The sequence below is a fragment of the Parasteatoda tepidariorum genome, chromosome 1, assembly GCF_982258835.1.
Source record: "Parasteatoda tepidariorum strain Cologne lab strain chromosome 1, Ptep-v5.0, whole genome shotgun sequence".
In the NCBI taxonomy this organism is placed as follows: Eukaryota; Metazoa; Arthropoda; class Arachnida; order Araneae; family Theridiidae; genus Parasteatoda; species Parasteatoda tepidariorum.
This window is the reverse complement of record NC_141755.1, coordinates 91,907,651-92,051,829: the sequence shown is the minus strand read 5'-3', so window position 1 is coordinate 92,051,829 and position 144,179 is coordinate 91,907,651. Positions and strand designations below refer to the sequence as shown.

General features: G+C 30.2%; 1 protein-coding gene and 1 long non-coding RNA gene across 2 annotated transcripts; one reads left to right on the top strand and one right to left on the bottom strand.

The window, feature by feature from the left end:
- The first annotated feature begins 40,674 nt into the window (after positions 1–40,674).
- LOC147816615 (uncharacterized) lies at positions 40,675–140,289 on the top strand. The gene is made up of 3 exons (XR_015435790.1): positions 40,675–40,813; positions 123,745–123,855; positions 140,155–140,289. It is a non-coding gene; the product is annotated as an uncharacterized LOC147816615 (long non-coding RNA).
- LOC139425343 (uncharacterized) lies at positions 130,223–132,771 on the bottom strand. The gene is made up of 2 exons (XM_071179461.2): positions 132,259–132,771; positions 130,223–131,074 (listed from the first exon to the last, which is right to left on the bottom strand). Exons 1-2 carry the CDS (start codon positions 132,769–132,771, stop codon positions 130,223–130,225), a joined length of 1,365 nt encoding a protein of 454 aa, XP_071035562.2.
- Positions 140,290–144,179: the final 3,890 nt, after the last annotated feature.

The following is a 144,179-nucleotide window of genomic DNA, read 5'->3' as shown; positions in this document are numbered from 1 at the left end:
TCGTGTTCTCTTAATGTTCGCGTAGTATGGTGGAATTTTTATTGAAATATCAGCACAACACATGTTAACATTAAAAAAAAAATACAAATATTCTAATTATCTCAACGGCATTTTTGAGTCGTAGTAATCTGACGATCAGTTTTGTAACTGAAATTTTGATGGATAATAAAACAAAGTACCATTTTTGTTAAACTTAAACAGAGCACTTATTTGTTATTAGTTATGCGAGCCAATGAATTTGATTTTTAATGTTTTTTTCGCCAAAAGGCAACGAACATTAACTGTTATAAATTTCTTTAAATTAAAAGAATACACAATCTAAGAAGGAAACAATATATTATAGCAAAAATTAAATTCTTAAATAATTTAGTTTAATTGGGTATAATATGAAAAAAACACAACTACTTCGATTTAGTAGGAACAACATATGACGCAATGCTAAACGAATGTAATTTAGTTGTTGTTTATTTAGTTATTGTTATTAGTAGTTGTTGTTGTTATTTGTTTTAGTTGTTGTTGTTTATTTAGTTGTATTTAGTTTCAATAACTTTTCTTTATAATGCAATAAAATCTGGTGAGCAGCTATTTAAACGATCGAACACTTCGTTTGTTTATTTGTGGCTTGAAGTTAGGCTCGCAGAAAATGCCGTTCATGGGTTAAATTTAGTAAGAACAACACAACCTGTGACGTAGGCTATATTATACCCAATTGGGTACTTACACTTCTCAAAGAAGATCAGATATACACACATATGATCGATGACGTCAGCATCAGCTGATAGTTTATAAGCAAAATGGCGTGTTAAAGTTCGAGTTTCTCCATATAAGTTAGAATGTTAATTAACGTCAAGTTAATTAAATACAGTGCTGTATCACACATCTAATTCCTTGAAATATAATTCTGTCTCGTCTACGTCGTTTAATTTACTTAGATGTATTATTTGTTCACGTATTTCGTTGTAACTATGATATATTTCTGTTTTGTGTGCCTGACAACTTTGATGCATAATTAGTTTGTTTATGCTCTGCGTGGTTTCTGGCCTGTGTTAAGTAAGAAATAGTGAAAGAATTGAAATGTTTGTGAAAGAATATAGAATGTGTCAATTAAGAAAATTTGCGCTTGACTTACTCGAAATAAAATGGAAAGAGCAGTTGCTAACGTAAACAAATGTCACGTCTCAACAACCAATCAGGATCGAGATACGTCACTTGTAGGTATCCCATTGCGCTGTTCATGAACTAAAAGATAGAATAACGAAGCAAATGAGTATTTACGTTAAAAAGTTAAAATCAGTCTTTACATTCATATGCCAGTCTTTACATTCATCAGTCTTTACATTCACATTCATCAGTCTTTACATTAAGTGGTAATTAAAATGAACTTTTGATTACCCATCAGTTTTATTTAATTTTTTAAGCCTCTTCCTGTTAAAACTGGTTCGTTTATTAATATCTGAACTCAACATTTACGACATAGCTGATTTAGACCTTAAATGTGCGTTCACAAAAATGTAATTTTACATTTAATGGATTTAGCTGATTTTGGTGCCCAACCTGGAAAATTTTTATTATTTTTGATTAAATTTTGATTTGTGATACTTTTATTTGAAGTATGGTAGTTATAAAATTAAAAATTAGTGTTTAAAGAAATGATAAAAATAATTATTATTTGCCTACGAAGTTTTTTTTAATATATATATATATCAAAGATGAATCAATGCTAAGTAGAAATAAGGAAAAAATACGTTTCTCAGAATTGTGCATGAGCAATTCAACGCAAAATAGTGGAAGATATCGTAAGAAAGAAACTTAGAAATAAATTTACAATTATTCTCTGCGCTGTTATTAAACTAAAAAAGTTAAAATCCTTATTTACACCTTTTCAGTGATCTCGTATTTAGTTTGTTCACCTTTATATTATTTGGATGAAAAAGTTTGCATGTTTAGTTAACATACTTTGTAAATCTATATATATATATATATATTTCTCTTACACGGCGACAAAAAAAAAGCCTCATTACAACTCCCCGAATGGCAACGCTAGAAATTGCTGCTAAAAATGTCACATGCAAATCTAGATGAGATGGTTCAACATATAGCGCTTTTAAAAATGGAAACTGAAATAACCAGAGAGAGCATAAGCTAGTCAGAAGTGAATAGTCTTTGTCGATAGATCTCTATTTTAGTATTTTGTCGAAAGCGAATTTATTTGACGATTTTTGATTTATATCACGAATTTATTTGTTTTACTAGAATTTATTTGTTTATGCAGGTTTTTCCATTGCAATTCACTTATTTCAATTTTTAATAGACTTAATTATAGCCAAAATTTTAACCTTTTTAAAGAGATATCAGTTTTATAAATTTTATCTTAAGATTTTATACTATAGCACATTTCTAATAGGTTTAACGAATTACATGTCATTTATTTGAATTCAAATTTATTTTAATGGCTTAGTATTTACTAAAAAGATGTAATTTTCCTTTTTTTAAAAAGTTGTTATGTGGATTTGAATGATTGTTTTGAATTCTTAAAATTTTGTGCATTTGCAATGTACCGAAGTTAGTAGCGAGCTTGGTTTGCGAAACAAACCATATAAGATTGCGTAGCAATATTCGGGGGTTGGCGAGCGTTATCGAGCAGGGGGCGCGCCCACTAGTTGAATTTATTAACTTTGCTACATAAGGCGTATCACCCATTTCAAATGATAAAATATTTCAAGATTTGAATCTACTGCCTTGCTGGTAGGCGAGTGCGAATGTTTTGATTCCTTCAAAAATTCAGCTAATTTTATTTAGTTTGCTCCCTTATATATTTGGATAAAAAAGATTGCAAATTTAGCTGCCATATTTTGTAAATTAAATTTAATAACTTTGCTGTACAAGGCGTACCACCAATTTCAATGCAGCATGATAAATTATTTCAAGATTCAGATCTAGTGCGTTGCTGTTAAGTATAATCGAATGTTTTAATTCCTTCAGAAAACTCAGCTAACTTTCTATAACTTTTCTCCGAAAAACGAGAAAGCTTATTCTAGATATCTCGTGATAGTTTGCAAAAAGCTATTTCTATTAACTCTAATTAACCCCTGGTTTAGTATCACAAATAAATATATTGAATTTAACTGTCTAATTAAAAAAAAAAAACTTTTTGTACAAAAATTTTTTCTTCTCGGTTTTTCTCTGCTCTCCCAGAGTCTCAGGTTTTGTTTTTATCTGAAGGATAAAAGCAGAACCTGAAGACTGGAACCTGTTAGATATTGATGTAGTGATCAGGTGATCTTAGTTTCATCAGGTGACCGCAAATTAATAATTAAAAGTTTTTTATTCCCTTTAAAATTTATCGTATGCAATAGAACCAGTTTTTCAAAACTAATTTTGTGTTTATTTTATTCTAAGCTATCATTTAAATATTATGAATGCTGGTACTGTCATATTTCATGATTAAATTCTCATTTCTTCGTATTTTTTTATGGAATGAAAACAAATGTCTTACCAAATTTTAAGATTTTCATACCCCGTTACTACCAATAACAATCATAAATTCCTCTCAAATTTTAGTAAAAAGTTCACAAAGAGAAAATAGTCTGTGACCGATAGATACAGACCAATAAACAATTTGTGGTAGTAAAATTTTCTTTTTGGAAAAGAGATATTTATGTATACGTAATACATGAGTTAAGAGAGGAAGAAAAATTTCAAGTTTCGGTATCGTATTTTCTTTTGCTTGAGTGACCAAAGAAAAACTAACTAATTAAAATAGAGTGCTATCTTTATATGGCTTGCAATGTATTGTTAAATTAAGCGAGAATTTCTGCTGAAATTAGGGTCATAAACTGGCAGAAAACCCTTCATCGGGAATGTTGTTCTTTCGATTTTGCTTGAAAGTAAACTCTGCAGTAAAGAGAGAAGAACGGGGGGTGGGGTTGTAACCAAAATGATCAGGTTTAAAAATATCCAGCAGTGCTGGGGGCTCAGGTTACAGCCATTTCGCCAATAAAAGACAGGCATTACCTTTGTTTTATGTGGACACCCACAAACTTCTCCTTGATTTATGCAAGCTGTTGAACGAGACCATGAATAATCGCCACCCTCAAATAAATCGTCAATCCCCCCTTCCAGTAATAACCCTTTCTTCCACCCCCCCTACTCCAAAAACCCAATCGTAATGTTTGGTGTTGGTAAGTGCTAAAAGTAGATGGAAATTTACGATGTCCTCACCAATAGATGGCGGATGGTCTGAGTTTCGACCGTTCCAAGCGAACAGAGCTATAAATGTGATTTTACGATATTAATTAAATGTTTTATGTTTCTCGCACCGGGCTGCAGCGTCTGACTTTGCATTCGTTAATTGCTGCGGCTAATTATTCACCCTAAAACCGTGGGACTTCGGAAAATAGAACGTCGTCAGCATCTTCGCTTGTTAAATATATTATCACAGCTATAAAGGAAGAGCATACGGGACTAACAGATAATAAAAGTGAATGGAAAACGGAGTTAAAAGGAAAGGCCTAGAAAATCCCGCTTTTCTTTTAAGACCACGAGCTGCGGTAATGAAGGCCCCAACAAACCCTTTTCCTTTTCCATTTTAGCCGGAGAATATTTATGTACATAATCAACGTCCAGGTATAATTAAAACTATAAAATATCGAATGAAAATATTTAAAGAGATATCATCCAAGAGGACTTTTCAGCAGGCGGTTACGATCGGAGGAATGCTGGGAATTTCTAACTAAAACGATCGATTAGTGACTTCTTAAGAACAAGGAAACAAAGTTTCAGGTGTCGTCATTTTATAAATATTCTCTTTGCTTTAAGGGGTTAAAACAGAAAAGCTTACTTTATCCCCCTCTTTCGTTAGAGAATGCGCTCTTAAGATTTTGTTTTCACTTGTAATTAGGCGAACTCGTAAATTATTTAGGTCTTTTCTTCGAGCTTCCAAATCTCGTTCGAAAGAACGATTAAAAGACAACCCTAAGACTCACGCCTTCCCTTAGAAATAAACTCCCTTTCATTAGTCAAGTTTTTAATTGGAAATTTGCTTAAATGGATATCGAGAGGAATTCCTGCGAATACCATTCATTTTTTACGAGTTCTTCCTGGCTGTGTTCCGGATGTGTGTCCATCAATTTCTTCTTTGGAAGCTAAACAAGCTCCTTTCCCTCGTTGGCAAGGGGAAGACAGATAAAAAGGGATTAGCCTGTTTCCTCCTTTACGAATTAGCCTTCCTTAAGTTAATTTCTCGGCCACTACCTCCTGCTGCACGTGCACTCGAGCATTAAGCGCGAATATTTTTGCGTTGGAACTCGTCGCCTAATCGCTTGGATTGGATGCCGAGATACATAAATCTTTATTTCTTTTACATATATGGTATACCGTAATTACAGTTGCTAAATCAATGTTGGAACACTGTTTATACTAAGGGATTCTTTAAGATCTGAATGTTTTTCAATTAAGACATAACTACCCAAAGGTATTTTTGATTAAAGTGGTTGTAATTTTTACTAACTTTTGAAACACTTAAATTTCTTAGAAGCTTAAGGAAAATGCATTCGAGTCTTTTTGCGTTATCTCTTTACAACGTTGAATATTTAAACAAGTAAAAGCAATATAAACCTATGGCTCATAATAGTATTTAAATAAGAGGGTAATGAAATAGAAAGGTATTAATTCACACATCTTCATCATGTACACGTTTTTTTTAGAATTACACAAAATACTAGTGGTGAAAAGGATAAGACTTTCAAACAGTTTTTTTTCTGCATGAGGTAACTTAGTCATTTTCTTAATAAATAAAATATTGGTTGCCAAACAATATCTTGAAAAACACAAGAAATAATTGTCTTTCAACTGAGTAGAAATTTGTCTAATTTTGATTCAGAAAATTGTCATATTGCAGCACGAAAAAATATTTCTGTTTCGGACTCTATATTAACTGTTTCGGGACGGATTAGTCATAAATAGATTCGAACGCAATCAGAATCAGGATAGTAAAAAATAAAAAGCGGTAGCTTAAGTTTGGGCATAGCTAATTTGACAGACTTGTTTTTGCTTCCACTTTAAATCAAACACATCTAATCCTTGCGTGTTAAAAGTGTAACTATGCAATTTTTGATTCGAATGGTGAGTGGTGAATTAAATAAAACAAATAATTATTACCCCGCCCACAAATAAACTGCTATCAAAAATAGTTTGGCTACCAATTTTATCTTTTTTGCCCTGATTATCGACACCCCCTGAGAATGCATATATGACTCGCTAGTCTCGAAGAGGTTAATAAACAATATGCGATCTTTGACTGTGACGTAGAGGGTCGCAAGTTCAGGCCTCGAATTAACTAAAGAACCTGAGTTCTTACACGGGAGTCACATAGAGTTTTCAACGAAATCGAAATTACCCAACTCTCTTAACATATTAACGAAATAGAAAGGTAATACTTAAGAATTGCACAATATACTTATGATAATAAAAAAAAGGAAATCAACCTACACAACCTAGAGGATATTTCCTCATGATTTAACTTTGATACTTTCTTAGAATATAAATATTGTTCCCCAAAAAAGTGTTTTGGATAACACAGTTTAGGACGTAATTTTTGTTTAATTGAGATAGAAATTGTTTAGTATTGAAAGAGATAGAAATTGAGATAGTATTGTTTTGATCTAAAACTTTAAAAGGAAACCAAAAATCAACATGTCATAAACTGGCGTAAACCGTATGAAAAAGATAAACCTATTCAATCTACTATACCAGGGATTTCCAACTCCCATGAAGCCGGAGTCACAATTAAAAACGCCAATCAAATGGCGGACCGCAACTTTATCAAAATTTTATACAGGTCTCTTTTATGTTTGAAGGAACATTAAATATTATTGTTAGATTTTTATCAAGTTGTGCAAAACAAAAGTATTAAATTACAAATTAAAATAAGAACTAGATTTCTGAAAATATTTTATTGCATATTAAAGAATTCTGGACACAAAATTTACAGATGTAAATAATTGCGTCCAGAACGAGTGGTTTCAAAAAGCTAAATCGGCGAATTTCTTCGAGTAAATTTCTAATACGCACATGCTAAATTATATTTACAAAATACAAAAAAAATGATATTAAAAAGAGTAATATTCACGATTATTTTTGTATTTGAATAAATATTATCTTGGATACAAAACCTGAGCGATAATTTTTTTTGCACCGCTGATATGTTAAATTTTGCAGAAACGAGGAAATTAGGTTTTGTTTAACGAAGGAAAAGTACGTATTTTAAACCCATATAGAGTTGTTACGAAAATTGTCCGCAAAAAATTACGAATAATATATTTTAGTTCGCAGGCCACAAAAAAAGGCATCGTGGGCTGGATGCGGCCCGGGGGCCGCTAGTTAGTTGGTAACCAATGTACTATAGCAGTAAAGGACTACGTAGTTTAGAAACTAAAGTCATTGACAGGGACAATGAAGGTCATGCTTCGAAGTCACTGAAGAAGTTCAGCGCTTACAAAAGCGTCTCATTTGAAGTAGTATCCATTTAGAAATGCCACTGCTGTGATCAAGATAAAATTAGTAAAGAGCTTTGCTGTACATCTCAAGGAAGAAATGAAATTGCATAAAGTGGAAGTTAAATTTACACCTTCACTCAAGAACGAAATTAAATTCTATGAAATGAAATTAGTTTTGAATTGAGAGTACAGAATCAGGGTCACGTTCTTATGATCATGGGCCATTGTAGTCAGAAATAAAAGTCTCATATATATGATACCACGAGTCGTTAATGGAAGATCGTATCACTACGTATATGTTTGTGATCGTAATCCAGAAAGGGCAAAAGTTAATTGTATAACGAATTTTTCAAACTTGCATGTTTGAGCCGCGATGGCTCAGGAAATAGAGCATTTTCCTTCTAATGAGGTGAACGAGGTTAGAATCCCTAGCTATGGCTTGTCGAAACGAATCCGCATCCGGCTTGCACCGACCACAGTGCTGACGTGAAATATTCTCAGTGGTAGACAGATGATGGGTTAGAGTTTCTTTACCGTCAGGCTAACCGTGGGAGGTTCTCGTGGTCTTGATCTCCATGTAACGCAAATGCGGGTAAGTTCCATCAAAAAGTCCTCTACGAAGGCAAATTTCTCCCAATACTTGATACGGGAGTTCCCTTGTCTTCTGGTTTGTTTTCAAAATTGAAAGGCTACGGAGTCGTAAACCCAAAAGATTGGGTCGGTTGTTAAACGAAGGTCATGAAAAAAAGAAAGAAAAAGAAAACGAATGTAGAGCAGTGAGGGCTGAGATGATAGGCGTTCGCCATTGAATCAGGTGAACCGGGATAGAATCCCGGCGATGGCAGGTAGATATGAATCCGCATCCAGCTTGCACCGACCACAGTGCTGACGTGAAATATTCTCAGTGGACGGATCATGGGTTAGAGTCCCTTTGCCATCAAGCTAAGCATGGGAGTTTTTTTGTAGTTTTCCTCTCCATGTAGCAAAAATGCGAGTTAGTTAAATCAAAAAGTTGCAAATTTCTCCCAATACCTGATCCAAGAGTTCCCTTGTCCTTTGGATTAGGCTGAAATTGAGTTTCAGACGTAAAGCCAAAATTGGATTGGTTGTTTAATGACAGTTATAAAACTTTAATTTAAAAATGTCAAATTTTCAAAACTGACAACAAAACTGAAACAAATTGAAAACAAAAGAAAGGCAAAAAATAATAAATAAATAAATAAATAAAACCTAATAGAATATGTATTAAAACATAAGGAACTAAATAAAACTAAAATTTTTAAAAATATTTTAATATTTGCTAGTATAACTAAAATCCAATTATAAAAAAAAAGTCTAAATTACTACCATACCACGTATTGGTAAAACTCTTCTTGATTTATGGCTCAGAAATATAAATTTTTATTACCTTGAAAATCAAAGAAACAAAAACTTTTTGTCAGTTTGTTTGAGGAAGTTATGAGAACTATCTCTGATGCGAAAAAGAAATAAAATCTGCAAAGGGAAGGATATTATCAAATTCACTAATTTATTAAACTGAATAGAATAAGATTTGTAAAGCATTTTCCGTGAGTGCAGAACACTTACCCTTTTCTGTGGAAACAGCTAAGACCTAAAAAGAGACGAAAAGACTGATTATAGACCCTGTTCATTCGAATCAGAACAATTCCTGGAAAAAAGGTGGACTGGGGAAAACTTTTAAAGAAGACCAGGACCCACAAAGGGTTTATAGAAATAATGTTAATAAGTATGATTTTTTGAATAATGAGGTTAATCCAAATTGGCCATTTAAACATGGGTCATAATAAAGTATCTGATCCCCTTAATTGAAGAGTCGCGTTAGTCATTAATTACACTAACAGTCTTTTGCCACCCCCTAACTAAATTATCGGTAACCATATCCCCTCATTTGGGAATGAGGATGTATCGTAATGTATCGTAAGCTCACAAGTACTATTTTTTACAAATATTTAGTAAGCATTCTCTTCTTTTTAAATTTCAACAATGCATGGTGATACACTTAATGCTTTCTATTATTCCTTAGGTAGCTTTCTTTTTATTTCAAATTAGTCAAATGTAGTTTAGCAATTTCTAAGAATAATTCTAAGTTTTAGTTATATTATTTATTTATTACTTTGCATTCAGCTAACAGTTTAAATACAGTTGTTAGAATGTATTTTTTCTTGTTTTAATAAATTTAGATTTTGATCCTGTTTTGATTATTTTCATGGCAGTCTAACATTTTACAATTTTTTTAATGTTTTAATAATAAACAATTGCCATATAACTTTAGTTACTATTCAGTTGATTTCACATTTAATCTTGGCATACAAAACATTTTTGAAAAAAAAAAATTGCGGCTTGAACCTGAAGGGTTAATATTAAATAGCGTTGCTCATCTTATTAACCAATACCGAATAACAATTGTTATTGATTTAGAAGGAAAAGATTTATAAGAATAGAAATAAGAATTTTAAAGTATAATACGAAGAAAAAGACAATTGGGGAAAAAAAAACGTTTTCTTTAAATCCTGTAAATAATGTCCAAAATGATTTGAATCCCCAAATCATGCAACCCTTTTTACCTCATAAAAAATGATTGCAAAAGATTTGCATGAGTTAAGAAAAAAAAGTTATAGTAAGTTATAAGAGACGAAATGGGAAAGTTTGAACTTATAGATAAAATAGTGTTTCAGAATAGAAACACCGTGTTTCGACATTGTGAGTTGCAGTCATCAAGATGGTGACGTGTCACTACTTAATCTACGTATCCAGAGTTTTAAATGTGGATCACATCGTTTTTCATTCTACTACTAGAATAATTACTTCGTATTAGAAATAAGAAAGTAATTTTATCTCTTCTAAGAGAGATAAAAAAATTTTTAAGTAAATTTACGGGAATTGGTATTGTAATTGTCTATCGGAAATCGTAATTCAAATCAATATAAATATTTAATTATAATTTATTGCTAATAAAGCACGAGATACATAAATTGAAGTCAACTTTCTTCAATTGCTAGTAAAAATGAAAGAATAGCTTTTCTGCTTACAATATAGAGTAAATCCATTCGTAAAAAAAATTCAAACACTTATAATTTTCGCTGGAATAAATTACTTTTTTTTTTCTTCACGCAACTTGACCTTTCTGAATTCTAAAGAATCCCAAATACTCTATATAGAGGAAAACTCATTATTCATTTAAGTGAGTGAGTAGAAGAAAAAAAACAACTACCTAGAATTGTTATTCAGCAACCGATTATAGACGTTTTCTTAGAAAGCAGATGTAAAGCATTGCCTTGTGTATTATTGCATCTTAAAGACTCTATCTCAATTTGAAAAAATTTTGACCGAAAATTAAAATTTTGCACCAAAAAATTATTTGTTTTTTTTATTGAAGTGAAAATAATTTTATCATTATCCAGCTTTTTAAAAATTCGATAAGTGAAACTTTATTTTTTTTTATCACAATTCTTCATGAAATGAAATGTTATGATGATCCATAGAACATTTTGAAAATAACATTTATGTATCGAAAACAAAATAAAATGTTCATAAGAATCTTAGAATTTCATTAATTTCCATCATAAAATTACTAAAAAAACTTCGAATTCTTTTGGTAAGAAAGTTACAGCTATACAATTAAACTTATCAAGCATTTAATTTTGTCCTTCGTGTTTTATTATTTTGTACAATTCCAACATTATTTTGTAAGACCATCTCTAGATGGCAGCACACGTATAAAACGAAACAATTTTTCAAAATACTCCGCTTTTGGGGAAGATAGTCCCTGGTGGAAGAAGGGAAAGAAGGAAAAAGAAAGAAAATCAAGAAAACAGTAAAACCATCTGCTTGATTTTAAGATAATAACATTTTAATCCTGCAGATGGTTTTATATGTATAAAACCTTTCGTACAAATCAAGTTAGATAATTTTTTGTCTATTGTAAGATTATTTCTTTTATTTCAAAGTATTTCTTGATACTGCGGTATTAACATTATGCAGCTCTATCATACATAAAATCGTCTATGTGGAAAAGAGATCATTAAAGTTCCACTAATGTCAAGCGAGCAGTGGTTATTTCTTAATTAATATTTTTTTAAATATTTACGAGTAACATAGCTGTGGATAATTTGGCTTTGCCTACCAAATTAAAAGTTTGTCATATATTAAACTTAAGAACTATATAATTTCCTATTTCGGATTGTTAATAATATATTTTTTATAAATGAATGTGAAAATGCAGCAGGTTTTTCACATTCATAGTGAATTCATATGAAATTACGCAGGTCAGTAATTTATTGAAAAAGTGGAAATATGCGCTTGCTATTAACTACATAAATTTGACGTCTACCAAATTCAAAGTATCAGGAGGCTGGTGACATTATACATTTTACTATAAGATTAATACTTAATATTATAACAATTAGCAATTAATTTTCGTTCTGAATAAAATAAAAATAAAACCATTGCACCACATTTGTAGCGTGGTTTTCTATGAACCATTTGAACTGGAAAAGTCAAAGCTGAATGATTTGCTAATCAATACCGAAAGAAAATCCTAATTACTGAAAAAACTGTAACTGTTTACAAAGTAGGAAGAACACAGTACTTAAACCAACTGCTATGAATGCTCTATTTTCCCCAATGAAATAAATTATTTAAAGTCTCATTAAAATTTCCTTTTTAAACGAAGAACAAAAATTATAACTCAATAAATTTTGCCACCGCTTGATCTGATACTCTAAAGTCGTAATTTCGAAAAAGGTGTTTCAATCCCATCAGATTTTTTCATCGAGCTTCTCCATTTAAAATAACCAAATTTAGGAATATGTTTCGCTGATAAGCAATATTTGTTCGAAAACTAAACCTTATTTTTATGCTTATGCATACATCAAAAACAAATTCAAAACTAGACTAAATGTCGTCTGAATTTAGCTGCTTGACGTAAAACCTAATTTTAAAACTTTTATAATTGCTTAACCAACGAAAAATCCTTATTCTCGTCATCAAAAATTTTCAAAATTATTATTAATTCTATAGTAAGTAAATATTCACAATTTCAAACGAACTTTATTTTATTAAACTGATGTCAGGTTTCCGCCAAAAGAAACTGGACCATAAAATGTTCCATATCTGATTGAGAATCATTGCTATAGAAGTGTCCTGTCGTGGAGTTCGAAATATAAGCTTTGATTCAAAACAGAAAATTACCTTCCCTCTAAATTCCAATACAATTTATTTACATAAGTAAGACATTCCTTAATGATAATCTCGGCGTTCGTCTTTGGCGAGAAAAGCCACGCGTTAAAATTAACTTCCAGCTATAAATCAACGACAGTCGCTGTGAGCAATCCATAAAACAGAACTCTAAACACCAAATGCTCAATCCAATCAATGCTTTCACGTGGCTGACAACAATGCCAAAGATGGCCCATCAAGAACGCCAACACCCCAAACCAACTCTTTTTAAATCATCACCTCCAACGCCGCTGCTTAACCACCTTTAAAATTTACACTCTCCTTTTAAATGTGCTAATATATAATTGAAAACAATAAAATGGAACGGTCTTTATTTGGGTTGGGAGTAAGTGTGTCTTCCAAGGGACGCAGGACGAATGCTATAAATACAGAATGCTGCTAGACGGAAATGGGTTTCGACATTAAAACAACGTTTTAACGACGTCAGAGGCCCTTTTGCTCTAGAAAAGAAAAAGAGACAGTTACGAATGTAAAGAAGCATTGGGAAATATTCCAGATCGTAAAGAGACAATGTTAATGGAAAGGGCAAAGAGAGAGAGGGATGTATTTTATGGATGGTTTTTGAATGGGAAGAAAAGGGATGGATTGAAGACATCAAATGTTTAATTTCCCGATCGGTTCCAGTTTAAGTTTTCTTTCATGTCCTCCTCCAGATGCTTATACGATCGGTATACACTCTAATTTAGTGATGAAAAAAAAATGATGACTCATGTGAAAATGGTGAATCGGCAATAGATGCATGATTTAAAAATACTGATACGAACTTTCAATAAAAGTTATAAACATAAGAATTAGCAAGACATTGTTCAAAAGCATGTTTAATCAAATCAAATCAAATGTCTATTTTCCCGATCGGTTCCAGTTTAAGCTTTCTTTCATGTCCTCCAGATGCTTATACGATGGGTATACACTCTAATTTATTGATGAAAAAAAATGATGACTCGTGTAAATGGTGAATCGGCAATAGATGCGTGATTTAAAAATACTGATACAAAAATTTGACTTTCAATAAAAGTTATAAACATAAGAATTAACAAGACATTGTTAAAGAGCATGAGCTTATTGCGGGATTATATTACGTATGTTTAATTTTTTGAAACATTATATGCTGAATATCAAGAAATAAAATATATATTTTAATCCATAGTCGACATAGAAGACGTTAAAGATAGCCATGAAATCGTCAAAAGGTACGATTTAATGATAATACCAAACAAGAACTTGAAAAAGTGAAAAATTGGGCATTTCTCATGGTCAAAACTTTTTTCTTCAAAACTGATCAAAAACTGAACTTTTACCTTAACCTTTTGCCTACGGTGCCTAAGAGCACATGCAGTTTTGGATCACCAGCTGTACCAGCTGGGTAAGCAAAAGGTTAATTTAGGGAGTTAAAAGCTAAATTTTGATAAATTTTAAATATTTATTTTAGAACTAATATTTAACTAAATAACCGCATTTGAAAATTAATCTCGAGTTTGTAATTGTCAATTTTTTTTTACTCTTGTTAGTTTCAAACTTTCTTAATTTAAATTCGCTCTTCATTCTATTCTGCTTAAATCCGCTCAAATAAAGATGTCGACTCCAAAAAAACGCATTTTACATTCTAAAATATCCGTTTTATGCTAATACCAAGAAAAAACTCACCACGAGAAAAAAAAATTAAACTAATTACAATACAATCAACGCATGCTTAGCAGACCATTTTTAGTTGTTTAAATCCATTCTCTCCCTTAAATTCCTTTAACATGTATATCGACTAAGTCTGGATTTAAGAAACAATCCAAACAAATTGCGAGTCTCAACTTGCAGTTTCGGCTGATAGTTGTTGAACTCTTTGGTCCAGAAGACATTAGAATCAGCAACTGCAACTCATTTAACCCTTAATCATGGGAAATGACTTAGAAAAGAAGACAAAACTGTGACTTCATTTGAATTTGTGGCTTCTCCCAAGAGAGAACCATTTCCTCCCTTTTATTGCAGATTCAGAACTGCTGGGCAGCCATTTACAGCTGTATCCAAATCGTCCTGTCCTGGATCCCGGATTGGGAATGAAAGGGATGGTGGGTGATAATTATTTTGTTGGCCATGGTGAGGAAGGCCTTGACGACGATTTACGAAGCTCAAGACAGGCTCTAATGACGAAAGGCAAATCTTTATTACGTGGAAGGAGGGCGAATACGATTGGGATCGTTTATGGGTTTTGTTTCTTCTAAATCAACCCAATTGTTTGTGTTTATTGGAAAAAGGGACCAATCCCATATATTTTTAACTATTCTACTGTTTGTTTGAGAATAGTTTTGCCATTATAACTAAAAATAATCTTTTAACTGGTGCAAAGAGAGAGGGGAATAAAATGATAAAGGGTCTTGTTGGTTTTGGATTCATCAAGAAAGGATCAATTTACAAGTTTTTATTGACTTTCTACAGCTTATCTAAAATTTAACTTGGGATTTTGAATTATTTTTTCATTTGTTTAACGTTAGTAGAGAAATTATTTGAATGTAGACACTTTTGTGAAATATCGCAAAGAGCTGTTGTAATTTAATTTTCTATAGAGCCAAATTTTGAAGAAAAAAAACAAACAAAAGCCCATTGAAATCTGAAAAGTCACAGTACAAGACGGCTAATATAATAATTAAGAAAACTGGTTCTATTGTAGGAGGAAACTGAGAGGAGTTGAAACTAGACTATTGAAAACGCTTTCAAGCTTCATTTACTAATTGAACCTGCCTTGTTGTTTATTACGCATGCCTTCCTTTACTGTTATTTGTTAGACTTCGATATCGCTTTCTATTTTTACTTATTTATATATTAATTAGCTACCCCAATGTATATGCTTTTTATTTCATATTTTATAAAGATTCGAAAAATACACATTAAGGACAGTCTGCATAATAAACTTCGAGTTTCAAAGCTTAAATTTCCAATTTTCAAATAAATCTTTATGAAAAGTATTTCTGTATAAAAGCACCTTTAATTTTAAGTTAATTTACCACTAAATAATGTTATTGCTATTATGTAAATAATGTTATTGCGTAATAAAATAGTTAATCGTTGATATAAAATATAATATTTTAAAGATTCGAGCAAGCTAATTTTGTAACGTTTTTGCTTTTTGGTAAATTAAAGTTTCATGTACAGATTACTAACTTCACCAAAAATACCAACTATAACACACTTTATTTAACTTGAAATAAACTTACAAAAAAAAGTATTTTTACATAATTCCTATTTTTTAAAACTTTATTACATATTTCTTATGCATAAAACAAATCTCTTTCCATTTGCAAAGAGATGTTAATTAGCATGTCTTTGCAAATGGAATGGTTAATAGACATGTCTATTAGCAAAGACTTCGGTTTAGTATTCCTTAGTTTTTTAAACAGTGTTAATGTCTGAAGTAATTGCTTTAATCATACAACTAAACTTATTCGTCTCGTCAACCCGTGTAAATACATTTTCCTGCCTTTTAAGTCAAATTGCAGAGAAGACAATTCTACAGAAAGTTTTGCGATGCAGATTTTCCTGAATTTAAGTAAAAGAGTTTACATACTAATATAGAGTGTATTGCTTAGTTTAAAGTCTACTTAAAAAATTAATTTTTTTATAGGCAAAGTGTAATTTATTTTCTTTAACTTTATTTTTGGAAAAAAAACTTAAGAACAAATTTTGGAGTAAGGATGGTATAATACAGTGGTTACCAACTGGCCGCCCGCGAAGCCTTTTTCTGTGGCCCGCGAACTAAAATATATTAGTTGTCATTTTTTGGCGGACAATTTTTGTAAAAAATCCATATGAATTTTAAATACTTTTAAGCTTTATATCTTAACAATTTGATAACTGTTCCACATTAATTGTTTAATACATAGGTGAGCAATAAAGTTATTGTAGCCAGAATTTTTTGATATGCAATTAAATATTTCTCTAAAATCTGCTTCTTATTTTTATTTGTAATTCAATACTTTTGTTTTGTACAACTTGATAAAAATCTGACAGTAATATTTAATGTTCCTTCAAACATAAAAGAGTCCTATATAAAATTTTTTCAGCCCGCCATTTGACTGGTGTTTTTAATTGCTGCCACCGGCCTCATGTAGGTTGGAAACCCCTGGTATAATATGTTCGAAAAAAATTATAAAGTGCATTATTTTTAAAGAATTCATTATACTAAATAATTAAATTCTGTATAAGCTTCAGAGTGTGAAAAATTTCTTCCTACAATTAAATTTTTGTAGGGAATAATAAATATGCTATAAATCTATAAATTATGCTTTAGTACTTTTCACCTTTAAATTCTTAAATTTCATACATAATACATTAGTCATAATTAACATCAAACCACATATACATAAGTGACATATCTATACATATTTTATTTTATAGCCGTTGTTGAACACCCGACCCAATTTTGAGTTCATGACTTCTAATGTTCAACTCCGTAGCCTTGTAATTTTGAATCCACTCCAGAAGACAGGGGAACTCCTGGATCAAGTATCGGGAGAAATTTGCCTTGGTTCTTTAATGGAACTAACCGCATTAGTGTTACATGTAAATATCATGGTTAGCCGATGGCAAGGGAATTCTAACCCATAATCCACCTGTTACTGAGGATATTGTACGTCAGTAATGAGGTCGGTGCGAGTCTAGTGCGGATATCGTTTCGACCAGCCATCGCTGAGATTCGAACTCAAGTCACCTTATTAGGAGGGGAGCCCTATATCCTCTTTGCTACCACGGATCCAATCTACACATATTAAAGAAGTTTTTTTCAACATTGTTGTGCCTTCACAGCAGCTATTTATAAATGACTGTTTCATTTTTTGTCTTTTTCATCTAGAGCTTTCTAACGACGCAAAATTATAATATAAAAATAGCTATTTTTTAAAAATAAAACGTGTCCCTGTTGTAATTTTTCCTCATATGAATAGTAATTTAATATGACTTATTTTCACTGTTTTTTTGCAATTATTAAAATGTTAAATTATTGATAATTAAATTAAATTTTTTTCTTAGAACGGATACAATTTCCTTAAATTGGAACTTTCTTGAAAAGTTTAATTTTAAAGTACGGCAAAGTATTGAAAAAGTATTGAAATCGTAACTTTAATCTAAAGAGAGAAGTTTTTATTTTTTAGAGAAAGAATTATGGGAAAGCAGTCTTAAATAAAAATGAATTTAATAAAAATTTAATACCCAGATGACATTTGTATCTCAGTTCTAAGCGAACATGCACAATAAATATATTTTCAAAAAGTATAAAGTGTCAAAAAAATACGGACCATCCTGAATAACTTTTGATTTAATGATCGTATCTTCACGTTCTAGGACTCTTATTGGTCTCAATGTTTTGTGGGAGTGACCTCAAATAAGTTGATTAATTAGGGCAGACGATATTTTAAGTTTCAAAATCATGCACAAAAACGTACTCAGTTAAATATTTGACCTCTTCAAAACTCTTTTTGTAGGAACTAATCTACCAATTTCGCTTAAATTTTGTATTTTAAAATGCAAAATTACAAAATTTAAAATTAAGTAAAAAAATTTTATACCTTACAGTTCCAAATTTTTTTCGACTATTATTTACTAAAAAATAATAAATATTTCCTAAAATTTATTATTGCATGGAATTTACCTGTGAATAAACGAATTTTATAATTGTGTGCTAATATTTATCAATGTGCTTAAAAAGTTCGGGAGATATGGCAAAATACGTAAAGAGTAAAATTAACATTAAGGGTTCTAAACATTGGATCGTTTTCCCGACCAAACTATGAGGAACATATTTCCCAGACTACGGCTACCCTCTATATTTTTGGGATCTGAAATCCATATTTGTCGAAAAAAGAAGCATGTTTATTCAGAGAAAGAATATTTTTGTGTCTGATTCCGTAACTAAAAACTCCGAGTCTGTCGTTACTCTTATATGAATGAAATATTTTTCATGCGCTTCATTTTCCCGTACACTGTAAAAAAATTCCGGATCAAATTACGGTTTAAAGTACCAGAACTTAGAAAGCATCTTTCGTAAAATCCATTTTTGCCGTAAGTTATTATACCGTAAACTTTACAGTAATATTTAATAAATTAGAGTGGGTCAGTGATTACACGGTAATATTACTGCATTATTTACAGCATATCATATTTTTTTGCTCCGTGTCGTTACGGTAAAAATTAATTTTACGGTAAAAAGTTCCGGTATGCTGGTACTATCCACTGTATTTTGATTCAGAATTTCTTACGGTGTATTTGATTCTACTCACTAACTAGATTCTTTAGATATTGAAAAATAAATATATGGTAATTACCTTTATGTTAATTACCTTAATTAATATTACTGCAATATTTACGGTATATCATATCTTTTTGCTCCGTGTAGTTTCGGTAAAAATTAATTTTACAGTAAAAAGTACCGGTGTCCTGGGTGCGGGTACTGCCTACTGTATTTTGTTCCAGAATTTCTTATGGTGTATTTGATTCTACTCATTAACTTGATTCTTTAGATATTGAAAAATAAATATATGGTAATTACCCTTATGTTAATTACCTTGATTATGTCATTGTTAATGTTAATTAGTAATGTTAATTACCCTTATACCTTAATGTTAATTACCTTTATTATAATAATAATTTAAACCGATTGATTCCTTGTATTATAATTTTTAAGAGATTGATGGTTGATTCTATCAATTACTGCGTTTATTTTATTGAAGTTTGAAATAACTCAGATAGTGAAAGTTAAATAAGTTAAAAAAATAAAATATTTAAATTAATAAAGTTAAATGTATAAAGTTATGTTTTTCCTGCTTTTATGCAGCCTTTTTCCGGATCCTTTTTGAAGGCCCTTTTCATTTTTATAAAAGTGCTGAATTTCGCGTGTAAAGCGAACGTGATAAACACGGTACCATGCATGTCAGTAAATTAGGTATATTTCAATTTAAAAAAATTGAAAATCTGTATAAGTGCATAAAATTTGAAAACGGATAGAAATCTATGTAACATTTAAAGATCTTTTAAAATTAGATTTAATGCAAGAGTTTTTTTATGGCGTATTAAAGATCTCTCTACCCTTTAGAATAGGCTATGTCTCGGGCTGCAAGTTTGTTGCAGGAAAAAAGACCCCAAATTCGCGGAAAAATCGCGGGAAATTTTGAAAATTACACAAATTCTAAATATGAAAAAATTTATTATATAAATGATGCAAAAGACAGAAATTGCGCAAATAATAAAGAAAGCTTAAAAATACCCAACAAAGGTATTTCTTTGAATTTCAAGCAATATTAATATTTTTATTTAAATGAACAGAATTTTAGTACAAAGTATTATACATTGTCAGATTATTCTCATTTATCCTTCGTCTTTCATCACTTAATATTTTTTTATACTTAGAAAACTATCTTTCTGCGTCAACGCTGTTTTTAGGCACCGACAAACTTCGAATTGCCAATTTTGGAGCGTTCGGTCTTTGATTTCCAAAACTCGATCAATTTTCCTTCACCAAAGCGCAATTCCTTGACCGCTGCTTTGTAAGAAGTAATTGCTGTGAAAACTCAAACATTCTACATTCAAACTACTAGTTACAAGTCCCTACTACCTACTAGTCCCCCCCCCCCCTTCATCCAAGAAACTGATCCATATTTAAGAAATCACAAGAAGCCTCCTAGGAAAAATTAACTGGATATGTAGAAAGGCAGTAGAAATTTCATTGCCCAGAGCAATAGCATGTATAACAATTTTTCATTCAAAGATTTGATTTATAACATTTTCCTTCTTTTGTGATTCCAATTTCTTTTTGTACTCTTACTGTCTTCAGGAAGGTAATTACCCTCCCTAAGCGTAGAAAGACCACCTTAGTTGACAAGATTGTGATTATCTCTTATCTCTGAACTATTTTCATGTCATTTTGCTATTGATTCACTCCCCTAAATATTTAATCAATTTTACATCTTCAATTTAAGGTTCAAGAAATTAAAAAATTCTGTTTAATAAAAATAATAAATAAAAAATGAAAAAAATATAAAATTTTAAGCAATTTTCGCGCAAGTGAAGACATATTGAGAAATTCGCGGATTTTAGGAAAAAAGATGACAATTTCGCGGAAATCATCGCGGAAATTCGCGTCGCGACAAACCTGCAGCCTTATATGTCCTACAAATACATGATTATATACTTTGTAATTAGTCCCCATCGTTAAGAGAGCATGTCCCAGTAGAGGAAATGGTCTTATCCAAAAGGCTTGTTGATTTCGCTTGACTATTAAATTAAACTCCAGTAATAAAACACAAAGCAAACTCCGAGAATGCAATTACACACGTTTTTACGAGTTCTTCTCAATCGAACTGTCTCCATCTCCTTTATCTTCCATTCTATCTGTGGCTAAATTAAAGGGACGACTATAAATACGATGAACTGCGAGTGATCATGGGGTGTCCGAGGGGCAAGAGAAAAGTAATTAACCGCCATAATATAAACTTAACTGTTTCAGCTTATCTCTCGACACATAAGGTGTCGCTGCACATTTTTATGCTCACGAGTCGGAAAAGGGGTTTTATTACCGTGTGCATTTATTTTAGAAATGTGTTGTATTGATTGTACTTTTTTATGACCATTTACGGTTAACAGTTTTAATTGCGTAGTTTATTTTATTCATTTTTTTTTTAATGTGTGTTTAAAAGTTGAGAAAATATTTGCGAAAATAAATGTTTTTGTCGTAAAGTGAAATTAATGTTGGTTAAATATTATTTTTTTTAGCATATTTGATTGCAAAATATTTCTTAGAAGTAATGTTTTACATTATTGATTTAATGTGTTTAAGCAACAAACTCACTATATTATCAACAGCTCTAAACTATGATATTTAATATTGTGTAATTTAACCATAATTTTTTTCAATACTGTTTTGAATCTATTGCACTATTGTAGAAGGTAGTACAAAAATAATTTTGAATAAAAAAAAACGCTGCGTAAAAATTTGTATTCGATCATTTTGTTTGTTATATAAAGTTAGTTAAAACTTGATTTTGAATTATGTTTACTGGTTATTATAAAGCTATTGAAAATCATAAAATTAATGTAATGTTTTCTTTTAAATATAATTTATGAGAAATAGATATTTATTGAAAACAATAATATAAAACTAAAAAATCAAGTTCATTGAAAAAAAATTATTTCATTATTAGTATTAAAGTTAATATCGTCTAAGTCAACGGATCCAAAATTCTTCAGGATACGGAACCCTAAATGATCGACCTTTTTTTAGCGGAACTGCGAAACTTAGAATAAATTTCATTAGCAATTTTGAAAAATATTAATAAACTAAAAACAATTGTTAATACTATTTTGAATCTATTACAATATTGTAGAAACTGGAACACAATAATTTTGAATAAAAAAACATCACGTTGAAATTTGTATTTGACAATTTTATTTGTCATATAAAGGTAGTTTAAATTTGATTTTGAATTATGTTTACTGGTTATTCTAAGGTTAAAAAAATCACAAAAAATAATGTAATGCTTCTTTTTTAAAAGAAAATTTTATTCAAGAGAAATAGATATTTATTTAAAACAATAATTTAAAACTAAAGACTTAAGTTCATTGAAAAAAATTATTTCATTATTAGTATTAAAGTTAATATCATAAATAAGCGGATCCAAATTTCGTTCGGTTATGGAACCCTGAATTATTGACCTTCTTTTAGCGGAACTACGAAACTTCATTAGCAATTGTAAAAATTATTAAAACTGAAACCAATTAGGGGTGAGTCGGGTAGCCCCGCTCACTTAAGGAGTATTGCTTATATTTCTGTATAATATTGAGTAATAATCAATATTTTTGTATGTTTCTATTGTTTGACCATATAATTAAATAATGCAAAGAGAATAAACCAAAAAAAGAATAGTTTAACTTAAAAAAATAGAAATTTAAAAAAACATGTTTTTCAGCTCTTTTCAAAATGCGTCGGGTAGCCCCTCCCAGTTACAAAAATTATGTTTTTTGGCTGTTTTTTCAAAAGTAAATGAAAGTGACCAATGTATTGACAATAGATAAACCTCATTTATCATTTTTATCAAAAAATTATTTTATTTATTACATATTTATGTACTTTTAGTGAATTCTATCATTTAATAACAATCATTTAATAACAACAATATTTGTTGTTAAAAATGCATATAACATTCAAATTTGAAGCAATAAAATAATAATCTTTGCAACCATACATTTATCAACGAAATAAAATTGGGCGGTGATACCTGACATTCATGTGAGCGGTGCTACCCGAAATTCAATTTTTTTGTAAATTTGTAATTACTCGAACAATTTTTCAAAAATAAACTTCTTTCTTCGTGCAAATTAAACCTAAGACTACATACTTTAATGCTGTATGTATAGAAAAAATTATTTTATAAGTATTAAAATGAAGTTTAAACGAAACATTCAACCAATTTTTCTTAACTTCATGAATACTGTATTCAACATATTTTCAAAACTATTGTTTACCATGTTAACAGCTGCATAAATACTTGAAACTTTGAAAATAATCTCTTTTTAATATAACAATTAATGTCCGATGGCACATTGACTTGAGAAAATATTCTATACATATGAAATTGTCGTTGGGCGGGGGTACTCGCTGGGCGGAGCTACCCGACTCTCCCCTATGTGTTTTTAAAACTTGATATTTTATTAATTATTTTTAAAATATTTAATGAATAAGTGAAGATGGAAAATATTCTCATTGTGGAATTTGAACAATACGGGTCTTAAAAATTAGGTTTAATGTCAGGCCGTAAAATTTACAGGCTTAAAGTTCATTATTGGATTTTTTGTTTGAATAAACTAAAAATATGATCTAAAATGCAGCGTTAAAATAAAAACAAAAAATGACAAAAAATAAACGTTGATGACATTTATCAGATCAACGTTAAGTAACTAATGGAAAATTTATTGGATATACATTTTATAACAGGGTTTCGTAGCCGTATTGTTCTAACTCTCGCAACTCCTGTGACCTTTCCATAGAACCCATGGGTTCCACGTAACAAAAATTTTGAACTGCCGGTCTAAGCAAACATATGAGTTGTTAATTTTCTTTTGAAAAATATATAAATTATGAATTTACGCGTTCAAAAAACAGATAGCTCTTGTGGTATTTTAAATAATTTACTAAAAATTTCTAAAAATCCTGATACTAACCAACCTTCTTTTGCACTACATTTTTGTACTTTCTATAAACGTTCCTCTGATAAAATCATTCAACACTATTACTCAGTCAGTTTGGGTTTTTTTAGGATGTCCTTTAATACCTTCTTCCCCAAACTATTCAATTACTGAATAAATAAGTTCACTACAAATACATACCCGGATAGTATATTGTGTTAAGCAAACATACATACTTCAGACACAATGCTGTTTAAAAAAACATTTATTTAAAACTGACATTGAATAGTTAAACATATAATGTTAGTTAAAATGTATTTGTTAAATGAATTTTTTAAATTTTTTGTTTAAAAGAATTCATTAAGATAAAAAATGTTTTTGACAAAGTGAAAAAAAAAAGAAAATTAATAAAGACAGAAATTTTATTAAATACATAGCATCACATACAACACTGTAAAAAGTTCTGGATAAAATTACGGTATAAAATACCGGCCGATGGATGCATCATCCGTAAAATCCATTTTACTGTGAAATATTATACCGTAATTTGTACAGTATTTGTATTTGTAAAGTACAGTAATTTGTATTTGTACAGTAAATCTATTTAATTAGTGATTCAGTAATTTCACGATAATTATTACTGTAAAAACAAAGGTATTTTAGATTACGATTTTTCGTTCCGTAACATGATTCGAACCGAAATGTTTCACCGTGTATAACAGTGTCATTTGAAATCAGGAATATTTAATTAAAATTTATATTTCACAATTAAACATATGCTAATTATAATAAATATGTCAAAAGTAATTTTTTTTTAATTTTACGTTCAGAAGTTTATGAAAAACTTGAAGCTAATAAAATATTTCCGATGAATTGAAAAGTAAGAAAAACAGTGTATCTTAGAGAGTATGTATAACAACACATAAGTCTATAATTAGAAGCATATATTACAACGCATAACATGCCATTTTAAATGAGATACATTTAATTGAAATCAAAATTGCACAATTAAACATATAATGTATGCTAATATAAGCAAGTTGAGGCAATATTTTTAAATTTCCCCTCTTATAAAAACCATGAGGCTGAGCAATTTTTTCGGAGTGCAAAATAAAAAAAATAAAAAATAAAATATTTCAAATACCAAACGTATGCAACTGGACTTACTCTCATAGATTTCAACGCATGCAATTCCATTTCAAATGAGATAAATTTAATATAAATTAGCATTACATAGTTGAACGAACATACAATGTTCGTTCAACTAAACGTCTACGTTAAAACTTTTTAAAAAAAAATAATATATGAAAAAGTTTTAATTTTTTTTGACTAAGTGAAAAATAACGAGAACAGAAAGTATATTACATACATTGCTAGAATTGTACCTAAAATTTTCAACACGTACAATACCACATTACACAATTAAACAGAAAATGTTAGCGAAACTGTACATGTTAAATTTATCCTTTCTAATTCATTTAAAAAGCAGATGTTTTTCGCTAGACAGCAAAAAGATCAATAAAAATAAAGCGGTAGCACACAAAAAAAATAATGGGTATATGTCTGAAAATTAAGAATCATTTTTCCCAAAATCACCAGCAAAAATGTCAAATACACAATTTTAAATGCCAATTATCTTTGCCAAAAGTCACCGTACATTCCAGTTGAAAATGTCCTGTCTTTTTCTTTCCAAAAACCCATTATTCAAGAACCAATTACTAGTAAGAGAATAGAAGTCATAAAAATAAAAATAAAAACAAATCAAAAACAAAAATAAACAGTCCTTTGTTAAAATACTCACACTTAATCTTATCAATCACCATCGGTTTATTTTTAATACCGCTTTTTAACATTTCAATCCTCCAAAGCTTTTTACTTAAATAGAATAAAAATGCTGGATAATATTTCTTATTCAAAACCCTATTTTTTTTTCCTCACGTGAATTCAAGACAAACAGTATAAAAATCAAAAAGACTTCTGTACCATTTGTTAAGACTTGTTTTGACAAGCTGCAAAAAAGTCGCTTTTCGATTATTTTTCTATTTATTCATATATCCCCACCGTTCGTAATTATTTGCACAAATCCAGACACTTAACGAAAAAAACATTAAAAAAAAACTGCAATATATTTTAAAACTCGTGTTGACACATCGTACAGTGCGCCAACAATTTTATCCCTTTTTGGCGAGAATAAATAAGAACAAATTGTCTTCTGAAGAAGAGGCCGTTTATATTTATTCAGTTTTTACTCTCGATTCGTCTATGTCTGCAACTTGTTCTGTAGATTCGTCGTTCGCCAGGTTCCAAGTGTTATTTGTTTATTAAATTATGGGTTCTGAAACGTTTTTTTCTCTTTATTAAATTGACTCCGAGAGAAATATTTTTTCGATTTTATTTTAATTCACGGTTCTATTTTTTTTCCGTTTTGACTCAGAAATCTTGACATTTGTTTGGGAATTTTATTTGATATGTTATAAAAAGAAAACGGAGCATTTTTACAAACTGAAGTATTATGAAGTTTGAAAATAGATTGAAAATATTTGATGCGTGCGCGAAAAGTTTTCCGTCTCGATTTAGGCTGTAAAACTTTTAAAAACTATTTTTCCACTGTAGCACACGTTTTGTTTTCTAACAGAAAGTGTTATAAAGTGTTTATTTCTTTTATATTAAAATAAATTTTACAATTATCGTTTGATTGAAAGCTTACATCTATACCACATATTTTATTCAAAATATACTAAAAATTGATTCAAATGCTAATTTAAAGAACATAAACTGAAATACTTAAATGCAAGAAAGTTCGATGTGAGTATTTCTGTGCTCTTCTCAAATTAAAGTATTCTAAAAGTGATTGAATTTCAGACGAATCATTATGTGATGAGTTTTCAGCAAATTAAAATGAATTTTTCATATTTATTACTCATTGTGTAATTTTAGCAAAGTCTGAGTTGCTATTAAGAATTTATTCAAGTTTTATTTTGTGTGTTATCTTAAGAAAAATAAACAAAAATTACTAAAACTGTACACTTCCCGAAGACAATATTAAATGGAGTTTCAAAGCTTTAAAAAAAACTGCGCTTCACTAATTTGTTTTACTGTAAGCCGCCTACTATCATAATCTAGATGTATTAAATATGATTCCAATACAATACAGTTTGATTAAATAAATAATACCAATAAAGTAAAGCGGTAAGATACCATAAAATAAGATTTTTCTTATTTATATATTTTTGAAGCGAATAAAAGCTTTTCATATAAAGCAGTTTGATTCTTGATAGCATATTTTTGAGCAATAAAATCCTATGTAAATCATAAAATCCTAAATTACTATGTAAACAATTAATTTTTAATAGAGGAATGCAACTTCCATTCCTTTCATTCCTTTTATAATCTTTTTCTGTAGATATTTTCCTTTTTTGAACTAAAAAAAATAAAGTCTTAAAAAGCCTTCATACAGAAGTTCTTTAAAAAAAAAACTACATAGCCTAAAGTCCGTATGAAAAGTTAACAAATTGTAGTAGTTTTGAGGGGAAAAACGAGGGAAAATTTCATCTTTCCGCATCCATTCTTGTTACAAGTAGTGTCAGTCCTTCACTCCTTTTCCCCATTTTCCTCTGATCCTTCCACCAAGGCTACTTCAAATTTAATAACAGTAAGGCGTAATTCGATTTTATTCGTCAAACCGCAGTCCGTAATTTGTCTCGACGGTCTACATTAAGCTCTCTTTTCCCAAGTCCTTTTCCTGTTTTTGTTTCTTTATCCCCCCTTAAGAAAATTCTTCCAGTTTTTGTCTTTTTGGAAAAAGAGTACATAGGTGCAAATAATTAAATAGGCCCCGGGGCGATTTCTACTGTTTTCAGGGTATGGAGCTCAAAGATTTAGATTTTGGTTTCCTTCTTTTTTTCTTTTTTTTTAAACTGTTTTACTTGTTTCTTTGTTTGGTACTGGAAAAGTGAGGGGCATAGCAAAATAATGATCTGAATTTTTGATATGAGGATATAAAATTTGGAGAAAAAAAAACTATGGCGTTTTTGTTTTTGCAAACATTTTAGTTAAATTTGCATTTGTCAGATTATAATATATACATTAATTACAATATACAATATTTGTTTGCTAGTATGGCTAATTTAAATTTCAAAAATAAGTTCTTGGCATATTTTATAGAAATAAATTGCATTTGCTTATTGAACTAGTTTAAAAATGAGCAGAAATTTATTTTTAAGAATACTAATGAATGAAACATTTATTTAAAAAAAAATCATCTTACAGAAAATTTAAAAAAAGAATTATATTTGAAATTTAAGTTGATACTAAAGTTTTTTTGTTTCAAATTTCATTAAATTGTACTTTTTAAAATTTTATATTTTTAAGTTACATTCTCTATTTATTTATTTATTTTATCACTTTTTTTGAAGAAAAAAGTTTAATAATAGGAGAAGATATCTTTTTCGTAACCTTTCACAAATCCTTGCAATTTCACTTCGAATATTTTTTTAAATTTTATTTAAATCTGAAATTATTCAAATGAGATGCATGTACTAAAAGTATTCTCCAATTACGTTTCATTCCTCTCCAATTATGTTTCTTGTACATTTATTTAACTCCACAAAATATTTTCAAACAACAAAACTTATCTTTCGTGTAGGACTTTAAATGAAACGTATTTGCGCTACATAGAAAGGAAAACCACGAAAATCTTCCTGTCTTACACGACGACTAAGAGTTTCTAACACGCGATCCAGCTACCACTAAGGATATCTCAGCCGGTACGAGTTGGAAATTGAGCATACTTTGAATCAAACAGCCATCCCTGGGATTCGAATCTGGGTCAATTCATTGAGAGGAGAGCGCTCCATCTCCTGATCCATCGCGACTCACGCGAAAGTATTGTGAAATAGTATCTTTTTGCTCGTAAATGGCTTTACAGATTGAAATCAAAAATTTCTTTCAAACAGAGTGTTTTGCAATCACCGTCATTATTACAAATTTTTAGAATTTTTGTCAAAATAAGTGTACAAATATTCACAAGCTGCAAATTAATAAGTAAGCTAGTAAATAGAAAATAATCTCAACAATATGAATATCTAAGAAAGGTGAAATTGAAAGAAAATCAAACCTGTTTGATTACCGAGGAAAATTCTGAGAAAGTTCAAAACGATTGTTTCAGTTTCGTTTGGCAATCATACAGGTTTATATATTTTTAATCTTATTTTTCTTAAGAGCGATACTTTGGATTTTATTAATATTTAATTTTTTTCTTACTGAAACATTAAGACCAATAAACATACTCCCTTCGCTTTTTTTTCCCTTTTTTTAAAAATGAGTAAAAAAATCCACTTTAAGGGCAGGGATTATGAAACACTATATTTTATGATAGGACAATATTTCTAAGAAAATGTTTATTAAAGTGTGAATTGGAAGGCAACAGAACGAAATATTTGAAAAAATTTCATTCAGCATTAGATTGATTACGATTGAAGTTAATAATGATGAAAAGCAAAATATTGTTAAAAAATAATTTTTAGGCGAATTTTCATTATAATTGAATTTTTAATTGTACCGAAATTCAAAAAAAGTCTACCTTAAATGTAATGATAATGTTCCCGTCATCGTACCCTTATATATTTTATAATATTTATAATATTTCTCTTATATATTATAATATTTCTCATAAAGTTTCTTTATAAGTATGAATTGTAAGCCAAATGCATCAGATTGAAATATTTAAAAAAAAATTAAGAAATTTATTCAGTAGGCGCTGATAACGTTTGAAAATGATGATAATAATAAAAATCTTGTTAAAAAATATATTTGTTTTAATCCCATTGCTTCGCAGATAAAGATCAGCAACAAAAGTATAAAACTACATGGCGTGGTTGAACCAGCATTTAGCCTTTATATGTAAATAATAACATTAAATACGAATTTCAGAAAACAAAATTCGAATTTTGTACTTTTATCGATCAATGCAATTCACTAAGAAAACAAGCTCCGATTTTTATTAGCTTAAAAAGGCACAATTACTCAATTGTAGCTTTGCCCTTTCTGCTGTATGCAATGTTTACACATTGAGTAAAAGTTTTCAAAGAATTAAACCTGTCTCTTTCTCGGAAAAAAGGATTTTACTTTACCGCACGTTCAAAACTTCATTCTAATTTAATTCTTTTTTCGAAAGGAATGGGTATTTTAAAGGGATAAACTTCAAGTTAAAAGCCTCGCTCTACCATCTGAACAATAGGAAGAGTCTTTTTGCGCTTTTCGGGAACTTGCATTGAATTGAGGTGCCTGGTAAATCGAGTTCAAGTTGAGGAAGTTTTCTCTCAAAATATTAGACGTACAAAAGTACATTATTTTCCTACTCTTAAATTTGTTTTGCCCTTTTTCCGAAACAAAAAAAAAGTTTTATTTTTTGGAATCAATTTTATTACCTTTTAGAAAATGTTCGAAATATTATTAGCTACTTTAATCTATTACGTTTTTTTTTTCATCTAAAATTTATTTTAAAATAGTTTTTTAAATCAGAATTAAAAATAATTTTGCAGATTTCTTGAATTTTTTAACCAAAATCATTGGTTTCAGTGAATTTAATTTGAGAATTATCAGAATTAAGTGGTTCAAATCTAATTTAGTAAAAACTCACGATTTCTGCAACACATAGCCACTGTATTTAATGTAATCAAATTTTATCAATATGTATTATGCGTGATCTATACAAAACAGATAATTATCAAGTTTAACATAATTCTTATCAATATTTATATATGTGATATATGAGAAACATATAGTCATCAAGTTTAACATAGTTAAGTCTTTTCAATATTTATATATGTGATCTATTAGAAATGGGATAGTCATCAAATTTAACTTAATTCAGTCTTATCAATATTTATATATGCGAATTATAATAAACAGAGAATCATCAAGTTTAACATAATTAAGTCTTATCAATATTTACATAAGTGATCTAAAGAAACAGAGAGTCATCAAGTTTAACATAATTAAGTCTTATCAATATTTAGGTATGTAATCTATAAGAAAAAGAGAGCCATCATTTTCAACATAATTAAGTCTTATCAATATTTATATATGTGATCGACAAGAAACAGATGTTCAACAAGTTTAACATAATTAAGTCTTATCAATATTTATATATGTGATCTAAAAGAAACAGGTAGTTATCAAGTTTAACCCTTTGCTCTTCTATGTTGCCTTTAAAGTGCCAGTCACCACTCTAACATTAAAAGTTTATAATTAATAACCACAATATTTTAAGAATTTAAAAAGAAATATATGAAAATACTGTATTATGTAATTTAAATGATTTAGTTAAAACAGCATTTTAAAGTACTCGGTGAGAAAAAGTTTAACACAATTAAGTGTTACCAAGATTTATATGTAAGTGATTGATAGGAAACAGATAGTCATCAAGTTTGCATAATTAAACCTTATCAACATTTAAGTATGCGTTCTATAAGAAACAGTTACTCATTCAGTGTTATAAAATCAAGTCTCATCAATACTTAAATATGCGACTTAAAAGGGACAGACATTAAATTTAATGTAGTTTAATCTTGTCAATATTTAAAAATGCAGGTTTGCTTTAAAGATACAGTTTTTCCAAAATTATTTCGAAACTTCATAGTTAGGAATGCAGGTACAACGTGTAATTTACTCTCTTGATTTATCAACGCATAATTCTGAAACATGAACAAATAAAATTTATAAAAATGGTTGTTGATTATTTTAGTTTTTATTCGCTTTTTAATAACGTAAAATAACACTTTTTGCAATATTTTTTTTTTTTTTGCCGAACCTCCAAATTAATTTAAAATAACAAACTTTCCCTAGAATTTCCCATAAATCTTCACCTTATAAAAAAATAATTAATTTTTTTTTAACAGCAAATCATTTTTCCACTTTAAAAACGCGTTTAACCTTCATTAAATTAAACTTAGAAAAAAATACGTTTTAGGCCTCGTTCAGGAAATGGATTTCTATTATGAAAACATGAAGAAAAAAATTTAAATAAAAGAAACCAGTGTAAAAAAAAATCTGCTAGGTATATATCGCTGAAATGAAACATACATTTTTAATGACTGATCTTCCTTCATGATAGCTGGTAAAAAAAAATTCCTTCAACCAAAAACCTCTGCTTCCATTTAACTTGTGATCAAACCGTCTAGTTAATGTGTCTTCTGAATTTATATTTTTTTACACCATGCCAAACCTTTCTTTATTTTTAAGTATTGGATAGGGGGGACACCTTACTCCTTCCCCTTTCCTTATTATCTGAGATTGCGGGTGTCAAACCCAGCTCGGCAACTCCATTTAATGTTCTTTGTTTTCTGTTACTTCGGCTTTTGTTTCATCGCTTTTCACAACCCTACCCCCACAGAAGCCTCCCCCCTCAACAATTTCCTGATCTCTTATGCCATGGTACGGATGCTTATCGGTAAGGCCAGAAGAAAATTAAAATTACACCAGCAGGGTTGTGAAGGAATAAGAAACGTTTGGTAAAAAAAAAAAACTGCAATGGAATATGTTGCCAAACCGTTGGAAAAAATATCATTAATTAATTATGAGTCATTGATCTAACGAAGAGGCAGAAGATGCGAGGTTTTTAGCGACAATCTTTAATTGAGTGAGCGTCGCTTGAAAAGAGGGTAAATCGGAATCTTTTTTCATCCTTCCTCCGGAGAAGTTTTTCATCACCCTATCTACTTCTTTCAGATGCTTCTTTTTTCATCTTCTTTATCTTTTAGTTATTTCTTCTTTATCTATATTGTTTTCTAGGTTGTGATTAATTAATATGTAGGGAACGAAAGATAGCGAAGATTCTAATGTCGTTTTCAAACGCTTGTACAGATGGTTTGTTCATTCGTGAAGATTTGAAGCGTGGATCGAATTTCTTAGTTTTTAAAACGGAAAAGGGTGTAAAACATAAAAAAATATATTAATAAAAGAACTTTTTTTTTATCAATTTTTTAAAACAGTTTTTTTTTGTTGTTGCTTTGTCTTGTAATCTGTCTAAATGGCTTGAGCGAGCTTTATTAAGCGTGTGTTCAGCGATTTAATCCTTTATGGGGAAACCACCGTCTGGCTAAACAAAGCTCAATCGTTGAAGATTGGCAACAGGGAATAAAACAGTGAAATCTGTATTGTTCTGTAATTAATCCCAGCCTAGAAAATAGCATAAAAAGTGATTTTCTCTTAGAACTTATAAAGATATTTTTGTTCGTTTTCTTTCGAATTTTTAATTACAATTTAAAGCGAAATACACCATTGTTTATTGTTTTATACTGAATTTACTTTTTTAAAAAGTACTAGACGAGAGACGATTTTTGATCTGTTATTATATTTTGTAATTTGATTGCGGTTTAAAGGGCCTTAATACTGCGCCACGGAGGATTTAGGAATAAAAAGGAATATATCGAATAATTGTTTCGTTTGAAATAAAACAAGGTTTGTTTTAATCAAATATTCTATGAATTGTATGTATCGTTTAAGTGTCTTCCATGTAATATACTGTTTTTCTGGAAGCAGCATCCTGGTAGAATTTGATTTAATATAGAATACAGCATTTTTTGCTAATAAATTATTTTGAGAAAATTTATCTTTCGTTTTGTGAGAGCAAAAACAAATTTATAGCTGATAAATAAATAAAATATTATTTTCTAATGCCATTTTATTTATTTATCGATTATCAATTAGTTATATTTGTTTTATAACCATAGTTGAACAGCAGACTCAATTTTGGGTTTACGACTACTGATATTCAACTCCGTAGCGTGCAACTCCATACCGATGCTCAAGTCACTTTTTTTAATCCAATCCAGAAGACAAGCGAACTCCTGGGTCAAATATTGGAAAAAATTTGAATTCCCGGAGAGATTTTTTGATGGAACTAACCCACATTTGCGTTACAGGGAGAGGGAAGCCACCCACGGTTAGCCTGATTGCAAGGGGGCTTTAGTCTATGATCTAACTACCACTGCGCATATATTTCGTCAGCACTATGGTTGGTGCCAGATGGGTGCAGAATCCGTATCGGGGTACCAGCTGGGTGCAGAATCCGTATCTGGGATTCGAACCTGGGTTACCTGATTGGGAGACGAACGCTCTAACCCCTGAACCACCACGGCTTATCAATTTGTTATAAGTTATGTCAGGACTTCACAAGAATAAAATGTAGCGAGGCTGGAAAAAAACCACACAAATAATGCAGAAAACAAGGTACAGGGTACATCACCAATAACAAATATTAAAAAAAATAAAAAAATAAATAAAATTTAAAAAAATTAAATCGAGAAGAGGCTGGCTTTTGATTTTGTAGAAAGAAATTTGTTTTGGAAGTATTTTAAATGCGGCTTACTAAAGGTATGTATGATACTTTAAAAAAAAATGTATGCATTACATTTAGGACAGCAATAAATTTCCTTTTTAATTACATCATTGGCAATTCGGTTGGTTTGGAATCTGGTTGTTTGCTTACTATTTTACTTTTCTCTAAACTATACTATTTTACTTTTCTCTAAACTATACTATTTTACTTTTCTCTAAACTATACTATTTTACTTTTCTCTAAACTATACTATTTTACTTTTCTCTAAACTATACTATTTTACTTTTCTCTAAACTATACTATTTTACTTTTCTCTAAACTATACTATTTCACTTTTCTCTAAACTATACTATTTTACTTTTCTCTAAACTATACTATTTTACTTTTCTCTAAACTATACTATTTCACTTTTCTCTAAACTATACTATTTTACTTTTCTCTAAACTATACTATTTTACTTTTCTCTAAACTATACTATTTCACTTTTCTCTAAACTATACTATTTTACTTTTCTCTAAACTATACTATTTTACTTTTCTCTAAACTATACTATTTTACTTTTCTCTAAACTATACTATTTCACTTTTCTCTAAACTATACTATTTTACTTTTCTCTAAACTATACTATTTTACTTTTCTCTAAACTATACTATTTCACTTTTCTCTAAACTATACTATTTCACTTTTCTCTAAACTACACTATTTTACTTTTATCTAAAACTAGCTAGATATTTCTGAAAGTCTACTTCAAGTAATACACAAATTTCTTTAGTTGTACTCCCATCGAAAAGAACAGAAAAAACGTCTTGGAGCCGAAAGGAAAGATAGTAGTAAAAAAGCAATGCATATAGTATCTCAAACATTCTTTACCAACATTCGTTTTTCCTCTTTCAATGGAATTCTCGGATACTTTTAAACCAAATCAGTCATCTTTTCCGTCTTGAACGTATCGACACTTCCATCTTAAGCGATTATTTATATCTGTAGACTTCATAACTTCCAGTCATCGACTCCACGCCATAACTCTAAATTATTTGCTTCGCTTCCTCAATAAGTTGGCGATATTTTTTATTCCTTCTCTCCCTGGGTGTTTCTCTCTGAGGGTGGTTGAGATTAAGTGTCTGGATGGAACAAGTGTGATGGGTATAAGAAGAGAAAAGCAGTTTTCTGTTGCAGCTGAAAGATGGCTCACTACATTTCTTCTGGACATAAGGCTGAACGATTGACAGTACTCGCCAAGACGATGATTGTAGTTATTTAGTCAGTAGGGGGTGAGATACTATTCTTATATTTCTAGTTTTTTTTTCCACAGGGAGATTCAATACAATTTTCATTTTATTTCTTTTCTTTTTCTCGTCTACTAATATATTTCCGAAACAACCACCATTGATTTATATCTTTAGAATCCTTATCGAAAAGGAAATTAATAAAATCTACACAAGCAACTAATTTTTGTTTCATTTCTTTTTTGGTGTCTACTAATGTATTTCCGAAACGACCACCAATAATGTATATTTTTTTCTTATCAAAAAGGAAATTAATAAAATCTACACATGCAACTAATTTTTGTTTCATTTCTTTTTTGGTGTCTACTAATATATTTCCGAACCCACCAACTTTAATTTACAGTTTTAGTACAATTATCAAAAAGGAAATTAATAAAATCTACACAAGGAACAAATTTTTGTTTCATTTCTTTTTGTTTTTGGTGTCTACTAATGCATTTCCGAAACAAACACCATTAATGCATATTTTTAGAATTATTATCAAAAATGGAATTTAAAAAATATATATACACTTAAGTCCTGGGGTTAATATCTGGTGTTCAACTCTCAATGGCGGCTTGAAGCTCAGCCTACGTTAGATTGATGGGTAACAACTTGCCTGGGAAGTAAAGGCGGTTAAGACGTAATTCTGACCACACTTCCAGAATTATGCCGTTGGTCTCGAAATTGAGAAGGCTTAACAACCTTGACCCACCCCCTTTTAGGCTCCCATCGGAAATATATAACACTTTACTTTGGTAATAGTTTAAAATAAAGTCTTTGGTAGTTATTTAAAATAAAAGATATTAAAATAAATTTTGACATCAAAATATACTTTAATTGTTTGAGTTTTCAGTAGGGTAAAATTGCATTTCTAGCGAGTTTTCTTGATTATCACACTTTTTTCTTCAGCTGTATTTATTTCCTCCATAAAACTGTGAGGCAGACTTTTTAAAATCGATATATAAAAATTAAAGAATATTTGCATTTATTTTTTACCATATTTGTTAAAACAAGAAAACTTCATGAAAATTAGTTTTACATTCAACAATGTAATTAGTAACAATTCTTTGAAGAGGTATTCGACCTTTTATGCACATAAACTTGCACAAATCATTGTAATTTTAATTGCAAGAAATCGTTTAAGATGCTAAAAAAAGGATTTAAATCTTTATCATTTGAAAGGAGAGGAATTTTTTTTTAATTTACTTATATATTTTTATTTTACTGCTTATTTTCTACTGAAGTTCAAAAAGAAAAAAATTTTAAAATTTCCTCATTTAAAACCAGATGGCTTACATTTTAGATTTTAAGTACAAATTTAAATAAGTTTAAATGAAACAAATGTAGTTATATTGTTTAGAGAGTAAATGAAATAAAAATTATTTGCAAATTTTATCTCTTTCTATAAGTACAAAAAGAGCTCGTCATTTAAACATTAATTTTTCAATTTATTTCGACGCTACATTGTACATTTTTCTGTTTGTAGAATTAATTTTTCTAATGAAATTTCAATTTTTAACAAATGCGTTGTATTTTGTTTAATACCATTTTTATGAATGAAAGCAAAATTTCTTCGATGTTCTGAGATTCAAAATTTCATAACGTTGTTTTAGGATTAAGTCACTGAATCCTAAAACAACTTTTAGAGTACGTGCCTGTTCAGATTTACGATTTTTATGAATATAAGCAACAGCTACCAAATATTTAAACATCGTTCAGAATACAATCTTGCTTCGAAATATATAATTTTCATGATGAAAGCAATAATCTTACAAAAATAGTCCAGATAAATGTGCCTGTTCCAAGATCTCCCATTTTCACATGTAACAAAAAGTCACCAAATCTGAAAACATCATTCAGGTTATATACTTGTTTTAAATTCGATCATTTTCATGAATTAAGGCAATAATCTTTAAAAAATGGTCCAGATAAATGAGATCTCCCATTTTCATATGTAACAAAAAACAGTCACCAAATCTGAAAACATCATTCAGGTTATATACTTGTTTTAAATTCGATCATTTTCATGAATTAAGGCAATAATCTTTAAAAAATGGTCCAGATAAATGAGATCTCCCATTTTCATATGTAACAAAAAACAGTCACCAAATCTGAAAACATCATTCAGGTTATATACTTGTTTTAAATTCGATCATTTTCATGAATTAAGGCAATAATCTTTAAAAAATGGTCCAGATAAATGAGATCTCCCATTTTCATATGTAACAAAAACAGTCACCAAATCTGAAAACATCATTCAGGTACATACTTGTTTCAGAATCTACTATTCTAGTGAATAAAAGCAATTACCAATATGACAAAAACTATCGAGTTCCAAGATCTACAGTCCCTTGTTAAATTATTAGACGCACTAAAGATTCTATGTAAAATCTTTATTATTAGGTGATACTATGCAGCTTTAATGTTTTCACACGGTTTGAACTTGCTTAAGTTCATGTATTAATTGGTTTACATTGTAATGCAATACGTTAAAAAAAAATACAAATGGGAAGGTTATATAAAAAATCTCACGAATAAAAACCTATTGCATGGATATTGAAATATAAAAGTATTGCATATAAACTCGTGCAAAACATGTAATTATTAAACTACAGTGCGTTAATAATTTGGTTGAATTATTGTAATATACCGATATAATAAATATTCTATACTTGTATAATATATCGTCTAATTTATCCATTCGTCAAATTTATATTATACATCGTCTAATTTAACCAATAAATACACGAACGTAAGCAAGTGCAAATCGGTTTCAGTCGCGTAAAATCCATTCGTCAAATTTATATTATACATCGTCTAACCAATAAATACACGAACGTAAGCAAGTGCAAATCGGTTTCAGTCGCGTAAAATCCATTCGTCAAATTTATATTATACATCGTCTAATTTAACCAATAAATACACGAACGTAAGCAAGTGCAAATCGGTTTCAGTCGCGTAAAATCCATTCGTCAAATTTATATTATACATCGTCTAATTTAACCAATAAATACACGAACGTAAGCAAGTGCAAATCGGTTTCAGTCGCGTAAAATCCATTCGTCAAATTTATATTATACATCGTCTAATTTAACCAATAAATACACGAACGTAAGCAAGTGCAAATCGGTTTCAGTCGCGTAAAATCCATTCGTCAAATTTATATTATACATCGTCTAATTTAACCAATAAATACACGAACGTAAGCAAGTGCAAATCGGTTTCAGTCGCGTAAAATCCATTCGTCAAATTTATATTATACATCGTCTAATTTAACCAATAAATACACGAACGTAAGCAAGTGCAAATCGGTTTCAGTCGCGTAAAATCCATTCGTCAAATTTATATTATACATCGTCTAATTTAACCAATAAATACACAAACGTAAGCAAGTGCAAATCGGTTTCAGTCGCGTAAAATCCATTCGTCAAACTTATATTATACATCGTCTAATTTAACCAATAAATACACGAACGTAAGCAAGTGCAAATCGGTTTCAGTCGTGTAAAAGCAATAAAACTGCAAAGTATAAACTGATAATTAGGATTTTACATAGAATCCTATAGTGTGTCTAATAATTTGGAAGACAGCTAATTATTTGGCTAAGACAGTAACAACTACCAAATTCAAAGACAACGAGCTTTATATATGCTTGTTCCAAATGTAGCATTACCATAAAAGAAAGCAACTAACAATCTGAAAAAAAGACTGAAATATACATTTTTGTTCCAAGCTGGCTGTTATTCTCATAAATGACAGCCAAATCTTAAAGTTATACTTGTCCTAAAATCTCCCAAGTCTTACTCCAAGATTTGTCCAATACCAAGTCCCCCTTCCGCATACGTCCATAGATCATAGGTTTCATAGGAGTGACCATTTCATCCTCATCTTCACTTTCAGAGGTCATTGTATTCTATTTCGTCCTCTTTGTGTACACTCAATATACGGATAAATAACTGTTATAGCGACGAGTCTCGCATTAGAGATCACGTCGTGTCATTTATCAGTGTGACAATACAGAAGTGGATTAAAGATGAAAAACACATCATTCCTTTTGATTTATAGTCACATTCGTTTATATGATTCAGTAGATATTATTTTTCTTTGATGTTTTTATCCTTATTTTAAGAAAAATCCCCATTATATTCCGTATTTCGACGTTTTTGGATAGCAAATGCAGAAAGTTGTGCGGAAATATTGAGGAAAATATTTGAAAGGTTAGGGGTATTTGTTTGTTTATTGTTTTATCTGAATTAGATTATAAAGGTACTTTTATTTATTTGTGAATTCATTTTCTTAAAGTTTGTTTGATGAAAACAAAAAATGAAAAGTAAAATGAAAATAGTTAAAGCAAGATACTTTTGGAGATTTGATAATCATTTTTCAGATAGAGTAACATTCACTTTGAAATTTAAAACTTAAAGCAAATTTATTTCGGAATTTTCTCAGAAATTAACTTAAAACATAATGATATAAGCGAAAATTTGACAAACTTTGATTTTAGTTCTATCATATTACTTTTTTCTAAAGTTTCATTCTTTAATTTTAAGAGTATCAAATTTTAAATCAGAACTTTTTACTTAATTGATTTCATACTATGTTGTTTCTTTTATTTATTTAATTTCGTTTTTTTTAACTCTTTGAAACTGTAAAATACACGATTTCATATTACTTTTTATTTTACTTTTAAATTATATTTTATTTTGGATTTAAGAAAAACAAGTCTTAAGGTTGCTCACAATTAATATAATTTGATGCAAAATCAATATGAGAAAAAATGCAGAAAGTCAAAACTAGAGTCTTGTCTTTTTCTAAATTTCGAGCTCTTGAAAAATGACTATATGATGAATTATTTTACAATTTGTATTGCATTACTCTTTGGGCAAAAATAATTCAATTTTATCCGATACTTCATTAAGAGTAAAACCACTTAGTTTCATCTAGTAAACACTTTTCTTGTAATTTTTAACTGTTTTTAGAAGGTATGAGAGCTTGTTGGTATATGAAACTTATAATTTAGAAAATATTCTTATTTTTAATCAATATAAGTATATAACAATTTGCAGAGCACATTAGAAGTGACTTTTTTATACCATTTTGCTCATTTTATTTTCAAACTTTAACCCCTATTTAAACTAATGCAGATCCTGTTGGTGCAATCAAATGGAGCTTAATACAGCTTTTAAGTTAGTAATGGGTTCGAATCCGGAAGAGGGCTGCAGATAGGAAGTGTATGTGAACGGAGGCTCAAGATTTCGTTGAAAGTTCTTCATCATTTAGAGAGATAAGAGGTAAGTTTTCTGTTTTTAAATGCATATAACTTTGATATTCCTACCAAAATAACAATTTTAAGTCGTGAATTTGATGCTTACATTTTCTTTTAAATTTAAAAATTATTTTGCAAATTATAATATATATCTTCTGAAATACATTACGAACAGCTTAAAACAGTTTTTCTAAATTAATCAATCTACGTGACACCAGTATATGACAATTTGTAGAGCACATCAAAACTGATTGGAATTGGACTACGATTTGGCTAATTTTATCTTAAGATATAAATCACTGCTTAAACTAATCTGGATCCCGATGGTGCAGTTAAAAGAAACACGTCATTTATTTGGTTGTGGGTTCGATTCTGGAGGCAGACTAAAGATTGGGCTGTATGTACAGTGAAGTACGAGATTTTGCGGAAGTTTTCAATTATTTAGGAATATAGGAGCTTTCAGATATGTCTCTTTTATAATTATACACGGGTAAATTTTTTTTATCTGTTTTCAAATGTATAATAGGATTATTTCCACCATAAGAACCACTTGTTTTAGTTCTTACATAAAATACTTACAACTGTTTAAGTTAAAATAATTTATAAAACTATTTTCTAATAGTATTATGCACTCATCATTCACCTATACTAGTTACAGTATATCTTCTGAAATACATTACGAGCAGTTTAGAATAAACTCTTCATTGTGTTCAAACCACAAACGAAAATATTCATAAGTGAATAAACTCATCAATTTCTACTCGAACACAGGAGATAAACATTTCGAAGCAAAATATTTCTGAAAGGTTAATGTAAATCTAACCCGATTATCGGCTGAATAATTAATTTTAGTCCTTAATTGTCAAAATTCCGCTTCTAATGTCGGTGTGAAATTCTCTCGATACCAAAGTCAATGCAAAATGACATCATTAATTTTAAATATCGCCAATAATACCGCCAGCCGATTATTCGACACGTAATAATGCATTGAAAAATATTCTGTCTCATTTCAAGTTTGGCCCATTTTCAAAAGAGCCCCTCATATTGAATCAATAAAACGAGAACACAAAAGAGACAATTAACAGATGGCGTTAGTTTCTCACACTTTTCTACTGATAAGATACCGATGACGGATGATGATATCGATGATGATAGGCTCCGATTTTGTCATCGGGGGAATTATTGAGTGTGCACTATCGGTTCTCTCTATTCCATTTCATGGCAATATCTTGTAAATAATCATCAGAGGAATAATACCAGGGTAGAATTTTCGAAATTAAATGATCTCTCCAAACAAAAGCGATGAAGGTTTCCAAAGATCCCGGTTCTGTACGTTGCAGTAAGTATAAAGTTTGCAGCAAAATTTTAAGAAGATGGGAGTTTCAAACCCAGGTGTTAATCATGTTCTGGAGAAGAATACCTTAGTTGAACTGATGTATAATTTAAACCCACAGCCATTGTAATGAGAAATGGTATTGAAATTAAAGAATAAACTTCGATTTATGATTTGAATGGATTGAAATTGGTGGCAGTCTTGCCTTTTTTATATTGATAAATTTTGTTTAAGTTTATCAATTTCTAAAAACTCTAGTATTAAAAAATTGTTTCAGATAATGCACTGTGTAAATATTTGATTTCTAATCCAATATATATAATTCTCTTACGTGGCTCCCAAATTTTGGCTGTATTTCTTTTCTGCCGTGGCAACGTTTGCTTTGCTTTGTTTACGTTACTATTTCGCTTACACGGCGAATCGTCCAATGATTGCCGCTAAAAATATCACATGCCAAATCTAGCTGAGGTGACTCAACATATAGCGCCTTAAAACTGGAAACTGAAATAACCAGAGAGCATCAGCTGCTGCAATCTCATACTATTAAGCTAGGCAGAAGTGAGTAGTCTTTGTCGATAGATCTCTATTTTAGTATTTTGTCGAAAGCGCTTTTTTTCACGAATTTATTTGACGATTTTTGATTTATATCACGAATTATACTATAGCACATTTCTAATAGGTTTAACGAATTACATGTCATTTATTTGAATTCAAATTTATTTTGACTTGGTATTTACTAGTATATGACTTAGTATTTACTAAAAAGATGTAATTTTTTTTAAAAAAAAAGTTTTTATATGGATTTGAATGATTGTTTTGAATTCTTAGAATTTTGTGCATTTGCAATGTACCTAAGTTAGTAGCGAGCGAAGTGAACTTGGTTTGCGAAGCAAACCATATAAGATTGCGTAGCAATTTTCGGGGGTTGGCAAGAGTTAGCGAGCAGGGGGCTCAGCCCACTAGTTTTATATAATTTTAAAAATAATCATTATAATGGTAATAATTGAAAAAACAACAAAGGAAACTAACTAATAGTGTTAGTTATTTGTTTTATAGTACTATAAATTAAATACTAATATTGAATAATATTCACTTTTTAGAAAATTGTATGGTAATTAAATTGAAGTATAAATTTCTTTTTCTGACTTAAAAGATTGAAATTGAAGATTTACTTTTTTTAGAGTTATGAAACTTAATTTTTTAAGTCCTTGAATTCTTAAAAACTCAGTTTAAAATAAGTTGCTCAAGATAATTCAGTATGTAAATGCTTGCTTTGAATTTTATACACACAAAAGAATAATCATTTTATGAGTCAAAAATTGGAAAGATAATAAAGTAAATATACAGATAACGTTAGTTTTTTTTAATTTTTTGAACTAATTAGTAAACAAAATATCGAATGATAGTTCCACTATTTGTGAAATCTTATGGCAGTGAAATGGAGGAATAAATTTCTTTTTCTGACTTAAAAGATTGAAATTGAAGATTTACTTTTTTTAGAGTTATGAACTATGAATTAAATTTTTTAAGTTTGTTAATTTCTAAGAACTCAGCATAAAAGAAGTTGCTCAAGATAATGCGATATTTAAATGATTTCTTTGAATTTTATGCATGCAAAAGAATAATCATTTTATGAGTCGAAAATTGAAAATGTAATAGAGGAAATAAACAGATAATATTTGTTTTTTAATATTTTGAACTAATTAGATAAAAAATATTGAATTCCACTGTTTGTGAAATCTTATGGTATCGAAATTGAAGAATATATTTTTTATTTGGTTAAAAAAGACTCAGATTGACTTTTGTTTTTAAAACTTTGCCAAATGAAAAACCTAACTTTTTAATCTTGTCAATGTCTAAAATCTCAGCTATCAAGAAATTGCTCAAGATAATGCAATCTGTAAATATTAGTTTGTAATTTTTTTGCATACAAAAGAAAAATCGTTATATCTAGTCAATTATTTCCAGAATTACTCGACAGATTTTAATAAAATTTGTTTTGAACATGATTAGCTATAATACAGAAATAGCCATTCAAAATAGCCATGGATTGTACGTAACACTCATTGGGGTTGGGTTGTACCAAATAGTAATTACAGAATGGGGAAAAAAATTGGTTTAATCGAAGTTATGGCATCCTAGTGCGGATATACGGGTCACACACGGTGATTTCTTACCAGAAATAAGGCAGTTCATGAGTTCGTAACACTGTTTTCAAATACTGGATGGTTTTTGGAAGGATTGTTTTCAAATACTGGATGGTTTTTGGAAGGATATACGAGTTGCAATTGCCTTTTTCAGAGCGTCCCAGACATATTTGATAGGGTTGAAATCTGGAGATCTGGCTAGCCAATCCATCCGATGAATATTTCTATTTTCCAGACAATGGTCGACCAGAAGTGCTCTGGGTGATGTTACATTAATGAAATCAAAACACACAGCACCCCTGAAAGGGCAAGCATAGGGCTCCAAAACCTAATCCATATACCTCATTTTAATTACCAAGTATTAATTACATATTTCGCTCACTTGTTTTTAAGAAAATATACAAATTATCTTAAATTTGAGCAGCAGTGCATTTTCTAATTTTAGAAAGTTGTCGTGAAATGACTCTGATTAGGAAAACAACCCATGTTTTCTAGGTTTAATTGTATTAAACTAAAAAGAGCAAACAGAAAAAATAAATGCTGTTTCCGTTATTTGAAATAACATAGTAATATCATTGCTTTTTGATAAATTGAAATTAAGATTTTTAAAGGTAACGGGATAATCACATCTACATTATTTCTCTGTACTTTGTTTTGTTTAAAAACATCAAAAAAAAAATTCTTCGTATATATTAATATTTAGAAAAGAAACTTTTTCTATCAAGCTATGTAGTTTCTTTTTAAATCGGTCGAATAAAAATAGCTGTCACTAAAGATTTTAAACTAAACACTCCTTCTGTCTATCTTCCATTCCGTTCTCTTTCCTCCCCCGTAAACATCCCCCACATCATTCCCTAGCTTTGCCCCTCAAACTTTTGATCTATTGTTTGCAATGAAACGACAGCAAAGTATCAAGTACCCACTTTTTGAATGCTTTTTTTCATCTTATCAACTTTTCTCCACAGTATTATTTCATTTTTATATCTCTTTTTATTCTCTATTCTCTATCTCTTTTCCATTTGGTTGGGGGTTGGGATTCTTTTCTCACCAACCCTTTTGTATTTATGGGCTATTTAGACAATTCGATTCGACTGTAAGCAAAGAGTTGTTAGTTTTATGGGTTAGAAACTCTTTCTTTACAAAATCCAACCCTACTCATTTCTGCCATCCTAGTCGTAATTTATCATTCCGTATTTGGTTATGCTTCCAAAGGACACAGATACACGGCATTTTGTCTGTTTTTTTCCAATTCCATTCTTTTCTTCAATGTTCGAAGTTATTTTTCATTCTCTTCTATCTTTGCAAGGGGAGGGAGATGTAATGACAATTCTATAACCCTTTTTTAGCACATAAAGGGTTCCGACACAAAAAGACGAGGTGCTGATGATGGGGAAATATCGAGAAATGTTCTTATGGAATAATGGAAAACGTTCTCTAGTTTTGCATGTTTGTGTTTGTTCTCGGATTTCGAGTAAATTGTATATTCGTTTTCGACATCGATTTAGGAAAACAGACGAAGAAAATAAGTTGTGATACGCTGTATTTTATTTTTATAGTCTACTGCTCTTTGAAAAGAAAAGTATGTTATTTGTTTTGTTGGAGAAATAAGATAATATGCTTCATAAAATATGTTTTAGTATTATCGAGGAAGCATTGAGGTTTAGTATTCACGTCTAAAATGAAGTGAAAAACAAAATAGGAAAATGCTTTTAAAGAGAGAAAAATAAAAAGAGAAATAAGCATTCTTTTTAGTTTTGTAATGCTTTTTATTGTCTGTAATGCTTTGTGATAATGTTTTGCAGTTTTTATATTTAATTCATGTAAAGTTTTATTGTTTTTGATATCGGTTCATTATTTTCTTAAAATTTCTACAGTTAGTTATCTTAACTTTTATTCTTCGCTTTGAAAATCAAATGCAATTCAATATATTTGATTCAAGTAATGCGATATATTCTGATATATCCAAACAGGTGCTTACAAATCCACTAATAACTTAGTACTCGCTTCACCAATTAACGGTTTGAAACACAGGCTGGGATAGTCTGGTCGGTAGGGCACTGGGCCCATGTCCGAGAGCTCGTAGGTTCGAACTCCGCCGACTGAAGACTCCTCGTGTAGTAAAGTGACTGATGCACGTTAAATCTGTCGAGTCGCAAAAGTCCTCCATGTTCCCATAACAAATCAAAACCTCTGGGGGTACTGGATTGGAGATCAATCTTTCTCTGATTCAGGTTAAAATTCCGATCTGTGGATGAATGTATAGATGTATGAATGAGTCCGCCCTATAAATGGGTGTGACGTATGGTGTGGCAGAAGTCGAATTGATGGCGCCATAGACGGCGCCACTGAAAAACAAGAAGCACACACTCTGCCTTAAATTTGCTTGGTTTCACCAAGCAGGCTTGCCCGTGTGGCAAGCGGCATTAGAAACAACAACAACACAGTTTGAAACGAATGCATTGGAGTCTTGTTTTTCTATAGCAATCCATATTTTGCTACCTTTATTTTACATTAGTATCTTATAGTTTCGGATATTTTTAATTATCTCTACACATTTCTCTTATGTAGCACTGTAAACTATCTATTAACACTATTGTTATTATTCATAATATTATGTTGTCTTAAGCAATAATTTAAGTAGTGGCAAATAGTTAGTAATAACTTAAGTATTGATTTATAATAATTAAGTACTTTCATAGAAATGAATATTTACGAAGTAATTAGATTTATTTTTGATTCTTTTTAAAATAGCTGTAGAAATTTAAAACATAAACGGTACCTTGGTGTCAAATAAATGGAGCATTAGATGTTATTTTAACTCACGACCGAGATGGAAATAATTTTAATAACTCTGACGCCTATATTATGAAATGTCTGGAACTGATACTTACTGTAGTTTGTGGCATTCAATAGCTGATTACTATCAAAATTTAACCAATTACTTTTTCCAAAAAAATAATTACCAAAATTCAATACATAACAAACTTTGCAAAAATCGCTAACATCTCTTGAAATTAGTTAAAATTGAACACATATGAAATTGAGTTAATAAGAACGCTATAAAAAGTATAGACCTTTTGAGTCTTCATAGTCAAATTAGTAAAGTAACTTTGGCCTAATATATGATTATTTAACTTAATAATACAATATAACTTTTTATTTCAGATCGAATTTAATTAAAATTTGAAATAAATTTTTAAACAATAATTTCGTTTAAACTTAATAGCTGCAGCTTTTATTAAACATTTCCAATTTTTTTTCCCTCCACAACATCAAATTTATTGAATCTATATTCTTCGCTCATTTCGAAAAACTCCTTACTTAATATCAATGAAAGTCCATTTAAGCATTGGATATTGCTGTTCGGTTGAAGGGGGGTGGGGGGAAAAGATATATCCAAGAACGATTCCAAATTTCATTAAAACCACACCAAAAGTATTTTTCATTATGCAATGGAAAGTATTTGTTTTATATTATATTCTTATTTTTTCCCTTTTCTCACTATCTCGATTTCCCTCTCCCTTAATTAAATCGAGAATTAAATAGAGACGCGTCTTTCTTCACACTTTTCCCTTCTCATCTATTCTTTTCCCCGTTTTTTTCCCCTTGGCATATTGAATAGGGTAAGAAGTGTATATATATGGATGAAAAGGTGCAGAAACATATATACAGAAGTATAAGAGAATGCCTTTTATTCAGTTTCTTCTGTAGGGATGAATGTTTCATTCTATTATACGCTTTTCTCTTCACTTTAAGTTTATTAATAATGCTTAGGCACGAAAGAGAATGCTTCGATATCGATTCTGGAGATTAATATCGAAGAGGGGATGCAGTATGTGGGAGGGGGGAAATGATATTGGTGTAAAAAAACTACTTTTAATCCTTAATTCATCGAAAATTCATTTTTCATTTCATTTCTTGCGTGCGAGAACTGCACTTATCAAGCTTTGAAAGAGAACTTCGGCTAAATTTTACGATTGATTAATTTTGAATTGTCTTTTTTTTCTGAAGGGGAAAAAATGCATTATTTTCTCGCTTTTTTTATGTTTTTGGATTCGAATTAATGACTAAAAAGCAAATTTTACATATGTTGATTTTTCTTATCAATTTTTTTTAAAAATAAAATTATCAATCAGTAAAACAAAATTTATAAAATATAATTTTTTAGGAAAATTTCATATAAAAAATTAAAAAAAAGAAATATTTATGACGAAATTTTCCACAAGCGTTGCTTAAAGAAAAAATATTTTTCAGATAGCATTCATAAATACTGAATGATTTAATAAGTATTGAGGTTACAAATTTTGAATTAGATCATAAGAAAGCAAACTGCATTGCAATTCATGTCCGCAAATGTCATCGAACGCAGCTAGGAGTCTCTCCCGTCCGGAATTATTTGATTGGGCGCATCAGAAATGGTACTTTAAATTATCTAATTATACTTTCATTTTACGTTTTCTAATAACCATAGCCAAAATTGCATTAAAATTGACGCAGAAATAGCTATTTTATAATTTAATGATTCGGAGATTAACTTGCCAATAAGGTCGTTAAATTTTAATGAAGTATAATCTATCATAACTTTTTTTACATAAATTTATAATGGTAATATAGAACTATTCCTTAGTATTTAATTTTTCTTTGTTAATAAGCAATTAATCCACATACTAGATGTACAGCATTAAAAGTTCAACTGTGTAAACTTGTCATTTAAAATTGAACTAAAAAAGAAGAGGGAAATCTTAATTTATAATTGGAACACCTCACTTTTATTAAAGGTTTTTGATGGAAAGTAATCTGAAATTGCACTGCATGAATATGAAACTAAAATGACAATAATACAGAAATTTTTTAGAAGACTTTCCAACATGGTTAGCCCATGGACAAACACATGATTCCAACCTTGAAATGACCAGGAATTTAACCCATGGTCAGAGATAACCCGTCTGGCGATATTTTTCATCAGCGCGTCTATTGGTGCATAAGCTGGAAATAGCTTGTTTTCAGTAGTCCAAATCGGGATTCGCAATAGGTTATCCTATGGACTATACAACACAATAGAAATTTGGCTCGAATCCAGGTTAGAGTTCTGTCAGTACCATCGCCAGTGCGAATATTTCATATCAGTATTATTGTCATCGGAAACTGTGAACAATCTGATTTCATGTCGCAGTTGGGACTCACAAGTGGATGTTAGAGGTTAGCCTATGGTCTATACAACACAATAGAAATTTGGCCCGAATCCAGGTTAAGAGTCCTGTCAGGACCACCAACATAGGGAATCTTTCATATCAGTAATGTTGTCATCGGAAGCTGTGAACAATTTGATTTCATGTCACAGTCGAGACTCGCAAGCGGAGGTTAAAGGCTGTAAACAATCGTAAGCTGGGAACAATCTGATTTCATGTCACAGTTGGGACTCACAAGTGGATGTTAGAGGTTAGCCTATGGTCTATACAACACAATAGAAATTTGGCTCGAATCCAGGTTAAGAGTCCTGTCAGGACCACCAACATAGGGAATCTTTCATATCAGTAATGTTATCATCGGAAGCTGTGAACAATTTAATTTCATGTCACAGTCGAGACTCGCAAGCGGAGGTTAAAGGCTGTAAACAATCGTAAGCTGGGAACAATCTGATTTCATGTCACAGTTGGGACTCACAAGTGGATGTTAGAGGTTAGCCTATGGTCTATACAACACAATAGAAATTTGGCTCGAATCCAGGTTAAGAGTCCTGTCAGGACCACCACCAGTAGGAATATTTTATATCAGTAATGTTGTCATCGGAAGCTGTGAACAATCTGATTTCATGCCACAGTTGGGACTCTCCAGTGGAGGTTAGAATTTAGCCTATAGACAACATAACATGAAAGATCATGGCATTTATCTCTGGGGATATTTATATCAGTGCAGTTTAAGCTAGGAACAAACGAATTTCATATTTCATTTTCGGGATTAAAATTTAAAGGTAAGCAATTGATCACATCGGAACTATGCCAGTACAACTTGTTCGTATAAATATGATTATTTATCTCAGATTTTTGCTTGTAAAAAGCAATTTTTCAAATGCTTATCGAATTGGCTTATTAGGAACAACAAAACAGAATTCTAATGGGAGCTATCACCGTAGAGTTGTCTTACTACTAATGAAGATTAAAATCTTAAAATATTGAAATAACTTTGTTGATTTATCTTTGGAAGCTTTCTATAACTAAAACTTTAACTGAATTTAAAATTATTTTTCCTGCACAGATTTTCTTTGGAAACAAAGAGACTGAAATAACAAAATTCAAAGTCAAATTTAACATAAACTCTACTTTTTAAAAAATTAAATCCCTCGAAATCCCCTTCTTTCGACACGCGAAGAGATTTGTGCATTCCAAAAAAACAAGCAAGATCAACCATCATTTGTTTTTAAAACAATAAAACCTTCCTTAAAAACTTGTTTTTATTCTTCCTTCAAGAGTAAACCCTAAGACTGTCTCTTTGAAATAAGTCTTCCGAATCTCCTGACGCGGTCTTCTCTCGAAAATTATACGTTTTAAAACTGAAATCCGTCAGGAAAGGGGGGCTTAAAACTCCGGAGATAGCTGTCAAAAGAAGGAATTGCGGGAGATGCTTTAACCTTTGGCGAAAACCGGATTTAATCACGAACCAGATCCAGAACCTGATGCAACCGTTATTAAGGAATAGAATGACAGCTTGCTTTAAAGACGAGAGATGAACCGATGGGACCAAAAGAGGAGAACTGTAGTAAAGTTAAAGGTGTTAATTCTATGCCTATGTGTTATGTCATCCCTCCCCCCTATCCGACAGTCCCTATCCCCCCCCTTTCTGGGCGAATGATTGATGAGTATTTGAGACCCCTTTTAAAAGGCAAGTGTGTTCGCAGGAGAAAGCCGTATCCAGAACCGAACACGGTTGTTCTGTTCGATTCGCAAGAAAGCAACACATTAGGGTAGAACTGCCATTAATTTTCATTTTACTTTGTTTTGGGTGATCGGTCAAATTCTTTTTTTGTATGTATTTAATTTCCTCTTTCTTTTCGAAGAACCCCTGTTTTAATTTCGATGCACTTCTTCCTTCATTAAGGTCTTCATTGAAGTGGACATTGTCCCACGGAGGAAGAATAGGGTAAAAGGGTAAAAGCGGGGTAGTGGATTTTATTTTCTCTGACAGTTCTTCGTCTAGACTTAATGGATGTGGGAAATAATATCCTGAAACGAAGGGTTCAAAAAAAAGTTTGTTTAAATACGCGTCCGTGTAAGAAAAAAAATTCATTTTGAAAGCTTTCTTAATGATATTTGCGTTGAGCTTTTTCAATTTAATTGTAAGTAAGTGTTTTAGTGTACTTCTTTAAGGAAGTAGAAAGTTGGGACGTCGGGACTAATTATTTTGGAGACGTATCTAAATATAAAAAGAATGATGATTGGAACTAAAAAGGAAAAAATTCTTTTTTGAAGTAGAACTTGTATTTTTAGTATAATGTTCGTACTTTTCGCCAGTGAAAAGTTCTTAAAAGTGATGACAAATAAATGGAATTGAGAAGAATCTTCAAAAGTCAGTCTTTTGAGACCGAGTGTTCACCTTTAGCTGAAAAACCTAACGCATTGCTGCAAAAAGCTTCATACTGGCAGAATTTATTACCTGTTTTAAAAATTAGGCAATTATAGGCAATAAGAAGAATATTATTTTTTATGGAATAATTTAAAGAGTAGAGATAATTTCAGAAAGCTCAAAAATAATTGCGGTTATTCTATTTCTCTTCATAGATTTGATGTGCAGCCTTTTAATGAAGTAAAGATACGACTTTTAATATTACTTAATTGCTAATCAGAAGCTTAAATATGTTATAAGTATACTTCAGTTTCTTTAAAAAGTGAAATTATTGATCATTATTAAAAATGCATGGAAATTATAAATCTCTTATTATATCAAGATCGGAATTTAAGGGGTGTTTTTTATAACTCTTTTTTACTATTAGCTTTGATTCAATAAATGCATAATTAAACTATTTATTAAATTATGCAGTTAGTTAGTTTGAAAAATGAAAATGTTTAAGATTTAGTTTTGTCGTTTATTACTAAATAAATAAAAGTAAAACACTTGTTTGTCTGAAGAGTAAAACGTCTAGAAATTTTAATTCATCCATCCATTTTGTATTTCTAATCTTTTTCAATGTTTTCTCTATGCTGATTGTATGGTTCTTTCGCAAACTTATTTTATATGGGTCATTCTCACAAAAACAGTCATTTTCATGTCCCCAGTATATTTTATGTTTGTTTTACAGCTTACGAAGAAAAAAAATTCAGGAAAAGTGTCCTTCAGAATGCAAGCTAACAAAAGAATAAAAATAAAATTATCAATTTTTATTTTTTATTTATTTTAGGTAATTAAAATATACCAATATGTCATTCCCTCACTTGTCCCCACTGCTGATTTAAAAAAAGAAAAAAATTGTTTCTGAAATACAAAAATTTTTTTTACAAATTCGTGTTTTTTATTTCAGAATACTAAAATATAGAATTCAGAAAATCAATTTTAAATTGAATTTCTGATAAAAATATTAACACAGCACTATTTTAAACTTTGTCCCCAGTGTTTCGCGTCATTCCCTCACAACAATGTTCTTATCACCTGCAATCTTCTTAGAATAAAAATATTTTAATAAAAACTTCAGAAGTTAACAACTGGCATCATAGAACAAAATTGCAGTATGTTTCCATTTTCAACTTAAAGAAGCTTTGCTGTGGAATACATTTGAATGAATCAAACCAGGTAAAATTTTTTACATTTGTCATTCCCTCATGTCATTTTTTAGAGTAAAATAAAATACAACTTCATCGAGAAAGTGGATAATTATATGTTGCTTTCTTGTATGAATATAATTGTATGTGATTGACTTCAGAAATTCATTAGGCCTAACTGTTATTTTCAAATTTTATTGAATTCGTCATTCCCTCACTTACGTATAAAGTGAGGGAATGACGCTGAAGTGAGGGAATGATTCAAGATGAGTATATTATTAAATTTTTTTTGTTCAATCGTGCCAGCCAATTTTATTTCCCAAACCTGTAAAAACTATTAAATATATAAGACTAAATTATAATAAATATTAGATGTACTTAGTATGTTATCATTTTCAAACTTTAGGTAGATGTAACTTAGATAAAAACATGTATTAAAATAAAATATCATTCCCTCACTATTAGTGTCATTCCCTCACTTTTTAAATAGTGAAAATAATTAATTTACTTATTAATTAATTTGAAAAATGAATTAAAAAATTAATAAATTAATTTATTAAATTAGCTAATTTATTTTTTAAATTAATTAATTAATTATTAATTATTATAAATTAATTAATTAATTATAAATTAATTATATAAAAAATTAATTAATTTAAATATTAAGTATAATTTAAAGGATATATACTTTCTTTATAATGTCATTACATATTTCTATTAATATAAAAAGTTTCAGAGCTTTTTATTCACTTTACTTTTTTGGGATTTTATGAACTGAAAAATGACAGTTTTCGTGAGAATGACCCATATAAAGAATTGTTGAGAATGTTCTAAATTAACTTTTCTTTCTGTCTTATGGTCTTTACAAATTTCAGTGTTGCTGAACACCAAAAATGTTGGTAACTGCTTTTTAACAAATTAAGTACAATGGAACATTTCTGTTGTGTCATTACACCCAAAACTATACTTGGAATTTGATAACACCAAGATTTAGGCTTGATATTTCACTTAATTTTTTTTAAATAAAGTAATTGCCACCATTTTCGATGTTTAGATACACTAAAAACATTGTTTCTAAAGCTGAAAATACTGCTTACACTGATAGTGCTAATAAGTGGGCTTTCTAAATATCTAGCAAGAGTATTTTGACAATTGTCTTTATGTTAATTGTTATTGGCCGTTTTGTTAATTGTTGTTTATAATTGCCCTTTTGTCAATTGTTAATTGAGTCATGCTTCATTTAGATGGTACAAAATTTTATTATTCACCCATTTCTATAATTTTGCATGCTGTAAAAACATTAAAAAATGTTTGCATTCGCAAAAAAATTAAGAGTCACACTTTTCAAACTACAGGGTAACAAAAAATTATAGGGATCACTTTTGTGGTTATCTACCACTAAAGTTTTAAAACCTTTTTACATATATAGCATACTGATCTAAAGCTCTACTATTTGACTTTCAATTGCAATACTATTTCATAAAATCACAAAAATGCTTTTGAAGAAATTTGACAAAAAGCTAATTGGTCAAGTACAAGCATTTTTAGAACTTCGATGGAGCCACAAGATTATAGAAACCCATTTTAAAAAGAAAGGTATTGCGATTTCACTCAGCCATATCAGTCGCATCAAAAATTCAAAACTTGGATCGATGCAAAATAATGCAAAACCAAAAAGAAGTGGACGGTCAAGCAAATTGAAGAAATCAGATTTGCAGAAGCTTGATAAGATGACATCAAAACCGGATCCTCCAACACAGACAAGCATGGCGAAAGCTCTTATCGGGAGTCAGCAAGTTGTAAGCTATCAACTAAAACAAAAGTTGAAGAAAAAATGCCATACAAAACCTAAATGTCATCATTTAAGTGAGAGATCGGTGCAGATTAGGAGGCAACGCTTATGGCCTCTCTACAAGCTTCTCTGTAAGGACAGATGGCGAAAGTTCATTACAACTGATGAAGCTTGGATCTATCTATCTGATACCAATGCTAAATCTAAAGTTCAATATCTTAGCCGTGGACAGAACAGGCGAGACTTGACACCATCAACCACGGTGCCTCATGTCAAAGGCGTAATGGTTTGGATGGGCATATCCGCCCATGGTGTGACCAAACCTCGGTTTGTGAAACCTGGGGCCCAAAATAAATTTTGAGTATTCCATACAGAAGATATTAAAGCCCTTTTTAAAGGATGATTACTGCAGATTGTACTCTAATAGTGATGCTGTGTTCCATCAGGACTCTGCCCCATCGCATGCATCTAAGGTCACCCAGAAATTCCTAACAGATCAGCAAGTGAAATTCCTGAGACCAGAACAATGGATTCCAAACAGTCCTGATGCTTCACCATGCGACTATTTCCTATGGGGACATCTGAAAAACAAACTGAATAAGAAAAGATTTTCTACATTGAGAGGCCTTCAAAGAGCTATTAGAGAAGAGGAGAAGAAAATCCCCCAGAAAATCATTTTGCGGGCTTTAAAATCATGGCCGAAGCGTTGTAGACAAATCTATTATGCCGGAGGTCGACATATTGAGAAACATCGCTGAATTTATGTAATAAATTTTGGAAATAAAAACATTCAAAAATGATCCCTATAATTTTTTGTTACCCTGTAATGTATTATTAACACCACAATTGCAGTTATGCTTTCATCTCAAATTCAGTTTAGAAAGAAAAAAAAACAGAAATGCGTTATCTATTTTAGCAGTGATTTCCAAGGCATTTTATTTTATCTTCTTTTATTTAAGCCACTAGAATGAGCACAGAAGAAATTAACTGATATGGGGGGTAGACTATATTTGAGGGTGCCCCTTGATTCTCGCCAAATTGTGATCGCGGTTGATCGCCAAGATGGGCGATGTTGAAACCCAATCGTGACTCTGATTGGTTTAGATTATCTTCTAATATCGTTTAATCAACAAATTACTACAATTTATAGATGAACTTTTTATAATTCTAAAAAAGAATTTACTGGAAATTTATTTAACCGCCATGTCTAATTGTTTAAATCTCGAAAATTCCGGGATTGTTTAAAACATAATGGATAATATCAGGATGAGAAGATTAGCTTATAGCTTGAATGGAGGGACAAATTTAAAGGTATAAAACGGAAACCAACTTTAAAAAAGTTAAATTACTTACTTGAGTAAAGGGTTAAATGAGAAAGACATAGTGAGAGAATGTGTGATGAACAACACACAATACTGTTGTTCAAAACTTATAAAATTTTCATATTTAGTAGATTGCATCCGGAACTTCTCAACATATTTTAATGAAATTTTGCTTGGACATAGGCTGATATAATATAGGTAAAATAATTTTTCAACAGTTATTACGTATGTAAAATAATTGTACGCGAGACTTCACAGATATGTAAGATACCATTTTGATTTTATGTTAAATAGATTAAGGAATTAAATAATTAATTGCATCCAAATTAGTTTATGTATCAATCAAAATAAATATATGCACACAAATTTCAACAAAAAAAAATACCAAAAAAGTTTGAAAGGATTATTAGTTTGCTTTTTTGTCAAATTTATATAAACTGCCCACGCTAATCCTTCTCCCATGTAATATATGGATTGAAAACAACTTTTAAAAAATTTCCAAATAATTCGACTTCAAACCTTAGTAGAAATCATTCATCGATACTTGTACAACTTATCGACGAAAAAAAAAAAGACTAAACTAACCCCGACGTTCTTTATTTTAATGAACGTCCAATGAAAAACATCTGGCTAATTCGCACAAACCGTAATCACTAAAAGAAAAAAAAATCCTATAAATTAAACGAATTAAAAAAAAAAACTATTCGAGTGCAGTCAGTTTTTTTTCTCTACATTTATCGATAAATGACTTACAACATCCCATTCAATCTCTATTTTTTCAACCCCATTCAGAACTTTTACTCGTTCGTATTTCTTCGATCTGTTGGTTCAGGTGGAGTTTTAAAGCTTTATCTACCTTCAACCATTCAAGTGATTTTTTTTTCCTACTCTACTTTGCAGTATCGTTTCGAATATTCCATCTGCATAGAGAAAGGAGATATTTTAAGAAGAATGGCTTTGAATATCGTGCAAAACCGTACGTTATTCATTCTTAGAACACAAAAATTTGTCAGTTAATCTGGAAAAGGACAGGCTAGGGCTGAGGGTAATGCTTTCAGGTTTTAACAAATCCCTCACAAGAAATTCTTCACTGGAAGAGCAATCAATAGCGGAGTTATCAGGCATTGGAACTACTTTTCTCCGCCTGTTCCGCTTATAGTCATTAATCATTTGCTCCACCGGGGAGTTCTTTGCCCCATTTTTTAAATTTTTATTTACAAGATGGCTGAGAGAAACGTGGGGTAGGTAAGGTTTGGTAACTTTTTTTTATTCTAAAACACCCTTTCGGACTTAATTAAACAAAATCCATGGAAATTAAAACTCCATCAGATAATTAGTATTGTCTATTCATTGATGGGATGTTTGCTTTCTTTCTTTAATTTATTTTAAAGTTTGATCTGTTTCTACTTATCCGATTTCGAACTGTGAAAAGAATTTAGAATGAATGAAGATGAGATTTAATTAATTGTCTTCTCATTAACTCTTTTTTTTCACTGCTTAAGAAGAGTATTTTGCCGTCCATTTGATTAAAATGCCATCTTCTGTGCCTTCTAGGATTGATGCAAATTAAATAATTATCAGATTATTGAAATTTTGAAGTAATTAATAAAATATGCGCTGTATAAACTGTAATTAATAAAATACAATTGCTTGCAATAGCTGCTGAAATGGACTTTTTTTGCAAGAAAAGATAATTTTCTCTTTTTTTCGCCCATGTAGGGTTTTATAATATTTTTATGTGTAGACAAACAAAGATCTTAAACAATACTTTCTGTATCTAAAGAGGCAAAAACTAACATACAAGCTTTGATAAAAATGACAGATATTTTGAAAGAAATTAAAGAAAGAATGGGAGAAGATAGAGACATACAGTTTGCCTATTAAACTAAAGAATTAATTATCATTAGGAGTCAAAATTAGCAGTTAATAATTCTTGAATTAATTGTCAAATCTTATTATTTTTTTATTCAACCGTACTCCCTGTACTTTTTTCAGCATAGATTTGTAGTTTAAAGTTTCTAAGTGTTGCAGATAGAGTGCAGCCCAGCAAAATGTAACTTAAAGCAAAATAAATAAATAAGTAAATAAAAAAGGAAAAATAAGCTCCTAAAATTAAAATTGCAATTGCTTAAAATTGGACTGCAGATCTACAAAACATGGTATTTTTTCCCTACTAGTTTAACTGTTAATAATTATCAAACTAATTGTTGCATCTTATTTTCTTTATTCAGTCGTACTCCCTGTACTTTTTTCTACTTATCTTCGTAATTCAAAGTTTTTACTCCCTGTACTTTTTTCTACATATCTTCGTAATTCAAAGCTTTTACTCCCTGTACTTTTTTCTACATATCTTCGTAATTCAAAGTTTTTACTCCCTGTACTTTTTTCTACATATCTTCGTAATTCAAAGTTTTTACTCCCTGTACTTTTTTCTACATATCTTCGTAATTCAAAGTTTTTACTCCCTGTACTTTTTTCTACATATCTTCGTAATTCAAAGTTTTTACTCCCTGTACTTTTTTCTACATATCTTCGTAATTCAAAGTTTTTACTCCCTGTACTTTTTTCTACATATCTTCGTAATTCAAAGTTTTTACTCCCTGTACTTTTTTCTACATATCTTCGTAATTCAAAGTTTTTACTCCCTGTACTTTTTTCTACATATCTTCGTAATTCAAAGTTTTTACCCCCTGTACTTTTTTCTACATATCTTCGTAATTCAAAGTTTTTACTCCCTGTACTTTTTCTACTTATCTTCGTAATTCAAAGTTTTTACTCCCTGTACTTTTTTCTACATATCTTCGTAATTCAAAGTTTTTACTCCCTGTACTTTTTTCTACATATCTTCGCAATTCAAAGTTTTTACTCCCTGTACTTTTTTCTACATATCTTCGTAATTCAAAGTTTTTACTCCCTGTACTTTTTTCTACATATCTTCGTAATTCAAAGTTTTTACTCCCTGTACTTTTTTCTACATATCTTCGTAATTCAAAGTTTTTACTCCCTGTACTTTTTTCTACAAATCTTCGTAATTCAAAGTTTTTACTTCCTGTACTTTTTTCTACATATCTTCGTAATTCAAAGTTTTTACTCCCTGTACTTTTTTCTACATATCTTCGTAATTCAAAGTCTTTTAAGTGCTATAAATATAGTGCAGCGAAGCAAAATGTATCGTAAAGCAAAGAAAACAATATATATATATTATAAAAATTTGCTAAAAAAAGCACTTAAAATTGCAGTAAATTTGAAATTTCGAAAACTCAATGCAAATATAAGCAAATATTGCCGTTTCACCATACCAAATTTCAACACTGAAGTTGCTTTCCTGTGGCCTGCAAGGTGTTTTATCATACATATTTAGCACTAATAAACCTCGAACTAATTATAGAATGTTAATTTTTTTAATCCGTTGTATTCCCTGCGTACATTTTTCTACTGGTTTTGTAATTTCTAGTTTCTAAGTCTTATAATTTTTGAGCAAAACAATAAAATGTAACATTAAGTAAAACAGCAGTGGTAGTCCGTGCGATTTTTAAATATAAAAAGAATATAGTGATTAATAACACTTGCTGCAATTTACTGTAATAGCGCGCCAACAATGAAAATAGTCACTGGTAGAGGAATAAGGGTAATGGTAAAGAAATGGTAAATGGCAAAGAAATAAACTGCCAAATGAACAATCATTTTTTAGTTCTACAAATACACTGCATTCATTAATTTAATATTTCTAACATTAATTTTTATATATAAAATCGCTTTCAAACATGATTACTACATTTCAACATGATAATTACATTTTATATAAATAATCGTTTTAACACACAATTACTTTTTATATAAGAGATAGTTTTCAAGCGCAATCACGTTTTACATAAATAATCATTTTAAAACATAATTACTTTTTATATAAATAATCGTTTTAGCACACAATTACTTTTTATATAAGAGATAGTTTTCAAGCGCAATTGCGTTTTACATAAATAATTATTTTAAAACATAATTACTTTTTATATAAATAATCGTTTTCAAATATTATCACTTTTTATATAAATTATCGTAATTCGTAACATTCGCCGAAATTAAATTCTACTCAGACAGTGCGTCAACAATGAAAATTGTCACAAATAAAGAAACTGCTTAATATTCTGGTACAGTTCGGAAACGATAAAAAAAAATTTGAAGATTAAAATAAAATAAAATAAAATAAAATAAAATAAAATAAAATAAAATAAAATAAAATAAAATAAAATAAAATAAAATAAAATAAAATAAAATAAAATAAAATAAAATAAAATAAAATAAAATAAAATAAAATAAAATAAAATAAAATAAAATAAAATAAAATAAAATAAAATAAAATAAAATAAAATAAAATAAAATAAAATAAAATAAAATAAAATAAAATAAAATAAAATAAAATAAAATAAAATAAAATAAAATAAAATAAAATAAAATAAAATAAAATAAAATAAAATAAAATAAAATAAAATAAAATAAAATAAAATAAAATAAAATAAAATAAAATAAAATAAAATAAAATAAAATAAAAAGCATTTTGCAATGGTTGCCGCATAAAGAGATGCAGATCTGCATTTAAGGGCTAAATGGCGTTATTCAAAACAGCTTAACTCGATAACTTCATAAATTTTTGTTAAAAATTTTGCTTTAAAAAAATTGAATGCTTGCTTTATATACATGATTCTGTTTTATCGTGTTTATAGTTTTTGATCGATTATGAGATAAGGGTTAATTTTATATCATTGCAATCTTAATATAACAATTCTGAATACAGCATCTATACATCTAATTTGAATATAATGATCTAACATCGAAATATAATTATCTTGCATTGAAAATATTTCATTACCACATTCTAATTATTTTAGTAATTAGATTAGTAAAGAAAAGAGCTATTCCTACCACGTTAAAAGTAAAAAATTGAATTTACTATCGGGGCATCAAAACTAAAACCAGGCACAAAGCAGCGCATGTATCAGATAACTTTTATGTGAAATTTTGAGGTGCGATGAGGCAAACTTTTTGCACTCAAAGTTTTAACTGTATTATCATGCATATTAATCTTTCTTAAACATCATTACAGCACTTCCAACTCGCTCCGCCCACAGTGCTTGTTTAAAATATTCTCATTGGGGGACAGATCATGGGTTAGAATATAATAATCATGGGAGATTTTCGTGGTTTTCCTCTCCATTCCACGCAATTGACGGTTAGTCCCATCAAAATGCCCTCCATGAAGGCAAATTTCTTCCAAAGATAGATCCAAAAGCTTCCTTATCTTCTGGATTGGGTTCAAAATTACAAGGTTACAGAGTTGAAAATCGGTAGTCCTTAACTCATAATTGTGTCGAATGCTTAACGCCAATCACAAAATTATAATCAGGGATATAAAATAAGGTTAGCGCTACGTTTAACCCCTTCAGTCGAAATATTTTTATAGATTCAAGATGTTCCCTTCAGGTGGAATATGTCCTTAACTTCAAGGTGTATCAAATAAAACAAAAATCCGATGATTTTGATGATTATTAGTTAAGTTAATATGGAATAAATGTCCGGTATGCCGAACGTTAGGTAACGTACGCCAAGTAAAGCCAAATAAAATCTTTCTACTCTGATTCCTGTTCTGACTTTATATTTTCAGAATGCGTAGCCAAATCTTTCAACGAAAAATAAGCACCCTTTAAATACTTTTTAAGCACTCGAAAAATATTTTTAAGCACTATATACAATAAAAAAGTGCATAATAATTTTCAAAGACTTGACATGAACATGATAAAATAATGTAAAACATGTAAAATGATTGGTTCTTTCATAAGTTATGGACCGATGGTACGCCGAAATGGATTGTGGTTGAATGAATTGTGACAACGTTGAATAGAACAATGTGAAAAGCACGCTTTTGCATAATACGTGGCGAAAATCGACATGGTAAAGAATTAGAAGCTCATTTTCGAAAAGTGAAAATTAGGCATTTTTTAAAAGCACTCAATGAAAAAAGCACCTTTAAGGACTTTTAAAAAACGAAAATTAAAAATAAGCACCCTTTAAAAACGCTACGCACCTTGATTTTTTTATAAATACAACAAAAGAAAAGTATGAACGATAGTCATTACAAACCACCTGATGTGTTCCCAAAATATACTATTTAACACAAAGCACAAATATTTTTTTTAAAAAAAGGAACGTATATTTCAAAAACATGCAAACTTTATTTTTTATGATTAAATATTGTTTTATTTATGAGAAAGATTCAAGAAAATAAAGCAAATAATTGCATTGAATAATGTTTCTTTTTATAAAACCAAAACTGGGATTCCAAGTGTTAGAATAGCTGTATATTTTATATACTTTTATATAAATACAGCGAATATATTTATATAAATACAGTAAAAGAAAAATATTAAGCATAGTCATTACAAACCATTTTCCAAAATTTACTGTTTTACACAAAGCACAAATATTAAAAAAAAGCGTATTTCAAAAACATGTGACATTAATTTTTTTGTGATTAAATGTTGTTTTATTTATGAGAAAGATCCAAAAAATAAAGCAAAATAATTGTATTGAATAATGTTTCTTTTCATGTAACCGAAACTGGGATTCCAAGTGTTAGAATAGCTGTAGATTTTATATAATTTTATATAAATACAGTTTTGTGTCACAACAACCAGAAATAAGACGTGAGTTGTACCAAACAATTTATTTAAACATTCACACGAAAAATCACAAAATATTACCCAAACGAAATATCTCTTCTCAGAAAAAAACTCTCTTTCTCAACAACAAAAAAAAAGAACATCACTTCTCGTGTGTGTCTCTCAAGCAACATTATTTTAGCATTACCTCTCGAGGAATTGATGCTTTTAGCTCAGTTGTCACTCTGTTACGTTACAGTCTAACTCCTCCCTTCCACAGAGTTTTCTTTGCAAAAGTAGGAAATGGCAAAAAAACATACATAAAATTTTGTCAAAACTGATCTATATAGGTTGACATAAAACTGTTTTGTTTATCGGTATATAGGAAAATAAAACAGTAAAGGAAAATAAACAGGAAAATAAACAGTAAAATTGTAGTCACGAATCTTTTCAGTGAGTAAGTCATCGTTTTTCGCCGTTTGATCAGAAGTAACGATGTGTTCATTGGAATCGACTATACCGAGCTGTACATTATCTTTATTTTCCACTTCCCTCCTTTCATTCATATTTTCTTGTTTTCGAGTCATTACAGCACTTATCATTGGGACTTCAAACGAATTTTCCAATAGAGCAGCCGTTTTGTTACCCAATAAATAATACCCTTTATCAAGAGAATCACCTAATACAGCTGCCTTAGTAACCACTTTTCCTAACTTACAGTTTAATTCAACTTCGGCTAATGGAAAACAAAATGATTCTTCCTGTATTGGAGTTTTTATCCAAACAGATTCACCCGTGTACATTTCAGGTTTTACAAATCTCCTAGGAATTAAATCCAAGGTTGCGCAAGTGTCTCGTAGTATTGAAATGCCAACGCCATTTACCACGCCAATGCTCGTATATGGTGTCATTATACTATCAGGACCTTGATTCCGAAACGTGAAGCGAAGCCACAGTTTCAGAATTTGTTTTCGCCTTAGGACATTGAGGGCGTAGATGATCATAAGAACCACATTCATAGCATCTAAGCTGTCTTCTTCTTTCAAATTCTCTTTCGCGAACATTTTCTTCAACATTATTTTTCTGCCAAGTCAACTTTTCTTCAGTTCTGGTATCACTTTGGTTCGGAAATCGCCAAGAATCATCTTGGTTACTTCGATTATAAGACAGACTTTTCCTTGAAACTGTTTTTTAAACTTTCATAGTCGTCCAATTTTCCGGCTAATTTGGTATAAGAATTCAATTCCATCCAATCTTCAAGAAAATGATCTCTCATGTCATTTGGTACATGACGTTTCATTTGCTCGGTAACCATCAAACTCTTAAGATCATCGAAAGTGGTAATTTTTGCTTCAGAAACCCATTCGCTAAAATAGCAATTTAATTCTTGTGCAAAATTTCGCCAAGATTTTTCAGGTGATTTAAAATGTCGATAAAAATTTTGTTTGAGTTCCTCTGCATTAAGCTTATATTGTTTAAGAATCAATTCTTTTACAAAGTCGTAGTTATTGGCATCATTAGGGGACTCTCTCGCCAACATATTTGAAATGTCGGGTGGTACCAGAGTTGGCCGTTGATTACAGTAATCGATTACAACTGTAATTGATTACAGATAATTACAGCTATGTAATCAATTACTTGTAATCATGATTACAAGTAATCAATTACTTGTAATCGTGATTACAACTTTCAAAAAATTTTGATTACAGCTGTAATCATGATTACAATTTTGATTACAGTAATCAATTACTTGTAATCACGATTACAAGTAATCAATTACTTGTAATCGTGATTACAACTTTCAAAAAATTTTGATTACAGCTGTAATCATGATTACAATTTTGATTACAGTAATCAATTACTTGTAATCATGATTACAAGTAATTGCGATTACAAGTAATCACAACAAAAACGATTACAAGTAATCATGATTACAAGTAATCAAAATATATTATTACATGTAATCATGATTACATGTAATTTGATTACATGTAATTGTGATTACTTGTAATCAAACTATACGATTACAAGTTATTACGATTGTATACTATAGTAAATTTTTTATGTAAGTATTCATGTGTTTACATATTTTTATGTACATAGAATGTACGCACGCATGAACGTACAATTTGCGATTCCTATGCATACAATGTATGCACAAACGTTGTTTGTACGTACAATATTGATAATTATATTGTAATATACTTAATGCAATGCGCATATGATTAGTACATATAATTGTGCATTTATGATACATGTACGCATGTATGTTAGTTTATACAAAAAGGCAATGTTTTGTATCTTTGTATACATAGACAATGTATGTATGAACGTATATGAAAATAATGTTTATGCGTTTGCATGCTTTTATGTACTTAAGTGCATATATTGCATAAATTTACGATAATAGCACGTATATACAATGTACGTTTGTATAGAAAATTGTACGTATTTGCGTACAATATGTAAGAATGTTATTTAAAGGTACAATATATGCACATAGTTGCGTAAATAAAATGCGTACATGTATACATGCATATTTATATGTACATCGATATATGTGCACGCAAAGTATGTACTTATATACAACTTACGTATGTACTTGTATAACTACATACTTTGTTAATACTTATGTGCATGTAATGCATGGATGTACAAAAAAATAGTTATATGCACAATGTACGCATGTGCATACAACGGATACATGTACATAATTACAAGTAATGTACAAATACATGCGTACATTTAAATATACGTAATTACAATATACACATACATTGTGCATACATTAAAAAAATTTATATGAGTAAAGTTATTAAAATTTGTTTTAAAATTTATTCTAAGGCATATGAAACTCGACCACATATTTTTTAGAAAGCAAACGATAATTTTATTTGGAATTTCTAAATATTAATTCCACACATAAAATTTACCGTTTTTCTTACCATTTAAAAAATTTCTATGAATCATACATTATGTTATAAAAAAAATAAATCTGTATTGTCAAATATTTCATGAAAATACCTGAAAATAATTTTTTATTCAGAGAATTTCAAAATGATTTAGAACAATTAAAGCTGAAAACTAAATTTAAATATCGTTTGATTTTGTCATTTAACTTGCTTGAGTCATTAAAAGTTAACTTACACGCATTTTATTTATTGCATTGAACACATATTTAGACATAAATGTAATGTACATATGTATACGTGTAACGTATGTACGCATGTACAATATATGTACATACATTCATGTATTGTACGTGCATATATAGTACAAATGGATATGCATACATGGAACATACGTGTATTGTACATGTGTGGATACATTCATTGGACATATATACATTGCACCATATGCATAGATAGGGATAGCATGCATGTACACATGTAAAATTTGTACGAAAGAATTATGCCCAATATATTTATGCACATATGTACTGTATATGTACATTATATGAACATTATGTTCATTTCATCATATGTACATTATATGAATATACATCTGTACGCTATATGTATATACATCTGTACGCTATACGTATATACATCTGTACAATCTGTGCATCTCAAATGTGTGTATGTACGTACGTTATGCATCTCGAATGCATGTATGAATATATGTGAAATATAAATACGCCCAATGTACGTACAATCGTACACAAATGTATTATGCATATTTGGATACTTACATTGAGCATGGACATATTATGTACATGTACATAAATACACTGGACATGCATATCATGTACATGTATACATACATATATTGTACATCCTACAGATATACCTATATTGTACATGCATACATATATTGTACTGTTCATAAATAAATTGCACATACATGCATGGGACATACATTGTACAGACAATGTATGTATGTTCGTACAAACACAAGTACTTGTATATACATGCGTACATGAACATAGATATACATTTTACGTACACAAATATTTGCATAAAATGCATATATTCATTGTGTATAAATGTACATGTCTACATTGTTTGCACATACATACATAATTATTATCTATATACATACGTACGTATACTTTATACCTACAATATAAGTGTATGTACTTGTGTGTGAAACTAAAATGTCTGAACATATGCACTAGATAAAATCATATGTACATACATTTTAGTTACATTCATTTGTACGTATACAAATACGTACAAAATGCAGTACATGTTAATACGTGCAAAATGTATCATTATAAAATACATTCTACTATCTACTGCAAAATATAATCATTTATAAGAAGACAATAGTCTTGTAATCGTGTAATTAGATTACATGTAATCATAATTACATGTAATCAAATTACATGTAATCATATATTTTGATTACTTGTAATCATAATTACTCGTAATCAATTTTGTTGTGATTACTTGTAATCGCAATTACTTGGAATCATGATTACAAGTAACTGATTACTGTAATCAAAATTGTAATCATGATTACAGCTGTAATCAAAATTTTTTGAAAATTGTAATCATGATTACAAGTAATTGATTACTGTAATCGACTATGTAATCATGATTACAGCTGTAATCAAACTTTGTAATCACGATTACAAGTAATTGATTACTGTAATCAATATTGTAATCATGATTACAGCTGTAATCAAAATTTTTGAAAATTGTAATCATGATTACAAGTAATTGATTACTGTAATCAAAAAATGTAATCGATTACATTTTTGGCCAACTCTGGGTGGTACTACGCTCAATAGGTAAGGCACCCATTCATCTTTAGGAATTTGTGCAATTTCTGCTCGACGTTCAAAATTTATCAGATACAACGACATTTCATCTTTACCTTCATTAAATTTTGGTGTTATTTGTAAAATCTGTATTTTATGATTTGTTTCACCTGATACCGGTCTGTTTTGGTGCTGAATTTGAGAATTTGCTTCTAATTCGAGTTTACGCAATTCCAATTGATGTTGCCGTTCAAGTTCTTCTCGCCGCTCTTGTCTTTCAAGTTCTTCTCGCCGTTCTTGTCTTTCAAGTTCTTCTCGCCGTTCTTGTCTTTCAAGTTCTTCTCGCCGTTCTTGTCTTTCTCTTTCAAGTTCTTCTCGCCGTTCTTGTTTTTCTCTTTCAAGTTCTTCTCGCCGTTCTTGTTTTTCAAGTTCTTCTCGCCTAATTCTCTCCTCCGTTATACGAGTCAAACACATCTTTACATCCTCAGCCTCATAATGTTGACTAGTTTGAATTATTTTTTTAATTTCACAAACATTTGCTTGAGGTGGAACAGATTCACCTAATTCGTCGGCCAATTCTATCAAATCCACTTTTTTCGCTTTATTAAGAAAAGCCATAATTTACAACTGATAAAAAACTAAATATACAATAACTGACTACCTTAAATCAACTACTCTTACTATATCCCACCGCTGCCACCAGAAAAATTCTGTTGTGTCACAACAACCAGAAATAAGACGTGAGTTGTACCAAACAATTTATTTAAACATTCACACGAAAAATCACAAAATATTACCCAAACGAAATATCTCTTCTCAGAAAAAAACTCTCTTTTTCAACAACAAAAAAAAAGAACATCACTTCTCGTGTGTGTCTCTCAAGCAACATTATTTTAGCATTACCTCTCGAGGAATTGATGCTTTTAGCTCAGTTGTCACTCTGTTACGTTACAACAGCAAAAGAAAAGTATTAAGGATAGTCATTACAAAACACCTGATATCTTACCAAAATTACTATTTAACACAAAGCACAAATATTAAAAAATCGTGTATTTCAAAAACATGCAACATTTATTTTTTATGATTAAATATTGTTTTATTTATGAGGAAGATCCAAAAATATAGCAAAATAATTACATTGAATAATGTTTCTTTTTATGTAACCAAAACTGGGATTCCAAGTGTTAGAATAACTGTAGATTTTATCTAAATACAGCGAATACATTTTATATAAATACAGCAGAAGAAAAGTATTAAGGATAGTCATTACAAATCATTTTCCCAAATTTACTGTTTAACATAAAGCACAAATATAAAAAAGCGTGTATTTCAAGGACATGTAACATTTGTCTTTTATGATTAAATATTTTTTTGTTTATGAGAAAGATCCAAGAGAATAAAACAAAATAATTGCATTGAATAATGTTTCTTTTCATGTAACCGAAACTGGGATTCCAAGTGTTAGAATAGCTGTAGATTTTATATAATTTTACATAAATACAGCAAAAGAAAAGTATTAAGGATAGTCATTACAAACCACCTAATATCTTCCCAAAATTACTATTTAACACAAAGCACAAATATTTAAAAAAAAACGTGTATTTCAAAAACATGTAGCATTTATTTTTTATGATTAAATATTGCTTTATTTATGAGAAAGATCCAAGAAAATAAAGCAAAATAATTGCATTGAATAATGTTTCTTTTTATGTAACCGAAACTGGGATTCCAAGTGTTGGAATAGCTGTAACGAAAAGAAAAGAAAAGAAGTAAGAAAGAAAAGTCAATGAGAGAAGAGAAGAAAAATAGCTTTAATAAACAAATGAAAACTCCGCCAAAGTTTTCGAAGCGTATAAAATACCATTTTCAGTTCAATTTCACCCCCTCCTCCGACTCCCTTATTCTAAGTAAATCAGCTCATTTGGGTAAAAGCTCAAAACAAAAGGAAAAGGAGGTTTTCTTCCACCAAAATAATAAGAAAAGTTAAATACGACGAAGGGAGTGAGAAGAAAAAAAAATGGAACTTATTTTTCAAAGATCTTGAATATTTAATGGATTCGGGATGTTTTTCTTGATTAGGGGAAACTCCCGACCAGAAGCGTCATTAATTCAGATAAATGTTATTTTATAGCTCTCCAGCGTTAATTGAAATCAAGTAAATCACGCGGAGTGACAGCCGTAATTGTGGAAACAAACGCAGAAGAAAAGTTTCACACTCCATTTTTCAGCCCGCCTTTCCAGCTTCGATGACTGTATTTTACGGGAATTTGAGTTTGTAAAAGCCTTTACTTCTTCTTTTTCCCGTTTCATTTTTTATGTTGTCTCGCGCCTTTGCAGGGAAATGAGTTAATCGCATTTGGTTTTTAAGAAGTATAGGATATAAAAGTATAGGGTTGGTAGGAAAGAAAGAAAAAAAAGAAGATAAAAGAAAAATGCGAGGAAATGAATTCAATTATTTTGTCGATTGTGTGTAGAAGGATATTGGGTGTGAAAGTTAACAACAAAGAAAGAGTCGGGTAAAGAAGAAAAAAAGTTTTGTTTCGTTAAGTGTTGTTCGGCGGGTAATTTTTCGGGTAAGTAATGTATCTTCCGGATCGTTTAACTGATAGGGAAATTTTTGGAATCGATAAAGGAGTACAAATGAGAAAACGAGTGATAGAGATGTAAAAATTGTCGAACTTGCAAAGCAGGATTAAAATAAAGTGCTTTTTTTTATCTGCACTTGTCTCCACATAAAAGTATCCTGATATTTCATATAGCTGGGCTGAGCATGATGAATAAAAGTTTTAGGAATAGCTATATAAAAGGTATATTGTAAAGTATAAACGTATGTATGCCGTAAAATTAAGTACAATGCTATTATACATTGATTTGTTGAACAGGGTGAAGAAAATATAGTTTTGGGAACTAGATTTATAACAAAGCATAAACGAATCTATACATGTCGTAAAATTAAATGTTCATACCTGTGCTAAGCATGACGAAATAAATCTAGTTTTAGGGATAGTTATATCATGGGTTTATCCAAAACTATATATTTCTAACCATAAATGTATATATTCATGTCCTTAAATTAAGTACACTGCTGTTATAAATAGTTGGGGGAAAAATATATGGTTTTGGGAATAGCTATATGAAAGGTATATAGGAAGTATGAAGGTATGTATGTATGTTGTAAAATTAAGTTCATTGCTTTGATAAGCATGATGAGAAAAATACAGTTTTGGGAGTCATTATGTGAAAAGTTTATAACAAACCATAAACTTATCTATACACGTCATTAAATTAAATACACTGCTGTTTCTGTGCTGCGTACAATGAAGAAAAGATATAGTTATAGGAATAGTTGCATTAAAGGTATATTACGAAGCATAAAGGTTTGTATACATTGCTTTGCTAAGCATGATGAAGAAAAATATTGTTTTGACAATAGTTATATAGTAGGCTTATTACAAATCATAAACGTATCTATGTCTTTCGTGAAATTAAGTACACTTCTATTATGCAAAGCTTTTCTGAGCTTCATGGAAAAAATGAGTTTGGGGAATAGCTGTAGAATTATTACAAAGCATAAAAGTATTTATACATGTCGTAAAATTAAGTATTCTACAACGTTATTATACACAGCTTTGCTGAGAATGACGAAAAAATACATAGTTGTGAAAACACACGCACGCATTTATACATACAGGACACATATGCAATTTTGGTGAATATACAGTGTTTCAAAATTTACCCCTTTAATACATATTTTTTGAACCCTTTTAAAAAATAAAGTAATCAAAATGCACTTATAAAGAATCTAAATCTTTTAATTATCAAATCTGCATCAGGACCTCTTTGATTGCTGGAGGAATTGAAGAGACAAGGATTTTCGACAAGTTTTCAAGTATGTATTAAAGATGCTCATTACAGAAAATCCTGCATATGTGCTTCAGTTAAATATAGTAGTTATTAAGTCGGCAAGTTAAAAGATAAAGTATTCAGAGCGTATAAATCAGTGAACTTCTATTATGCATTGCTCGGTATCAACAAGATAATTTTAACTTAGGAAATAATTATTATAAGTATGTTATAAAGCATAAGCACGTACGTGACGGGGTAAAATTTATTATAATTTTTTTTAATAACTTGTATGCAGAGCTTTGTTAACTATACACCAGCTTCAAGTGGAAATAATAGTATATGAAAAAGTATAAAAGAGTTATGCATGCATGCAGACCGTAAAAATGAATAAACTAGTATTGTGCACATTGCTTATTGAACGTATTCAAACCACAAAAGTAATCTGCCGTTATAGATGCTATACTACACTCTACCACTCATTAATTTAAATAAAGCATTCCCGCACCAGTTCGCTGTTGGCCAGGGGGCTCATGGAGATTACAGCTCCATTATTTCGTGACCAACAGCATGGTAGTGGCAACGTAGTCAGAACTTATCAATTGAAGATCATTACGAAAGAACGGTTAATGTCAATTTTTAATAAAAATGACGATTGTATCGTCCATCTGTTGCAATTCGATGATAAATAAGTTTTGACAAATCAATAACATGGAAAGTCAATTCTTCCTAAAGTTATCAAACAAAGAAGATGAGCCAAGCTGGAAAAAATGGCTACTGTCCGAATCTGTTGTTTTCATGAGGATAAACAATTCTTTTTCCTTGATATTTAATTCTGATCACAACTTATAACGATTTCCATTACGTTTTGGATTTCCATTATGTTTCATTGATGGATTTTCATTATGTTATGTATGTTCCATTATGTTTATGACATAAGATTTTCCATTATGTTTCACTGTCTAAAATTTATTCTAATTTTACAAATTCCTCGCCATCTTGTTAGAAACTAGTGCAATCGAAATTTAGTTCTGATTTTTATCCAGAACAAATAAATTTTCACATCCTAATTCATTTTATAACCGTCGTTGAACAGCTGACCCAATTTCGGGTTTACGACTGATGTTTAACTACGCAACCTTGTAATTTTAATCTCAATCCAGAAAACAAGGGCACTCCTGGACCAGGTATTGGGGGAAATTTGAACTTTTTGATGGAACTAACCCTCGTTTTCGCTACATAGAGAGGAAGACCACGAGAACCTCCCACGGTTAACCTAACTGCAAGGGGACTCATGATCCTAACTCATGATCCGTCTACCATTGGGGATATTTCACGTCAGCACTGTGGTCGGTGCAAGCCGGATGCAGAATTCGTATCAACCAGCCATCGCTGGGATTCCAACCCGGTTCACCTCATTGGAAGGCGAATGTTCTATCCCCTGAGCCATCGTGGCTCCCATATTCTTTTTATCATCACGCCTAGTGATCTAGTGATAAACGGAAAATCTAGTGGTCAAAAATTCATCCTATAATTATGTTTCTCTTACTTTGTCATTACTTCGCCGAGAAATGAAATTATTCAAAAATCAATTATTTCTTGGCACTATCAACAAAGCAAGTGGAACAAATCACTCTTGTATTCAGAGTGCTGCTTTAAATTTTCGCTTTTTTACTAGCCACAATGAGAATTAGGCTCCAACTCCAACACAAAGCTTTCTTTCTTTCACTATCTTATCAAAAAATCGATTAGCACGTTGATAACACAATCCAAAACGTCTTGACAATCGTGACCGTTGCATTCAGAGAGCTCCCACTTGCTTTTCCGAATGTACCCAATTTTCCATTATGCCATTTGACAGACAGAACGCCTTGTGGTCGGGAATTAATCACAAAATTACAGGATCCTCGCATTTATTCATCGCTTGGTTTGGGAAATGCCATCAATTTCCATCCTTGCCAAAAGAAAAGGAGTCTTTTGTAATTGAATCAAAAGAAGACATTGGCTCCCACGAGTTAATCACGTGGTTGGAGTGTCGTCGTACAAGAGAACAGCATAACTACGTTCCCATTTGTCACAGCACCACCCCTTATCCGATTATTTTTCTCCCGATTCTTCCCATTAGTAAAAGAGAGTCATCATGAAAATGGATTCCATAACTTTGGAGAATTGCGAGAAGGAGGAAATAGCTCCTGACAGACGCTATCTTCGCTCATCTCTTTTCTGATCTTCAAATTGTTATGAGGACTTCTCTGTGATGACTTGGAACTGTAGGGGAAGGTAGGGAGGGATAGGTGTCCTCCTTCGACTCCTCACAAAGATTCATCAAATTTGCATGGTTCCATTTCCTGGGGCAATTTGTTTTTGTCTCATTTGGAAAATGATGACTGCTGCTTGTTACTAGCTGTGGCTCCTCGGAATTCAGAGAACAGGAGTTTGAATTGATTTAATGCGAAGTTTGACATACTATTTCGGTAAAGAATCATCTTAAATAATAGCGATTGAAAGATTTATGCATTGTTTGGATTTAAAGAATTTTTTTTTCGTTTTACAAAAATTATATTTAAAGATATTGATCGCCGTTTCTTTCCCCCGTAGGTAATGTATAAACAAAGAAATTGAAACTTAACACTTGTTTCTGAACTCTCGATACTTGTAATTCCTTGAAGTTGAAAGATCAAGAAATATTTAAGATCAGTGTACACTTGAATAACGGTGATTGAGAGATTTATATTTTGTTAGCTTTTCGACTGTACATTTTGCCTTGTCATAGTGACATTATGACATTTGTAATCACTCTGAATATATGACTTTCTCACATTATTCAGAGTGATTGCAAATTGTTTCTATATTTTTAAATTCTGCAGACTTTATAGGAAGCGACAATTAACAGAATTAACATCTATAGTAATGACGTTGATCGTTTATAATTTAGATTGTTTTCATTTAATGATTTTAATTCGATTGGGCACAAACATGCCTTTAAAATAATACTGAGTTGTACCGAAAAATGAATATAAAGTGAGTTAACATTTTAACTCACTAGAATGCTAAGTCAATGGAAACCAAGGAATTGTTTCTTTGCAACGAGACGGTTCTATTTGGGGGTAATAGGAGACAATGACACTAGAGGTACCAAACACTACTACTATGTTTATTCTTTTTTGTTTTGGTTGCTGTAACTGCAGAAAACCCCGCTTCACACAGATAGGTTGCCGGAAATGGCAATCGAGATTTAAGTGTTATGTTATTAATTTAAGAGTTATATTATGTTATTAATTTCTAGTCCACGGAAAGTCGCAGAAACCCGAAAGAAATACACAGTAAATAAAATTAAAATGAATTTAATGTTCCTTGGGCGGTCCGGCACCATTTGATCCACAGTCTACGACCCAGGGGTTGGGGGCCACTGATCTACAGTTGCAGATGGTTAGTCCGTGTTTGGAAGGATTTGAAGGATAATTTCGCTGAAATCTTGAGATGCAAAACATCCTGAGTAATCTCGAGACCATCGACTAGATGGTTGGAAGACATAAATAAAACTTAACTTTAAAAATTAAAAAAGGAAGAGATATGACAGCAAACAGTAAACCATGGAAGTAACACATGAATGAAGCAGTCAAAACCTGCAGATCTCTGTTATGCTTGCGAAGTAGAAGAAAAAATATATATTTCAATTAATCGAAGGCATGTATAGGCAAAGATGCTGGAACTTATACCAAAATGTTTGGTAGAACTATGCGGATTGCACTATCTACAAATATTTGCATAAACTTAACTATTAAAACAAGTCATACTCAAAACTGAATCTGAATAGAAATGGCAAATAATCAATCACGCGGATGAAAACCAAAGAAATATATTATTAACTAGCAGCTCCAATATTGTGATTCAATGCAAATAGAACTCCTGATAAAATATTTCATTCTCATCTGAGTATTATCATGATGCTTAAGAATACGTTGATAATCTAGCTCACTTAAAATAGACCACTTTCTTTCTTAGAAATTTGAAATTTTGTTATACATTCATTATGAAAGTTAAATTGTTAAAAATATTTTGAATGAGTAAACGATGCAAACTGAACCGTGGTGACTCAGGCGATGGATCGAAATAGCAGCAAAGAACAGTTCCTAAACGTGGCCAAACTTAAGCTAAACTAGTTGTGCTTCTACATAGTGCGTGTGATAAAAACTATTAAATCTGGCTACCAAATAAATTTTCCGCCGAAACTTTAAAACTAAATCAAGTTTTGTAATTCTAAAAAATAATATATTTATTACATTTTAATAATAGAAATAATTTTTTCCTAAAAATAGTGCGTACAAAAATAAATGCAGCATTTCACATTTACTTTATTCAATGGTCTTTTATAAGGATGCTTAAAAAATGAACCAACCGTTTACATTTTAAAATCTCGAAGGGAAAAAAACCTTTCTTGTTTAATAAAAAACAGCAGAAAAAAATAGCTACAAAACCCAAACATCGAAATAGCAGCAAAAAACAGTTCTTAAGCGGGGTCCAAGCTTCAGAAGGGTGCTTATTGTCGCTCAATAAAAGACCCCTTAACTCCCTTTTTTTCCTCTTTTTCCTGAAACAGTCTTTTACCCAATCTTAGCACCCACTGATACATTATATAAAAGTAGAGTTAGGCTATCCCCTACCCCTATGTTTTTTACGATTGTTTTCCTGTGGTTTCACTTCCCCCCATGTGGTTTTGTTCTATTGCCTTCAATTTCGAAAGCAGGATTTCCTTCTGCCCCTCCCACGCATCACTCCGTTAAAGTTACAGTGAAACGAGTCTCTAAAGTCTCCTCACAGTCGCATCGTTTTATGGTTATGCATTCCTTTTCCTTCACTTTACTTCAGCAACAATAAAAATCGGGAATTGCAACTTGATTTCCTGATTTTTTTTATATTTTATTTTACTGTTTTTTTTTTCTTCCTGCGCTTTATTTTTCTGCAACTTTTGAGTTTTTATAGCATTTAAGGGTAATAGGTTTCAGTATTTTAATACGCTCAAACTTCCATCGTTTGTATGAAATGGACCGCGAAAATGCAATTCGGAAATTATTGCCTCGCTTAATTCGAGATAATTGTACGAGCTAATGCTACACATTTAAAGTAACGTTATATCTCCAGTTTTAGAGTAATTTGTGGTTTTTGTTGAGTCATAAGTTTTGAGTCAACAAACATAACGGAGAGAGGGGTGAAACTGGGTAGCGGGGGAAAACCGGGTACTTAGAATTTAGCAAAATTTGTTCTGTTTTCTAGCAAACAAATGAACCAACAGTTTACATTTTAAAACTCGAGGGGAAGAAAACCTTCAGAATTTCATTTTCAGTCGAAGGACCTATCATATTGGCTCATTGTTGTTGATTAATTCACGGCGCCTGCGTAGATACGTTTGTTTTACTATGTCAACTCTCTAACGATCTCTTATTTTTAAGCTATCCTTATTATTGATTATTACAGTTATGAAAATTAATTTTAGTCCAGCTTATTATATGTTTATTAAAGATTCGTACCCAAATAAACAATATGGATTAAGTCCAATAGTAGTGCTGTTATATTTCATTTCCATAACCTCTGCTCGCGGGGTAAGACCGGGGGCTACCCCCCATGATCTGTGCTTATGCTGGGCTGACGAAAGCTGCAGTGCAGCAGAGGAAGAAGATATCAACTTCTAAGGCAGAACAAGGATGCTATGGGGTCCAAGACACAATTTATAATGTATCGCAGACCCCTTTCCAAAGCACAAAAAGTTTTTAATGTTTTATGAAAAAAAATTTGTTGTTGTTGACGTATGCCTGTTTAGGCAGAGGGGGTGCGATTGTTCTTGTTTTCCAGTGGCGCCATCTATGGCCAAGAATTCGACTTCTGCCACACCATTCGTCACACCCGTTTATAGGACGGACCCGTTCATACATCCATTCATTCATCCACAGATCGTAATTTTGACCTGAATCAGACAACGATCGATCTCCAATCCAGTACCCACAGAGGTATTGATTTGTTATGGGAACATGGAGGACTTTTGCGACTCGACAGATTTAACGTGCATCAGTCACTTTACTACACGGGGAGTCTTCAGCAGGTGGGGTTCGAACCCACAAACTCTCGGACGTGGGCCCAGCGCCCTACCGATCAGGCTATCCCGGCCGCGACTTTACACATTGTCGACTCCCGGGCACCTCCACTCGCCGCGGTTTTATTTGTCAACTGTTTCACCGCCTTATCTAGTAACCCTCACTCAGAGGCAACCCTACGCTCGCCGCAATACAGCACTCGCAAAAGTCATAAACGAATCTTCGTGCTCATGGATATTTTTAAAAGTTGCTTGTTGAATTAATTTAAAATTTTATCCTCGTTCAAGACTAGAAAAATTCAAATAACGAGATCAAAATACTTCGTCCTTCTATAAAGAAAAAGTTACATACACACAATTATTTCAGTTAATTACACACATATTTCGGCTAAAAAAATTTTCAAATAGAAACTATTCTTGTAAATTAAATAAAAATCTGGAATAATAAAATATTTATATCTTCAGAATAATCAATTTCTTTTGAATATCTTAATTAATAAACAAAGTTTAAAAAAATAATCCCCTATATAAATCATCACATTATTAAGTGTACATATTTTTGAAGATAAAAGCATTAAAAAAAATTTACGCAGTTTGAAAAATAATTATTTTTATTTCCTTCATTTTTACCAGGTTTTTTCAATTGTTTCTATTTTGGAAAAAATATGTATTCTTCAAAATGCTTACAATATCTTAAAAAAATTGGATATATTTTATACTGAACAACTTTTGATTGACAATATTTTCTTCATAAGAGAGACCTTAAAAAAATTTGAAAATATTTTCATTAAATTTGTTCAAATATTTTCTGTAAAATGCGTGCTATTATGAAAACAAGGAGAAAAAATATTTTTAGTAAAGCCATGACATAAAGAAACAAATCTATGACATATTCACTACTATTTTCGTATAGTTAATTTATTTTTCATAACATCAAATCATATTTATTAAAACTTAAAGTTGTGACTGCTCAACTTTTCTTAAATTTGTCAGGGAAAATTCCGATATTTTCCATTTTTCTTGCTTCTATCACTATTATTTGTATATATCTGAAATTACTCACCTTCGTTTTAATTGTTTCCTAATTAATTTTATCATATATTTTGCTATATATATTTATCCTTTCATTCTATGCTTCATTAATTTCATAACTTATCCATCTTGTAACTTTTTATTCATAATTTTATAACAACTTTAGCTTATTAGATTCTATAACTCAACAATTGGTCTATATATTTTATAATTTCTTTATTCAATTTTTGGGCTTCTAAATAAGATAAGGAAAAAATACTATGAAAATTATTACATTTATTGTCAATCTAAAATTAGGCCTTTTTTTCCTCCTAAGTACGAAAACACATTTACTAACTTAATGTAACGTAATTTAACATGATTAATCTATTTCAATAAGAACGATTCAGAGAAAAGCAGGATCAGTAAAAGTGAAATGTGTATTTTAATTTATATTCTGCTTCAAAAATGAGGCAAAAGAGACGCAGAAAATTTTTCTGTTATTATTTAATAGTATTCATTAGTCTTTAAAATTCCAAAAGAATTTTCAAGTTGCTGGAATCATATAATAGTCTCATTTGTTACAACTTGTTTTTAAATTTTTTTTCACACAATAGCTTTTATTGTATGTAATTTACTTTAAAAGTTCAAACATTTATTCTTACATTGTCATGCAGTCTGTGTGTCTGAAAACTGTATGACCTATTTTATTTTATTTGTTCCTTGCAGAATGGTAATAATTGTTTCTTATTTGGTAATAAAAACCTTACTTTTGCTGAAATAACTGATCGCAAGAGTTTTGTTTTATTATCATAACATTGATTAATTTTTTTGAGAAAAGCGTAAGTCCTCAGCCTTTCAACCATATTGCTTTAAAACTACTTTCTTTATTTAAAGTAAATTATTAAATTTAAAAATTGTTGAGATTCTCTTATTTGACTCAATATCTTGTCTGTAATGAATCAGAAATAAATAAACAGATTGTCCTTATATGATATGAGTTATGATATGAGAATGTCAAAGTTGATGCTTACTGTTTACATTCGATTTTTATTTTACAAATCATAAAAAGTTTTCTTTAATCAAAATTGTGTTCACCTCATAAATACACTTTAACTGCTACAAATTTTTAAGTCCTGGCTACCAAAGCTGTGGAGTTGGCTAATACGTATGAAGGAATTTAGCGTTTGGGACATAAAATTTACAAAAAAGTGTCAAATCTAAGTACAATTGTTTGGAAGCAAATATTATTCGCACTGCAAATGGGTATCATTACATCAAATTTAATCATAGATATCAATGTCAGAAAAGTAAAAAAGAATAAATTCATGTATAAAGCTGACAGCAACAATCTCCTCATCATTACACGTATATAAAATGAAAATGCTTAAAACTCATAAATTGTGTAGTTACTTAAATTAAAGGTTTTAAAAACTAAACAATAAGGTACAAAACCCTGCTGCATTATTGAATATTGCGTCCACATGCTTGATAAAGACACCATAAATTATTTGTAATAAATTTATAAAAATAATTATAAAGCTATATTCTACTCATATATCCTACACCCACAACAAAACTTTATTCTTAAAAGGATATAAAAAAGTAAGAAATAAATATGTGTTTCAGGAATTCCGAATAAAAAGAGAATGATAATACACAAAAATTTTTAAAGCAGCTAAATTTATTCACACCTCATGTTCACTCATGCGTTTTTTAAATCGTATGTCGCAAGTGAAACATGCGCGAATTAATATTCGAAGATTTTCGCGAGAAAACTTGAAACCCGATTTGGCGAATGTAACATTGGCGAATTTCAAAATACGGTGCCAAAGAAGTGCCCGGGAGTCGACAATGTGTAAAGTCGCATCCCGGCCTATAAAATTTTTGATGACCCTTTATGTAAAATTATAGTACTTTATAACTAAATTCTTAACTAGTCGCTTTAAAAAAAGCATTAATAAATATATCTTTGTAAGGAATTTTGGCTGGACCCTTAGCAGTTCTGGATCCCGAGAAAATTTGCCCTCTCTCTCCTCACCCCTCTCCCTTGAGTTTGACGTTGACTACATCACATGAAAATTACAAGCATAATTTTCGTAAATCGTCTTATTATAATTTTTTTATAAAATCTTTTTATAAATTTCTGCTGCTTTTTCACTGATATTCTAGTATTTCTGAACTACTAAAACTGTGGATAAATATTTGAACTAATACAACTATTCAAGAATTCCACTGACATATGGGTTTAAGACGTGAATAAAATGCGCAATACACATCCCCTTCCAGTTCAGATCTTTCTTAAGACTGCAAGAATTCAGGCATAGAGATTCTAAGTACATGCCGAAAGGACGAGGAATATGGAACACCCTGTTTAGTTATTTATTTACTCTCTTTTCTTCCGAAACACTTAAATTAATGATTAACTTATAAAGTTATAAATAATATTTAAAATAAAACAATTATAAAAAGTTTTTTTTTAATTCAATAAAAAAATTACACCCTAAGAGAAGTTATCACGCGTTTCACCATCGAACAACCTTTGGTTCTAAGATTTATATCCTACAGTAGTTGCCTTGTCAGTGCGGTGGGATCACTGCCTACCACGGATACTTATAAAATATTGCTGTATTCGCAATCCAGAATCCTTATAAAAAGTGCTCCAAGTTCAGAGCGAAGAGTTCCGACGTTGAAACGTAAACATAGGTAACATTCTGTCATATATTCCACCATGGAACAACACTTGTTTTTGGTTCTGGAACATCACAAGTTAGATCCATGTCCTTCTATAGCTACCTTCTTAATGTGGTGAAGATAGTCTTTGCCTACCACGGTTCCTTATAAAAAGAAATGTTGTATGCGCAATACGGAATTCTAACAAAGAGTTCTTCAAGATCAGAGTTCCGAGATTGAAACGTAAAAGGAGGTAACACACTCTCATGTATTCCATTATGGAACAAAGTTTGTTTTTTGCTCTAGAATATCACAAGTTATATTTCTGCCCTACAGTAGCCTCTCACTTGGTCTAGTGAGTTTTATATTAAATTACCATGGCTCTTTACAAGAAATGCTGTATATGCAATGCAAAATCCTTTATAAGTGTATTCTAAGGTCAGGGCAATGAGTTACAACATTGATAAGAGAAAAAAAATTATATTTTGAAAGAAGCCATCACATATTTCCCCAAAAGCTTGTTTTTGATTCTGGGATATCACAAGTTAGATCTGTATCGTATAGTAGTTGGATCTGCATCTTATAGTAGATCTGTATCCTATAGTAGCCTTGTTAAATGTTTGTTCAGACAACATTTTCCCTGAGCATGTTTATAAGTAGATAGGAATCCATTGAAATGTAATATCGCTAAGAGTTTTAGAGCAGGAAAAGTTCACACACGGTTTTGAAGCATGATATGGAGGCCGGGTGTCTATCATGGCCATCTCCCTGCAATCTTAATTATGGTAACGTAGTGTGCTTATGTGTTAGCATTATTTTCTTTGGATCATCATTAAGGACAAACCCCAGAAATTCACCGATAACACTGATACTACGTTAACACAATCAATTTAAACTGTTCCCTAGAGTAGCTTTCAAACCTGATTTAATATTTATTTTAGTCCCTACCTGTTGACAAATGCTTAATTTTTCCGTAATAAAATTATGTGCGAAAGTCAGTGAAATTTCACTACATATTTTATACTGTTCATTTCAATCTTTTGTAGCTAAATCTTTCACATTTCTTATAATTTTAAAAATGAATTTCCTTCTCCTAACTCTCTGTACTAGTTGCTTCCTTGGATTTGTAGAGTTCCACTTCGCTAGATTGAATTTAATACCGAACCTGCAACCTGTCATCGAGCACATCTTAGATGTAACCGACTGCAAAATACAAATGTCAGTTTTGTTATCTCGCACTTTTCCCAGCATATATAACTCTGTGAAATCACAAAGTATTTACTACTACTCAGCGTGTTATACACTTTTGTATTTTAATTTATTTTAAGTTAGTTACTCAGTTTTGCGACTGAACCTTTTTCCGGAAAATAAATCTTTTATTTTTATCCTCTGATTTTAATCATGCTGTCTTTGGTTCCCTCAAATGTGAGAGTGTTATACAAGTTCTTACAGATTTTGTTGTAATTAGATTTGTTTTGTGTGGAAGAATAATAACGTTTTAGTTGTAGTTAAATACTCTTTAAAAATCTAAAACTTTAAGCGAAATGATCATAACTTTGTAACCATATTTTCTTCACAAAAAAAATCTTTAGATCATGGAAAAGATTCTGCAAGTTTATTTTTGTTAAGGAAAAAACTATTAATTAAAAAATTTGAATATATATTTTCATCAAGCACCATTCATCAATCATTACTTTATTTCGCAAAATATTTTCGATGTACGAAGAACATTTAAATTACATTTAAGAAAGAATATTTAGAAAGAATCTTTAATTAACAACATATAAGTCGTTTTTCCAATGGCCGAACACAAAAGCAAATATCTTGGATCTATCTATAAAAAGAAACGATTATTTAGTTTAAAAATCTCTATCTAAAGTTTCGTGCCCAAAAAACAAAACCTGAAAAAACTGAAAGTACTGTTGATCTATTTTTTTTCACAGTAAACTCGATAAGCAGTAGTAATGAAACGAAAAAAACTCATTTAATTATTTCTCAAAAGGATTGGTTATCTAACTTCTCAAAATTAATCGCAAAAATCCATTATTGCACGAATACCCAAGGCGAACTTTCAAATTTTTGGTTTATTATAATCAATTCGAATGAGGAGTAAGGATTTTCATAGGTATTGGCCAAAGAAAAAAACAATAAAAACAGCATAATAAATGAGCAGCTATATCTAATGAAAATTTAAGATGTTGCTAGAAAAAAATTTACAGACTCTATAAATCTAGAAATGAGCGATTCTCTTATGAGAAGAGAAATAAAAAAATAAATAGCTTAAAAAGTCCCCGATATTTAAAATAGATTCTCAGAAAAACTAAAATAAAAAAAACATGCATTAAGTACTAAAAAAAAGAAGCAAAAATCGACTACCATTCATTTTTTATTTAGTACACTCAACTATATCCGAAATCTTTTTATTCTAGACACACCATCTCTCCCTTAGTGCTAATAAAAGAAGAAAAGAAAAAAAAATTGAATTTATGAAGGCACCACTAGAAAATAGAAAAGCTATTTCTAAAAATCAAAAATCCAAAGAACGTTTCAGCTAGAGATATAAGAAGAAGAACAAACACGCTTTAGCCTTAATTACCAAACCAGAGCCATTAGCAGAAATTTTCAAAAGCTCAACCATAGAGGGCGCTTCGGCTAGTACAATCTTTCCCATCGCCCCCACTCTTTTATTTCCCGATATTCTTATTTTATCACCCACCTCTCTCCCCTCAATTGCCTCATCTCAAGGATCTTCTGAGCTGTAAGCTAACGTGAAACTTCATGTAATCGACCATTTTTTTTCCCCAACTCATAATTGCGTAGAAAAGGAATAGGTTGACTATTTTCTATCGACAGCATGCATTTGTTGGTGGGGTTGTCGTGTAGGGATAAGGGGCTGGTGACTGTCAAGTCAACCCCTATCCCCCTCTTTTCTATTCCATGTCTTTCACTGAAAGAACAATTTGATTACTACAAATTCATTAAAGATGTCAACAAAAATTATGGGACGACTCTCGTTTCTTGGAGCAAGTTGAAAACAATTAGCAAATGTTCGAGATTACTGAGAAAGAAGTAAGCGACATTGCACACAGATTGTGTGCAGTTGCTAAGTGTTTTCTGCGTTGAGAGGGGGGGGGGAATAAAATTAAACATGATGCAAATTATGTTTGACATTTCAGTTACGGTTATGGTAAATGAAGAAGGAAAATGGAAGGAAAAAATTGCCTTTGCAAAAGACATCTCAGTAACTATGCTCAATGTTTTAAGTGGTATAGACGGAAAAATGGCGGAGATGCATTTCGCTAAGTTATGAAAGTTTTGTTTTTACTAATCACGATTCTTCTTCAAAAAAACAGCAGATTTTGAGATGTAAATTGATTTTGCTCTTTAAATTAGCTTTTTTAAAATCTAAATTGATAAAAAAAATGACTTATGGCTTTAAAAATAAAAAATTAGAAGCGAAGTGTTACATTTATGTTAGAATTTTTTTTTAACTATCTATGAAATGAAATGTATTATTTTTATCGAAGCACTTTACGAATAATTACTCTGAAAAAAAATTATATATATATTGAGTATTTTAGTTTGGCATTAGTTACAGTTACATTTTGTTGAATACCGTAGTCATGAAACCGCTAGTGATTCTTTTACTTTCTTGTTTCAGTTTTAAACTAATTTTGTGCTTTCAATTAGTATTTTTAAAATACTCCACTGAAAAGTGGATATTTGTTTTATAACAAAAACAAAAAAACAAGTTATGTTTCTAAAATTAAGTTTGTTTTTTATTAATCATTGCTATACTTACAACTGCATTTTATAATAACTGCGTGAAAGAAAAACACTACCTTAACCCTCTTTTTAATAAAAGTACAATTATCCTTCTTTTTAATAAAACTCTCTTGTCACATTTTTCAAACAGGTTAAATTTTAGAAATTTGGAAAATCAGATGATTTGAGAGTTATGTTTTGTTGAATAACCGTAATCAAAATACAGAAATTTGTTGACGAATTTTCTTACTTTTACCTTTTGCCCCATCGCAGAAACGTGGTCACATTGCGACATTGTCGCATACCGATATAGAGTTCCAGCAGAAAGATTTTTCCTTTGGGAAGTAAAAAAAATTTTGATTTTCTACTCGCCGAAATTTTCGAAAGATTTGTTCTTTTCTTCAAAACTATATTGAAAAGATCACTTTCTCATTTCCCCCACTGCGCAGCTTAGAATTCAGAACGTAATGACATCTCTCTAATTTCACCTCCACTGCGCTGTTTATGTTCATTTTGTCGGGCTGCTAAATTGATCTGTGCAGAGAACTTCTCACTTTTAAGAAGTGTTGAACCCATACAGTAAAATGAAAGTTGCATGATTTGTTTACAGGTTCAGATGACTGCCAATTAAGCCAATGTTTGGCTACACTTGCTGCATATATCCTGGCGTACAACCGAACATACACTCGCAATGTGCCCCACACTCATTCAAGGTCATTTGTTCTTTACAGTTTCTATGACGGCTTGTTTTTTCCCCGCTATTCTGAGTTCTCTGTATACTTTAGAGCAGTGTTCTTCATTATTAGCTCGTGATATTAAAAGTAACAAAGACATTTAACGAAACAAAAAAAATTTAACATAACAAACATAGACATTTAAAGCAAAAGTAACATAGACACAAAGCAGAATTATGTATTTTAAAGATATTACAGCACAAGTTAATATTGTATTATTGATTTCTTTTTGTCGTGTTATTATATATTATCGGTATTGTTGTGTTTGATTTTTTTTAATCAAAAATTTGTCCATATGTTTCTCAACATTAGAAATAGATATAAGCAAACTGTTTTATTTTTTCAACAAATTGTTAATATTTTAAAGGCTCTTATGACCAAACCGTGTTTATTTTGACAGGCAAGCTAAAGCTGTTATAAAAAATAATATATAAACTTTTAATAAATGACAGTCCTTACTTTCTCTTAAAAAGTGTCTTTCTATTTGTCGTTCCTTTTCTAAAGTTTTAGGCAGGGGGTCATGAAGTATTCTTTTTTTTATTATTTATTAGAGGTTTACAAAACAAAAAAGGTCGAGAAACATTGCTCTAGACTCTGCCGACCTTGAACAAAAACTTATACACCTTGAGTATTACTGTTACCCTAACTAAAATTTTTGAGTAAGAATAATGACTATAATTTTTTCTAAATAAATAAAGAAATTAAACATAAGTAGATAATTTTTACTTTTTTCCGAAATATTTCAGCTTTTTAAAATGAATGAATGGGGAAAGTAGTTATTGGCAATGTCAACCTTCATCTCTCAAAAGTCACCCGAAGATAGAATTGAGTTAACATGTCCTATATACTACTGAATAGTTATTTAATAATTGTAGTGGTAGTTACGCCACAATAATATCCCGTCAGAATTTTATCAGGTATAGAATTCGATGAACGGATGCCACTAGTTGATTCATTGCCATTTTTGCGAAAGTCCGGAGAGCTGTATTAAGTTCACCGGGTTTTGAGAGTTAGCTAAGAGAGATGTATTAAGTTCCCGGTTGTATGCGTGGTCGCTCCTGTGTTGCTATTATCAGTCAAGTGTGTGCAGGATCTCGTTGTGTGTGATAGGGACTGAGTAGCAACAGCTTGAGGAGAACAATGACGCAGTCACAAGTAACAAGTCAACTGCTTTAATGCGAACCATCCATCGAAGTAGGCGTTCTAATCAAAGTGGGCATTACTGTTGAGGTAGGCAAGTTCATATCACGTCCGGATCACCAATGTGGGGGAAAGTAGTTATCGACAATGTCAACCTTCATTTATCAAAAGGTACCTCAGGATAAAATCGAGTTAACATGTCTTATATCTCTAGTGAATTGGCATTTAATAATTGTAGTGGTAGTTACGCCTCGGAGTAAATTTTTGGAGTTTGGGACAAGACTTGGCGCTGACATATACAACTTGTAATATTTTAAACATTGGAATATCATTTAGTTTTTAGTGTTTAAACTAGTGCAGAGAGCAGTTCCAAGTGGAACCGGTTGACAAAAATATTATTTATTTATAGTCAACCTCTTCGGTATGGGAAAGTCATAAATGCATTCGCACAAAATCAGAATGAAAAAATAATTTGCTGTAGCTCCACAATTGAACTACAAGGAAATAATTTGGCTACCAGTTTTACATTTTTATAGCGCATATATGACTTACCCGTCTCGAAGATGTAAAGTTGCTTAGTTGATATTTTCTTTTATCTGAAGCCAAAATTTTCTCCTAATTGAGAATGACCCTATGCACATCTATAATATCAGTTATAGTTTAACATTAAGGAACAGCATCTATACGGCTTAGAAAGCATTAATGCAGATCTTTTGTGTATGAAAAAACCTAATGAAGGAACATGTTAAGTTATAAATTACATGTAAGTAAAAGTAAGATGTTAAGTAAAAAGAACACGTTAAGTAAAAATTCAAGCAAGTAAAATGTTAAGTAAAAAAAGAACATGTTACTAAAAATTAGAGTAATTTTTTGAAAATCAGCTTTTGCATAGAATAAAAATAAATAACACTTCTAGCTTATTTCATAAAAATCAGTTTTAGTATCATCAAAAATTGCCTTGTTCATGAAAAATACAAGTATTATAAAATTGCAAGTAAAATCTTCCAAACCGAAAAATATTTTCAGAGTTCTGAGTTTTGCTTATCAATGAGAATTTTTGTTGAGTAAATATACTTATGATTTTTTATTAAAAAATTATTTTTGAAAACATGCTGCTTTTTCGGAACTGTTTTCTTCTTTTAAATTTCAATTTTCTGTTCTTGTTTTTAAGTGTCTATTTAAACTCGGGAATTAATTAGAAACCAGCTTTGATATTTATCAGAATAGATTAATGTTTACACGCGTTTCAAAACTTAAGGGGCTCAATAAGAAAAAGATTGTTGCGTGACAATTGTTAACAGACATTCTGCAAAAAAAGTTAAATATAGTGTATTTGTATGTAGATTCTATGCTAGGTTTTTTTATGGAGTACCTCAAAGCTTATAAACGCTGTAATCCGACAACTCTGAAAAAGCCTTGGAATTTTTTTAAATATAGAGTGATTCAAAAATTATGGAGAAACTTAGAAAGGAGGAAAATGAGCTTGACCAGTTAGTCGCCAAATTGTAAAAATTACGACAAAACAGCTACTTCTAAGCCCAATTGCACGTAATTTTCGACAAAATTAATAGAAAACATTAAAATCATTTAGATAAATGAAAGTACCATTTCAAAGGCATATGTGGAAACAGTTCATAATAGGGAGGTGTCCCTAGCTGCGTAAGATGACATTTCCGGTCAGGGGCTCCTATACTGTTAGTTTTTTGGTTAGGAACTTACATATAAAATCATTTGTCTATTTCGATTTGGGTACGGAGATGTAAAGGACAGACACTGCAAATATTAGATTGTGCTGAAAAATTTGTCGAGAATTTCAAAAATGTCATAAAATTGGCTATGATAATTACGATTGATTTCTCTTTAGAATTCTAATTTCGCTAATAAGTTGTTCACTTTAAGAAATACCAGTAAAGGCAAAGTTAGGCAGATACTTAGAATAAACAATTTTGGTTTTTGCATTAGAAATTCCTAATTTTTTAAATTAATAATTTAGTATCAGACTTTTAAAACTCAATTATTTAAGTTTACGATTAAGGATATAAAATCAAAACAAACTTTTACAGCCAAGTTTGCTTTTTGCAAGTTGGACGCTTAGAGTTCGGTGAAGTATTCAGTGTAAAAATTGCACTTTTTGATAAATTATAACTAATAACAATGATAAATTATAATTGAATGAGTACTTGAGTGAAGATAAAATAAATTTTATATATTATTTACAAAATTCAAGTACTATTCGAAATAAAATCAGTCTGGTTGACGAGCAGCATTTTAGGTACATAACAAGTAAATTTTTACTGAAGACAATTAATATGTTACTGATATTCAAAATTTTCTTTTTTAACATACCATAACTAAACATGACGGCTCTTTACTTACCTTTGAAAAAAAATGCTTTAATATTACTTACATTTTTTTCAGAACCGTGTCTTCAAGCAATCGAAATTGTAAAAGAGTTAGATATTGGTGTTGACAGGTTTCACCACGACAGCGTGGTTTCCTGGATTATTAAAGAATTCGAAGATCAACCTAGTGAAAATGAATTTTTTTTTTCAAAAAACTTTTTTTCCGATCATTCTAATAGCATTTAATAAGATTGGAGTTACTGAGGGGAAAAAATTCTCTGTTCGCTTCCCTTTTTTCTTTTTTTTTTCTTTTTGAAGAAGACTGATTATTTAAAATAACAAATACGTTGAAAGGGTGGAAAATGCCATTTTCTGTTGCACTTGTTTAGAATTTTTTATAAAAATGGAATCACATATGTATAAAAAGAGAGAAAATTGTTCTAATTGAATCAGAATCTTAATTTTCCTATTTCAGCACTATAAAATACATTTTTTAAAAATATTTTTTTTTTTGCATTTATGGGATATATTTATGTTACTTTCTATTCTTGAAGCAGCTATTTGACGCATTGAAAGTAATTAATTTCCCGTTTCTTAAATCATTTTGGTTACTAGAAATGACATCGCATTTAGGTGTAGCATTTTATGTAACGTTAGCTTTATTTTTTCTTGGTGATTTTTATTGATAAAAGGAAAGAATTAATATGCAATTATTTTTTAAACAAAAGAAAAGTGAAATTTCGATTAAAAAATGTATTTCTAGAGAAGTATTTGATTGAGAATGTTTTTCTGTTACTTAATTTAATTAAGTTTGTAATTTTAGGAATTAAATCTACGCTAACTAAAAATGCTTTTCTAAACCAATCCCTATATTAAAAATAATTATTTTTCAAAAAGTGATATAGCATACTATGGGATATAATTTACAAAAATGTAATTTTTTGAAGCAAAGGAAAAATGCGTTTTTAAATCGATAAACTTTTAATGAAAGTGATTGCTTGTAAATATCTCTTTTAATTAATTTTACATTTTAACCAATTTAATACTTCTAAATTTCTCAACAAGATTTTGTTAGAAATAAAAACCGGATCCTATAAAGTAATTACTAAGCTTTAAAACGCTGCATGTGATTAAAAAATTTCAAATGCATTTTGAAGCAAAAAAATTTCAATTAAAGAAAATATATGCTTAAAAATGTCTAATCTAAAATTTCTAAATAATTTTTAGTTAATAAGAAAACTCTAGATCAATTCCAAGATTTGTTTGTTTTTATAAAGGGATTGGATCTCATGCAATTAGAATATAAAAAAGCAACGTTTTTAAGCAAAGTAAAATCTACTTTTAATTAAAAGAAAATATATTTTTAAAAAAAAGCTTGCAACATTTTTATTTTAATCATTTATTTATTTATTTCAATCATTGCTTTTTATTTCATTTCAATTTTATTCTCTTAAAAGTAATGAATTTTAAATTTTAAATTTGCTGCACTCTTTACTCTGTTGCAAGCTATGAAAAAAACATTATCCTTTTGAAGGGCCTGTTTGCATCTAAATGCACACCAAATGGATGCTAAGCTCCCAGCGCGAACGTACATCAACATCGCTAACTCTTGAAACAGCGTTACTCAGCTTCCTTTCTTAAATAGTGTGAATAAGGAAAATAAAACTTATTAAATAAATTAATGTTTTGTTAATTAGAATTAATAAAAATGATGTCTAAAAATCTTAAAAATATATACTTTTTTCTGTTCGTATTTAAAGAAACAGGTGAATGAATAATAAATATTGTTTCCTGCAAGCGATTTTCTTTCACAGCGAAACAAAAGCAAAAGAATTCTTTATCTCTCATTTGATTTGTTAAGAGCATGTCATCATAAGACGCACCATTTTTAGTGGTCCAATCAAATCCAATTCTCTTGCCACGTCATATAATTGTTTCGTTTTTAAGACATAATGTTTTCCTTAAATCCTATACCGCAATGGTCTTTTCTTACCTTGCAACAGAGTGCAATTATTTCATAATTTCCTATTTTCTATAAAAGCTTGTGTAGATCAAGACAGATTTTACAGAGTTAACATTGCTAAAAATGTTGATTCGGTTAACTCTTTTAAATTCAGCTTACTGAACGTCGGTCCGTTGTGAGGAACATCTTAATTTTCAAGGGAAACATCAGGATTATTTATGTTAGTAACAGTATTAGAAGTTACTAATGGTAAATAATTATTATATAAATGTTTCTCAATATGCTATAGAAAAGTTTTAAAAGTACACGAAAAAGCAATAATTTTGTTAAGTGCATATGTAGTATTGAATATAATTTTTTACGTCAATTGTTTGGGTACGTATTCGTTTAGGGTCCCGTTAAAATGCCAAGCTATTATTGACGCCAGTGTTACTTACTTTTGTGGTGGTAATAGAGATTCTGCCATTATGGTAACAAATATTGTAGCAATATATTTCTCATCTAGGTACTGTGGTAATGTGTTTTTTACGCCTCCCCCCCCCCCCTTCGATAAAGAAGAACACCGTTTTCTGAAAGTTCTGTAATTAAATTATGAAAGGGTATTAATGATCTAATTTTTTAATCTAAATTACATTCAATAAATTATAACTTCCTAACAAAAAGAAAATAATTAATTACATCTGTAACTGTAAAACATTGAATAACAGGAAAATAAATTTCTCTTTCGAAAAAAAAAAAGTTAAATCAATTTCACGCAAAATAAATTTTTCCGCTTGAAGAGTTACTTCTCCATTTAATAATTACGTATTATTTGAGAAATAATTCAAAAGCTTCTTAGAACAATAAAAGACTTTTGTTCTTTAAATATTTTGATTATCCATTTAAGCCTTATATTCACATTCAATAAAGCAGTAAAGCGAGAAATCTAATAAAGCCTTCAAAATAAACGTAATTACACCTCTTAAACAAATAGAGTAAATTCAACAAGTTTAATTTCCTTCTACAAGTGGCTGAAACTCCGAGTTCACTTCTCTTTATAATTAAAAGGCTCACGAAAGACTTTTCTCGCCAAAACAATTCCGTAAAATTAGTCATAATTTCATTTGGCGCCGGAGGGTTTCATTTGCTATTTTCTTTTCAATCCTATTTCTTTTTTTTATATATATTTCTGTTAAAATGAGAAAGGGAAAAAAGAAAAAGAATAAAATAAAAAAATTACAATTTGTGAGCTTTTACTGTTGGTTTTTTTTCTTCCTCTTTTCTTTTAAATCCAGAAGTGGGAAAACTGGAAATTGACTCCCGGCCGTGTATGAATGAGGAGCAATTAAATAAACATTTTTGAAAACTCTCTCACTCTTGAAAGGGAAATTAATTTCAAAAGCTGTTGAGGAAAAGGGAGAAAAAGACTAGAAAAGGAAAGGGAAGAGTAATTTCTCCCTTTTTTTTTTCTCTTTCTAGCGGAAAAGTATTTTCACGCTTTGGCGATTGAAGGTTATTTTTGGAAGAGGGTTATTTCTATTACTACTCATTTGAAACTTATTCGGAAACGGAAAAGATAACTTTTTATATCTTCCGCTTTTGTACTTTGAATATAGATGGCGATACTTTTCCGGGCCATATAACAAGTTGACATGTTTATAAAGAAACAGGAAAACACATTTTCAGGAAGAAAACCGGAGAATTTCTGTAATTGAATTAGGTCGGATTGTTCAAAAAGTGATCACTTTTCTTTTGACAGAATGAACTCAAATCTTATTCTCCGTTAAAATAGTTAATCTTGAATTCGATACGATTTGTATTAGAATTGTGATGTAATTTTGGCTTGAGTCAAATGATAGGTTTGTCAGTTGTTAATTTTTGATTTAAAATTAGATCGGGTTAAGTGGGCCCGAGCTTTAAATAAATCTATTTTTATTTAAATATTCCTACAACATAAATAAATATACACTTAAAAACTGTTAATATGAGTAATAAAATGCGGAACACACATATAATTACGAACAATCGAAATCGTAAGAAGCGCGTAGTGATCGAAACAAATTGCTCGTTACATAAGCGATTTCGATTAACTCAAGTTATAATTCGAAATTACGAAAAAATAAAAACTATAATGAACAAAATAAACTAAAAGTTAATAAAAATTACTTGAATTAAATCCTATTTTATTTCCACTGACTAGGATATGGTTAGTTTTTTTTCCCTTCTTTTTTCTAATTGGCTAATGTTTAACATACAATAAACATGTGACACAAAACATATTATCACTAACAGCTATCGAGTCCAGAAATCATTTCTTGGAAACTCCATGTGTTCGGATTTAAATGACAGTGATTTGTTTCTTCTCATCGCAATTAAATTCTGTGTTCCACAAACATTTAGTTAGGCAGGAACATGTAGCCAGACACATGAGCAACTGTAGTTAGAGAATCTATTCAATGGTTTGCTTTGCAACATCTGTTGAAATTATTAAATTTTCATAGTAAAGCATAAAATGAATTTAACATTGTTTCGCTATATTTTTTTCTTATCAGCATACAATTTTTGACCAAATTTAAATAAATGAGTATTTTCAAACTCTTTCGAATGAAAACTTTTAAAAGCAATTAGTTTTTTTTTTTTTTTTTTTTTTTTTTTTTGTCACTCTTAGCAAAATAATTTCAAGACGAAAATTACACGTTGATTCCAAATTATGCTTGTAGTAACAGTATTTTATTCATTTTTTTTTAACCTCAAACTATCAATTCAATTATCGTTTATTAACTATCAAACTTGAGCCCATAGAAAGTAAAAATTGTGTTTGCTTGATAGGCACTATATGTCCATAATGTATGATTTGCATGATTTAAAATGTAAATTAATGTAACATTTTTATCATGCTTGTGACAAAATGCGAAATTTTAAGGAATGTATTTCGTGTCCACTTCCAAAACTACAAGAAGTTTAAGATGTTTTTCTTTAAAGATGTTTTTCTTTTTGACTAGTTATAGCTTATTGCTTCAGAATTTAGGATAAAACTAAGGTAAAAATTTTGGGGAAAGTTGATAATGATGCCGTTCACATTTGGGCACATCCTTAATATGGTGCAAACTTAAAACATAACATAGGATATCTTCTTGACTCTGGTTCAACTTCAGAAATAAAGTTCAATTAAAAAAAAAATTTTAAGTTACATCAAAATTGCACCTTAAAATGGTTCAAACAATCGTTATTATGATTCTATGTTGAACTTGTTTTCTCCGAAAAGCACTAAGTTTTGTTAAAAAGTTACAATAAGTGTATAATTGTTTTCATTTACAGGTTGTTTTTATCTATTTGAAGGTAGCTGTTAAGGTCTATTTCATCTTTTGAGTATTTTTAAGTATAAATTTGCTATTGTAAAATGCATGCGGTACTTTTCATACTTAATTTTAAAAAAACTAGCATTAGAAAGTTCAAAAAAAATCATCCGCGTAGAAACTTTACATTCATAATCGTTCACATCAAACATATACAACGTAATAAAACATATTTAGGAAATGCTTTTTACATAAAAATAAAGTACGTTAATTTTGATATTTATTTAAATAATTTAATCTTAACAAATACTCCCGTTTTAAAAAATAAGTAAAATCTCAAGTATAGAAACAAAATAACGCATGAAATCAGTATTTTCCCCAGATTAATTTGATCTAATAAGAAAAAAAAAGACATCTCTCATATTTCAATAAAAAAAAATTGAAAAAAATCATCCAATTCCGACATCATCAGTAAAAAAATTTAATAAAACTGTTTTATAAAAGTTTATAATTTTTCTTCGCCAAAGACAGGGTCTCAGGCACATTTACCATTGTTAGCAATAAATATTTTCATATTATTGCATCGCCAAAAAGAGACATTTATAACATTTCGCGACGTATCTTCAATTCCAGGTTTGATAGCGAGGTTGAAGCTTTCAACAAAGCACAAACAAAAATAAAAGGAAAAAAAAAATCTCAGATTCTCGATTTTTCGTGTAATATCTCATAAAACGTTTCCGATCATCCAATATTTAAAGATTAATGTGAGTAAGGCGAAAGTCATAAAACGAGCGATTGCTTCTATTGAGAAGAACTTTTTTTTATTGTCCTTAAAAGTCATTGGTTAAAACCCACCCCTCTTCGCCAAAGAATGACAGTCGTTTTCTATCGATAATTTTTTGCTGAAGAGATTTGAAAGCGAGATAGATTTTGTGGGGTTGTATACGAATTTAATTCTTTTCATTTCATTATAGAGAGCATTGAACCTGAGTACGTTGATCACTATTGACGCATTGCTTCAGTAGTCAACTTAGACTGGTGGTCAACTTATAGATTAAGAATGAGTCGTTGTTTTAGTGTTTCAGAGATTTGAAATTTATGTGATTTTGTGGGTTTGTATGTGAATTTCAAACTTTTTCATTTCATTATGGAGGACAATGAACCCAAGTACATTGATCACTAAAGGTGGATAGTACTCAACTTAGTAATCAACGTATAGATTAAGGATGAGTGGTTATTTGCGTCTCAGGAATTTGAAATCGAAATGATTTCGTGGAGTTATGCATAAATTTCAAACTCCATCTCATAATAGAGTATAATGAAACCTATGTTGACAACTAGCGGTGCATTACTTTAGTAGTCAATTTAGACGAGTGGTCAACTTATAGAAAGGGGTGAGTCATTATTTTATTGTTCAATTATTGTGTCTGAGATTTGAAAGCAAAATAGTTTGTGGTGTTGTATGCGAATTATGGACGGAGAACAGCGAACCTGCGTATGTTGGTCACTAATGGTGCATTGTAGTCAAATTTGAGGCGTGGTCAATTTATGGATTACGGATGAGTCATTTTTTTAATCAGTGTTTCAGAGATTTGAAATCTAGATGATTTTGTGGAGTTGTATATGAACTTCAAAATTTATTTCCTAATAGAGTGAAACCTATGTTGGCCACTATCTTCGCACTCTTTTAGAAATTAGTTTAGACAGGTGGTCAACTTATAGGGGAGAATGAGTGATTATTTTGTTGATGTCATTGCTTTAATTAATGTTTCAGGGATTTGAAAGCAAGTTAGGGTTCATGGTGTTGTATATGAATTTCAAACATTTCATTTCATTACAGAAAACATTGAATCTGTATACGTTAATTATTGGTGGTGCATTACTTCGGTAGGCAATTTAGACAGATGGGCAACTTATGTAATTAAGGATGAGCCGATGTTCTAGACAGTGTTTCAGAGATTTGAAATAGAGATGATTTCGTTAGGTAATGTATCTGAACTTCAAACTTTCATTTCATAACAGAGTACGTATGTTGACCACTATCTGTGCACCCTTTTAGAAGTTAAATTAGACACGTGGTCAACTCATAGAGAAGGAAAAGTCAATATTTTGTTGATGAGTCATTGTCTTAAGCAGTGTTCCGGAGATTTGAAATCGAGAAGATTTTGTGGGTTTGTATATAAACTTCAAATTCATTTCATAATAGAATATAGGGAAACCTGTATTGACCGCTAGCGTTGCATTGCTCTTGTTGTCAATTCAGACAGGTGGTCAAGTTATTAAGAGGGATGAGACTGTAATTTTTGATTGGTTCATTGTCATTATTTCAGAGATTTGAAAATGAAGTAAGATTTGTGGAGTTTTATATAAATTTCAAACTAATTTCATAATAGAGTACATTGAAACTTGCGTAAGTGGACGACTAGCACCGCATTACTTTAGTGGTCAACTTGGACAGGTGTCATCTAGATGGTTGAGTCATTATATTTTATCTCTTATATCATGTTATTCGCATATACTATATTTTTATTCATAAACTTTTACTATGTTAAAAACTAGTGACTCATACCAGATATTAATAATAAAAAATTTCATACAAAATGTCTTTAACCTTAAGCATTACTTGAACACAAGAACATATACGCACTTAGGAAATTTTAAATTATATTCATATCAACAATAAAGTTTATTTTATTATTCTAACAAACTAATTTGTTTCAATAGCCCTTACTGATTTTCCCACGTGTTCAACTCAAAACGAGTTTAAGTTAGCTTTCAATGCTATTTAACCGTTTCATTTTAGTGTAATTTTAATAACTAACATGCGTTCTTACTTAGAATGACAGAAGATATTTAAATCAATTAATGTAATTATTGCCGATCTTTGTAAAATATAATTTGTGACTTGCATAATAATCTGTTTGAATTTTAATGAAAATATAATTGGCTTAAATTTGGTTTAAGTTACAAAATATTTTCGACAAAATTTTGGTTTAACAAAAATTATGTTTGAAAATTTTCTAAGAATGCAGTTTTAATCTGCTCTACAAATGGTTGTATTTTACAATTATAATTGTGTAATAATTTAGTTCACCAAAATATAATAAGACTCCTAACTTGTAAAAAATAAATAAATAAATAAATGAACATTATTACATGTATTTTTTATTTGATAAATAAAATTTTTTTGTTAATTAAAAATTATTAATTTTCATTTTAAAATCAAATTACTTTTTCCTCGATTCATCTTAAAGCTGAAACTTTAATTTATTCCCGACGGAAGGTAATATTTTGAGATTAGATGAACCACTATTTAGTAAAATGACCATTTAATCCAATTCCTATTAAAGTTATAATCATTCTATTGTATGTTCGGAAAATTTCCAATCCCAAACGTTTAGACTCTGAAAATTATATTTATCCACTCTACTGTGTCAATAAATGTCAGATTCAAGTTAGGAGTTCGGAGACAAATTAAAACATCGCAAAACCAACGAGAACAATGATTTTCGTTAAGGGTGAAATTGCGTTCCTGAATCAGAAATTAAATATTGAATTTGACAATAAGTGTTATTGTGAGGGCCAAATGTCGGAATAATTGTCAAATCATTTGTTTAAAGAGAACCGTATTTGTCTTTATTCTTGTATGAAAATCTTTGGATTGTGTGACGTTTTATAAAATCATTTGCAATTAATTTAAAAGTAGATTATAGTGACGTTTGATGGTTTGAAGTGGAAATGGAATTAAATTTAGAATTATATTGAAATAAAGATGTAAATCAACATTGTCCTGAGGTTTTGAAAGAATGTTTGGTCAATAATGAAAGCAATTTTCAATATTTTGGGTTTCGACTGCTAGGAAAAGGACGTAACTATTGGGTTTCAAAACATTACAAACCTTATTTTTAAAAACGAATTAAACACTATTAAATTTTAAACAATGTCTCTTGTTTTTGGCAAAAATCTTCGGATTGCTCCATGTTTTGTAAAATCATTAACAATTAAACAGAAAGTGAATTATATATTGGCAGTTGGATGATTTGTTGATACGAATTCTGCTCCAGGCTCTTGCCGACCTTAGTGCTGACATATAGTTTTATTGATAGACGAATTATGGGTTAGAATCACCTTGCCGCCGAGATAATTTGGGAGATTTAAGCGGTTTTCCTCTCCGTGTAACGCAAAGGTAGATGAGTTTCCTCAAAAAAAGTCCTCCACGAGGGCTAGTATGTCCGAATGCTTGATCTAGGCGTTCCCTTATCTACTAAGCTGGTTTCAAACTTACAATTCTACATAGTTGAACATTTATAGTCGTGAACCCAAAAATGGAAATTCAAGCCCGGTTGTAAAATAAAATAAAACAACCGACTTAACATATGTATATGTACGCAGCAAAAAGCACGCAAAATCTGTCATGGCTGAAAGTTTTCTCTTTAGATAAGGGCGTAGAGGTTTGAAGGGAGAGATACCAGTTCAGGCTTTTTCCACGTTATTTTACCGTGGTCAAAATTCCGTGTCATTCTTTCCAGGGTCGTTAAAAGAAAGTCCAAATAAATTGAGATAGATTCATAGCTATGGTTAGGTGGTGTGTGGTGACGGTATTTTACATCATCTATACCCTGGAATTTTTTTTTCTAAAGACACGCTATATCACGTAAGTCTCTTCAATTAAGAACTGATTCAAATTATGAGGGGTGGTAGTTAATTAAGTGATTTGAGTTTGATTTAAAGTTACTATTTACAAAAGCCACTCGTAAGAGTAGAACTGAAAAGTCTCGAAATATGTTCGATCATTCTAAATTTAATTTAATTCAGTTTTTCGTTAGAAATATATTTTGACAGAAAATATTGATCTAAAAACGACAACAGATGCTTATTCAGCAAACAAAGAACATCCTTTAAAAGTAAAATTATCTAACGTAAAAGTTTCTTAACATCTTATAATCTTCGCAACGTCTTAAAATTTTCGTAACGCCTTGGGCTTCTGAACTCCAGCTTTCGATGACGTTTCCTCTGCTGATCCTTCTTTACTGTTATCAGGTAGCTGACATCAAGTCAGAAAGGTCACGGATTCGAATCTCGGATGATGCCAGGATGTTCTTTCCTTCTCTACTCAATAGAATTTGTCTTTCTTACTGTGGGAGCAATGTTGTCCCATCTAATATGATGCCCTTTATAGAGTGGTCAACAAATCTCCCCTTCTGATACATGAATGACGAAATACAATAACCAGGTTTGTATTTGGAACATAAATGTTTTCCCTTTTTTTTACATAAAAGGGAAGAAAGGAAATGACAGCTAACTGCAAACTTTTCTTCGCTTTATTTAGCTCCAAATCCGTTAGTAATTGCTCGAGTACCTTCTGTTTCTTCGCATTTTCTTTTCTTAATAAAAATTTGCATAGGATGTTCTGTATCTGAACAAATACGGAATTAATAGCGGAAGTGTAAGAAGAGAGCCTTTTTGTTATGATTTCATTAAATTCAGTAACATTTGCATTAAAAGATAATAAAAAAATTAACCCCGCAAGAGCCTAAAAATAACGAATTTGAAAACTAAGGCATGAAACAAATTACTAAGAAGATGAATTTTTGGAAAGGTCAGGTTCAACATGGACTCTAAGGCAGTGCAATTTGTATAAATGAAGATCGAAAAAATGCAGCTAATTTGTGAAAATCAACGGATATTTGCATAAGCGCAATGATATCATAAACAGAACTTTAAAATCCGTTCGTTGCTTAGTAAGTTCTTACTTACACAAAGGCATATGTGTATGCATAAGAATTGCATATTTTTTCTAGGAAAATTAGAAAAAGTTTATAAACCTTTTCTTCACCCCATCCCAGATAAGGTGTTCTAGAGCGTAATTGAACAGTCAAACCATTGTGACAGCAGTTAAAAAATTTCTATTTTAAAATAGTCTGAAAGCAACAGTTTCCGTTGAACACGAATCTCAATAACACTAAATTAGGTTCTGTGAATAAGGTTTCGCGAAAAACTACATAACTGTTTGAGATGAAACTTAATGGCCTAAATTTAAGAATATTACTAATTTAGTTCTGAGAAAGTTTTATTTTTCGCATTACATGTTTTAAAAACAAACAAAAAAATCTTCGTTGGCTAATATGCTCAGTATTGACATTGTACTTCGGGATTCCGCAAAAAAAGACCCATTTAGAGTTCCATGTACAAAAATAACATTAATAATAATAAATAAATAAAAATGGTAACCGTTGCCTTAAGTTATTTGAAAATAAACACATGAATTCACTTGTTTAGTTTTACTGATGACGTCTTTTATGTTTAGTTTTGTTATAGATATATTCCTTCCCTAGATTAGCTTTGTTTGAAATATCTTCCAAGCTTAAATTTGATTAAAAAGCCTATAGTTTGGTTCCAAAAAGCTCCCATGTTTAGTTTTGTATCAAATGTCATCCCTGTTTACTTCATTTCCTGATTCTGTAGTTCCCTTGTTTTGAAGCTGTTTTTAAGTTACAATTTGCAAAACTGAACTTAAACACCGAGAAAAGATATGAACCATCAATGGTAATTTTAAGAATATTCTTTTACTGAAAATATAAATCATTGAACGTAAAGTATTAAAACAAACTTTGAGTTTTGAGATATATTTCCCCGTAGAATGTTGATCCAGAGGGTAAAAATCACATACAGAAAAGAATTCCCATTTAAAAAAGAAAATTCTAACCGTCAGCATTCTTTTAGCGTTCGATCCGAGGCATTCGTATTGCAGCTAAAATAAATTGGCGAAGAACATGGGTGAACAGCTTTCCTATCATACAGTGGCATTGAGGAGACGGATTGCTTTCCGCCATCCTGGCCAAAGTGTTCTGGAGCGCAAAAGAGCAATGACTTACAACGCGCACCAAAACAAAATAAACGTCGGTTACAATTCACATTCCTTTTCCAAAGCAGCACTCATACAACTCGACTCCTCTCATTACTTTTGGTTTTATTACGACAACGAATGATCGTCTGATGGGAAGTGGGAGATCCAAAAATCGCATGGGTGCAGCGATGACTTGATGGCTGTTGGTTGCAATTCCTTTTCCGGAGTCAGTCATGATTCTCGGGAGTTTCTCAGGAGAAGGCAGTCATGCAGATTGAGTCATGGCTGTTGAAATATCTGTCTTCGGCACGGCTGGAGATGGAATGTTTGGAGTCATCGCAATGCGTTATGTACCGCCAGCTTGGATCAGTATAGTCCTTTTCTCTCACTCTCACAGATTTTTCCTGATTTCCTTGGACAATGATGGACCATCCACAAAATAAAAATTGCAACAAAGTTGTTTTTATAATAATATAATGATGTTTTTATGGCTGTTATTATTCGAATAGCTGAAAATTTAAAAATGGTGATGTTGTTTGATTATCATACCATACATTCGTGGTTATTATGGTAATAAAATTCTCACGTATTTTTCATTTCTTTGTTACCATCTGTTTTTGGTGTTAACATCATTTTTAAGCATAAACCTGCAACTGAATTAATTAAAGGAATGGTTATCAAAAGGAATTTATTATTGGTGGAACTTTTTATTGAATGAAGAGATTTTGTTTCTAAAGTGATAAATAAATTGAGGATTTTTTAACTACAGAAAGGAATGAAATACTAATTTGTTAGTTAGTAGAAACGAAAGGAAAAATTTATATACTGAATGAACATATTTGTTTATTCGAGAAACGAACGAATGAATGTAAGACCTTATTTACAAAGTAGCTTGTTAATTTCAGAAACAAACGAAAAAACGAATTTATTTACTAAATGACAATGGATTCATTTCACAATTTACTAATAGGGGAAACGATACAATCAAGGGAAGGAATTCATTAACTGTATGAAGATACCTGTCAATTTGTTTAACGAGCTTATGAAATAAAATATTTACTAAAGGAAGAAAGTTTCGGATTGGAGATAAGAATAAATAAAAAAAAATTATTTATTTTATTAAAAAATTTGTCGATTTGAGATACGAATAAAGAAAAAAATATTTACTGAATGAAAACAACTATTAATTTGAAAAATAAAATTAGGAATTAATTTATTTATTAAATGGAAAAAAATTGTGAATCGGGGAAATGAACGAATGAAAGGAATCATTTATTAAATATATAAATATTTGGGAATTGAAGAAACGGATAAATGAAGGAATCTATTTACTGGAGGTATAAAAGGGTTAAGTTTATAGAGTAATGAATGCGTGAATAAATTAATAAACTACTGAGCTGAGTGAATGAAATAATTTTTAAAGAAAAAAACAAGCAAAAGAAGTAGTTAATCGAAAATAGGCACTCGTGAATAAATTTTTTAATTTCAAAAAATTTAAGCTTAAAACATTTTGTTTCATATCAAGTAAAAAATAACTTTGTTATAATTGAAAATTTTACAAGCTCAAATTTCTTGTAGAACACAATAAGGAAATTTTATTAAATCAAATACCTTTTAAAATGAATTTGTAATAAAAATGAATTTGTTATAATCGAATTCCGTTATTATTTACAAATTATACATTCCTGTATGTTTTATACTAGTCATTAAGTCCATTTCATAATTAAAAAATCATATCATAATTTTAATCTGAGCCAAAGCACGATCAATTTCTGATCTAGTACTCCCAGATGTATCGATTTGTTATGGGAACTTGAAGGACTTTGTGACCTTGACAGATTTGGTATGCACCAGTCACCATTTTGCGCACGGGGAATCTTCGGCCGGTAGGAATCGACCACTCTTGCTCCTGGGCATGGGCCCAACGTCCTACTAACCAGGCTATCCTGGCCTTATAGTTTCGTTTCAAATCTACTAAACATTTTATTTAATTAAAGAGTATTGTAAATTAAGTTTGCACTTTCAATGTGAGATGTCCTTCTTGCATCCAAGTGGCAAACAGAGAGAAAACTACTGATAGTACGCACTAGAGAATTCAAGTTAAGATCCTGAAGCATCTATGAAATCAAACATTTTGCTCCGATGTTTTTATAAATGCGCATGATATTAAAATTAAAAATCAGAATAAAGTTTTTAGGTTTTGTTTAGGAAAAAAACTTTTTATTCAAAACCCATTTACAATGCCCGAAATGCGGGAAAGAAAGAGAGTGGACTCGTCTTAAAGTTTGAAACCAAATATTTTATATAAACACATACATATATATACACCGTGGTTGTGCCGTCAAAAATTACCAAGTCATAGATTGACAAAAATTAGATAATATAACCTGAGTCGTTCAAATTTTGTCAACTTTTTCCAGAAAAAAACCAAAATACAGTATACTTTGCATTTGGTAGTACTTCCACGCTATGTATAGTGATTTTGGTTTTTTTTTACTCATAAAAATGGCCTAAATACACTGATTCGTTTTTGTCAAATTTTGACTTGGTTACATTGGAAGCATACTCGTAATATGATATATTTTCCAAACGCTTTCCAGGAGAAAAAAAATTCTGATAAAATAACCGAACTATGTAGTAATAACATTTCTAGTAAAAAAAAACAACAACATAATTCTGGTCAATAAAACCAAAACCACTAATTCAACCACTAATATAACCACTAATTTAAACCACTAATTTATTATTTTTTTCCATTCATATTGTAAAGATTTACTGGAAATTCTGGTTACTAAAATTATAGTTCGCATTACTACATATTTTATTTTATACCCGTCGCTAAACAGCAGACCCAATTTAGGGTTTACTATAACCAATGTTCAACCCTTGTTACAAATTTTTGCCTGACCAGAAGAGGGCGTTGAAATCACTCACTCACTATAATTCTGTAATCACTTATGTGACAGGCAATGGATTAAATTGGAAGGTTCATTGGAGAGCCCCATTTCGTATCATATTTTTTATTGTTTTTATTATTAAATTTGTTTGTTATTAAATATGATTTCTTCATTAATGCACCTATACACCACTGAACCATTCTGCAACAACCCCGTAGCCTTGTAATTTTAAACCCAATCCAGAAGATAAGGGATCTTATGGATCAAGAATTGGGAGAAATTTGTGTTCGTGGAGGACTTTTTGATGAAACTAATCCAGATTTGCGTTACATGGAGTAGAACACCACGAAAATCTCCTACAATTAGCCTGACGGCAAGGAGACTTTTACCCATGAATTGTCTACCACTACCACGTCTACCACTGAGGTTAATTTACGTCAGCACTATGGTTGGTGGGGCCAGGTGCGGAATTCGTATCGACCAGTCTTTGCTGGCATCGAACCCGGTTAAGCCTATAGGGAGGCGAGTGCTCTACCCTCTAAGCCACCACGGCTCTACTACAAAATTAGTTAAAAATTAAAAATAAAAGTAAATTTAATTGAATAAGGAATTTTTATGCAATGCTCTAAAGCAGTTTTCCGCAATCGAGGGGCAGTGGACCGGTACAGATCTGTGAAATGTATATTACTGGACCGCCAAAGGAACATCCATTTATTTACTGTGTATCTGTATTCTATTTTATTTGCTGTGGTGTATTTTTTTCGGATTTGTTCGAATTTCCCTATGGACCAGATGCTGATCGGAAGCTGAGAGACGTCGCCTAAGGCCGCACTAATACCGTGCATGCAACTATATTTTGTTTTGAAGGCACGTGCAAATACAATTAAATTATAATTACTAAATCAAAACCATTTAAAATATAAACAATTAACGTCCGTTTACCTCTCAGAAGGCCACGGTAAAATTATGAAGCATTGGCCGCTCCACGGTGATGAAAAGGTTGGGCAGCTCTGCTCCATGGTATCGTGATAAAATAACCAAATTTTATTGCATATACCAAATTTTAACACATATTATAGAGCTTATTTTACTGTTAATTTTAGCAAAATCATTACCAAAGCGATTCGAGAAAAATTACATGAAGTAAGACACACGGTAAATTTCATCGTATTCTGGTGGATTTGACCATACTATTATTTCTAAGTTCACAACATATCATGACATATATCATCGCTACTAAGACACAGAATTAAAGAAAGTCTAGTCCAGTTCTAAGGACAATTTGTACAATGCATGTATGAAAAAAATTAATTGTGTTATTCATAAATGTCTAAACAAAATTAGAGCATTACATTAACATTACTTAATTATATGGGGAATTGAACCAAAAAAAAAACCGAACTGTAAAAAAAAACAAGGCATTGATAAGGCTATATTTTTAATAGTTAATTTAAACACTGTTTTTAAAAAAAATCATTTGAATTCGAATCCTACCTTTATTCCTTTTCCATTCCATTTTGTCGACCACCCCTTCTTAAAAGTCGAAGGGAAGAAGGCATCTGTTGCATCTGAATGCTTAATTTAATCCCTCTGCCCGTAGCACGATAAGCATTTAAGAGTGTGTGTGTATGTTCCATTCCTTCCCACGCCATCTTCTCTGCCCCCTTTGCCCCCCTTAGTCCCCAGAAAAGGAGCGGCATTTGTTTTCACATCACTTAACAGTGGGGGAGACGACAATTCAAAATAAAGTATTGGGAGAGAATCCACTGGAAGGAGTCTGTTTGTAAAGAGGAAAACGGGAGAAATCCCGGAAAAGTTTGAGGGGGCGCACGTGAGAAGAGGGGGTATAAGAGAGAAGGAGCGCGCCCTTGCATTCCGTTCTGGGAGATTTATGTGGTTATGGGAACGGGTCTGCCCCCCTAGAAAATTAGCTTTACACTCCGAAAATACCAAAATTGCTCTTTCTCTTTCATCTGTTCGCATTCGGGTGCTTCTGGTTTTTGCGATAGGCCGAATGAAAAACTACAGGAATAATTCGTTTCTTGATTCGATAATTTTTTATTTGCTCTAAACAATAGGTAAAGTTAGTTTCATTTGGTGTTTTTAGTTCATGGAAAATAAGGAGATTAAAAAGAATTTTTTTTATATCTAATAATGAGGATTCATAAGAGTTTAAATATTTTTAATTTAATAAATTGTATCCTAACAGTTAAAAAAGAAACAGATTTGTTTTTGTTAAAGAAATAGGTTTCTTTTTCATTTTCATTTGTTCGCATTCGGGTGCTTCTGGTTTTTGCGATAGGCCGAATGAAAAATTACAGGAATAATTCATATCTTGATTCGATAATTTTTTATTTGCTCTATACAATAGGTAAAGTTAGTTTCCTTTGGTGTTTTCAGTTCATGAAAAATAAGGAAATTAAAAAATTAAATATATTTTTTTCTTAATTTTATATCTAATAATGAGGATTCATAAGAGTTTAAATATTTTTAATTTAATAAATTATATCCTAACAGCTAAAAAAAGAAACAGGTTTTTTTTTGTTAAAGGAATAGGTTTCTTTTACATTTGTTCGCATTTGGGTGCTTCTGGTTTTTGCGATAGACCGAATGAAAAACTACAGGAATAATTCGTTTCTTGATTCGATAATTTTTTATTTGCTCTATACAATAGGTAAAGTTAGTTTCCTTTGGTGTTTTCAGTTCATGAAAAATAAGGAAATTAAAAAATTAAATATATTTTTTTCTTAATTTTATATCTAATAATGAGGATTCATAAGAGTTTAAATATTTTTAATTTAATAAATTATATCCTAACAGTTAAAAAAAGAAACAGGTTTGTTTTTGTTAAAGGAATAGGTTTCTTTTACATTTGTTCGCATTTGGGTGCTTCTGGTTTTTGCGATAGGCCGAATGAAAAACTACAGGAATAATTCGTTTCTTGATTCGATAATTTTTTATTTGCTTTATACAATAGGTAAAGTTAGTTTCATTTTGTGTTTTCAGTTCATGGAAAACAAGGAGATTAAGAAAAGTCAATATATATTTTTTTTTAATTTTATATCTAATAATGAGGACTCATAAAAGAGTTTCAATGTTTTTAATTTAATAAATTATATCCTAACAGTTAAAAAAGAAATAGGTTTGTTTATGTTAAAGGAATAGGTTTCTTTTTTTTTTTCATTTGTTCGCATTCGTGTGCTTCTGGTTTTATGCGATAGGCCGAATGAAAAACGACAGGAATAATTCGTTTCTTGATTCAATAATTTTTTATTTGCTCTATACAATAGGTAAGGTTAGTTTCTTTTGGTGTTTTTAGTTCATAAAAAAAAAGAGATTTAAAAAATCAAGTTTTTTTTATTTTATTTTATATTTAATGATGTGGATTCAAAAAATATTTTAAATGTTCCTAATTTAATAAATTAAACCGAAGAGTCATTACATTATGACCACCCTCCATCTTTAACAATGGGCTCGCCCAGGTTTTCATGGTTTCTCGCCCAGGAACAATGTTTTCATGGGGCACATTAGGACCCATAATCCTCATAAAACAATCCCTGACGTCTGTAAGCTACTTGAACATAGTTGCAGACCAGGTTCACCCATTCATGGGAACAGTTTTTCCTGCGGGGGATGGTGTTTACCAACAGGATATTGCACCATGTCATAAGGGTCGAATCGTCATGGATTGGTTCGAGGAACATTCCAGTGACTTTCAAGTCATGTCTTGGTCCCTAAATTCACCTGAGCTGAATCCAATAGAGCATTTGTGGTCCTACTTGGAAAACCAAATTCGTGCTGCCACGCTACCCCCTCGCAATGTGAGGGAATTGTAGGACCAGTTGGTGAGCGCTTGATACCAGATACCTCAGACTAACTATCAGCACCTTATTGTGGAATCAATGCCACGGCGGGTGCTAGCAGTTTTGAGGGCTAAAGGTGGTTCTACATGTTATTAGCAGGGTGGTTATAATGTAATGGCTCTTCGGTGTATATCCTAATAGTTAAAAAAGAAACAGGTTTGCTTTTGTTAAAGGAATAGGTTTCTTTTTCATTCGTTCGCATTCGGGTGCTTCTGGTTTTTGCGATAGGCCGTATGAAAAACTACAGGAACAATTCGTTTTTTGATTCAATTATCTTTTTATTTGCTCTATACAATACAATAAATAAAGTTAGTTTCATTTGGTGTCTTCAGTTCATGAATAATAAGAATATTTTTTAAAAAAAATCCGTTTTTTTTTAAAATTTTTATGACTAATAATGAGGATTCAAATAGTATAAATTATAACTGTTTCTTTTTTAACTATTAGGATTAATGCAATAAATTATATTCTAATAGTTAAAAAAGAAACATGTTTGTTTCAGGGTAGCTATTTTTCAAATTTGTTCAATTATTTTTGTCTGAAACTGCGCCTTTAAAAACGGAAATTTTACCACCGAAAAAAAAATTTCCATGGGCCAAATCTACAATTACGGAATATTTCGTTTTTGATTTTACTGTTTTTTTGTTTGTTTAATTAAATAGGTAATTTTACATCTATTAAGTGTTTTCAGTTTTGGAATGTATAAAAGTTTATGGATTAAAAAAAAAATTATATCTTGAATCTTTTAAAAATTTATGATAATTCAAAACTGCTTAAAAATTCTTGCTTTTATAAATGGTACACTTGCAGCTTAAAATATATTAGATTTGTTTTAATGCTGTTTACTTTTCAATATGTTTTATTCGAAATTATGGTTTTGAAATCTAAAACGAAGCTTCTGAGGAGAAACCACGATAAGTCAAATAACAAACTACCGAATAATTTATTTCTTAATTTGATAGTGTTTTTTATTTGTTAAAATACAATAAGTTATTTTTACTTCATTTTGCATTTTCTTCAACGAAGAATAAAAGTTTCGTGGTTTAAAAAAATTTAGATTTACATTTTAAATTTTCTATTTTTGAGAATCCTAAACTTTTTAAATCCTAAAGTGAATCCTAAACTTAATTTTATGAACGTTAAACTAATAATTTAAAATGAATGATAATTTTATTGGTGTAACTTTGTTTTAAATTTTCATATTAATTTTATTGGAAACTATATTTTCAAAAACGGAAATGGTAATAATTTTATTTATGAAACTGATTCGATTTATGAAATGAATTTTATGAAACTGAGAAGTTCTTTAGTATTGTTCTTCTATCTTAATACCTTATTTTGTATTTGTTTCTTAAGCAAAATCCGCTGTATACCTTTTACTACTTCTGTAGTTAAATAAACAAATAAAAAATACATAAAATATATTAATAAAAATAATTTAATTATAATTTAATTTTAATTTAATTTAAAATTAAACCAGAACATTTGAAAATGAAATAAATTAAAACTAAAACTAGGAAATAAACTAATAAGTCATTAATATATTATTTTCTTCAATTGTAACGTTTCTTTTAATTTTACAAATGGCTAAGATACGCATAGAAAATTAAAGCTATTTTTTCTGATTTTTTTTCTCCGATAAAGCTAATGTTTTCTTATATTCGGAAATTTATGCTAATGATAAGGTCACCTTCAGCTGGTACGCATAGAGTTTGTTTTTTCAGTCGAAAATGACACACTAATTGTATTTTCATCTAAATCAAAAGCCGCTCTATACCTTATTACTTACACAAATAAATAAAATGAATAATTAAAGAAAATATATGAATAAAGAAATAAAAAAATAAATTAATAAAATAATGAAATAAATAAACAAAATAAAGAAATTAAAGTTTATAAAACTGAGAAGCTCTTTAGTGGTGTTTTTCTCTCTTAATACATTATCCTGCACTTCCCACTGGAGCAAAACCGCTTTATTTCTTTATTACTTCTGCAATTAAATAAATAAATAAATAAATAAAATATATTAATTAAAATAATTTAATTAAAGTTTAATTTCAATTCAATTTAAAAATAAAGCAATAGCAGATGAAACTGAAAAGGAAATTAATTTAAAATAAATTAAAATTAAAACTAAAAAATAAACTAATGAGAAATTAGTAGTATTTGTTATATAGTATTCTTAACGACACCTTACGAACACTACAAATTCTATATAAATTTTCAAAAACTCAGTTTTACGAAATTAAAGAAATAAAGTTATTTATTTAACCTAAAAATTTATTTATTAAAATTGATTTTTTTAAAAATTTAATGCCGATTCATTTAAAATACTTGTTAAATATTTTTCGAATATTTTCGTATTGCTGTATATTTTATTTATTTTAAGTAAATTTAAATTTTTGTCCAGTGGTATTTTGTCAAATGTGGAGAGTCCGCTCACCAGCCCCCGTAATTGCTTCTGATTCATCGTTGTTTAATTTATTTTTCTTAAGTCTATTTTTCCACAAAAAACAAAGATTATTTTGTTGATGAAATATATAATTATTGTAGTTTTGTGACAATATGTTAGTTGAAATAAAATGAACGATTGTCTGTATTTGAAAAATATTCAAATATGGGTGAAAAAATAACTCAACCGAAGAAAGAACATTGCGGGTCTCAAGCAAAAACAATCATTAACGAGACCATTAAAACAGTTCAAATAAAAATTGGCTTCAATCTCTGTTATATTAAGGCTATTTACATTTTTTATTTGATTTATATCTATTAACATTATCTCGAACGTTATGAATAATTTTTTTTACAGCAATGGATAAATAGTAAATATTTAAAGCAAAAACTGACGGAAAAAAATGCATCGCTTTTAATAAATTTAAAGTAAAATGCAATATAATTCAAACAGTTGTATGCTTCATTACGTATCCAACTGTTACTTGTTTTAATGAATTGCTACATTTAGTAAAATTCCCAACGTAGGCACATCATTATAATTTGCATCTTTACCAATTAAATTTTGCTTTTAATTACTTCAATTATATTCTATGTTATCTTTTTTAAGGAAACTCACATTTTTTTAATAAGAACTTCATCTTTTTTTTTACAACAATTAGATTTTCTAATTAATTTTCCTGCAGAAATTTGAGTAAAACAAACTTGATATTTTAATACTATTTATAATTGGGTGCAATCCTAAACATAGCAGCAATACTTTACCAAAACAAAAACTAAAACTCTACCTGAAATACATAGTAAAATATTTTTTGTTGGAGTCATATGAACCATTTACGTCATTCCATCTCCCCTAACAAATGTTAGAAAAAACCAGAACAAAGCAATAATTGGAAGAAGAGAAAGCTGCAGAGGTTTAGATATTACATTTCAAAGTCTCGGCCAGCAGTACATAGAACTGGTCTAATGATGTCTATAGAGCTAGGGTTTATTTAGTATGCTTGCCTCACATACAGATATTGTGTCTAGTACCACCGTTTATATAGTACAGCAGAGGTCGCCAAAGTGGTCTATATAGACCCCCAGGGGTCTATTTAACAAAAGCGGGGGTCGATCTGAGCCTGGGGGGCGAATGGGGGTCGATCCGAATCGGGAGGGTCGATTGTGGGTCGGAAAAAAAAACAGTTCTCAATACGCAAATCACAAATACCTAATTAAGTATGTAAAATTTGTGAATTTTTTTTATAATTGACTCAATATCAGTTTCTTTATAAAACATAAATTAATAAACGTATATTTATTGGGGTAAAGCAAGTATTTACGTACCACCGCGCAGAGGCACGAACTCAGTGCAGTGTATAAGTCATATGCATATGTGCGCTTGTCCAAATGTCACGTGTGACGAGCATTGACGTTACAAATGCAAATATCATACGCAGTTTCAGCTATCTTTGCAAACTGTGTTGAATATTTGCAATGTCATTATTAAAACTTTTATGGTTTTGGATAATTAGTTATTGTTTCGATAAAACCACTCGTTTAGCTTAGATATTAATCTTAATTATCAATGCACAAAAAAGAAGGTAAGCATTAATAATATGGATTAGTACAGCCCGCGTCAAAACTATTGCACATTTCGTATTTTTTTACGAAGATTACAAAATTGACCATTTTTGACGAAAATTAAAATTGACCAATTTTGAACCCAATATAGCGAACCTTGCAAAAAAACACCAGGCACACCCATCTCATTGATCAAGAAGCAGTACATTTTTAGTTACTTTACTTAGTATATCTATTTATGCATAATTACTTATTATTTAATAATAAGGTATTTAAATTTCAATGTTAATATATTTTTCATAAAACTATTGTTACACAATGTACTATTACTTTAATAAATGTTTAAAATCATAAAATAAATGTACAAACACAGTATCTAATAGAGTTTTATTTTAATTAACAGAAAATTAGTTTTTTGGGGGTCTATGGAGATTTCGAAAAATTATATAGGGGTCGATGATCAAAAAAGTTTGGCGAACCCTGTAGTACAGTTTATTGATATGAATGGTGGGCCGACCCAGTACTAATACGTTTTCCCTCTTTCTATATTGCCCCTACAAAAGAATTTGGAAATACTGAGTCCAGCAGACATCTTTACCCACATTGGTATTTAAATACTTCTTTCTATATTCATAACCTGTTTTATTAAGGTAAATATATTTAAGTAATATAATAATATAATTAAGGTAAACATATTTATGTGTGGTTTTTTTTTCAATTATACTTATATTAATTTTATATGGTTGCGAAATTAACAAGATGTCATTATTATTGAGTTTCATTAAGTTTTCTACAGAAAAAAAGTATCTGTATTTGTTTATAATTTCCAAAATATGATATATTTAAATGAAAATATATATATATATATATATATATATATATATATATATATATATATATTTCTCTTACACGGCGACAAAAAAAAGCCTCATTACAACTTCCCGAATGGCAACGCTAGAAAATCGACCAATGATTGCCGCTAAAAATGTCACATACCAAATCTAGCTGAGATGGCTCAACATATAGCGCTTTTAAAAATGGAAACAGAAATAACCAGAGAGAGCATAAGCTGGGCAGAAGTGAGTAGTCTTTGTCGATAGATCTCTATTTTAGTATTTTGTCGAAAGCGATTTTTTTCACGAATTTATATATTACGAATATATAAATACTATAGCACATTTCTAATAGGTTTAAAAAATTACACGTCATTTATTTGAATTCAAATTTATTTTAATGACTTAGTATTTACTAAAAAGATGTAATTTTTTTAAAAAAAATAGTTGTTATATGGATTTGAATTATTGCTTTGAATTCTTAGAATTTTGTGCATTTGCAATGTACCTAAGTTAGTAGCGAGCGAAGCGAGCTTGGTTTGCGAAGTAAACCGTATAAGATTGCGTAGCAATTTTCGGGGGTTGGCGAGCGTTAGCGAGCAGGGGGCGCAGCCCACTAGTTAACTAGTATTATTGTAGTGCAATAGAAAAAACAACGTAAAGTGCTTTACAGTAGATTTCAAGAAGTGTCCCGGCAACCATTTTCTTTCTATTGTTAATGTTACGAAAGCAAAAATAGAATTTCAAGAAACAGATAAAAACAGATAAAAACAACGTAAAGTGCTTTACAGTAGATTTCAAGAAAAGTGTCCCGGCAACCACTTTCTTTCTATTGTTAATGTTACGAAAGCAAAAATAGAATTTCAAGAAACAGATAAAACAAAATTTATTTTTAAAATATTTTTTATGATGGCTAGTCTATCATACAAAAATGGCAAATATATAAAAATTTCAATTTTGAATTTTTTCGTCGCTTATGTTGATTTTTCTATTGCACCGCAGAATAGGAGTTAGTGAATAAAATACTAATTAGAGTTCACATACAAGTATCAAAGAGAAAAATTCGATACTAAGATTTAAAAAGATTCAAAGATTTAAAGAGTCAAATTAGATAAAAGACTCGGTAATTTGTATCAAAATACTACTAAGTTGATATGCAATTTGAATCTTAGTATCTATAAAATCATCAACGTCACCAGTAGTTCAACTGCCCAGGATGAACCAAGGCCTTCTCCTGAAGAGATTTCTAGGCAATTCTCCAGGCAACAATGGTCCTCCAGTTCTAAACATTTTGGATTTTAAAATCTTTCTCATTAAATAATTAACTAGATACTAAACATTGATACTTTAAAAAAGTTAGGCAATTCGTTAGAAAAATTTTTTCTAATATTTATAAAGAGTGTTAGAATTCGTGAAAAAATAAATCGCTAATTTTTGTAGATATTTTAAACTGTGGAATAAATCTAAGATGAGTAGTACCCAAAATAACTATTTTTTTTATTTATTTTAGTCTAAATTTATTGAACACCATATCCTTTTTTTAATTTTATTTTGTCTTTATTTCATGAATAGCCTATTCAAATTGAGGAATTCTGGAAATAGTATTTACTTCACTAAACTTGCAATTTTGTTCTTATGTTAAAAGGTTGATTGAGCTCTAGATTAAAATATTGCTACAAACTAATCCTTATGAAGTACTAACTCTTATTTGCGTTAGATTGAAAGGACAATTGAAAATTCTAAAATCAATCCACGGTCATTCTGACAAAGATTGGACTTCTGGGGTTTGTTCGTGTATACAATGGGGTCAATTTATAACAACGGGAGTATATCAACAAATCTACATGCCATCGTAAACTCAATTTTAACTCCCATTTGGAGTAAAATTTTGAGTTGCCCACGTCAGAAACTATCTCCCATTATCTGTACACCAAGACTTCATAAACTTCTGACAGAGAAGTTAAGTTGCTGTATTGCCCTTAGCCAATACTATTTAACACAAATTTCATAAGTTAAAAAAAAGTTTAACATTTGTTAGCAACTGAATTGTCTAAGACATTTGGTTTTAAGCGAATATCATCTCTAAAAAACAAAGAAGATAACGCAACTGAATAGTTGAGACCATTTCGTTTGACACAGAATTCATCATGAAAAATACAGAAAACAATTAATTATTGAGGTGCTTTGAGGTGAGTTTTATACAATTTTCATTTGTTAAAATTTTGAAGAAGCAGAAAGCTTCGTTTGAAACAATATTCATAAAAATCGATATTACGATGAGACAGAAAAAATTTTCCAAACTAAGTTTTCGGAAATATGAGTTTTTTATCCTCCTACAAATTAAATTTAAACGATAGTTTAAATTTAATCAGATTAAATAGATTGAAGTTAAACGATAGTTTAAATTTAATCTGTTGGAGCTAATAGGGTTATTTGGGCATTAAACGATAGTTTAAAAGGCTCTGATTTCTCAATCAATGCTTTAAATCTTCTTAATCCAATAACTATTTTAAAAACACTTATGACCAATTGCGAATAATTTCTTAATTTATTTGAAACATTTTAATTAGTAAGTTTGAAACGTTAATCGGAATCTGAAAGGGTCGATTTTCTAATTATTTAAGATGGAAATGCTTTATTAATATATTAAAGTACGAATTAAGAAAAATTAGCTATGCAAATATCTATTTTTTCTTTAAATTTAATATCCGTATGAGTATTATGAATAGAAACTTACTAATATAATAACTTACTGTTTATTTTTTTCTTCTTGTGAATATGTAAAATGCTTATGTAGTTAATCGCACATAAACTTCAGTTTTTCAATGCTTCCGTTTTCTTAAATAGCTGACCAAACATGGCGGCGTTCACGATATTCAACATCTATTTGCGGATTGTGGTTTTTCCGGATCTGGCTTATAACTTCTGCGTTTCTTATAGCCGCTGTCTCCGCTGCAAGAACTGGAGAGGAGTTTACTAAGGCCAATTTTCGAAGCCAGACCCTTTGACATAAACATTCCAATTCTGCTCGGTCCGGATATCATAAAAAAGCGAGAGACTATAGCAACAAGCCTTCTTACTTCTACAGGGAAGGAAGAAAAAAAAGGAAAATACGACATTGGGAAGACCATGGAATTTGTAGATGCAATGCCCACGTTTTTTCCTGTTTTTAGATGGAAAAGAATTGTACCGTTTATCATTCCCAATATCCTTCCCATACTGTATATATGAATGAATGATTCTCAGGGTATAAAATTGCGAATTTAAACCGGTTGTTGTGAAAGCATTTTGGTATATATTCCTTTTTTTTTTCCTTTGGAAAATCTCGGGGCTGGCTCTTCTGAAAATGGACTGAACGGCGAAGTCGTTTCTTAGACAATGATGGATATGAACTGAGATGGTTATGGTTGCAGTTTAATATTTCTTTGATCTTCGACACCGAGTTATATCGTCTTATGGATATCTCTAGGATATATAGTGGAAAAAGAAAGATAGCAAATATGGCATAACTTCTCATTTTTTTGGTGCTTTAGATTCTATGGAGGATTTCTATTTCTTTTTTTAGTCCGAAATAAGAGTTATAAAGGAGTTAGAAGAAAAACTGAGACTAGATTTTCGCATTTAGGTTACTTACTGTATATTTCTTTTGTTGATAGCTAGATTTTTTTTTGGAATTTCACGTAAATTGTAGTAATATGATTAACATATGATTAAAATTAAGGTCAATTCCTAGTTAGGTTTACAAAGAAGAATTTTATTTTAGTTACTTTTTATTAAATAATTACAATTTTTTCTCTCATATAAAACTAAAATTAATTAATTAAATTTAATTAATGAATTAATATTTGAAAAAACTATATTAACATCAAGTGTCATTTACTATAAGTTTAAAAAAAATGTTTTTGAACTTGAATGAACGAATCAAAAGTATTTTATTAACGATTGAAAATTTGAGCAAGATACATAATTATACACCGAAGAGCCATTACATTATGACCACCCTCCATCTATAACAATGGGCTCGCCCAGGTTATCATGGTTTCTCGCCCATGAACAATGTTTTCGTGGGGCACATTAGGACCCATAATCCTCATAGAACAATCCCTGAAGTCTGTAAGCTACTTGAACATAGTTGCAGACCAGGTTCACCCATTCATGGGAACAGTTTTTCCTGCGAGAGATGGTGTTTACCCACAGGATAATGCACCACGTCATAAGGGTCGAATCGTCATGGACTGGTTCGAGGAACAATCCGGTGACTTTCAAGTCATCTCTTGGCCCCCAAATTCACCTGACCTTAATCCAATAGAGCATTTGTGGTCCTACTTGGAAAACCAAATTCATGCTGCCACGCTACCTCCTCGCAATGTGAGGGAATTGCAGGACCAGTTGGTGAGCGCTTGATACCTCAGACTACCTATCAGCACCTTGTGGAATCAATGCCACGGCGGGTGCTAGCAGTTTTGAGGGCTAAAGGTGGTCCTACATGTTATTAGCAGGGTGGTCATAGTGCAATGGCTCTTCGGTGTATATAGGGAGAGTGTGAACTAATAGTAGGAATTGGAGAAAAAAAGCACGTGGTATCAGACGACTATAAAAGTATAGATTTGATGACGTCGGTCACACGTGCTACCACGTAATGTTCTTTATTGAATTTATCTGACACAACGAATATAAAGTAATTAAATATTTAAATGTGCGCACTAAACTATTTCTCGTTAAAATAAAGCTATAAGTTAGAAATTAATTACTGATGTTATCTTTAAATTATGTGAAAAATTGAATCTCTTATAACAAAATTTAAAACAATGAATAACGCTTAACCAATCAGAAAATTCCACTTCGTTTTTCGCTCATCCCTATTTAATTTATGAATTAATATTTGAAAAACTGTATTAACATCAAGTGTCGTCCACTACAATGGATAAAAAGGATTTTATTAACGATTAAAAACTTGAACAAAATATAGAGTGAGTGTAACTAATAGAAGGAATTGAAAGAAATGGAAATAGAATTTAATAAAGAAACATTTAGTAATACAATTTTTTTCTTAACTCATTCATATTAAAATCCCATAAAAAATGAAATGATTTAGGTTAGAAATTATTTTAGGGTTAACAGGAGAGCTATGTTTTATCAATGTCAACTTGATTTACGAAATGAAGTAAAAATGGCTATGGTCAGTTTCACAGAGTACAAGCTGAGTTCTTACAAGCTAAGTAGAATAGTATGGATACAGACTGAAAATGACCCAAGTTCGAATCCCGGTCATGGCTGGCTTATCCTTCTATCTTACACAAACCACAATTATTAAAAACAACTTCAGAGAATTAGAATATCATTGCGTCAAGACATCTTATTAGTGATTTTTGTACTTTTTCAATGGTATACGAATGCCAAAAACACTTTAAATAATGCAAATTTGACTGAGAACTTGATTAAGGGGGCTCCCCTGTCTTCTGAATCAGATCCAAGTTTGCATAAGTTCAACATTAAAAGTAGTATAACCAATGAATCAGCTGTTTAATGTGAAATAAAAATAAAATAATCATTGTACACTTCTTGCACCGTATTTAATTATTTTTTTGCGCATTATGCTATATTATGTATTCGCTTTTTTGACAGAAATCAGCTTAAAAATTGTCTATTGCTTAGAAACTTCGAGATATTTTCTATTAACTATTAATTGAACCAATCACAAAACATAATTTCAATTTTTTTTACAGTCAGAGCTTGGTTGCTTAGCAACCTAGTAAAATTACGCATTCTTCTTTTGAATTAATCAATGGGTTATCTTAAAATATTCATTTGAGCTGGCGACTTTTCTTGGCTGATTTCTGGACTATCGCCAAATATATAAACCTTTATTGCAACGCAATTGTCGACCCAATTTTTTTAAAATTTTGTCTACCGCCCCCCCTAATTTAAGTGTCTGGATTCCAAATATGTAAAAAAAAAAAATATGTGTATTCAGAGAAAGTACGTTTTTGTGTCTGATTTCGTAACTTAATTAATAGTTAGCACTAATTAAATAGCATATTTGAGGTCACCCCCAGGAACCATTAACATTGACTCTTAGTTCGTGAAAATCCGATCATTAAAACAAAAGTCATTCAGGGTAATATCTTTTTTTTTTTTTTTTTTTTTTTTTTCGGACTGTACTTCTCAAACATAGTTGCAAGTTTAAATTGAAACCGATTCACATTAATAACTGAAAGAAACTCTTAAGTTTTTATTCTTTTCTTATATCTAAATCTGCAGCTCAGTTTTTTATCAAGTGTGCTAAAACATTTCTTTCAAGTACGTTTTCCCTTTCAAGTTTTTTCTTATTTTTTACTATCATAAACCCTTTAGAAGAAAACATAAATCTTTTAATTTTGCCCTCAGGAGAAAATGAATTTTAAAGCTCTTTCGAGAATGTTACTGCAAAGTTTTTATGTATTGCCAGGGTTTGGTATCAACTTTGATTTCCACCTCTAAAACTATGCGTTTTCTTTTTCTCAAAATATTGCAGGACTTTAATCTTATTGTGAAACATGTAGCGGGTATTTTTACTCATGAGACCGTAATTTTGAGGGAGTTTGTCTGTTATTAAAAGAAAATTCTTACCTTTTACAAAGTTATCATTTTCAAAGTAAAGTTGAAAACATTTCAAAATTTTTATGTCTCAATTTCCAAAAATTCTATAAACTTATAATCTTGATCTCAAGGACGCTTTCAATATTCTCACTTATTTTTATCTTAACCTTATGCTCAATTTTTTCTCTGAATCCAAAAAAAACAGGAACAAATTTACAGTATCACTTACATGAATGCTTATTTATTTCAATATTTAAGTTCTCAAAAACATTAACAAGAATTCTGAAAATTTAAATTCTCACTTTCAGGACTGCTTCAATATTTTAATTTCGGTCTCTGAAATATTGCAATTTGGTTTCTGTTTCAAGAATGCTTCTAATTTGTATGCAGCATTCTTAAATAAATACTTCAGTACTTTCATGAATGCTTCGTTTAAACTTTAGTATAAAGAAAACTTAAGATTTTTTCTAAACGTCTAATCTCAATCTCAATGTTTCAAGTTTGTATTCTCATTTAACGGATTCGACAATTTCTAACTTCTAATCTCAGTCTCAATGCTTCAAGTTTGTATTCTCTTTCAATGGATGCGACAATTTTGTTTTAGTCTGAAAAACGCTGAAAATTTTTATTCTCGAGACTTTCAAGTTTTTTTTTATCTATCTTAGGAAATCAATTTCAAATGAATCTGTTGTTTCGTTCTTAGTCCAAGGATGCCAAGGATTGTAATGAATTCTTATAGATCATGATGGATTCGAAAAATGCTTAGTTCAAACCCATGAAAGAAAAATGCAAAATTTAGAATACAAAAATATAGCAAATTCTCGCATTTAGAATGCAAGCAACAGCAATTTTTGCTTGAATAGCGAAGCAATAATTTATTTAATTAACTCCCCCTAATTATTATTCAGAATAAATACACAAATCACAGTACTAAAATAAACTTCGAAATGAAAATTAAAAGCAAGAAAAAATGAACAAGTAAAAATTAAAATTTCATTAAACTTGAACAAATTGCAATTCAGTTTTAGTTTTATCTTCTTTTAAAATAACGCCGTATAATTATCACTTACGTAACCATAATTAAGAAGGCAATGTTAGCTTGCTTCAGCATTTTTCAGTTAAAAATATTGAAGATAAGAAGAAAAAAGAAAACCTAAAATTATCTTAAATACAAAACTCAAAAGCACTTCATTCGCTATATTCGTTTTTTTTTCTTTCTAAATTAAAGTATCCTATTACAAAATAGATATCCTATTATAGAGGAGTGTAAATAACTCTCCGTTTCCGACCAACAATAAAGGCTAATTTAATATAAATGTTTGTGAAAAATATATGTTGAGTTGAGGGTGTAAATAATTACTTTCAGCTCAACGAAATAAAAACAATAGTACTTCACCCCCAAAACGGTATGTAAATTACGAAATTTCATGTCGCCAACGTAGAATGAAAAGAAATAGATACAGAACTGACTCTCAGTGTTGCTCAGTTTATTCATTACAACCAAAACACAAACAATACCTAAGTGTTTCTTCCAAAGCATCGCATTGTATTCTTTTTCCTTTACAATCCCCCCTTGGCTCCCCCCCCCCCATGAGGGGTGAGGGGGAAGACAGTGCTCCTCAAACACAAGAGTTTTTGCTCTCGGCAGGGACATTGTCGCAAAGGGAAAGAGTATTAATTGCTCTAATTGCGTTAAAATCACCGGACTAATTGAAACACCAATTATGCGCAAATTATACTGCAATATTTCTCGGAAGATGCAGGTGCGACAGACAGACACAAACAGACGGATCCGAAAAGACTGAGTCCCTTTCTCCTTCTTTTCTCTCCCCCTAACACCCCACCTACACTCCTCATTAAAAGTACCGGACTTGCCCCTTTTTCCAGAAGAATTAATTAGGAAGCTTTATTATTAATGAAGATCGTGCCAAAAAGTGCAGACGACGGCCTTTTCTTCCTCACCCTCATATTCGCGGCAAGGGGGGCCCCAGCAAGAAAAGGACACTCCAGCTCGAGTGGGGCCCCAACCCGACACGCACTAATTAAAAGGCGATTTTAATTACTCGTCCAAATCTCACTCGCACTCAAAACGTTTTCTTTTCTGGAGTTTTCTTTATTCCAGAATGTTCTCTTGCTGCTAATTCAGTTTATTTGATTGTGACAGGGAGTGTGTGCTTCATTTTAATGTGATTAGTATAAACAATTTGAGCCTTGGCGTGATATTTTTTTCCTGCGTATTTCGTTTTGACAGTAAAAGATGAAAACAGAAAATAATTCTCGCAATTGGCGAGGAACTGATAAAGATGGGGTAAAAATTAATAAAAGTTGCGCTATCTTTCTCAATTAAGACGAGGAAAAATCCACTCTTAAAACCTGTTGAAAAGTTCAAGCTTTATCCAAAGGAAAGGAAAATTGAGAGTTTTTATTTTGGTGTTTTGAAAGCGTTTTGTTTTGAGGATGTTTTCAAACTAATAACGAAAATTTCATGATAAAGACTTTGTAGAATGACAGCACTGAATGCTCTACAAAAGCAAAGAGTTATGGATTAAGCTGAGTTCTGTTCAGGTAAAAGTTTCCGGAAGTTTCTAGAGTCGACTACTTCTTAAAGACCAACTTTATATTCTTCTTTGAAAACATTGAAAGCTCTTTCCTTTCCATGAAAATTGTTTGATTTTTCATAAATTAATTACCAATTAAAAGTTTTTTAAAAACTTTCATAAGGGTTTAAATAAGCATGGGTAAAATTTTGTAGTGCGAAAAGTTTCATTAAAATTTCCAAAAAGTTTCTTTTTCAAAGTGATTTATTAAAAGGGTTTGCATTTAAGTATACAAACAAACCAAATCTCCTCCTTTCGAATTTCCAAGATATCGAACTCTAAATGTTCCTTCCTCCCCTTTCCAGTGCAACTCTTAATCACAACCACAAAACAGTTACAAATATTACAAATAATCATAAATCATTCAATTTTTTATGTATCAATAACACAATGTATCTAACTTGTATTTGTCTTACACGGGCAAAAAAAAAACCTCCATAATTTCCAAAATGGCAAATTAACCATAAAATAATAAGGATAATTAGTATCAGTATGTAAATTAACCAAAAATAAGTCTAGAATTCGACCTTGAAAGAAATTTAACTGAAGTATGCTCTCCGTTTCATAAGACATTCTTGCATCTTTTGAGAAAAATCGGAAACAATTTGAGATCTAATTTGCTACTAAAACTACCAAACAACTTTTTATTCTAAAAGCTACTAAAATACGTAAAGAAATCTAAAAAAGTATCAATTTGCTTTTCAAAAATGGTTCACATTTAATTAGAAATTCTGTATTTTCTAGCGATCTGACACATAATCTGACACACATACTATGTTCGAAATTCAACATATTAACTGAACTACAAATAAGCATATTTACTAATCTTTTTTTTTTAATAAAAAAAACATGGTTGAGTTTTATAGAAGCTATACATTATCATGTAGACTTAAAAACCCGGTTTCCAGGTGAACGGTGTACTAAATTTAAAAAGGTTTTCGTGGCGTTTTAATTAAAAACATTTCAAAATGTCATAAATAATTAGTTTATTTTGTTTTTATTTTTAATGTCGCATATCCTTATAATAAGTTTAAATATTTAAAAAATGAGTTAATTACTTTCTTCTAAGTATTTTAATTAAAAACATTTGGAAGTATGAAATATCACAAAAACAACAACAATGTTTCTCCTAGTTCAATTGCAAATAAAACTTATTTTGTGAATGAACTTTTTAGATTGTTTCCTGCATTCAGTTTTTAGATTCAAAAAATTAAATTCAATAAAAACTTACGTGCACAATTCTTCTTAATTTGCCGAAATTTAAATTCATAAAAAGCTCCATTAAAAACAGATCAATGTTTTTAATGGAATTTTTTAAAACGTTTTAAATCGATGAATAGCTAATATTTAAGTTTGAATCCGTAACTAGTAAAATCTTTTGTTTAACCTAGATTTTAATGAAGTGATATTAGATTAAATTCTCTTTATAAAAACATGTAAAAGCTTTCCACACTCGTTACATTATAAACATGAGGGTACGCGTACTTTTAACTGGCTTCCGTAGTACTAAAGCTAACCACTTAATGGTCGCATAATTTTGAAGGAAACTTAAAAGTGCCTATTTTTTATTCAAGAAAATAACATAAAATTAAGTGTGTGTACTATTTATGCATTCATTTTTTTAATTTTTGGGTAAATCGCAAATATACATTTTTGATGAATGCTTATATCTAGTTTAAAATGTACTATCCCTAAACATGCTACAAATAGTCTGATACTGCCATCTTGTGTATAGAATAAGAAATAATCATAATTCCGGGCATAAGAAATGTATTGTTTTAATCTTACAGGCACCTTACTTTTTAACAGTCCGGAAATATCACGGGTACAAGAAATACAGCGCAAAACACCATCCGTCGTTTTGATAGGAGCGAGAAGGAGAGGTTGCTAAACAGACGCAGGTAGTTAATTTTTTCATTATATCTTTAAGAATAAATAGTAATAATAGTGCTGCCAACAGTTTGTTGTGCTATTTTACCTGTGCAAATTAGGACATTTTTTTCAAACCAAAAGAAATAGATTAATGTAACTAGCCATGTTTCCTATTTCGTTTTGGTTCACAGCACTCACAAATTACTATCGCTACATAACTTACATTCTTGAAAATTGATGCAAATAGATCTTGGATCGAACAAACATATTTTCGCAATATTTATTAGAAACTACCCAATCAATTATAAAATCGACAGTAAATTCGGAAATAATAATCACCGTAATGTGAATCCAAATTACCGAGTCTTTCTCCCATTCTTTTCCTTTTGAGAATGTAATTTTATCGCCTCTTCTTCAGCATTCGATCCCTGATCTCTCCCAATAATAAACTTCATCTTCAGCATCCTTTTCTCATCTCCACATCCTCCCCATCCATCCTTCCATACCGAACCACGACCCTTAACAAGCAAACCATCCCCAACACCAGAGGAGTTGGAGATACGACACAAACGAAAAGGAAAGCAAATACAGTTTCTACACCGCGAAATCTTTTGACCGGAGAAGCGTTGTAATTAGAAGTTTCGAAGCAGGCAAAGAGTTCAGAGGGGTGTCGAGGAGAATATTGGGGTCGGCGACTGGAGGAGGGGGGTCTCTAACAAATCGAGATTGCGAATAATAATTGAGCTTGCATCTGATAGCGGATTAATTAAGCCAATTAGTTCTACGCTTTTCCACTCATTAAGGACACACTTAATGACACGTTGGCGAGCCTGAGCACTAACGATTTGCAGCTGCCCAGGCGTCGCATTTCAAATATATTGGACTGGGAGGGGGGGTCTAGAGGGGCTAGAGAGATTGATGCGGGGTAGGAAGACCCGTTGAGCTGATAGATGCGTCTAGAATCTTACACCGATCTATTCTCTCGCGAATTCGATATTATGAATAAACTACTCGAGTTCAACAACTTATTCCACATGGAATCCTTTCCTCCCCCTCTTAAAAATATTTCAAAAAGGATAGGAAAGAGTTATAATTGGGTTATTAAATTTATAGTTGGCGTCCTGTTGCAATTGAAGGAATAAAATAGTCGCCAACTGGCCTCTTGAACTCTGAAAAATCCAAATTAAGAACTTATGATGAAGGCAGTAAGAGTTTCAATGAGAGATGCAATGCTTCAAAATCAAATGAATGTGTACTTTAAATTATGTTTGTGCAAGAATGAAGGAGATGTATACATTTGATTACATTAATGGTTTAGAAACGAACCTTCTAAAGTAAAATTTAAAATTTATGTTAAGAGGAGTATTTACAGCTGTCATACAGGTTTAATTTAATAATTAGGTTAATAAACTTTGCTAGTTTTCTGTTAAAATGGATGGAATAAGATAGTCGCCAACCGGCCACTTGAACTCGGAAAAATCCAAGTTTCTAAGAACTTATGATGAAGGTAATACAATAAGAGCTAAGTTTCAATGGTATGGATTATTTCATGATCGAATTAATGTGTACTTTAACTTGTGTCTGTGCAAGAATAAGAGAGATGCATACATTTAAATGAATTATGGTTTAGAAACAAAATTGAAGGATAGCCTTCTAAATTAAAAATTAAAATTTATGTTAATATAAGTATTTATGATGAAATTGAAGGAATAAAATAGTCGCCAACCGGCCACTTGAGCTAGGAAAAATTCTAGTTGCTGAGGACTTATGATAAAGGTAATACAATAAGAGCTAAGTTTCAATGGTATGAATTATTTCATAATCGAATGAATGTGTACTTTAAAGTATGTTTGTGTACAAATAAGAAAGATGCATACATTTATTTGAATTATGGTTTAGAAACGAAATTGAAGGATAACTTTCTAAATTAAAAATTAAAATATATGTTGATATGAGCATCTATGTTGAAATTGAAGGATTAAAATAGTCGCCAACTGGCCACTTGAACTCGGAAAAATTCAAGTTCCTAAGAACTTATGATGAAGGTAATACAATAAGAGCTAAGTTTCAATGTATAGATTATTTCATAATCGAAAGAATGTGTACTTTAAATTATGTTTGGGCAAGAATAAAAAAGATGCATACATTTAATTGAATTGAAGTTTAGAAATGAAATTGAAGGATAACTTTCTAAGTTAAAATTTAAAATATATGTTGATATTAGTATTTATAGGTGTGATTTAGATATTTAATTAGGTTATTAAACTTAAAGCTGACGTCCCGTTGATACTATAGAAATAAAATAGTCGCCAACTGGTCACTTAAACTCGGAAAAATCCAAGTTGCTAAGAACTTATGATAAAGGTAATACAATAAGAGCTATGTTACAAAGGTATGGATTATTTCATAATCGAATAAATGTGTTCTTTAAATTATGTTTCTGTAAGAATAAGAGGGATGCATACATTTATTTGAATTATGGGGTAGAAACGAAATTGAAGGATAACTTTCTAAGTTAAAATTTAAAATATATGTTGATGTTAGTATTTATAGTTGTGATTTAGATATTTAATTAGGTTATTAAACTTATAGCTGACGTCCCGTTGTAACTGCAGGAATAAAATAGTCGCCGATTGGCCACTATAATTTTTTAAAAAAAATCAAGTTGCTAAGAACTTATGATGGAGGTATTGTAATAAGGTTAGAGTTTCAACGGGATGTAATATTTCAAAATCGACTGAATGTGCACTTTAAATTATATTTGTGCAAGAATAAAAGAGATGTATACATGCTATTACAGTATGGTTTAGAAACGAAAATAAACTTCTGAAGTAAAATTAAAAATATTTGTTGAGATATATATGTATACAGGTATAATTTATATACAGGTATAATTTAATAATTAGGTTAATGAACTTATAAAATATTAGTGTCCTGTTGCAATTGAAGGAATATAATAGTCGCCAACAGGTCACTTGAATTCAGAAAAAATCTTATGATGTAGGTATTACAATAAGAATAGATCTTTATTAGAATGGAACATTTCAAAATCAAATGGATGTGCACTTTAATAATTATATACGTACAAAAATAAACAGCCTTTTTTGCATTTGAATTATATTTTGTTTGGGAAACGAAACTAAAATGTAACCTAATCAATAAAAATCAGAAATATTAGTCAAGTTTATTTTTGAAACTGTGATACAATTATAGATTTAATAATTATGTTATTAAATTTATATTGTAGTTATATTATCATTGAAGGCATTAAAAAGTCGCCCTTTTTTATAGCAAACGGAGGGGAACAAATTTTAATAAATTCACAGTAAATATTAGAAAAAAAGGGGGCGTCTTTCATATTCTAAGCAATACCTTGCCAATGCAGCTTTGGTCGCTGCGGGCAAATCAAAAAATATTTAAAATAAATTCACAGTAAATATTAGAAAAAAAAGGGGCGCCTTTCATATTCTAATCAATACCTTGCCAATGCAGCTTTAGTTGCAGCTGGTAAATCAGACGCGTTGCAAAATTTAGAATACGGAAACACGATAGATATGCTTGTTATCTATACAAATCATCTATTGTCGCATATTTTTGAAACCTTCGACATAATTTTAATATTGATAACACCAAAATTATTTCCATTGCAGAGACCTCAGCTCATTTCAAGGCTCTGGAATTTTGTTATCCCCAATACAGCTTGATAATAGCTCTTTTAATCTCCCAATCCTCAATAGCACTTGGAAATGCAACTTGCTCTATTTTTCCTCTCTCTGCTACCGGTGTTTTGTTTCCCTTATTCATGTCTGTTGAGTCTTGAGAATGACTCTCTATTTTTGAGTGCTCAAAACATTTTAACTTTTTCCACCGTTATAAATTTTGAAACAAATTAAGTTTTTACATTATCAAGTACTTATATTTATATTTTATTTATTTTTTGTTGTTTAACTATAAAATGCATTTAATAAATTCATTAAAAATTCTAAATATTTAATTTTTTTTTTTTTTTTTTGATTGTGTGTACGATGCAAATTAAAATTACCGGTGAGATTTATTTTCGAAAGTTATTTAAATATTCTTAGTCTGATTAAAAATAAATTATATGAGATTAAAAAAGTCTTTTTTTTTAAATGAAAGAAAGCACTGGAAGAGCATAATTAGCTCATTAAAAAAAACGCTTTCTTTACCTAACATTTATTACTTTAAATTATTCAAGTTCGCAAATGCATACTTTAAAAACAAATGTAAATTAAACACTGCATTTGAAACATAATTGGAGTCATCCCATTAAAATAAATAATCTTCATTCGAAACCAGGAAAAAAAATGGTACCAATAATATCTAAAGAACTTCCTTTCTCTTAATTTTGAACTGGATCATTATATTTGGAGTCGTCTTCTCATTAAATTTCGAAATATGTGACTGCTTATTCCTTCGAAAAATTAAAATAAAGCGATCATCATTTATTTTGTATTCTTTTTCAATTGTTCTCGTATTATCGAGTTTTAAAACGAATATGCAAATGATCAACTAAAAGGAGGAAGTTTAAGCTAAATAAAAAAAAAAAATTATGGAATATCTTAATAGCTTTTGATCTACTAATCAGATTGTCACGTACTAAGACGCTATCTTAATGGTTTAAGGATTTGATATTAAGTGTTCGAATCAATTTATGTTAACGACATTTTAAGTTATGAAATCAGACATAGTAACATACTTCCTCTAAATTACAAACTTTTTTGTTAAATTTAATTTATCTTGGCCTTCATAGAAGGGAATATAACTGCAATTCGTAAAATTTATCTTCCATAGTTTATTAAGAAGAGTTTTTAGAAGTTTAGAGCACTTAATGCTTATTTTGAGCCGTGGTGGCTCAGGGGATAGAGCCAAGACCTCCTAGAAGTCTGAAGGCCTCAGCACGGATCAATTTAGTAGTCCGATGTGACGAAGTTAACTGCGCAGTTGATGAAAAATAAGAAAGATGTCATTACGTTCGGGGTACTAAGCTGCGCAGTGGTTGAAAATACGAAATATGTCATTACGTTTGGACTACTAAAGGATATTTATGGTAACCCGTGCAGAGGCCTACTCTTTTCTAGGAGGTGTTGATAGAGCGCTCGCCTCCCAATGAGGTGACCCGGGTTTGATCCCAGCGATAACTGGTTGATTTGAGTTCCGCACCCGGCTCGCATCAACCAAAGTGCTGACATAAAATATCCTCAAGTGGTAGACAGATCATGGGTGAAAGTCCCCTTGCCGTCAGGCTAATTGTGGAAGGGTTTCGTGGTTTTCCTCTCTATGTAACGCAAAGGCGGGTTAATTCTATTAAAAAGTCCTCCATGAAGGCAAATTTCTCCCAATACTTGATCCAGGAGATCCCTTGTCTTCTGGATTGGGTTCAAAATTTCAAGGCTACGGAGTTGAACATTAGTAGCGGTAATCCTTAAATTGGGTCTGCCGTTCAACGATGGTTATAAAATAAAAATAAAATTTTTATTTTACTTTTTGAGTAATTCGGCATTTATCTAGGGGCTATAAAAATAAATTTAAAAAAGTATTCGACCATGCTTATAAAACTTGTTTTCAAAGATAACTCCACACAAAAAAATTATTTTTAATAATTGCTTTTTTGTTTTTAGCATTTCCCTTAACAATAATCAAAAACCTTTTCAAGTGGAAGGTATACAAGTTTTCAGATAACATTAAACTCCGCATTTTTAAATGAAAAAAAAAATGAAATTGTTCATGAGAAACGAGAATTCACACTTGTGATTTTCGTTAAAATTTTATTCTCTTGATTAAACTATTATGACCACAATTCCCAGATTGCGGCCACCTCCACATTTTGAAAGCCACGAATCAAACAGTAAACTTGTATATAAAGCAGCTATTATATAAGGTAGCATGTACATAATTTTTTTTAATTTCGAAATACTACAAAATTAACTAACGTTTAAAAAACTGTCTTTTAAGTATAAAATATAAACTTTTAAATTTAAGAAAATATTTGAAAAGAGAGGTATAAAAATTTCTACGCTACAATTTAGAGAAATCATTGTTTCTACAATTATAATTAGTAATGAGTTTTTGAATTATTTTTTTATTATTTTTGAAGCAAATGAAGTTTCCAACCAGGCTTCAGTGTCTGCTGCTTCAGTGTTTTGGTACTTATTTTAGCAATGAGCGTTTCTGAAATCTCAAATGGAAGGGTGAAAAAATATAGTTAGTGGAATTCGATTGAAGTTTAATTTATAATAGAATTGATTTATAGTTTGACATTCAATCTCCTTTGATCGGCAAAGAAAAATCTGCGCTAAAATGCATTAACTGAAAAAAAAATACATAAAACAATGCATGGCAACACAATATTTATTTTCAAAACTCATGGAAAAGGTATTATTTTGCTCTTTTTTGTCTTGGCTTAAGTAATGGAGATTTAGACGCTCTTTTTGTTGGTTTAGGCGATCGTTTCGATGGGCTTTTTGCTTCGAATTGAAGAGTTTCTATCGCTGCTGATCGAGTGATCTGCCTTGCGATCGATTGCTGACTTCCTCCCCCTTCTGTTATGAAAGGTCTTTTCGATGCTGATTGCAGACTGCTTCCTTCGTCTGATCCAAGAGTTCTTTTTGCTGAACATAACGGACAACTTCCTACTTCTTGTCGGAAAGTTCTTTTGGTTGAAGTCTGTTGACTACTTCCCGTTTCTGATTTGATTCTTTTCGTTTGAGATTCCTGATTTCTTACTGATTCTGATTTACGAGTATTTTTTGCTGACGCTTGTTGAATGCTCTCCGTTTTCGATTTGAGAGATTTAGCTGCGGATTGAATGTTGCTTTTCACTTCTAACTGAGCTGTGGTTTCTGGTACTGATCTAAGAGTTCCCTCTGGCAGAAAGCTTTCTGCTTCTGATCTAAAAGAGCTTTCTAGTTCTGATCGAAGAGTGCTCTTTGGAAGATTTTTCTCTGCTTCTGATCTAGAAGATCTTTTTAGGACTGACTGAAGAGTGCCGTCAGGAATAAAGATTTCTCTTCCTGATCTAGAAAAGTTTTCTGGCGCTGATCGAAGAGTGTTCTCTGGAATAAAGTTTTCTGTTTCTGATCTAGAAAAGCTTTCTGCTGCTGAAGGGGAAGAACATTTTGCTGCAGATTGAGGGCAACTCAAGCTACATACTGCTAGCTGTTCATTTATACCTGCTCCTTCTATGGTTTTAGGATATATGTTACTGCTTTCAGAATTCAAAACAACTGTCTGAAATTTAAAAAAAAAACATAATTAATTAAAATTCTATTTAAGCTTCATTTTTTGGTTTAATTTTTTGAAATTACTTTTTTCTAAATCTGCGTGCTATAACTAACATTTTCTGATAACTTTTTAAATTTGGATTTAATAATAAGATGGTCAAGATTTCTCTTTAAACTTAACACCGTTCTCCTTAAAAAAATACTATATTTGAAGCGATTCAATCAAGTTCCGCCTTATCCTAATTTCTGCAATACGGATTGACTTGAAAAGATTAATTAATTTTTATTTCTTTCGACGAGTAAAATTATTTACCTTTTACGCGTCGTTTTTTGGAGTAACACAGTAATTCAAAATCGCGTTCCTCAGAATTTTTATCTCGTGACTTGGTTATTTGAATCTATAACATTCAAGATACTTTTTCTCCCAATTATAAGATATGTAAATCTTAACATTTAGTATCTCTAAAATTATTACTGCCTCATCTGTAATCTATAATAATTGTTCGATGCATTTTTCACTGACATCTTATAACAGTTTTCGAAATTGACAACTAAATTGAAAAAGAAGCATTAATAAGGTTTAATTGTGTTATGAAATAAAATGATTTTTGCCAGTTATGGAAAAATTGTAAGAAACTTTTTTAGTGCATTTATAATTAATATAGTACGTAACTTTAATATATAACTAATAGTATTGTTTAAATCTTTAATTGTACGCATGGTAACTAACTTTCAAAATGAATGAATCATTTAAACTCACAAAATAACCTCTTTTCTTATATATTCTTTATATTTCTTATATTTCTTATAGTATTTGAAAAATAAATGTTAATATCGGCAATATTTTCCAACACACCCGGCGTTGCAATTTTTTCAACATAATAGCAAAATAGTTTTGAAGCAAATTTATTTTACTTAATTTTCACTCTAATAAACTAGAAAAAACAGACAAAATATTATCAGCCATGTTAAAAATAAAACGATAACATGAACTGTAGAATCAAACCAAATGAAATTCCCAAATTAATTGCTTAATCCCTAATAACCAGTTCTACCTATTTATTTTTAAACATAAGGCATAGTTTTTAGAAAAAACTTATAAAATGCTCGTAAAAATCAAAATAAGCCTTTTTTTTAATTTATACTGCCTCAATCGCTTTGAAAGTTTTTGTAACAATAAAGAATGCTTACATTATCCATGCTGCCAGTTTGGTGGCTCGTTTCAACACCAGATTCTGCCAAATTTGGTACAAAAATCCAAGATCCAGATGGTCCAGCATTTGTTTCACATCTTCCATGAATATCACGCACAACCGTTAATTGATGACCAGATTGCTGTGCTCGACAGAGGAGACAGCGACAGCCAGCCGCAGTCCCTTCAACGTCAGTCCTGGAACATGGTTCGTCATTGTCGGATACCCAGAATCCTTTTACTCTTTGATAAACTGTTGAACCCAATGAATCCAAGGTTTGTCTATACAAATGGCCGCCATACGTGATAAGACGACCAGAAGTTTCTTTTCCGTAGGTGACAAGACGACCTGAAGTTTGCTTTCCGTACGTGACAAGACGACTTGAGGTTTGCTTTCCGTATCTGGCTACTCGAGATGAAACAGTGCCCCAGCGACGTACATCAAAAACTGAAAACGCTTTGTAGGTGATATATTTTAATTCGTACTGCTTGGTAGTCGAAATGTTTGACATAATTTCATTGGAATTTTTTTAAATTAATGTATTTGGATTGCAAACAGTTGAATGTTGTCAGGAGAAAATTTTTATTGAGTATAACTTCTTTGGGACAATAAGGCTTTAATTTTTATTTGTTCATTATTAAGGGTGCAATATTAAAACAATGAGTAGTAATGTTACTTTGTTCCAGGTGAAATGCAAAATCTAGGTTATTATTTGTTACTATTCATTGTTAAGCGATAAACTACAATAAATTAAATTTTAAATAAATTCTCAATATCTCAGAAATAAAAAAATTTATAAGCATTTTTACGGTATTTTGTAATGACAATATATTTTGTATACAATGTAAACTAGCCATTTTCTTCTGTTCGTCTTTTGAATATAATGACTTGTAAGGTGTAGCTATGTTTGGAAACACTTTTCGAGGTGCTCTGCTTTCACATGCACAAATCCCGTTTTACGTGAAATGTACAGAGCGCAAAATAAAAAATGGACCATCCTAAATAACTTTCGGTCTAATAGTCGAATCTTCACGTTCTACGCCTCAATCTTAATGATTCCAGGGGGTAACCTCAAATATGCTACAAAAATTAGTCCAGACGATATTTTAAGTTAACCATACTTTCTCTGAATAAACGTGTCTGCTTTTTTTTTATATAGATTAGGATTTCTGATCCCAAAATATGGGGAATAGCCGCAATCTAAGAAATGTGGTCCTAGTAGTTTGGTCAGAAGAGCAGTCTAAAGTTTGGACCTCCTAATGTTAAATTTACTTCATGAGTATTTCATCGTATCTGAAGAACCTTCTAAACGAAATCAAAAATGCTTGCACACAATTATAAAACTCATTTATTTCGTGGTAATTCCATCCAAAATATAACTTTTAGTAAATATTCGTCATTATTTTATTTAATAGCATAAAATTTCTTACATGATTTTAAATATTGCAATTTTAAATGGTAAAATACAAAATTTGAGCGAAATTGGTCTAAAAATCGGTTTAATAGTTCCTGAGAAATTGAATTTTGAAACAGACGAATTTTTTAAATTCTATTTCTTAGAAACTATAAGACCGATTATTCTCAAATTTTGTATTTTGCTAATTAAAATTGCAGTATTTAAAATGATGTAAAAAATCGTATACCTTACAATTAGAAATATTTTCGACTGTTATTAAATAAAATAATAAAAAATAATGCATTTTTACTGAAGTTTATTTTTTGCATGGAATTATCTTTAGATAAACGAGTTTTATTACGAGCAAGAACTTTTTCAATTCTCTTAGAAAGTTCTTGACATATTGTGAAATACCGCAAAAAAGTAAAATTAGCATTAAGGGATCCAAACTTTAGATCGTTCTCCTCATCAAACTATGAGAACCATATTTCCCAGATTGTGCCTACTCCCTATATTTTGGGGGTCAGAAATCTGAATCCTTCAACAGAAAAAAAGGGTATGTTTATTAAAAAAAAGTACGTTTTTGCATCTAATTTCGCAACTTAAACTATTGTCTGCACTAATTATATAACATATTCACATCACCCTTTTAAACCATTAAGATTGAGTCCTAGAATGTGAAGATCCGATCATTATATCAAAAGTTATTTTGGGTCCGTTTTTTACTTTGCTCATTATACATTAGCGGGAGACATTCTGCCTTCAGAAGCATTGAAGAACTTATTTATTGTTAACTGCACAAAAATCGTGAAAATGAACTTAATTTTCAACTCTCGAACAAATCAAAATAAAATACCAAAGAAAAAGTAACATTAAATTTAATAGTAACAATGCAATAGTATTAAGAATTTATCACAAAAAAATACAACAATATTATATAATTTTTTTAAAATTATATTAATTACAATAATTTTTTAACAATTGTATTAAAAAAAATAACATTTATAAAAATAGTTTAAAATACTTTAATAATTATCTGACTTTCTTAGTAGTTTAAAATATTTATAACAATTCAATAATGTTTAGTTTATTGCAAATTAAAGTTGAAAAAAAAAAGATTTTTGACCTCACTATTTTTTAGGTCCTTATACAATCCAAATTATGTAAGCCAGAAAAAATCTGTTTTTTTTCGCGAAGTTATAACAATACTCATTATACTATGCACCCTAACATTTACACGTCTATCTTTTAAAACTTTTTTTCTAAATCAATCTTTCAAAACTAAAATTTTCCAGCGTTTAAGACGGATAAATGTACCAGAAAACTTAAGAACCAAAAATATCTTTAGATATTTCAAGACAACGCTTATTCGGTTCCATTTGTTCTTATTAGGAGAATTGGTGGGGATGGGAGAGTAGGGGGCAATATCTTGACCTAAGTCATCATGGGCCCAATCCAATCATTGGCAGCTACCATCATGGATGCGGTCGCCTGGAATTTAATTCACTCACCCTAGGGAACTTATGACGTCATATTTCACTTTCGGAGCTTTTCGATGATGGGAGAGTGGTGGATGTTCCGCCATGTTTGGTAACATTTATTTCCATATAGCATGCAAAAAATCCGATGTTGTTGTAATCAAATATTTTTACAAAAATACCGCTAAAAAATAATTAATCTCAAGTGTTGTTGTTTGCATATTTCTAGTGTAAGTGAAAAAAAAAAATATAAAAAAAAATTTCGCCACCTCTGCTAATAAACAGTGTTTTTCGGATTTTTTTTTTCCAAGGAAAATAAAACAGCCACTGCAGTGCCTTACACTTTAAGACAAAGCTATAATTTTAAACTATATATAACATTTTACCGTGGATAACTATCTGAGCTTTAATACGAACAAATAGCTTAAATATTTCAAAAGTAAATTAAACTTTTTTAGAACTCGCCACTTTCAACCAAGAAAAAAATTATCAAAATTAATAAATAATTTTTAGTTTATGCAAATTTTTATGAGCAAATTATGCAAATATTACGCAAATTTTTATGAGCATAGATAATGTGACATGGGAATAACTTTTTAAATATTAAAATATTAGATCACATTCACTTTTAATTTTCTTTTTAGAATTGGTATAGAAGCCTGTGGCTAAATATAGGCTAAACGTGATCTAACAATCATGAATAAGTGTTGTAAATTCGCAGCAGTTATGAGCATAGCATATTATTCGTGACTAATATATAAAACTATGATTCTGAGATATTTCATATTACATTTTTTATAATTTTGACAAATTCCTATAAATAAAATAAAATATAACTATGATAAAATTCGAATTTAATATTTATTATGCAAATTTATTCTATTGTCTTGATTTGTTATTATATGAATTTATAATACGAACTTTTTATTTATAATTCTTATTATTAAGAATTATAGTTTTTAAAATTTAAGACTCTTACAGTTTAGGTTTCAAACATATTGTATTATTTTACCTGATTAAAACCTTCATTCGCTTCAAAAATATATAAATCGGGTAAAAATATATAAATCGTAACAGTCTACATGTTTCGAGCGCTCAAAAATAGGAGCTTATTTTCAAGACTTGCCAGATGTGGTATTTCATTTTTGAGCGCTTGAAGCACGTCGACTGTTATTTCCGATTAATATATTTTTGAAGCGAATGAAGATTAAAATCAGGCAGTATCTTACCACTTCAGCTACAAGGGATTATTTATTTAATATCGTAGTATAACTACGTTATGAAAATACCTATTTTTCTGGATTCATAATTTCTGGAGTTGACTTGATTTAGAAAATTAGTAAAGATCTTTTTATAATTTTTGTATTATTATTTTGGAGTCAGATGGTAGTTCGAACCTGAATAAATAAAGATCAGAACAAGTTCTGTATGTGCTCCAAAAATACACTTTTCATACTTTTCTTTTCTTTTTTTTTAACGTTTGGAATTCTCTTAATTATTTTCACTTAATTTTTTATCAGATAGTCATGCATAGCAACCAGAACTCATATAATGGATAGATATTTGTATCATCATGATAAAACAGTCAGTTTAGGTTCATGAAATAAGAAATTTACAGTAAAATGCAATTTCTAATATTATTTTAATTTCAATTATATTAAAAGACGCAAACAAAAAAATACATATTTCAAGCAATTTAGGGCTATCTTTTGAACAATAAGTTTAGATTTCTGGAATTATTCACTCAACCCTCACTTAAGCATCATTCCCTAATTTTATTTATTAGTGAGGAAATAGAAGTGAGGCTTAATTGATTTTCTTAATAAGTCATAAACATTTATATTTAATACGAAAGCAACTCATACTGATTCACTTCTTTGTGATATTTTGTTTTCTTTAACATTAACTGAAGACATTAGGGAAACAATTACGTAAATGCTTAAAAAAAAAAGTTACCTAATTTGATGTATCACAGGTCAAGCTTCATAATGAAAACATGCTTCTACTCGTTTAAATTCCAGTGATCTAAAATTATATTTCTATTCTCCCGGGTGCTAATTTACAATCCAACAACCTTTAACGACTCGTACTTTTTTTTAGAGAGAGATTTTTTCTTAATCGAGTTGGTGGCAATTATAATGTAAATTTTTATTTCTTTTAAAATTACCTGAACTGAAAAAAAATCAAGAATCTAGTTTTTTATTTTAATTTAATTAAAGGCCAAACGCCACAAGATTGGAAAATTGCCTCCCGGGAGTTTATGCTGCTAGTTGTAAATCATAAAATTTCCTATTAAAATATTCCATCCTGAGAAGGTTTAATGTTAATATACTGTTGTGAGGAAATGATACAAGAGACAAACTTTAAAGTAATTCTGCAGAAATATTTTTGAATCAGAAATTGAATTTAAATTAATTTTTTTGTACTCATTGACATTTAATATTCTGAAATTAAAATTTTCTAAATATATTGCTCATTTTCCGAGAAATATACATTTTCCTACTTTTCAATAAAAACTATGGAGAAAATATCATACAAGAATATTTTTCTACTAAAATAAATACAAATTTAAAAATAAAAATTTTTCTTAAATAATTTTTTCAAATACATTCTAAAAAACATTTTCTTTTTCAAAAAATATTCATAAGTCATACAACAAACATAAAGTACATTGAACGTTTAAAAATGACAGTTGATATAATGAACCAAATATAGTATAATAAATGATAAATAGTTATAATAAATGATAAATAGTTATATAAATGAAGAGATGATGCATAATTATGAGAAAACATAAAAGCGTTCATCTGACTTAATTTATTTATTCAACTATCTAGCAATTCTACCAACTATCATTTCTATTATTGGGCAAAAATGGCGATTGTCAGCAGTTGAAGATGTCCCACTTTCGAATTACTTCTCACGGGTCATCTCAGCTGATATCTCTGTCAAGCAGAGGTGCTCTTTTATTTATCACGTCCCATCATCGAGAGTGAGCAAGCACCCCCTTCCCCCAACATCAGCTTAAAGATGGTTGAAATGGGACAATATGGACGCGTTAAGCCTAAGCCGAGAACTCCGTCCAAACGATTTTCTTGTCGTTTGTCTTAAGACTGTTCGCAGACGAGACCAGATTAAGCCTAAAAAGAACCACAGACGATTCTTTTCAATTAAATGTAAGCCTGATCGGACTGGTGAGAAAGCAAATGGAAGATTTTGCGGTTACTTTTGCTCCATCTCACCTAATTGGTTTTGCGATGGACATTTCGTGTCTTGGTTGATCCCAAAAAGGATATTAGTGGTTGTCGTTTTGAGTTTAAGGATCTTGTTGAATATCCGTCGTAAATTTGAAAAATTATCGTCTGCTTTCCAGTGACGTTTGTTTTTAAATTTAAGTTCTGTTCATGCAAAAAAATATTGTTGTTCCTATTGATTTAAGTCTTTACTTAAACTTTTACAATGTTTTAAATTTTCTAAATTATAAAGGAAAAAAAGGAATTTTTTATGTATGTGTTACCGTTAAAGTGTGAAATCCGTTATTTCATAAAATAACTCATAAAATAAATAACATGAATTTGTGTAGTTATTTCATGAAATAACTAGACAAATCAGTTAAAAGTACATTCTACAGAATAACGATTACTTGATCGTTAAAGTATGAAATATGGCAAACGGAAGTTCCTTGAATCGGTTCTAGCTGCTTTTAGTCAGTTTTGAACCGCTTATAGCTGCTTTGCAATGACGTGTGTGTGTACACATCATTCCGTTGCTTTTAGACGTAGCATTTAGACGGTGCGTTTTGTTAGCGTTTTACATTTTGGATTATTAACAAGGATTATTAACATTGGATTTCCTTATTATTTATCAATTAATCGTCCACAATAGGGATAAAATGCATTTCTCGAGAGATTTCACTTATTTATGATCACCTATTCACCGATTTGTGAAATAGCTTTTAAATTGTTTATTTTTCACTTGCTGATATCTCTATCATTAGTTATGCTGACAAGCTGACAATCACTTGCTGACAATCTATCATTAGTTATTTCATAAAATAGTTAAGTAAAGTATGAAATAATTGCTCATCGATTATATACTTTAACTGACTTGTCTAATTATATTTCATGAAATTATTCTTTGAAGTTATTCTATGAAATAACTGAATTATACACTTTAATGGTAACATATATACATTTATAACTTAAGAATCGGAAAAATACGCTTATCAAATGGCGTATTAATATGTATTATATTGGGACGTTAATTCAACTTAAATACTATTTTGTTTCATTTCTTGTTGGGTTTTTTTTAAATACTTTCCCAAACCACATAGAAACACCAAGAAAATACGCTCTTCACAAAATAAAAATGTCCGTAACGTTATAATGTTGTTACTAAATGTCATTAATTAAAGTCAAGTTAAGGCACAAATGATAGCTATAAATATTGTATCATTATTGAGAAAATGTATTTAAATACAATACCAATAGAAAGACTATGGTCTAAATGTATTGTAAATCAATTACAAATTAAATATATTGCAATATTAAATTATCAATTATTTACTTTTCGAAAATAAAATATTTAAAGTATTCTTATATCTAGTAATAAATTAATGAAAAAGAAATAAGAATACATTATTTAAATAATTTTATGAATGGGATATTTTTAAAATGATTCCATTGCATAAATTTTGAATATTCGATCTTGATTAAACTAAAGGCAGGGTTTTCTAATATTTTCACCGGAAAAGCTACATCGAAATGCACAGAATAAATTCAGAAAAAGAATCTATCTGAATTAATAATATGCGTAATATATTTGAAAAACAATATTTATAAAAATTCAAAGAAAAACTAAACTTGAACAGTGCTATAAATTTTTCAAAGCACACATTTATAATTTATTTATAGCTTTATATACAGAACTTATACGTTGTCAAAATACAATACATATCGCTTAAAGATACAAACTTAATGAAGGAAGCATTTTTTTAGCAACATTGACGTTACTTTTTTAGGAGTCAAAGGGGAATTTGATTGATTCTAAGATATAGCCTCATTTTCTAACTGTGACCGTGACTGAATGAAAGAACTTTCAAATAAAAGCATCGAAGATTGCGATTTTACAGGATGGAGTCTTTTGCAAAGGACAGATCAGTTTAAGATGTATCACAGATAAGCACACACGATATATCCTTATAAAATACGGGCTGTGCAAGCTGGGACATGTTTATCGACACAAGATCTGCTCCAATGACTGAATGAAGAAACCCAACCTTCTTCTCCCTCATGGATTTTATTCTGTTTGAAGTGCTTTGCTATACAGATCAATGAGTTTATTAGAGGCTTTTGTATTCATGGTTATTGGAGGTTAAACGTTTTTTTTTTTTCTTCTTTCTTAACCTATCTCGCTGATAAAGCAGATGTAGTGGTGAACAAGCGGGGTTTTTTCTATCCGTAACATTAAGTGATTTAATTTTTATGCATTTACGAACATAATTTTAATTAAACTGACTTTTTATAAAATATATTTCAATAAGCTATATTTTTGTAGCTTTAGCATAATTTCTTGTGTTCTGTGATCGATGCTTGAAGATAAATCATAACATTTGTAGAAGGTTCAATTATGATAACGGTGAAATTAATTGTTTTCTAAACTTATTTTAAAGATACTAGTTTTCTGAAAATATGAACCAACCTCCCAGATAGCACCGTTATCAGATTGTAGCAAAAATTGTAACAGTCACAGTGACTCCTTTGTGTGGTAACATATGACCTCTGTGACGTTGATGCGTCGCGTTTTGAAGAATACTATGTACGCCTTAGTGGACGTCACATTTTGACGTCATCCAGACATCAACATGAGACCACAATGAAACATATCATTGTCGCAGTAACCTCACCGTGTAACAAGAATGTGGCGCATTCACGTCTCAACTTAGTCACACAGTGATCCGATTGAGACGTAAATATCATATTTTCGTCACATCGTGACTCTGTTGAAACGGGAATAAGTCCTATCTTTGTCACATAGTGACCCAGTTGAGACATGATTATGTCACATCTTCGTCACTCGGTGATCTTGAAGAGACGTAAATATGACACGGTTTCGTCATTCCGTGACCCTGCTGAGACGTGAACATGTCACATCTTCGTCACAAGGTGACTTTACTGGATGTATAAATATCTGATTTTGGACTCATGATGACGCCTTTGTGACGTCTCCAAAGACAGACATAGTAACGTTTTTAGACCCACACATCGACGTCGCAGATGTCACATGTGACGTCACAACCGAGTTTCCATGACTGTCACATTTTTGTTGCAATCTGGTAAGAATGTTATTTTGGGGACAATATTTCGATCGATTACCAAATATTCAACCATCAATTTCAACCTTGATTTAGATGACGTATTCAGTTTTAAAATTTTCTTTTAGCTTAACAAAAATATCCAGTTTTTAAATATTAAAATATTTTATCACGTAAAGGTTTGAATGATTTCTTATTGTTCATTGTCATTAACTTCTAAGTTTTAGTTGGTGAGTTGTTATTTGTGGTAATCAGATTTGACATTTTGTCCGGAAGATTTCCAGAACACTGGAAGAAATTGGAGAAAACCGGGAAAAAAACTTGAAGAGATGGAAAAAACTAAAATTGACCAAATATATTTGTTTTATAATCATATTTAGTGAATAGTTCAAAGAAAATGTTACTTTGAAAACTATTATTTTGTTAATTTTTCGACTGCTTTTTATAAATAATAAACAGTAATTCTGTTTTCATTCATTTTCTTTGAATTAAAACAAATTTATATAATTTATTTATTAAATATAAAGTACTAATTTTTCACAATAAAATTTTAATATTAATAAATCATAAGCAGAATACAATAAAGCTATACCAAACTACTTGCTATAAAAAACTTAACTATAGCATTTACATTTAAAACTTACAAGTTTTATTTAAAGTTAATACTAAATAATTATAAATGCATTTTAAAATATTCATTCGCGATATCATGTTTTGATTTATTACAAATGTTCATTATCGATTTTCATGATTTTCAATTTAAATATTAAAAAAGCTTTAAAGTTTTTTAGCCCTTAAATTTCTTAACATTTCACATTATCAATCATCAAATAAAACAGCTAGAATATCAATAAGCATTATGATTCTAAATAGAAATAAGAAATAAAAAAATACTTATAAATTTTAACAGGAAATTACTGTTTATAGAACTCTACCATATTATGCTTTCTATAAACTGCTTGTAAAAATATGCAAATTTCGAACAGTTATTTGTGTTGACAGAGACAGATAGGTTATCAATATTTAAAAATTATGTCTATAAGGTGCGAATTTCAATAACTACATACTAATGAGATAATTTCTTTTGAGAAATCAGTAATGATAATGCTAAAAATTTATTTATTTATTATAATATAAATAAATAATTGTGTATAGTTAGAATTATAAATTTAATCATTAAAACAAATTTGGAAGGATGAAGTACACATTTGCTTTTAAAAAATCAAAATTCTGAATTAAAGTAATTATTCGAACATTTTAAATTTTTAACTATATTCAAAAATTTATATATTTAGTGAAAAAAGGCCTAAAATATTAAAAAATTATGAAAAACATCAATAATTTTACGAATAAATCAATCTGAATAAGAAAATAAAAAACCATAAAAAAATATTGTTGGTCTCAGTGCAATATTATAAAAATGAAGAGAAAATTTAAAAAAAAAATTTGATCAAAATGAAATAAAATTGACTCGACAATCTAAAATAAACACACCATAAGTATTTGAAAACTAAAGAACCTTTAAACAAAGAAATTAAATAGACTTTAAAAAAAATTAAACAGACTTTAAAAAAAATTGAAAGTTAACTTAAAACATATTAATTTTCTTTAATTATCAATAAAACTCAAACTTATTCCAATTAACCTTAAATATTAATTTATTCTCTAACATAAGAGCTTATATGCAAGAAAGCAATATAAGTAGGACTCACCCAATTCATTCTGCTTATAAAACAACCACTAGCTTATAACTTCTTAAAATCAGAGGTTTGGAATATAAACCTTTTTCGAAAGAAAAACAAGTGTTATTGCTATTAACAAAACCATAATAGGATCAAAGCTTTTCCGAGTTCCTCAAAAGTGATCACTTTTTTGAAATATTCTATTTTTGGTGGCATCATCGTTGCTACAATCATCATATGAGTTCTTTGTTTAAATAGTCAAATGAACAATGTCACAATGGGGTAATATTTTTTAAGATCTGGCATAGGGTATTCAGTTTTTCGTTCTTTTTTACCAAATAATAAATTACAACTATGTACATAAACGTCATCAAAAATCAACAGCAAACAAATAACATTTAATGGAAGTAGAACAAAGCCTTTGTATCAAGTAAAAGCATGCATAATCGTGTTTGACGGATTGAACACAAATCAAAGAATTTTGCTCTTGTAACATATCTTTAACGGACGACTATAAGCTCAACTTTAAGTGGTAGCATCTAAGCATGGATTTTTCTAACTTTGAGTCACTCCTTGAAAAAAAAATGTGCTGACGATTAAAAAATGACGATAGCTGTAGTTCACGTTTCATTTAAAATCGTATGCTTTTTGAGAACAAATGTTAATTAGAAGTTTATTCTTTTGAATGTTTATTTTCCTATCAACAATCTCACCATTTATATTTTTATAAGTTGTAAGATTAAATTTAAAATTTAACACAAATTATTATGTGCATTTTAGATTGCGGATTATTTAAGAAAGCTAAACAAACTTTGCAAACACAATCAATATTAGTCCAAATGTGCGCAAAACGAAGCATTTTATTCAAAATTAAAGCATTACAAAAATGCTAAGTTCATGGGATTGTTCGCTCAAAAACTTCATTTTTCGACCTGTGCAATAATATATTTTAATAAATTAAATCTTATCAAGACGATTTGTGGCTATAATAGTTGTGTAAAACTTATAATTTTTAACATGAATCTTAAATGAAAAGTAAGTGTATACATC

What these genes read in the sequence shown, in the direction of transcription:
- LOC139425343 (XM_071179461.2), bottom strand. Translation starts at nt 132,771, where the DNA reads ATGTCAAACATTTCGACTACCAAGCAGTACGAATTAAAATATATCACC. An exon ending in AAACTGGCAGCATGGATAAT is followed by an intron (nt 131,075 to 132,258) that starts GTAAGCATTCTT and finishes TTTAAATTTCAG; the next exon opens with ACAGTTGTTTTGAATTCTGA.